The sequence below is a fragment of the Telopea speciosissima genome, chromosome 7 (genome assembly GCF_018873765.1).
Source record: "Telopea speciosissima isolate NSW1024214 ecotype Mountain lineage chromosome 7, Tspe_v1, whole genome shotgun sequence".
NCBI lineage: Eukaryota > Viridiplantae > Streptophyta > Magnoliopsida > Proteales > Proteaceae > Telopea > Telopea speciosissima.
In genome coordinates, this window is record NC_057922.1 from 56,594,244 (window position 1) to 56,708,803 (window position 114,560).

General features: G+C 40.0%; 3 protein-coding genes across 4 annotated transcripts; 2 read left to right on the plus strand and 1 right to left on the minus strand.

Moving 5' to 3' along the window:
- The first annotated feature begins 464 nt into the window (after window positions 1–464).
- On the plus strand, window positions 465–38,578 carry LOC122669973 (kelch domain-containing protein 3-like). Of its 2 annotated transcripts, XM_043866893.1 has the most exons (11): window positions 465–866; window positions 1,395–1,544; window positions 1,957–2,124; window positions 10,436–10,588; window positions 10,886–11,038; window positions 26,661–26,822; window positions 26,914–27,135; window positions 36,499–36,682; window positions 36,794–36,890; window positions 38,216–38,303; window positions 38,556–38,578. In XM_043866893.1, the coding sequence occupies exons 1-10, from the start codon at window positions 656–658 to the stop codon at window positions 38,300–38,302; spliced, it is 1,587 nt and encodes a 528-aa protein (XP_043722828.1). In that variant the 5' UTR covers window positions 465–655; the 3' UTR covers window position 38,303; window positions 38,556–38,578. The 2 variants fall into 2 exon arrangements, with proteins under 2 accessions (XP_043722828.1, XP_043722829.1); XM_043866894.1 differs by lacking the exon at window positions 38,556–38,578 and having other exon boundaries at window positions 38,219–38,322.
- Window positions 38,579–42,920: 4,342 nt separating this feature from the next.
- Window positions 42,921–45,309, plus strand: LOC122669250 (plant UBX domain-containing protein 10-like). The gene is made up of 4 exons (XM_043865972.1): window positions 42,921–43,526; window positions 44,124–44,300; window positions 44,723–44,932; window positions 45,026–45,309. Exons 1-4 carry the CDS (start codon window positions 42,921–42,923, stop codon window positions 45,251–45,253), a joined length of 1,221 nt encoding a protein of 406 aa, XP_043721907.1. The 3' UTR covers window positions 45,254–45,309.
- Window positions 45,310–53,080: 7,771 nt separating this feature from the next.
- Window positions 53,081–110,673, minus strand: LOC122669585 (putative methylesterase 11, chloroplastic). The gene is made up of 5 exons (XM_043866377.1): window positions 110,275–110,673; window positions 107,509–107,745; window positions 80,541–80,684; window positions 54,479–54,610; window positions 53,081–53,649 (listed from the first exon to the last, which is right to left on the minus strand). The coding sequence occupies exons 1-5, from the start codon at window positions 110,620–110,622 to the stop codon at window positions 53,362–53,364; spliced, it is 1,149 nt and encodes a 382-aa protein (XP_043722312.1). The 5' UTR covers window positions 110,623–110,673; the 3' UTR covers window positions 53,081–53,361.
- Window positions 110,674–114,560: the final 3,887 nt, after the last annotated feature.

Genomic DNA, 114,560 nt, shown 5'->3' on the forward strand with positions numbered 1-114,560 from the left:
AGCCTTAGGCCGAGACCACATCGGTTCTCTCTGTTGACCCCTTGGTCCACTTGCAGGTGATGGCACTCACAGGACCGCTCGATGATTTCTTGACGCAACAGTGGGAGCCTAAAAAGTGTCCCAAGAAATCTTCCTCCACCATGACTGAGGGAAAACTCGGTCTTTGATCTAATGACTTAAGTACAATTCATGGAATTATGACTGTTAATATCATCCGTTGATTAATCTAAGTAGAGATGGACGTACATGATTAAAGGTTCATCAGCTATTGTAACCATCAGGAAACTATTGTTAAAATGCTCCCTCCTGAAGTGATAATAACAACAAAAAATCTGTAACAGAATCTACCAATTGTCCAACCATTGATGAATCACAGCAAGAATCCATTGGCACGTCTTATTAACTTCCAGACCCTCTTATGGTATCTCAGCCTTTTTTTCCTTTTGGGTAGGGGATATCTCAACCTTAACCTTTTTAACTTCGTTAAGCACAGATATTACCCAGTCTCCCTTACCCACTAGTAATGGCGGGATTCTACACTTGTAATGGCAGGTTCTTGCATGGACTGCTATAGCTGAAAGCCGTTTCATCTTCGAGTAGATAAGAACTCGTACTGGTACGGCTAATTGAGTTTTTCTGTACTGTTAACATCAGAATGAGGTGGGAGAAGTTAGAGGTTAGCCAGAGATTGACAGGAACTCCTCCGGAACAGAGTAGATCTGTGGGTCTCCCGGTTGAGTTCGTCGGGCCCGGAAGAAGATGGGGACATTCATGCAATGCTATTCATGGAGGGAAACTGCTCTATATTTTCGGTGGTTACGGTCCGGATACCTGCCAGACCAACGAGGTTCACATTTTTGATACCGGTCAGTGTTTGAAATTTCACAGTTTATTGATGTTATCGTAGGTTTTTTCATGTGATCTCTACATTTTAATTTTGAAAGGGTATAGGTTTGAAAGTTGAGATTATTAACGCCAGCCTATCTCTTCTTTTTCTTTTGCATTTTCATTTTTAAGTTGACTGTCAGTGACGATGTTGGCACTGGAGAAGGCTAGGTAGTTGCGAATTTCAGAAAAAAAAAAAAGGTTTCTTTTGCCTTCTTTTTGGTAGAACTTGTTTCTGTGGAAGCTGAGTTTTGTTTTTGGCCTTCATTTTATTTCAGAGCGTTTAGAATCAGTACTCGGTTATGGACGATCTTCTTCAGGATCTGTGGCATATTCTGTTTATGTTTGTTTCAGTGGCATTTTGCATGTTCATTTGGAGCTTCTTTTCAGTGCTGGCTCTTTTATTTATCTTTTTTTTTTTTGGGGGGGGGGGGGGGGTGGGGTGGGGTGGGGTTTATATGTTCTTGTTCTTCTTCCCATTCTAAATTCTGCCTTTGCACAACATGCAGTTAAGCAGATATGGATTAAGCCTACGATGAGAGGCATCCCCCCATCTCCAAGGGACAGTCACAGTTGTACCACCGTTGGGAACAACCTGTTTATATTTGGAGGTACAGATGGGAAGAATCCGCTCAAGGATTTGTTCATCCTAGATACTTGTAAGCTCTTTCTCAAACGCAAGTTCTTATACCACATATGTATTTAGATTACAGTTGATGTTAAAATTTAGTTTGTATTCTATCTTCATCTTCGCAGAAACCGGTATTTACGATTAATTTAAAAAAAGAAAAACAAAAAAGGAGAAGATATTGATAGATTGACTCGATAACTGGTAAAAGCTTAAGCAGCTTATGTATATTTCATGTTCAGTTGTGAGTTAAATAGATGCAAGCCTTGTAATTCATTGTTCCTTTTCTTTGTTAATATTCCATTTGATGGCTGAATTTGTGTCTGTTTATTTTTATTTCATATATATATATATATATAATATAATATAATATAATATAATTTCTCCATCATCTATTGTATTATCATAATTGAGAATGTTAATGAGTTGAAGCATGCTTGTAGCTACCAATACATGGATGTGTCCGAGATTAAATGGAGAAGGACCACCACCACGGGAAGGACATAGTGCGGCCCTTGTTGGGAAACGACTCTTCATATTTGGAGGCTGTGGCAAATCGTGGCAGAGTTCATACGAAGTATATTATAATGATCTCTACATATTGGATACAGGTAAACTAATATATGGAAATCATTCTTTATACTTAATGTGCTCAGTTCATCATTTTTGTGCTTTATGTGAAGAAGCCAGCTAGTGCAGCTGGTAAGGATCTAGGCATGTTGTTAACAGTCTTGGGATCAAATCCTGCCTTCACATAGGGGTCAGGTTTGGGACTGAAGTATTGGGGGTTAATTGCATGTAGTAAGATTACAATAACCTTTAATAGATTTTCTATTGGATGGAGATCCAGTCCAATCAACATCGGAGCAATTTGGCTTTTGAATCAATTCTTTACAAGGAGCATGTTTGGAATATCTGAATTTGACCATGAGTCTGGCTGTGAGGTGTCTTGTGTGCGTTCAGGGAATTCAAATGGACTTCTCGAGGGAGTGATAGAAGTTTTGATTACTGTAGTTTTTGACTGAGATAAGATCTAGTGCTTGGTTAAACCAAATCCATTTGAGTCATGGGGTTTATTTGGGACATAGGCTGATTGACTGAGAAAAAAAAAAAGGTGGGGCAAAAGTAATTGTAATAAACGATAACCATTTATATTCATAGTTCAAGATCTCGTCTCGTCTCGCCATTTCGGGCAGGTCGAGATTTCCAAAATATCCGAAATTTACTGAAATTTCGCCGAAATATGGTATTTTTCTGCCATATTTCGGCAGTCCATCTCAGTGGGGTTTTGGCCATATTAAGGCCTGATACTTCATATACACCCTCTTTTTTTTTTTTGGGATGAATAACAATTTAAATTACGAAGAAAGGAGAAGGAATTTACAAGCTCGAGGGCAAACAACCGAAGCTAGAGGCTAGCTAGGGCACAAAATGGAAAGAGGGAGACCCCAGGAGGCAACAATGAGCCTGTTCCTTGGGGTATCCATAACACCAAAGAGGGGAAGGGAACTAGCTTTAGATGAGATATAAAAAAAGATGGCATTCCAAATCTTGTCGAAAGTGCGGGATTTGGACGTCCATCATCTAAGATTGCGTTCCGTCCAAATGTGGGAGATAGCGGCACAAAAGGCAAGCTTGCCGACCGAATCACAAATCGTCTTACCTCCGAACGTCATATCAATCCAAACCCATTCTCTATAGAGAGGAAGAGAGCTACGACGGTTAGGCCAGCAATGCCGAAGAACACGGGTCCAAATGGAGGAGGCAAAGGGGCAAGAGAAGAACAGATGATTTGCATCTTCAATGCCATTCCAACAGAGGCAGCAGCTGGGAGAGACCTGCAAATGGCTGTGAATGAGGAAGGCCTGAGTGGGGAGGCAGTTCGCTAGGGCGCGCCAAGCAGTGAGACTGTGGCGAGGGATGTGCCCTTTAAACCAAACAACTCTGTGCCAAGGACAGGGGGTCCCTCTATGTCTAACCATATCCTAAGCGGAGTGGGAATTGAAGCTGCCCGATGGGGAAGGGAGCCACAAGATGGTGTCACCTCTACCTCGGTGGCCAGGGGGGATAGGGGGGAGGGAGCTCCAAAGATCTGTCAGGGGAGGGGGGGAGGGAGGAGGTAACCAAGAGCCTCTGGTGATGATGGAGGCAACTGAGGCAGATCTGTCCAATCCAGAGGAGTAATGTCACGGGGCTGACAAGGGTAGAGAGAACACCAGAGGGGTGCCACTTGTCCAGCCAAAGAGAGGTGGACATACCATCGTCGATCTTGCAAGAAATGGCCTCTCTGGCGATATGCCTCACTTGGAGGATCCTGCGCCACACCCAAGAGGATTCAGTCACTGAGCTAATAGTCCAAATAGAGTCCCTACGGAGAGGCCCTGTATACACCCAAGAAGACCAAATGCAGGTTTCATTGGAGAGGAGCTTCCAGATACACCCTTATTTAAGCTAAATAAACACATTTAAACCTTTATATTGCAAAAAAATGAACTCAAAGTGGTGGTTTGGGTTTGCACCCTTGATTGACAGTATACGGTCGAACCCTGATGTATAAATAGTTAAATACACATTGTTTAAGTAATATACCGAAATTTGGACTTTTTCCATTTCGTATGGTCATCTCATCTCGGCAGTTTCGAGATATCCGAAATATACCAAAATATTGGCGATATATCGCGAGATTTTGATCCATGTTTATATTCAAGTTTAGGGACCATAATTAATGGAACTAGTAATCACTTGGATACATTGAATGTAGAACTCTAGAATTTGAGAGCTTAGAGAATTAGATCTAATTGAGGGAATTCTGGATAGTTATAATTGGAACTGTGCTACTACGGGATCTGGGGAGGGTCATAATGTATGCAGCCTTACCCCGAAGCGGAGAGGCTGTTTCCTGTGGGGAACTGTGCACTCCCAGCGCTTAATTAATGAATCATTGTTCCACTCATAAATGCTCAACCTGGGGAATCAATTGAGAAACCTCAAATGAAGAAAGTGTGTAAAGCAGCCACACACATAAGCAAGAGCTTAGAGGAAACTAGTTTGTTCTCTAACGGTCTTAGCAGCTATTTGTACGGCATGTTGGCCCTAGATTTGCCTACTTTGACTCAAACGTATAGTATAAGTTACATGGTTTAAGGAACTCTATTGGATGGTTTGGATTGTCCCATATGGATTGGTATCAGACAGGACTGCTTCAATCTATTGTATTCAGTGGACTGAGCTACCCACTGCATATATCTAGCTTTTCTCCTCAGTTGGCTGATCCTTCATTTGGATCGTTCAGTCCAGAACAATCTGGAGCGCTGTTACCCAGGAGCAATCTCATCTCCATATTGATTCTCCATTGTGAAGGAAAGACACTTGTTAATGCAAAAGTCGACCTCGAACCAGGGAAGAACCAGTGAGAGATCAATTGCAGCCTGGATCAACACAATAAGGAAGAACAAATTGAATATAACTGAAACTTTATTACTTTCTTTTTTGTTTACATATGAAAGAAGAAACATAAAAGGATAAGAAGAAGAAGGGGATATAGAAGGGGGGGGGGATAGGATCAGCTCTCTCAGCCCATCATCCTCTCACCCACGGTCTCTCACGGTTGCCGCGTCTCACAGCTTCGACCACAACTCTTTTCTCTTCAATCTCTGTCCTCTTCTGCTCAGCCACATGCACGTATTTATAATAAACCCAATTACAATGCAACCCAGTCCCAATCTAATTAAGAAACTAAAGAGTCCTAAAAAAGGAAACTACTGATTCATAAAACCCATAAAATAGAAACTTCTAAATAAAAGCTAAGCAACTAAAATAGTAACTCTAACTTTGACAAGGTTCCTAAAATAGAAACTCTAAATTCAAAACAAATAATCTCAAAATTAGAAACTAGATCCTTGTCAAAAAGGAAGCTGACTTGGTCTTCAATCTTCTAGAAGCTGTCCCATCGATCTTGGCACATGATCTAAGCTGGGATCCACAACACTGTTCACGTGAACACATGTGAACAATAACTTTGTTTTTTGAAATCTGTTTTTGTCCTGTTCTTCATGCTTTGATCTACATCACTTGTGTTGCAAGAAAACAAAATTGTGACAATACATTATAACAAGTCCTGACTAGAGAGCAGACAAAAATATCTTTAACCTGAAACATAAGCTTCTGAAGTATTTTTGAACTCTCCTAAAAGTCTAAAACATTTAATATAATGACAGGTATATCTGATAACCAACCTGTTAAACCAGTCCAAGTTTCTTCAAGGACCCGATTTAGGAACCTGAGAATTGATTTTCACTTTGCTACATATGGAGACTTGAATAGGTTAGCAATATTATTTGGATGTGCTGCAAACTGTGCAATAATTTAAGACTCTTATTGGTATACCTTGGGTAAAAGACTTTCTTGCTCCAGTGGCTATAGGTCTGAACCAAGTACTAAACTTTGACTTTGGTATGAATTTCTGTTTCCATGGAAATCATGTATGCATCATGGAAACCCATGAAACTGTGGAATTTTTAGACACCCTTGGGGAAATACTGGAAGAGGTGCCATTACTCACCTAGGAGTCACTGCAGAAGCAAGAAAATCATCCACTATTATTTAAGGAGATTTACATCTATTGGTATACCTTGTCTTGTGTGTTTTCATCCTTCAAGTAAATAATATGTTTATGGATCTAACACACCCCTCAAATTGTTAAACATTACATAGGAAGATAATATATGCATAAACTAAATTTGCTTTATTGATTTGTTAGGAAGTTCATGATACACTTATATGCAATTTGTTGGGGGTGTTTTGGCCAATTTTCTAGCCTAATGGATTGCGGTGATATGTTTGCTACCTTGATGAGCCCTATCAACAATGTGTCTGGTACGTCACACAATCCTCCTTGGACCAACATGATCATGGTCACATCTATTGTATGTATGCCAAGATGGTTTGGTAATTTTTAGGTTAATTGATCTTGATGTGTCTGGTACCCTTTCTAGGCTAAATAATCTTAATTCAGATCCCAATTTGAACTCATTGCACTGTCAATGTGTGAAGGGAATTTTATCGTTTTAGAGGTTCAGTGGACATCGTCAAAGTGTTTAGTACATAGGCAACCCTTCCTTAATTGACTTGATCATTAACTGTTTCCATCTTGATCTCTATTTCTGTTGATAGCAGAGATTATTTTGGTCATTTTTTAGGTAATCAGGCACCACTGATTTGTATCTATGATCCGGAGCGCATGGTATAGGAAAAAACATGATGAAAAGAAAAGGCTCCTTATTGCCCCCCCGGGGGGTGGGCTTTTGTAGCTTGAATTTGGCAGTAGTGTTCAATTACTTCCCAATTCCACCAAAATTTGGTAGCCTTGTGTTAAAGATGCAAGTTTTTGGTTGAAGTTGACCTAACTTTTGTAATTTAGGGAATTTAGTTAATATCAATTCCACGAAAATGGAGTTCAACAAAGCTGAGTCAACTTTGATAGATTTTTTGGAACGATGATATCTTAATGGGTGTAGCTTGGCGATTCCCATCATAAGTCTTCAATCAGTGTTTTGAGACTACATTGGTATTAGTAGAATTTAGAGGAGAGAAGACAGTTGAGAAAATATTGGCTTGTTAATGTAGAAAGGGTTCAATTAAGAACCACTCTGCAATAGGATCAATGATAGGTTGCAGCAGAACATCAAATTAGAAACAAAATCAGAATTTGTAACTTAGTAAATAAGAACCAAACCAGCCATTGGAAAGGGATCAAACTCAGGTCGATTGGTGCTTGTATGGAGTAGAAGCACTGCTGAAAGTCTTACTTGATTCTGCTGATTGAATTGGAAGATATGGCAGCAACACCAAAATAGAAGGTTGAGGGTTGTCTCACAAACCAGCACTTTGTTTGGGCTCCAATGAGGATCGAGTGGAGGCCTTGTGGAGTAGGTGATCTGCAGCAAGTTTGGTGTAATTTTGATGGACAGAAGTGAAGTTATGAAGGGGGAATGAAAATAGAAGGTTTGTGAATATGGAGGATTCTAGCCAATGGAATGGTGTAGAAGTGGGGATCGAATGGAGGGGGTGATGGAGTGAGGTGATGCTCCAAACCTCTGCAGGTTTTGATGAAGGAATATGGAGATATCCCACTCTGATGTTGCAACAGAGACAACTCGCAGGAGCAGCAGAGGTCTTCAATCGATGGGTACAGCAGCAGCAGCAACAGACTTGGAGTGTTTGGGGATTGATTGCAGCCTTCGAAGGATTCTTCACGTCACTTGTATTGATCAGCAGAAAAACAGCAGCACAAAGGATCAATTGCAATAGAAGAGAAGATAGAAGAGAAGGGGGTAGGGGAATGGCTCTCTCAGCCTGGGTCTCTCACCCACAGCTATCTCAGCTGTTGAATCAAGGAGGATCTCCCACAATTCGATGGCTAAATTGGCCAGAAAATTCTTTTCTCAAATTCTGTTCCTTCATTACAATGTGTGGCCTATTACTAGCTTAGGCAAGCTCACAATAAAAATAGAAACTTTCCAAAATAGAAACTAATCTAAAATAGAAACTTAGGAAAATAGAAACTACTAAATTCTAAGTAAAATAGAAGGTAACTAAAATTAGAAACTACTAGGCTTTATGGTTCAACCTTCTAAACAAGCAAGGAAACAAAAATAGAAACAAACTGACATGAGAAACTACCTAATATACTTCCTAAAACTGAAAATAGATCCTAAACTATAACAGCATTAGGGATAGAATCTTTCTCCACTTGATGGGCCCACAAAATCTTCTAAAATATATCTCCACACAAGGAAAATATGGGCTGTGACACTGTTCACGTGAACAGTGTTTTGGCCTCTTTTCCTTGGCCCTTCTAGAAGACCTGCTGGGCTGGCTCGATCAGATCCAGTTGTGGTCCATCTGGAGCTGGTTCGATGGGCCTTGGTTCTTCTTCTTCTTCTAGTCAGTCGTGGGATCTACATCACTTGTCAGAGTGAGAAAGGCCACCACTTTATTTATAATCAAGAAAAGAATTAAAAATAAGGCATGCTAGCTAGGGCTGACTCATAGGCCTTATTTAGCATGCAGGTACATTGAATCTAGACATTACGAATCAACTAACCATGGAGAACCGAACCAGACCAATATTTCAACACTCCCCCTCAAGTTGGTGCATAGATATCGCACACGCCCAACTTGGAAAGAATAGGATGTAAGGACTTAACAGATAGACCCTTGGTAAAAACATCTGCCAGCTGGTTCTCTATAGTAACTGTAATAATATAAAAGAAGAAGAAAAGAGAAGGAATGGAGGGAGGAAGAAGAAGTAGAGCTGCTGCAACTCTTGGGAGTCACAACCGGAAGGTTGGGACTCCCCATCGATTTCAATATATAATAGGTAAAACCCCCAAAACACAAAACAATAACAAAAGACAGAAATACCCCCCATAGAGAAATCGTGATTAGTAAATCACGACTTCCTACCCCTCTTTACATCGTGACTCCTAACACTCCCCCTCAAGCTGGAGCATAGATGTTAATCATGCCAGCTTGTTACAAATATACTCAACCCTTACACTTCTCAAAGACTTGGTAAACAAATCAGCGAGTTGCTCTCCTATTCGAACATGACGAGGCGAAATGATCCCTTGTTGTAGCTTCTCACGGACAAAATGACAGTCTATCTCAAGACTCCAGTTCCCATGCATTTATGGTGTGATAACCAGGCATCAATTCATATTGCTTCTAATCCTGCATTTCATGAGAGGACGAAGCACATTGAATTGACTGCCATGTTATTCGAGAAAAGATGCCAAGTGGATTGATTCTTCCAAGGCATGTTAGAATTGGAGAGCAGCTTGCTGATGTATTTTCTAAGTCATTGGGCAATGGGAGGATTGAGTATATTTGTAATAAGCTGGGTATGATTGATATATATGTTCCAGCTTGAGGGGGAGTGTTAGAATGTATATCGTGGGCCCAAAAACAGAGTCTTGAGATTAGCGCCTAGGTCTAATCCCGAGACTCCCTTTAGGCTCCACCATGAGGGCAATCTTGTCTTTTTCCTTTTCTCTAATCCCTATATGTTGTATTCCCCTTCTCCCCTAATGAATACGATACACACTTGGCTGCTGCAACTCTTTTCTCTCTTCTTCTTCTTCTCTCCTTCCCCTTCTCTGATTTCTGGAGGTTAACAAGGCACAAGTCATCAATTATCACTTGCCACTTGGCTTAGCACGGAGCATTCTTTTTTGTGCAGACATATTTCTCTTATGTGATCGCTTTTTGAATGAACCTGATTAGCATGAGGTCCAATTTTTCTTTTTCTCTTCCTCAAGTTTGAGGCTATGTCATTGGTTCATCCCACATGTAATAATGCGATGAAAGGTTGTGTGAGATGAGGAAACTGGACAAGATGGATGTGGGATTTACTACTTGTCAACTACCTAGGTGATCTTCCACTCCAAAAGTCAAACAACTCAACGAATGTAAAGATTGGCTTTAAATCACTTCCACTAATATGATAGACAGAAACGGGGTTGGTGGGATGCTCCTTTTAAAAGTTCTTTTCTAATCATTAGAGCCTTGAAACATGTGTCACTGTCATCCATTTGATCTGCGTAAAATCTAAAATGATGTGTCTTGTTCGGCACCTCATGTTCCATGTGCTGTTCTTGAATAGAGTTTATTTGCAAAACAAAATCCATGTTACTGACCCCAGTTTTTGGAATAAGGTTTAGTGGACTGTATATTCCATACGTTGTTGTTGCGTTTTTTACCATAATTTGTGAGTTGGTTTAGATTCTGTTGAAGAAACCAAATCATCTAATATTAGATAGCAATTGGTGCTGATATGGTTATCCTAGAAAGCAACTTTTGAGTATTAACTTCTTTCTCTTTCTTGATTTTTCTGATTTCAGTTTTCCTGTTAATCTGCAGAGAATTTAGTATGGCAAAAGGCTGCAACATCTGGAAATTCTCCTTCTGCACGTGATAGTCATACTTGTTCATCTTGGAAGAATAAAATAATAGTTATTGGTGGTGAAGATTCATCTGACTATTATTTGTCTGATGTCCATCTCCTTGATACAGGTGCCTACCTTAATGCCGCCCATTTTTAGCTTAATATTGGTGATAATATGTATATTTTCATCTCTTAAAATTTCTTATTGTCTGCCTTATGGAATAAAGAGCTGTATGAATCAGGCATTTTTATCTTTCTGTATAGTTTTAATTTTCATTATTGAGTTTCAACGGATATTGGTGATAAAATGTATATTTTCATTTCTTAAAATTTTTTATTGCTTGCCTTATGGAATAGAGAGCTGTATGAATCACGCATTTTTATCTTTCTATATAGTTTTAATTCTCATTACTGGGTTTCAACAGATACTCTTGTTTGGAGAGAACTAAGCACTTCAGGCCATATGTTACCTCCTCGTGCCGGCCATTCGACTGTTGCTCTTGGAAGAAACTTGTTTGTTTTTGGAGGATTTACTGACGCCCGAAATTTATATGATGACCTTCATATGGTTAATGTGGGTATGTACTCATGATTAAATTTAAAGGATTCTTGTTTCTCAACTGCAATTCTCTTAGAACAAAGGTTAGGCATCACTATGGAAGTTTATTTAGTTGTTGAGAAAACTTTGCTTAAATTGAAGGGTAAGGATCTATGTAGCCGACCTCAATTAGTTGGGATAAAGCTGGGTTTTTGTTGTTGTTTAGAAAACTTTACTTGTATTGTCTATGCCTTCGTTTGTATTAAAATTTAAAACACATGTGATAATACCTGTGGATTCTATTTATGAGATTCTGGGGTTTGGTCCCAACCATTGATATTTGAAATATTTTATACGTAATACCAGCTGAGGTTTGTAATTTTGATATCGATGGCAATATTACAAAATACTGGGGTTATGATCCTAACCTGATGCAGAAATTCAGCTGTACTAGAAGAGGAAAGAGAAGACGATTACTTTGGCCACATCACAGCTGTCACAGCCAGTTTGGTAGTGTCACAGACACCTTGACAGCCACCATCTGTTCATGGCAGTCTGTGGTTATTGTTCTCGTTTACGACGGCAGGGAGGGGATATTACACCGATCTACACATGGCTGTGTGTCGCATTCATATCCTTATTATTTAGATATAAATAACCACTATAACCCTGTGATGAGTTCAACCTAGTCAATACTACAACTCGATCAACTAGGATCATCCCTCGAAAACTAAGCTACACACAACAACATTGAAGACATTTCATGTCCAGTTCTTATTTCCTTTATTGTATTGTTTTCGTCAGGCTGGGTTAGGTTATTTAATTCCAGTCCTGTTAGGTTGTCTTCTTTAACTTCTCTTTATTGTTTAAAGTTGTTTGGTCATATTATACTCTTAGCTGGTTAATTGGAAGAGTTAGAGTTGGTCTTTACTTATTTCCTTCTTGGGTCAGGATTGACTTTAGTCTTTCCTCTTTTTGAGTCAGAGTCTGTCTTACTCAAACTCTTTAAGTGTATGTGAGCGGCTATTGATGCAGTCACACGATATTAAGGATTTGGGATTATCTTGTAAATTTTGCCATATTTTTATGTTCGAAAAGTTGGGTACATAAGGGATTGGGCAGCTGTTTAGTTTCCTAGTTATTACAGTTTGTATTTCAGTTTTAGAGTTTGATTAGGAAACTTTATTTTATCTGTTCTTGATATATGTAAGCATTGGACCGAGTAGCGGTAGATTGGAATGAAAGTTTGAGTTGATACCGTTGGCTGCCAAGAACTGTGGTTGGACTACTCTACCTCCTCTTCTCTGAACTCTCTCCCCATCTCATGTACAGTCCTTCCTTCTTCCCTATTATCTTCTATACACGATACCCTGTTTTGAATGGTAGAAAGTTTGAATTCAAATCTTCTCAGATGTCTTTGGAGCTGAAACTTTGTGGCTTTAATCACACTAGGTAACGATCCTAATTGGTTAGTTGGAAACCAAACAAACCTCCCTGTTGCACGCTTGCATCCACTGTGATCAGATCTGGTCTCGTCTTCCACCAGATACAATTTCAGGGACCTAGAGATAATCTCTTGGTTGGTCTTTTGGATGGTATTGACGGATTTATGAGGGTTGGGAGTGGGAATTCAAACTAGGAAGGATTGGGGATTGGGGAAACTCCCAAATCAGCTCTAATACGTTCATTCCTTACTTTATCCTTCCTAGTTTTTCCGTACATCCATCTTAACATCCTCATCTCTGCTATGCATAATTTATCAAGGAGGAGTGATATGATTCCGATTGAAGGAGCTAAAAGAGCTAGGTAGGCCTAAAATGACCACCGGAGAAGTAGTGAGGAAGGAAATGCATAGTCTAGGTCTTGTACCAAGTATGACCTCAGATAGAGCCTATTGGAGGGCAAGGATCCATGTAGCAGATCCCATTTAGTTGAAATTCTCATGACTTGCTGGCTGTGCCTCTTTCTTCTTACTTTCATCTTTCATTTTTTTTCTTTTTATTTTCCATCTTTCAGTTGTCATTTTCCATTTTTAAGTTTGACCGGAACACAACTCCTTCAATATAAATCAGATTGAAGCAATCTTGGATTTGTTGGAAAGCTTTCCAGCAAAGCGTTCAAACTGAGCTTTGTTTACTCCTTTTTTAGTTAATATCTTGCCTTCAATATAAATCAGATTTAACCTTGTTAGTTAATATCTTGCCTGATGTTTTTAGTGTGTCTAGACGAGCTTTGTTTACTCCTTTGTGGTTATGCATTATAGTTACCCTTAGTCTTATTTGCGCTTAGATTGTTTGATCTCTGATTCTCTGTGTTTTAGTCTCCATGGTAGTTGTGCTCATAGTTCGAGAACTCATGAGATCTTGATCGAGATCTCATTTTTTTGGGAGGTCGAGTCGAGTTGTCATACTAGTTAAAAAAGTGCAAAATCTCGGTCGAGATCTCGAGATCTCGAGATCTCGAAATCTTGACCCAAAGTCCTTTATGTGAGTGCCAGATTTGAGTGAGATCTCGATGGGAAATCTTGGTATACTGAGAAATCTTGGTATACAGACACCTATCTCTTAGTATACAGATACTTCTTTATGCCAGAAATCAGGACAGACACTTATTTATGCCTAATATCATTTAAAACTTACGATATTATTCATAAATAAGCAAATACCCCCTATTTGATCCAATAAAATAGTTAAAAAATCAAATTCTAAAAGGAAAAAAAGTCAACCCCCCAGTTCAAGAACAAAAATTGGATTTTCGGCGGTAGGAGCAATTTTCAACTTTATAATGCTAGGGTTTTTCTCATATCTAAAAATTCCATAAATCTTAATATGGTAAAACATTGCTAAAAACCAAAAGTGCGGTAAAATATTCATTTGTTTTGATGTCCAAAAAAATGCTTTCATTCAGAGCGATCTTGACAGCATTCGCGCACACCAAATTAAGTTTGACCAGTACATAACTCCAATTTAAATCAGATTTAAGCAATCTTGGACTTGTTGGAAACATAGTTGTCAGGCGTCGCCCTCCAGGCACTTTGGTCGACTTGGGCGCCTTGGTCGCCTTGTTTACCTACTTGGTATCGCCTTGATTTTTCACCTTCTCCAACGCCTTGGGTCGCCTAACCGCCGTGACAACTATGGTTGGAAAGCTTTCAAAACAAAGCTTTCCAACAAGTCCAAGATTGCTTAAATCTGATTTATATTGAAGGAGTTATATACCGGTCAAACTTAATTTGGTGTGCACGAAATGCTGTCAAAATCGCTTTGAATGAAAATATATTTTTGGACATCAAAACAAACGAATATTTTACCGAATTTTTGGTTTTTAGTAATGTTTTACCATATTTAGATTTGAGAAAAACCCCAGCATCAGAAAGTTGAAAATTGCATCTACTGTCAAAAATCCAATTTTTGTTCTTGACCTGGGGGGTTGATTTTTTTCCTTTTGGAATTTGAGTTTTTAACTATTTTTATTGGATTCAATTAGGGGGGTATTTGCTTATTTATGAATAATAACTTAAGTAAATGAAATATGATATTAGGCATAAATAAGTTTCTGTCCTGGTTTCTATGCTGATTTCTGGCATAAGTAAGTGTCTGTCCTGGTTTCACACTAACTGAAACTCCTATTTGGACTTTGTTTTTGCAAAATCTGATAGTGCCATTGTGTTTAAATGGCCTAAAATAGGCTGAGTACCAAGTTTCAGACCCAAACTAGGTCTAAAACCCACCAAAACCAGTTTTCGAGTTAAAAAAAATAAAAAAAAATGCATCAACTCTACCGAGATCACGGTTTTTCATAGGGTCTAGTCGGGGTTGAGTTCCGAGTTTCAGTACCTTGGTTGTGCTACGCCTTTGCTTGTAGGTGAATCTGGTTTATGTGTAATACATTACTGTTTCCGTTTTTTCTCCTTGTCTTCGCTGAGTTTTTGTTTCATGCTTTACTTAGTTGTTAAGTGTTGAGATTTTCTGTTTAATGCATTAGGTTCCCTTCCATTATATTTAATATATATATATATATATATATTTGGTGTGTCAGGTAGGCAACTAGTCACCTTTTGCATGGATCCTATTTCATGAGTAATTTTACTATTTAGAATCATGTCCTATCGTCCTTTTGCTAGGGCGTCCCCTATAAGTGATGCGCCGCATCGTCGCCCGGATGCAGTAACAAGTAGGCAAGGACTCTCGTACAATGGACAAGCGCGAGTAAAGAAACTAGTCCATAAGCGTAGGATTAGCATTTTGAAACCTTGGGTCTTTAACGAGTAAAGTCTAAGGTTGATAAATGTGGAGAAGAAGGATTAATATTGCCTGTATACAAGAAACTAGAAAAAAGGTTTAAGTGTTGAAATCCGTGAATACTGGCTTAGTCAGTGCGACAACAATCATCTTTATTCATAATATGAACATTTTGGAATCGGTACAAGGACAATATTACCCCTATTACAATTTTACCCTTGAACGCATATTACAATACTCCCCCTCAAGTTGGTGCATACATTTCAAACATGCCCAACTTGCTAATAACAGAACCAAACAACTTACTACTAATCCCCTTAGTAAGAACATCGGCTAGTTGTTCACTAGACTGAACAAATGGAATACAAATTACTCCTTGCTCCAACTTTTCCTTGATAAAGTGCCGGTCAATCTCAATATGTTTGGTGCGATCATGTTGGACTGGGTTATGGGCAATACTGATTGTTGACTTGCTATCATAGTAAGCCGCATAGGAAGATCAACAACCATTCCAAGATCTTGAAGAAGCCCCTTGAGCCAGAGAAGTTCATAGATACCTTGTGTTATAGCCCTTATATCAGCTTTAGCACTGAACCGAGCAACTACTGCTTGTTTCTTGCTCCTCCAGGTAGTTAAGTTTCCTCCAGCAAAGGTCCAATATCCAGATGTTGATCTTCTATCATTAGGACTGCCTGCCCAATCTGCATCAGTGTGGGCTTCTCCCTGAAGATGACTATGCGGAAAATGCAAGAGTCCTTTCCTAGGAGAAGACTTCAGGTACCTTAGAATTTTGTATGTTGCCTCTAAGTAAGAAGAGTGTCATGCATAAACTGACTCACTACACTCACTGCAAATGCAATGTCAGGTCGGGTATGGGAAAGATATATCAACCGACCAACTAATCTCTGATAATTACCCTTATCCACAGGGTCACCGTCCTTACTCTTCAAGTGTGTGTTGGGCTCCAGAGGGGTATCGGCAGGTTTACACCCAAGCATCAATGCATCATGCAAAAGGTTAAGGCTGCGTTTGGTAACGGTCTGAACAAAGAACGCCCGTTCTTGACTAAGAACGTTCTTTTGCGTTCTTCGTCTGGAACGGCGTTCGAGACCAAAAATAACCATTTGGTAACGTTCTCAAGAACGCTGCTTAACGGAAATGGTGTTTGGTAAAATTTGTTCGAACAGTTTTGATGTTAATTACAATAATGCCATCCTTACCTCAAAATACATGTTTCTCTACAAACATAAATTAAAATTGTCTCATAAGTTCCTTATTTAACATAGATTAAAATATCTAATAAATTCCTAAACTTAACATAATTTAAAATATGTCTATAATTAAAATATGTCAACTTATAGTTAATTAAAGTCATTAAATTACAACTTTGACAACCTCTCTCATGATTTAATTTTCTTCTTTCTTCAAGTCTAACTTGGTAAGACCTTTAAGGATGTCTTTGAACATCTTGGCATGATTTTCCGAGGATGTAATTGCACTCTTGCAATAACCTTTAGAAATTTCGAAGAAGAAGGAGCGGATACAGTTGTTGAGCCCGAGGGACAAACCAGCGATACATTAGTCGTTGGCTAGAAGATGAGGTCATGCCTTCTTCTATCGATTGAAAAAATTCACATCCGCAATTATCACTCTATAAAATCCAACAGAAGTTACATAAACAAGCCATAGTTTGGTCAAACATATACAAAAGAAACTCATTCAAATCACATTCTTGCATTGTCTCTCTGATTGCCAGCCCACTCTTGTATTGCATTCTTGCACTCTTCTTGCATTGCATTCTTCCACTCTTGTTGCCAGCCCTTACATTATCTACCATCAACCGAACTAGTAAGGCAACCTCAGTAGTGGACCAAGATACAGGACCAACTTTTGATTTTCCTTTTGACCTTGATGAAGTAGCCATAATATCTGAATAATAACACATACATTAGTTCTATCTATTTCATAATTCCCTTCCTTTCAATGTAAAACAGGGGCTCCATTTGAAAACAGAGACAAAACAGGCTTTTCTTCCAAGCACCTTGACAACAGAATAAGGAAGTACAATGCTGGGAAGGGCCCTTTAATGAAGGGTGTCAACTGGAAGAAAAAACTGAAGAGTACTTGTCTTAATCAAATTTTTATAAATGAAAAGATCTACCGATGCAGGGTAGAGTACAGAGCAAACTTGGGTGAGGGTGTTTAAGAGAGATCTACCAGATAACTACAGCTTATGATTAGAATGATCTTTCAAATAACTTCAGCTTATGACCCATAAAGGAATGAGGTCCTCATTCAGGCAAGTCAGCAACAAAATTTCCTCCTTTGTATCCCCCAAAATGAAATGCATTTTGTCTATGAAAGAATCATCCTTGGATTATATTGCTAACAGAAGAAGAATTAAAAATAAAAAAGATGAGACAAGCGTTGCGGGTAGAGACCCCAACCATCAAAACCTTTGCTGAAACAGTCGGTAGATGTGTGCCTGTGTGTGTGTGTGTGTGGAGAGAGAGAGAGAGAGAGAGAGAACAATATGAAATTCCCAGGACTAACAACCAAGGCATGGTACATGCATCCTCTTTTTACTTCTAATTTGGAGCTTATAGGAACCATACTCTAATCAAAAAATTACATGCATGATGCATTGCAACGTTAATGTACAAAACAGTCATGAACAGTATGGAATAATCATATTCTTATACCCATGGCATTTGCAATCCTAAAAATGCTTTTCCAATGATCACGTTTTGGGAGTGTTTCAATGCTTGGAGCCTTCAATATGTCTAATTAAACAAAAGATAATTTGCCTTCTATCTCCACATTCTTTTTTCAGGTATACAATTGTGTAAAAATTTTGTTCAAGGGTGACTATAACAATACCATCCAAACCACATGCCGCAAACCAACTTAATATTTTGTTCCATATATATATCCTCAAAGAATAGCTGAAATCCTGATCTCCGTGTGCAATGGTTTATCTAATATATCCTTCATTATCTTTTCCTATTCACAATTGATCAAGGACAAACAGATGAGTTTAAAACTACCAAAAAGTTCATTCTTACTTCTGTTCTATTTTTACTCTTTTTGTTGCCATGTGCCTAGCAATTTGTCATTACCTAGGATCAAACATCTAAATTACAACACTGAGCAGCATTGGATCAATGCCAACAAGCAGACACTGAATCAACTATGGGTATATGTATATTTTAACCCTAATCAAACAAAGAGCTATTTCTTAATAAGCCTACCTAACAAAGAGTAATCATCCCTTAATAACAGAGAAGCTAGCTTATAGACTCATTGGATTAAAATGACATTCTTTTGTTATTTTCTATATCTTTTCAAAAATTAAAATGTAACCTTCTGCTCTCAAATTTTCAGAGAAACATAAGACAGTGGCTGTGCTTCTTTTTTTTTTTCCTTCTACTATTATTGTGAAATGACTCTCCAGCTGCATGCTATATTGGAGATTCCCCAACTGACTAAGGGCTAAAAATCGATTACAGTTTACAGGTCCAAAATTTCACAACAAAATATGTAAACCAAAGGCTAAACAAACAAAACGCATACACACACACACACAGCTATATATATAGTTGTCACAGTGGTGGAGAATGGGGAGAATAGGAGTGTGGGACAGAGGCAGCTATTATGTCTTGGAAGAGCCTTACTAAAGAGAAGCAGCATTCTAGTTTTAGATGAAGCCACACCCTCTGTTCACTCTGCAACTGATGGTGTGATTCAGAAGGTCGTAAGCTGGGAGTTCAAAGATCCTAAAGTTGTACATACGATTATAGACAGTGATCTTGTTCTAGTTCTCAGTGAAGGTAAGCTTTAATTGACCAGGTAAAAAATTGAAATTGAACAAATGAAAAAGCAGACATTTAAATTAGTAATTGATTCTATTTTAGCAAACAAAAAAAATTAACTTATTCTTCTGTGAGCAGGTAGGGTAGTGGAATATGATACACCTGCTAAATTGCTAAAACAAGCGGAATCATTCTTCTACAAGCTAATAAAGGAGTACTCTCTAAGATCACGAAGCTTCCTCAGCAAATCCAAAAATCAAAATGCAGGTTTGATTTCTTAGAATCTACAAATCTCAGAATTTAAACCAACGAAAGGAGTACCTGGTAGCTTGTGAGAGTCTCCAAGAACAGTCCGACAAGAGCAATTTTTCCACAGATTGCAGATAAAACTCTTGTAAGGGATTTGCAAAAATAAAAATGTTAGTATTCGTTCAAAATCAGAGAGAGAGAGAGAGAAAAAATTTACACAGAGAAAGGAAGAGAGAGCGTGAAGGATAGCGAGATAGAGCGTGAGACAGGGAGAGAGCGAGCGAGACAGAGAGAGAAAGAGAGGATGAGAGAGGAAGATACACAGAGAAAGGAAGAGAGAGCGTGAAGGAGAGAGCGAGAGAGAGAAACCATTGTACTGCAGGTGGTTCGAGCGTTTCCCTTCTCTTCCTTCCCCTCCTCTTCTCGCAGATGCCTTCTTTCTTTCGATTGTGAAGTCACGGGTTTTGCTCGATAGCCTTCAATATTTTGTTCTTTGTTCTTTGCAGACCGTCTCCAAGACGGTCTGTAAAGAACGTTCTTTTACTTAAAAAATGCCCGGTTCGGTCTTTAAAGAATAAAAAAACGAACCGATAAGCCAAACACTTTTTCATATTTTTTTGTTCTTTTTGAACAAAAGAACTGTTCAGAACACTGTTCAGACCGTTACCAAACGCAGCCTAAGTATATATTTTCTCTGGGAAAGAGATATACCCTTGGCTGTATAGGCAACCTCTATTCCCAAGAAATATCGTAATCGACCCAAATCTTTAACTTCAAACTCTGTGCCCAAATAAGTCTTCAACTTTTAGATTTCTTGTGCATCGCTTCCTGTGATTACTATGTCATCCACATAGACAATCGGAATTGTGATATGCTGTCCCACCCTTTTTACAAACAACGTGTGGTTAGCATTGCTTTGCTTATAGCCATTAGCAATCATGACTTTATGGAAGTGACCAAACCAGGCCCTTGGTGATTATTTTAGGTCATATAAGGCTTTCTTCAAGTTGCATACTTTTCCCTGAGTAGCTAGAGTTGTAAAACCCGGAGGTATCTCCATATAAACATCTTCTTCCAATTCTTCATGCAAGAAGGCATTCTTGACATCGAGCTGTTGGAGATTCCAGTTTTGATTTACAGCACAAGAAATAATCACCCTTACAGTGTTCATCTTTGCCACAGGGGCAAAGGTTTCTTGGTCGTCGATTCTATGGGTTTGGGTGAACCCTTTCGCAACCAGCCTTGCCTTGTATCTCTCTACTGACCTATCTGACTTGTGCTTCACCATAAAAACCCATTTGCAGCCAACGGGTTTCTTTCTTGGTGGAAGGTCCTTCAAATCCCAGGTTTTTTTTTCTCTAAGGCATGCATTTCTTCACTTATTGACTCCTTCCATTTCTGTTCGGCCATTGCTTCCTGCCAATTGTTAGGAATTGAAACGGAGGATAACGAAGAGACAAAAGCATGGAATGAAGGAGTTAGAGAATTATAACAAACAAAATTGAAAATTGGGTGGTGAGTACAACTCCGCTTGGGTTTTCGAATAGCAATGGGTAAATCAAGGCTAGGATCAGGAATAGACTTACTAGAGTGATGATTACGAGCAGGACTTGGAGCAGGTACTGATTGTGTGGGAGCAGTGGCGGTGGTCTCGTTGTGCCAAGTTCCACGAGGAGGGAAGTATGTTCCCTAAGAGAATGTCTTCAACTCTTTTGATTCTCCAGACTCCCCTGGACTATAGGCTGCCTATTCTATCCTGGCTCCTGTTCCTGACCGGTAATCCCATCCTCTAATTCAACAGACACATCCTCTATGGTTGGAACATTTACTTCCAGGGGGACAATTAAAGGTACATCTTCATCACTTGGAATCTCCCCCTGAAGAGGTACCGACAATGCAAAATAAGCTTCAGACTCCCGAAAGACCACATCCATGGTCACAAACAATTTCCTAGTAGGAGGATGGTAGCACTTATACCCATAGTCCGAAATCTCGTGAGATCTCGCCGAGATTCTCGGTTTTTCATTTACGGAGTCGAGATGGCCTACGAAACCAAAAAGTGCACTTTCTCGCTGAGATCTCGGTTTGACATAGGAAAATGCCCATCTAGGTCCTTTATATGCGTGCCCATAGGAAAATGCCCATCTAGGTCCTTTATATGAGTGCCAGATCTCGAGATCTTGCTGGAAATTCTTGGTATACAGACACCTATGTATGCCAGGAACCAAGACAGACAAGACAGACACTTATTTATGCCTAATATCATTTAAGTAAATGCTTTTGTATTTGCATTTACTTAAGATATTATTCATAAATAAGCAAACCCCCATTTGAATCCAATAAAAATAGTTAAAAAATCAAATTCCAAAAGGAAAAAAGTTGACCCCGGTTCAAGAACAAAAGCTGGATTTTCGGCGGTAGGTACAATTTTTCAACTTTCTAATCTTTGGGGTTTTCTCAAATCTAAAAATTCCATAAATCTTATTATGGTAAAACATTGCTAAAAACCAAAAGTGCGGTAAAATATTCATTTGTTTTGATGTCAAAAATTATTTTCATTGAGCGATTTTGACACATGCGATGCACGAATTAAGTTTGACCGGTACATAACTCTTTCAATATAAATCAGATTTTGCAATCTTGGACTTGTTGGAAAGCTTTGTTTTGAAAGCTTTCCAACAAGTCCAAGATTGCTTAAATCTGATTTATATTGAAGGAGTTATGTATCGGTCAAACTTAATTTGGTCTGCGCAAATGCTGTCAAAATCGCTCTGAATGAAAAAATATTTTTGGACATCAAAACAAATGAATATTTTACCACACTTTTGGTTTTTAGCAATGTTTTACCATATTAAGATTTATGGAATTTTTAGATTTGAGAAAAACCCCAGCATTAGAAAGTTGAAAATTGCACCTACCGCCAAAAATCCAGTTTTTGTTCTTGAACTGAGGGGTTGACTTTTTTTCCTTTTGGAATTTTATTTTTTAACTATTTTTATTGGATTCAAATAGGGGCGTATTTGCTTATATATGAATAATATCTTAAGTAAATGCTTACTTAAATGATATTAGGCATAAATAAGAATGTTTGTCTTGTGTCTGTCCTGGTTTCTAGCATAAGTAAGTGTCTGTCCTGCTTTCCCACTAACTGAAACTCCTATTTGGACAAAGTTTTTACAAAATCTGATAATGCCATTGTGTTTAAATGGCCTAAAATAGGCTGTATACCGATTTTCAGACCCAAAAGAGGTCTAAAACCCACCAAGATGGGCTTCCGAGTCAGAAAAAAAAAGTGCATAAACTCGCCGAGATCTGGGCCGAGATGGCTCCGAGACCCGAGTTTTCCGAACCTTGCTTATACCCTTTCTGGGTAGCTGAATATCCAAGAAAAATACACCAAAGACCTTTGGGGTCAAATTTCCCATAAGGATGGTGGTTTCGGGCGAAAACCACACAACCAAATACTTTGGAGGGACAACAAACGTAGATGATCCCAATACAACATCCAAAGGACAGCGACCAGCTAAGACACGTGAAGGAAGCCTGTTGATCAACTATGTGGTGGCTAGAATGCCATCGCCCCAGAAACGGGGAGGAACAGTTATGGCAAATATTAGGGAGCGAGCAACCTCCAACAAGTGTCTGTTCTTTTGTTCAACAACGCCATTCTGAGCCAGAGTATCGACGCAGGACGTCTGATGTATAATACCATGAGAGTCCAAATAGGTGCGAAAAGCTCCATCCATGTATTCCTTGCCGTTGTCAGACCGTAAAATTTTCACCTTTGCATAAAATGGAGTTTGAACCGTCTTGTGAAATAGACGGAAACAAGTAAAAACATCACTCTTGTCGTGCATCAACTATACCCATGTAGTGCGACTATAACAGTCAATAAATGTAACAAACCATTGAAAACCAGATGTAGAAACACACCGGGCTGGTCCCCACACATCAGAATGTATTAAACCAAAAGGAGTCACACTTCTACTATCAAAAATAGGGTAAAACATTCCTAGTTTGCTTTGCCAGAGTGCAAGCATCACAAGAAAAATCATTTTGATTACATTGTTTAAATAAACTAGGAAATAAAGTAGATAAAACACTTAATGGTGGATGCCCCAAATGGCAATGCCACTTATTTAATTCAAGTAATGCAAAGGTAGAAGCAGAAGAAAAGGCCTGAGATGTCAATGCTTTCGGCGAACTGTCAAGCACGTACAAACCACCAGCCACCTTACCACATGCAATCGTACGACCCGCTACCAAGTCCTGGAACAAACAGTGATTGGGAAAAAAGGTTACTTTGCAGTTTAAGTCCTTAGTTAAACTACTAATGGATAACAAATTAGTAGAGAATTTAGGAACATGCAATAGAGAAGAAAGACAAAGAGAAGAGGTGCACTGAATAGATCCCTTGCCTGAGATTGGAGAAAGAGACCCATCAACAACACGAACTGTATTATGGCCAGAAAAAGGAGAATATTTGAAAAAAAGGGAGGAAGAACCTGTCATATGGTCGGTTGCACCAGAATCAATGACCCAAGAGTCGGGTATGACCGAGGTGCAATTCCCACCAAATGAAATACTTGTAGAATGAGTGGTAGCAGAGTCGGATGGCAGGGAAACAGTTGAAGCAGCCAAAGAAGGAGAACCAGATGAAGAGGTATCCACACATGTTATCATATTCCTGAGATGTTGAAGTTCCTCCACAATCTAAGAAAGAGAGTGATCAGGAGGCTGCTCTTTAGTAGATGCCTGGTTTGCCTGGACATTGTTGGAATGATTGGATCCACCCTTCCCCCGCCCACGGGTATCTGCAAGGCGACCATGAAGCTTCCAGCATTGGTCTTTGGTATGCCACTCCTTCCCACAGTGATCACATTTAATAGGGGGACGATCTCCAGGCACACGATCACTACTAGAGCTGTGGGAGGAATTCCCATGGGAAGTCCTCTGAGACCTAAAAAGGAGAGCCGATCTCTCTTGATTGACGGGATTAACCATGGCCATGGCGGTCCGGCGACTATCTTCCGCCGCAAGAATCACATAAGCCTGCTCAAGAGTAGGGAGAGGATCATGATTCAATATGGTTGCCCGGATCTGGTTAAACTCAATATTGAGACCAGCCAAAAAATAAAAAACCCGTAAGCCATCTTCCCACTTCCGGTAAGCCGTGGCATAACATCACAGGTAGCAATGAAAGTCCCCAAAAAATCCAATTGCTGCCACATAGTGCACATCTTGTTATAATACTGGGAAAGAGACAACTCCAACTGCTTTGTCGAGTGGATTTTTTGCCGGAGTTCATAACACTGGGCGGCATTCCCTACCTGAGAGTAGGTGTCTTGGGCTGTTTTCCAGATCTTGGCAGCCGTATCAAGAAGAAGGTAGCGTTCGACAATCTCTTGGTCCATGGAATTAAGCAGATAAGACATGACCAAGAAATTAAAATTCATCCACCTATCTTGGGCAAGACCAGCCTCGGTAGGCTTGATAGTTGTCCTGGAGATGTATCCAGAGAGACCTCGGGAACCAATAGCAAACAACCAGAAGCGAGACCACAATAGATAGTTGCTTCCATTTAATTTAATGGAGTTGGTTGGAAAGGGAAGAAAGTCACGTTGCGACGTGCCATCTGGGCCAGAGGAAGCTGATGTAATCTCAAAATTGTCAGGCATGGGGGTTGGTGAAAAAAAAACCTCAAGAACAAAGAAATAAAATTACCCCCAAAAAATTTGAATGCATAGGGAGGCAGAAACAGCCCTTGGTGGGAGTCAACTTAGGGCTTTAGGGACATATGAACGTTAGCCGGACAGGTCCAACGACGAAACAACCTAGTCTTCCTAGGTTCCTATTAGTTGGGGTTTTCCCATAGTGGGCCATCCCATAGGGGTAACTACTCCCATAGTGGTGGATTTTCCCCCGGGGTTTCCCCTATAGTTCAGCGGAAGCAAAGCAAGCAGGAGTAGGGACAATTTCAACTGCTTCATCTGTACCTATAACTCGATTTTCTTTATTACAAAAAAGAGGGGAAAGTGCTTGCTTCATTGTTTGTTTCATACTTTTGTTAGCGTGATTTAATAACAAACTACTTATGAATTGCTGACTTGCTTACCGCTCTTATCCGTTCGTAAGGAGCACCACCAAGGGTGGAAAAGAGAAGGTGACAAAGGATACGAGAGCTCCCGCGAGAAAGAGAGGAAGGGCGAGAGGGCTGGAAGGGAGGCGGAAGGCTGGCGGAGGTTGGTGGAGTTTGCGGAGGCTGACGGAGGGTTGGCGGAGACTGGCGGTGGTAGCGGAAAAGTGGAGGCTGGCGGAAGTCGAGTGGTGGGTGGGGCGGTGGTGCTGCTAGGGCGAGATCACGAAGAGGAGAGAGAGAGAGAGAGAGAGAGAGAGAGAGAGAAAAGAAAGAAAAATTATGCCCCACATATTCTCGAATGATTTGGCTCTGATACCATGTTGAAATCCATGAATATTGGCTTAGTCAGTGTGACTACAACCATCTTTATTTATAATATGAGAAGGAACATTCTGGAATAGGTATAAGGACAATATTACCTCTATGACAATTTTACCCTTGAACCCATATTACAATAGTGAAAAAGCTAAGGTGTTGGATGACTTTAAACTGTGGTACGGGAGATCAAAGTAATAGAAGTGGAGTGGGGATAGTGTGTATCTAAAGTTATAGCCTTGTTTCTAATTCTAGAATTTAGTTTCTATTTTGATTCTTCCATCTATATCTCCATATCCAAACATTGGATTGGAATCAAACTTTTAGGTTTGGAGTACTAGGGAAGACCTAGTTTTGATAGTTATTGGGACTGGTATGGTATTTATTTTGGGAGCTATGAAAGATCTCCTGCTGCTGGTTTGAGGCTTTGAGCTCCTAAGGTTATGCTTGTGGATGGGTTCTGAAGTCTACTATGTTGTTAGATTGAATCCATTTGCTTCCCTTCTCTTGGATCCAAATACCAAATTGATTTAATACTTTGTGTGATAGATATTCAAATTGGTCTCTTCATTTACAAGATCTGAGAGTGTTTTATGTTGTTCTTGAGAATGATCCGCTGGTGGGAAAGTTGCTTGGGAATAGGTGCAGTGCATTTATTTTTCTCATCACTGTTTTTAATTGTTTTGAAATTTCATCTTAAAATCTGAATCTCCTAAGTTGAGGAGTGGATGTCATCAAAATGATGTTGGCATCGGTATTGTCTTTTCAACATTTTTTCATGATAAATTATCCTATATTCCATTTCCATTTGTGTGAATTTAGTCTGGATCTCCGAAGTTGAGTATACCTTGCCAATGCTCCTAATGATAATTAATTTTTGCCTTGCTTTGTATAATGTTCAAATAGATACTGGGGTTTGGACCAATGTGATGGCTGCCGGCGTGGGGCCTACTGCCAGATTTTCTGTTGCTGGAGATTGTTTGGATCCACAAAAGGGTATTCTTGTGTTTATAGGTGGTTGCAATCAGGATCTCGAGGCCCTGGATGATATTTATTATTTACACACAGGTTCACCATTTCTCATATATCTGTTTCTAGTGTATTTTAATTCATATAACGAAAATCTTGAATTATGTGTTACTATTGTATCTATCAATAGAAATTTCAATGGAAAATGGGCGAAATGGACAGAAGCAAGAGAAGCTCTCTCTCAAGAAAGAATTGAAAAGGAAGTGTCAAGAACATCTTCCAATAAGCCAACCAACTAATGATAAAGACGTTTCTCAATATGGGACAATGCCTGATCTGCACCGACCCATGCCTGTACCAATGCCGATCCCAATGCAATTGCAAGCACCGGTGCCAATTTATGGTCAAGCAAGTAAGCTGGTTCACTCATATCATATCCTATCTTTGTTACAAGACAATTTACTTGACTTACTTCTTTTTCAATGTTTTGGGGTGTGAGGTGGGGGGCATCTTGATACCAATGACAGGTCATAGTGTATCTACTTAAACACTTAGCTTGGATTTTCTCCTCTATGTCTCTTTGTTGTAAGTTTTTGCAAATTCGGTTGACTTTACAAATTGGTCTTATGAGATGTAACACGTGGCTACAAAGTTCAAAACATTAAACTTGGTGGCTGATGATATGTGAGGACTGAAATTCTGTTTTTCTCTCCCCATCTGCTGTAAGCAAAATGCACATAATATTGATAATCTCACTAAGCATAATTAGATGCTTAGAATCTTCTTTGGGTGGGTAATTCATTGGCAAACATCACAGCAAGTAATGACCCTTTATATGACTGTTCTTATATTTTATCTTATGTTAATTTATTATTTAGTTAATCTTCAAGAAATGTTGCATTTCTTTGTGCCTTAGCATTTGAAATAAATGTGGGGCATATTTAATTCCTATGTATACTTTCCTGGTTCACACAATTTCTTAGATTACCATGTGTTATTTTAAATTATAGTGCCAGGACCAATATATTAGGGAAAAGTATGATTGTGTTCTGATTTTTCTAAAAAGAAAAACCACAGCCAATACGAGAAGACAATGTAAAATTTTGAAACTTTTGAAGAATAAAAAAAAAAATAATAATAAAAAATAAAAAAAAAAGAAAAAAAAAAAAAAGGAAAAGGGATTGGAGAAATAGAACAGGAAATCATGGGACACCCTACATAGAAAGTAGTGAGGATGTGTAATGTGTTCATCACCCGATTTCCACGCATCTTATATTTCTTTCCATGAAACACCACACATAGAATATAGTAAGGATGTACTCATCTCCAGATTTCCATGCATCTCATATGTTTTTCCATAAACTTCTATAATTTTGCATAGCATAGATGCTGGCTAATCATTTCAGGTTTTCTCTTTTGCTCGACCTGGTTTTTGATAAGACTCTTTATCGCAATGAAAATAGATAATTTCATCTGTGTGAAGTTAATAATTTTCAGGATAACTTTTGTATGTTTTAAAGGTTATTATTTATTTTCACAAATACTCATCTGATCTCTGACTACTAACATTCCATATTAGTGTCGGTTTCATTCTTTTCCCCAAATTATTTCACAATGACAAATGACCTATGTAGAAAACTTACTTGCCTTGAAGCTCCAAAACTCAAGTTTTGTTTTGAAAGCACCCAGTGAATGTCAAGCATAGTCCTAAAACTTGTTTCAGTTGGCCATTTTGGTTAGACAGAAATGCACCAAAAAAAATACATTTTTTTTTGCCTTGAGTTTTGGTAGGCCATTTGGAGGGAGGTGGAACGGCCAAAATGACTGAAATTTTGCCGAAGCATTGCATTTTGTCTACCATGTAGACATGAATGAAATGACTGAAATTTCGAAGATGCACAAAAATTCCGACTGAAACAGTATCGATTCTGGGTTTTGCCACTTGTTTTGTCTCGGCCATGTTGAAGTTAGCGAAATTATGAAATTTCGCCAAGATTTCGGCGACTTTTTGAACTATGGTGGCAAGAGGTCTTCACCATCTGAATAAATGATGCTACTCATGAACCTGTTTGCATTTACATTGGATGGGGCTTGTGAGAAATATTGGTGGTTCATTCTGATAGTGTAACCAGCATTCATGACCGAGTTCCTACTTGTTACTGTTCCTTGTACTCAATGTTTTGGATGAACTTTACAGTTTTAGGGGATGGAAAACAGCACTTGTTTGGTCCTATCTGAGCTGGTCTGTGCTAAACATCAATTCTATCATGTCTCTATCAAAATTTATTTGTAAGATTTATTTACTTTTCTTAAGGGTGATTAATTTATAACCAATTAAAGAATATGATGTGTATTAAGTGGTTGGTAATCATATTATATGGTTATACATTTGATGATGAAGATTAGCAGGACTGCAGGAGTCATCAAATGTTGGTCCCATCCAGTATGGATCTCCTTGTGCTGTTTCATTTATAGCTGATGGTCGTGGCGGAAGTGAATCGACATAGCATACATTACCCCCCCCCCCCCAAAAAAAAAAAAAAAAAAACCTCCAGCAAAACATCTCAATGAACACATCCATTAAAACTAATAATTGAGGATTTGTGGTTTTCTAGAACATACAAATGACATGTTCCTTCAAAGGAATGCAACATTTGATGATGATCTTCGTAGAATGCACCTTCTCTAATGGATGAATCCCAAGCTTGAAGATGAAGAGACTCTCTCTTGCTTTCTCAAGTTTTTTGAGACAATTGTATGATGTGATTATGCTAACTAGGGTTTCAGCCATAATAACGGACACGAACAACCCAAGTGGTGCGATCGTAAAGGGTAGCCTTTAAGTTGTTCTTATAAGTTATAAGCACTTAAGGAGAACACTACAACGGGCATAACCTAAAAACCCTCTGTGGTAGAAATTTTCATTACACTTTCTCTCCCTACACTACTAACATCCACAATTGACTTTGCAGACATGGAATAAAATCACCAACATAAAACCCTAATCCACTGTTCAGCAAAATGGGAGTGTCAAGACTGGTGATTGGACCCAAAAACATTTGAAAACACTCTCCAAATAATATTATTTAATATAATAATAAAATAAAATAAATTTTTGTAAACACTTAACAAAAAAACTACCAGGCCCTGGATTTTGATCAGTCACAATCTGATAACTCTCTCACTTGGATGTTGTCACCCCTATCCACACTTATATACTGTACGCCGAGCAGCTGGTGTGTAGTCAGTCCTATCGGTAGACATCAACCATTGGCACATCACAGACACAATTCATGAATGCAACAATAAGTGCCTCTTAGGTATAGGAAAAAGAAAATACTAGAAATTCCTATTGCCAAGCACAACTAACGGTGAACCATTTATGAATTTCCATGGATCAGTGCTCAACACATATAAGTGCCTACATCTATATTTCTATTCCAATCGTTGTTATACAACGTGGCAACCTTAGAATAGAGTGCCCAATTCTGTCCATAGTTGAGAATAAGTGAATGGTATGAATGTGCAATTACATATAAAAGATCAATTATAACAAGCACATAATATTAAACTATAATTAATTAATTTAATCTCATTAAACTGGGTTTGATAGACACACATCCAATGTAAAAATATCCAACATTCTCCCACTTATACATCGAAGCTAATGTCCAACTACTCTAACACCCATGTTCTCAACATGCTTATTGAACACCACTGGTGTGAGCCCCCTCGTCATAGCATCAGACAAGTTATCTGTGGAATCAACTTTGGCAATTGAGATATTGCCACACTATATGATCTCCCAAATGAGATGTTATTTGCACTCCGTGTGCTTACTCTTCTGATGAGGTCTAGGCCGAGATTTATGGGCTGAAGGCACGGCCTAGGCTGGCTAGGGCATTTCTGACCCTGCAGTTTTGCTGATGTGCATCTAGTGGCCTTGCTAGGAAGCCACTAGAGTATCTCCTAGTTTTTAGTATGTCTTTTTGTGTTCCAAGGTGTTAGAAGTCTCGATGTAGAGAGGGGAAGGGAAATCGTGATTAGTGCTAATACTAATCACGATTTCTCTATGGGGGTATTTCTGTCCTTTTATTGTTTTTTATGTTTTTGGGGTTTTCCCTATTATATATTGGAATCGATGGGGAGTCCCAACCTCACGGTTGTGACTCCCAAGAGTTGCAACGTATCTTCTTCTTCTTCCTCCCTCTATTCCTTCTTTTTCTTCTTTTATAGTTTTACATGGTATCAGAGCAAGATCCTTAGGGCTGCTATATATTCCCTAGCATCTTGTTCTCCTCTTTCTCAAGGTTTCAACCAATATTGGTGGACTCATCTCTGGTTGGTGGTTTGCGACTTCTTTCGTTATTCGTTTAAAGGGGTGCAGCACCCTATGCTGTATTTTGGAGGTTTTTAGAGATTAGTTCATGCTTCGGAATTGAGAACTAGGTCTCTCTTTTTCTGGTGATTAATTTATGGAGTAGAAGGTTGCGGCTTCTAGCTTAAGTCAGGAATGTGTTGTTGATTGTTCGGGGCAATTATATCGATCAGTTTTTGGATCGATTTTCTGGGCGGATTCTGCATCTATTTTCTGGGCAGCTTCTGCATCTATTTTCTGGACATTCTGCATCGAATTTTTGGATCAATTTTCTGGACATATCCTGCATCTGATTTGGACTGATTGTTTGGATCAATGGGTGATAATAAATCAGTTACTGAAATTTCTTCCAACAAGTTAGTAGAAAAGAAGTTGGAAGGTGCCAACAATTTTCAACAATGGAAGAAAATTGTTGGGCTGGTTTTAACTCGTCGTGGTCATGAGAAGCACTTGACACAGACCAAGGATGATACTGATGCTTCATGGACAGTGGTGGATGCTCGAATTTTAGGACAGATGTTAAATTGTATGGATCACCATATTGTTGACCTGATGACCCATATCGATACTGTAAAGGAACTGTGGGATTATCTGAATGTTCTGTATTCTAGACAGAACAATCTTTCTCGGATTTATGAGCTTTCTCAGGATTTATATCGGGTAGACCGGAAGGGTCGTTCTTTGGCTCAGTATTTGGAGACTTCAAGAGGATGTATGAGGAACTGAATTCCTTACTTCCTATTACTTCTGACGTGTAGCAGATGCAAAATCAGCGAGAGAAACTCGCAATCACGGGATTTTTAGGTGGTCTGGGTAAAGAATTTGATGCAGTCTGTTCGCAGATTCTTGGTGGCGATAAAGTGGCCACTCTTTCAGAGACTTTTTCTCGAGTTCTACGTGTCTCACGTGAGAATTCACATGCTACCACTCCTGTGTAAACTTCAGCCTTGATGTCTTTCACCCCTAACCGTGGGGGCAGTGTTGGGATTGGTGGTGCTGGTCGTGGTCATGGGGCTGGTAAGGGCCCAGTGTCTGGTACTCAGACTACTTCAGAGGCTTCAGGGGTAGTGAAAACTTGCCATCATTGCGGCAAGCCTGGTCACATCCAACATTTGTGTTGGAAACTTCATGGTAAACCAGCTCATTTTGCCAATTCAGCTAGTAGTGATTTTGTTGTTGCTTCATCTCCACAGTCTGAGGGTAGGACAATGAAGATGTCTGATGAAGAGTATGAGTGCTTTACTCAATTCAAAATTCCCAGTCATCTCAGAATTCTCAGTCATCTCAGTTCTCCGCTGCTACACTTGTTTAGACAGGTAATGCTACTGTGTGTCTTTCGTCCACTTATCATCCCTAGATCATTGATTCAGGTGCTTCAGATCATATGACTAGGGTTTCAGGTATTTTTTCTTCATTTCATGAGTCCTCTTCGAATGTTGTGTTAGCTGATGGGTCTTTAGCAAAAGTTCGGGGTATAGGCACTGTGCATGTTACCCTTGTTTGTCATTGTCTTCTGTCTCTTATTTGCCTAAATTTCCTTTTAATTTATTGTCTATTCAGAAGTTCACCAAAACTTATAATTGTTCTGTTACCTTTTTCCCTGGCTATTGTGTGTTTTAGGATCTAAAGTCGAAGAAGACAATTGGTAGAGGCCGTGAATCTAGGGGGTTATATCTAGTTGAAGACACATCAGCTGTGGCATGTTCGAGTGTGGCGCTTCCTCACCAAATTCATTGTCGTTTGGGTCATCCTTCATTAGAGAGTTTAAAAATTTTAGATAATTGTTTTCAGTCTGAGTTGGTGAAATATATATATAAGGGGGTTAGGTGAGATCTCGGTTGAAACATCGGCCGAGATTTTGTAAACCATGTGTTTCGCCCTATATCTCGTCTCGACATCTCAAAAAAGTGAGTTTTTAGCGAGATTTCGCCGAGTTCTTGTTCCATGGAAATGCCTTGGCCAGCCTAGGCCGAGATTTATGGGCTGAGTTTGGGAGTAAGTATGTTTTGGAGAATAGGCGTGCTGTCCTATTGGCTGGTGGATGCCCTGCATCACCATACTCTCTCATAGCAACATGGTTGTCAAAACAACTTTTGTTTTCTTTTTCTTTTCATTCAAATTGTGTGTACCAGCAGATCCATTACATTATATCGCTATAACTTACTACAAATAAAAAAATTACAGCGAAGGAAGAAACTAGTAGCTTGTTTCCCAAGAAATTGCATAAAACAGAAAGTCTACCTTCTAAAAGCTGAAAATAAAAATTTTTAAGGCTTTATAGAATCCAGCCTTCTAAACAAACATGGATAACAAAAAAAACAAAAAGAAACAAAATTCGAAACTACTAGATAGCTATAGACTTAATAACTAAGAAACTATTACAGAAATAGAAACTAAATTAATAGCAACTTCTAATAAAATATTCCACCAACATCCAGCAGCTAATCTTCACACCAGCTGTCCATATGGGACCCATACCACTATTCATGTGAACAGTAAATCGTGAACAATAACTTTTTTTCTGAATTCTGTTTTGGTACTGTTCTTCTTCATGCTTTGATCTACATCAACTCGCCCCGTCTTAAAAAAAAAATTCAACCTCGAGTTTTGTATAGTTTAGGGACAATCTTGGCATGGTGGTCACCTAGTTTTTGACCAAAAAAGTATTCTAGTAGCTCCTTGAAGTTAGGAATGAAGTGTTGTAGTCGTGGCTCTTGTTCTTCAAAAAATTCAGGCGGCATAATGTACTTGACATGATCAACTTTAATAGCAGATTTGTCATTGACCATCATATCCCCTAAAATTTCTTCTGTCATATTCTCGATCTCCACCTCTTCAAACTCTAGTACAATGTTGATCTCATCGGGTGATTCTTCCTGGTGGTTCTCAGTCACCTCAATTGCTTCTTCAACAGTACCTTCGATAGTAGGAACAGGTTTTTCCTTGATGTTGCATGGTGCTGGGATTACTGCAACAATGACCTTGACTTAAGGTTCTTTCACTGTAATAGGAGCTCATAAAATAAAATAGAAACTAAGAATAAAACAGAAAATAGAGAAGAAGAAATCGATAGATAGAAGAAGGGAAGAAAGGATAGGGATGGGTTTCTCACCCATGGCCTCTCACCAATGGCATTTCACCACTCTCTCACAACAACATGGTTGTAAAAACAACTCTTTTTTTCTTTTCATTCAAATCGTGTGTGAGGACCAGCAGATCCATTACATTATATAGCTATAACTTACCAAAAACAAAAAATTACATTAAAGGAAGAAACTAATAGCTTGTTTCCCAAGCAATTACATTAAACCGAAAGTCTACCTTCTAAAACTGAAAATAGAAACTATTAAGGCATTATAGAATCCAGCCTTCTAAAGAAACATGGATACTAAAACATAAAGAAACAAAATTGGAAACTACTAGATAGCTATAGACGTAATACCTAAAGCTCTCTTTGGTATGATTTGTATTTGCATTTCTTTCTTACTTATTGAAAATAATTTACAAAACAATGTGACAAAAAAATAGATCCTGTTTGGTTACTCTTATATAAAATTGTTTATAAAATAAAAAAATATGTTTGGCTTTCTTATTTCTCAAAACAATTTCTACAATAGGCACACATGATTGCAGTTCACAACACCAACCATTGTTGAGACATTTCATCGAACAATTGGTTGATTAGAACGGTTGGTTCTAATAACGTCAATCTTGTTGACTCCACAGTTGCAAAGTGATCTAGGGATGATGGTGACTTGTCCTCTTGACTGCCGTTGGAGTGAGTCGTTAATGGTGGGCCTTGATAGTTGATACTCGTTCAGTTCAGCCAATAATTAGAGCTCCGGAAACAGAAATGAAAGAGAGACTAGCGTAGCACTTACCCATTTCTCCCCAAGTGACCAAACATAGAAATTAATTGCAAACAGTAAAACTACCAATGTATTCAAAGAAAAAATGAAGGATTCTCTGACAAATAGAACGAGGGATTAGAGGGAATGCAATCCTGAACTCAGCCATCACCGAGATCACAGGGGGGGGGTAAGAAGTAAGAACGGGACCCAAGTAAGCTCTACCGGCGGCAACTGGAGCCTGAACACTGAACCCTTTTGTGGATCGACGAGTTTCTGCGTTATCTTCACTGAGTATGATGCACATCTGCATCTTCGTCTCATCGTTCACATTGTCTTTCAAAAACACAAGTATGCCTGCTATCCTCAGAAATTTGCAGTTCGAATGTATTTGAAAACACACCCGTCAGAGAGAGAACTTTTCTGGGGAAGAAATACAGTGAAGCATGGATCAACTTGCGGATTTATAAAATAGAATTGAAATGACCTTTTTACCCTCTATTTTGAGTCATTTCTACACGTGATCATTTAAGACTTGGCGCACAAATCAATATAAATGGTTTGTGGCCATAAATTACAAATAGCTCTTCACCTATTTGTAATTTTTAATTTATAATAAATAAAAATAAGGTTCATAAACTATACCAAACACCTGTAAAAATAGAAATAAGTCAGATAAATACAAATAGAAATCATACCAAAGAGAGCCTAAGAAGCTATTACAGAAATAGAAACTAAATTAATAGTAGCCTCTAATAGAATGTTCCACTAACATCCAGCATTTAATCTCCACACCAGCTGTCCACATGGGGCCCATACCATTGTTCACATGAACAGTAACTCGGATACTGTTCACATGAGCATTAACTCGTGAATAGTAACTTTTCTGAAATCTGTTTGGTCCTGTTCTTCGTGCTTTGATCTACGTCAGTCCCTCTTTTAATGATGAGTGGGATCACATCACGACAGGGAACAAGCTCCTTGCGCCCCACGTATGGCTTCCATTGTGACGTTCAGTTCAGGTTTTCAAAATCAAAATGATTTTCCCTTTCGCAGAATACGGCTCCCAAGGCCTTTATTCACTCGGGTACCAGTTCTCTCTTTCAATGGACCTGATCAGAGGAGCGCAAGGGCATGGCTATGCCCCTGGCATCCCCTATGTTTAAGGGGACAGACTGCCAATTCATTCTACTTTATGAGACAGGTTGGTTTATTCATACCAGTGCTTGTGTGTGTGGGTGGGTGTTTGAACCGTTAATTGTGGGACTTCGGTGGTTGTTTGGTTCCACTGCTCATTTGGGTCTTGTAGCAATGACTTGTGTGATAAATTTCTTGATTCAAAACAGGTAATGGAATGTGTAGGTCAATTAAGAAATTTTAAACCATTGTTGTCTGGTCCCAATCTATTTAGGAGCTAGTCCATTGAATTTTTAGGAGTGCTGTGCAAAGTTTAGATTGTTGACCTTAGTGTTCCTAAACTTTTTTCAGCCTATATCTTGAGAGAATTATATCCTAAGCTCTGTACCTGATGAGTTGTATTATGATTCAGGCAAACATAATCTTTCGTCCGATGAATTAGAGTCTTCTCAAGAGAAGATATTTGAAGCCAAGGTTACTGAAACTTTCTGCTATGGATATAAAATTGAAACTATTATTGATGGGAAGCTGCTTCGAGGGTTAATATTCTCTTACCCACCAAGCTTTTCCCAAGTAGCTGATGACTACCAGAGTAGGTGAGGATATGGTTGTTTTGATTGTTTTTTTATAGTTTCAATTGCGATCAGTTGTTTTTATTTTTAAATTTGCAAAAATTGCTTCAAATGGTTGTTCTACATGCACATCAGGAAAAGGATGGCCTTGGAGACTGGTGGTGCTAAGTTGAGTGATGGCTATGTAATCAAACAGGAAGCAGTATATTGCAGGCCCGGCAATGATGTCCATGTAAGGAATTTATGAATTCCAATTGGAAACGGCTCTTGTTTGTTTATTGAACAATATAAGGCTTGTTGAAGTTTCCCAAGCCCATATGATTTGTCTTACACTCCCTCTTTTCCTCCTGGGAGGTCCCTTCAGCTGCTTCTTTTAGTAGTTCTATAGATTGGTGACTAGAGTCTAAAGCTTACTTTAATCCCTACCTAGCAACATACTGTAACCATGGCTTGCTGGAAGTTGCTGGTTCCAACATTAATGGATCCATCTATTTGCTTCAGTAGATTGCAGTCTACCATAATCATGTCTTGAGTCTTTACAATTCCAAGACTCTTGAATCTATCCGACTTCTATGCTTGAACTCTCTGAAACATGTTGTGCTGCGTATAGTTAGAAATTTTGAGAATGTTGTTATAGTGACTTACAAATTGCCAAGTTGGACAGTATAGTAGTTATAATACATGTCATAATACAAGCAGCATTTTTTTTTTGGGAGGGTGAGAAATAGAAGTAGCATTATGACCATGTTTTTATACACTATTTTTGGCTAAAATAGAATAGAAACTATTTTCGGGTCAAGTGGGTACCGAGGCTGGTTCTATTTGGACAGGGCTTGGAGCATGATTGGTGCAGTCCACTTTGCCTAGATAAACTTGGACGGTTGCAAAAGTTGGAAGCACCTTGGACCTTGGGTAGGTTATAACCAACTATGTATAGAAGGAAGGAAAAAGAGACAAGAGGGCATCAAACACATCAATGAACTCTTGCAATTTTATCTTTTCTTAGGAGTAGGAGTAAAGTAAAAGTAGGGTAGTTTTGTTCTTTCGTAAATCCTCTTAGGAGGTTTTTATGATGTACTGTTCATCGTTCAGTGAAACGAAAATATTTTGTTGCGACTTGAAAGTTGTTTCAGTCTTCAATCTTTGTTTCATCAATTTTGAGAAAAGTCCTTGGATTACCAAGGCCGGAGTTGAATCCTATCGCCTGAAAGACATATTTTTCCTGGATTGAACAGTCTGTTGACCAAAGGAAATCAGGGAAACACCATGGTTTTGCACTGAAGCTTGCTGTAATCTCTACTTGAAGAGATCGTATTATTTATTTATAGTAACAGCAGTCAGAAGCTGACTGATCCAAAGACATGTAGGTCATCTATCATTTATTTCAACTTGTTATCAAGGTTCACTGTGTAATTCAGATCGCTCCACTTAAGAGTTAAAACCTTGTCTATGACCTCAACTTAATTGTTCTAACCAAGGTTAATGTTGAGGGCTGATCTCCCAAGTGATGCTATATTGTATAATTAAGATCTTTTTTGCTTAAGTGGGTGTTTTCAGCAGGTACATAAAAATTCAGAAACATCAAAGGCAACTCTTTCAAACGTGAAAGAAGGTGACAAAAATCATCCATTGAATCGAGACTAAGGTACGGACTATAACATTTCATCTCTTATGTATCTACACATGCTTGCCTATTTTTTATCCATCCATGTATGTGAAACTAAGGTTAGATCTGACTAGTGGAGCAACCTCTCATGTCTTTAACCCCAGTCTGAAGATTGAACATTACCCTGACTAACCTTGTTATTTTATGATTGCTTTTTCTAGTGTTTATCTTGCCTTTATTCATTAATGTAATTTAAGATTTTTGAAATATTAACCTACTTGGCTCTACCAGTTGGCAAGGCAGCCGGGCAGCATCACCCCTTGAACAGTGTCTATCTTCCTACATCAATTTAAAGCAGAATGCGAGTGAATCCTTTTGAATACTCATAAACATGGCAATTGCGAGTGAATCCTTTTGAAGACTCGTGAACATGGCAATTGATAAACGGAGTGAATCATAATCGTAGGATGGTTGATCAAGGCCTGATCTGGATTGGACTGATGACTGCATCAACTATTTATTCTACTGAAGACTTCATGTTTTTTTAGTCCTTTAATTGACATAGACCCAAGAACTCTAGTAGAATGAGGATGATGCATCAGGAGGATGTGAACTGTAACCTTCAAATGCTCCAGCCTATATCCAAGATCAGTTTGTATGTAGTAGGTAACTTCATGACGACATTTTTGAGGTGCATTGAACTCGTGGAATCAGTTACATATTGAAAAGTTATTTCTTGTATCTTTCATTGCATGTGCTGAACTCATGGATTGAGGTATTGGTATCGGTATCGGATCGGCATGGTATCCATTGAGGTCGATATCAATCCTTGGCTGATCCTGGGACTGGAATTGGTATCGGATCTGGATCCGGATCGGCCAATCGATCCAGATCACAAGTACTTTGGTTTTTGGTGGATTTTTTCAAAAAAATTGTTTTGTAAACAATTCTAGAAATTGAGAACAGACGTGAGTACCACACCGGAATTTAATCCTAGAAAATCCCAAATCGATAAGAATGAATTAGATGCGCAATAATAGTCCCTTTTGTAAAAACTTTTTCTGCTACATGCCTAGGTGTAGGAACATTATTGTTACCCAGGCTTGCAGCAAAAAAAAAAATAGAATAATTTGTTTTTGATAAAAAAAAATGGAATAATTCACTTCCTCTTTGGTCCTTTGTTCACAAATATTTTTCTAGATTTATATGTTTTCGAAAATACCTTTTTAGATTCTGTTTATTTGGCTGTGAGTCATGTGGCAGGAATGTTCCTGTAACTTGTAACTTTGATAGTTAGCAAAATTTCATTCGTACATTTTCTTCATTTTCGAATCCTGAGTAGCTTTTCAATTAATAAAAGAGGAAACGTTCAGAAATGAGAAAAGCAAAGTTTCATCACGTCAGTGAAGGCGAGATCGGTGGTGAATTGGAAGTCGTGGCTTGGAGCGTGATTCTTTCCCTTCAGAACTTCTTGGATCTGCTCTTGCAGCTCCATCACTTTGTCATTCAAGGCTTGTTCCGCCTTGGTCATCTTAGATTCTTGTCTCCTGTTATCTCTCAGAGTTTCTTTATCCTTTCCCTGAACATTGTTTGCATTGCTACGATTTTCACTGTGTTCTGGGGAATGGGTTCTCCCTTTCGCCTGAGACGGGTCCGGAGATGGCGGTGGGATTACTAGTAGGATGTTACACAGTATCTCCATAATCTGGTTCATCTGTTCCTGCCATTGGGTTTGCATTGCTTCGAATTGCTCCACCGTCACATACCGTGGCGGATCTCCAAGGAGTCTTGGTTGAGAATCTTCCTTTTGGGAATCGTCCTCTTCTATGATTACATCGTCCTGTCAGGTGTGAGAGCCAGAAGGTCCATCCGGTGCACCTTCTTGAGTAGTGGCACGTGCGGTGGCCGCGGTAGTAGTGGTAGCGGCCTTTGAAATCTTCGACTGGTTGCGAGTGTTGGTAATCGTGGGATCTTTGCAGGTCTCTCGTTCTTCTTTCCCACAGACGGCACCAAAATGTAGCGCAAAGAAAGATGCTTGCCTAGCTATGAGGTTTCCCTCTCTACCACACTGAAACTAAAAATGGGAAACGAAGAACTCTCTTGAAACTGTCTTGATTTCTCAATCGATTGATCCCCCTAAGCTGGGCTCAATGGCCTCTATTTATACAAGTTTCATCCCAAGCCCCTTTACAAAGATCTTCCCCATAGGTTTCATTCATTGTCAAGAGATTGAGTTGTTCTCAGTTAGGAATCTTTTTATACATGGATTATAGTTACCATTCGTAATGCCTTTAGGATTTTCCTTAACCGTCTATGCTGACGTGGTTATACTAATTTAACCGCCGTGCACGTGATATGCGAATCTTGAATGGAATGTGTTTCCTGGGCTTCACGCTTCCAGATGTCATCCTAGGATTGGGTGGATAAAATATGGTGTATCACCATGTACACAGAAAACTCCTACCCTATAAGAGAAGGAAAGTGAAGAACAAGAGGATTCGGGGTGGTTTGCATTTACTGAAAAAAAATGGGGAGTTTTTTTTATTATTCTTTTTTACCTTGATCAAGATCAAGTTTCCTTACACAGTTACACCCTGTAGAACGAAGAATTACTGGTGATATGAGGTTGTTTTGACATCGTTGACTTACTTCCTATTTTATAACGTGGAAAATACCCTTCATCACGCTAATCACGGTCAGATATACATAATGAGAGGTGATTCAAAAAATCTAGGCCCCATTACTTTATTGGACAAACCGAAAAAAGAGAGAATCTGAAATCAGGAGCAAAGTTTAGGAGGAGAGAGTGAAGTTTTCTGAAAATGCAAAAACTAAGAAAGAGAAATAGAACCCAACCCGGTAGTGTGCCTTGTGTGGCTCCACATCTACACACACAAACCGCTCTGGTTGTCTGAGATATCCGCCTTTAAATGGGGGCAATGCAATCATTTTGAGACGGATAAGACAGGTTGTGTGTCTAGGCATGGAAGCTAAGCAAGGCACACGATCAGGTAGCATTTTTTTTCTCAATAAAAATTTAAGAAAGGCAGGAGCCAATGAGAGCACAATTTTAAGTATCGGTGTCCAATTTTAAATCGTATCGATTGATTTGTATCAATATCCATTGTTATCAAACCAATATCGACACTTGATCGATATAGATAAACGAATATGATACAAATATAATTATTCAGATCAAGTTTTCCTCCACCCACGGTGAATGGAATTCTATTCACCAAACGGTGAATGGAATTCTATTCACCAAGAGGTGAGAAAGAACACAAATGAGTATCAAGAGGGTATTTTGGAACATACAAAAACCCTATGAGGGGTTATGAACCTTAAGATGTTGGGTGAACCGTCCTCTACGGAGTATGGGTGAAGGAAAACTTTGTACTCATTATTTTATAAAAAATGAAATTTTGATCCAACATTAGATCAAAATGACCGATATCGGTAACAGTACTGATTTCCAAACTCCAAAGCCAACAACCCCGTGAACTACATCCATGGATGACAGTCAACACTCTTTATCTTTTTCTTGGGAGTATCCTAAAAATTTTCGGGATTTTCTGATTCCCAAATCAATAAGAATGAATTAGATGCGCAATCATAGTTCATTTTGGAAAAACTGTCTGCCACATGCCAAGGGGCAATAACATTATTGCTACGTAGGCTTGTAATAAAAAAAATATAGAATAAAGTATTGTTGTTATGCTCATAGCAGGAATGTTCCTGCTACAAAGTTAGCAGAAAAAAAATGGAATAATTATTTTTTCCTTTGGGTTCATAGATATCTTTCTAGATTTTAGTTTTTTTTTTTTGAAAAAATTATATGATTAGCTACTTTTGGGTTTTTATTTTCAAAACTATCCACTTTATGTTTGAATTAACAAAAATAGACAAAAACAAGTTAAGGTTTACAAAACTGGACAAAATAGTCTCTCCCTCCCTTACTTTTTTAGATATTTTTACTCCTACCATTGCCTTCTCGCCTAGGCATTTTGGGTAATCATAGGGAAGGGAAGGGAGGAGCGGGTTTGGATAGCAGAGAATGACGGAGGCGGGGGGACAGGGGTGGGTTGCAGGGAATGGAGGATGCTTGGGCGAGAAGGCAATGGCAGAAATAAAAATATCTAAAAAAATAATTTTGGGAGGGAAAGACATTATTTTGTCCGATTTTATAAACCTTTACTTGTTTTTATATATTTTTGTTAACTCAATTGTAGGGGGGACAGTTTTGTAAATGAAAACCCAAAAGTAACTAATCAAGTAATTTTTCCTTTAAAATACCCCTTAAGATCTCATTACTTTGACTGCCAGCCTTATAGTAGAGGGACACTTTCATCCGTCCATTTTATTCATTTTCGAATCCCGAGTAGCTTTTCAATTAATAAAGAGGGGAAAAGTTCAGAAACGAGAAAAGCAAAGCTGAGCGTTAATGGAGGACATATACTGATGTCTAAAGAGGACCCACATCCAAAAAAGAAAGCTCGTTTCTCAAGGATGTTTTGATTCTTTTCTTTCGGTTGATTTTTGTGAAGTCTCACTAATCACTTAATATTATCAAGGACCTAACTTACATATTTTTGGGGAGTTAAATATAGTAGTTCGTTTCCCATCTGTCTTAATTCAGTTTAGAGGTTAGGTTCAGCAATGTCTTTCTTGATGCCGAGAGAACACGCGAGAGCTGCAAGAGGAGCTGCTAATACTTGCAATGATCTTGCGCGAAGGATGGTAAACCTTCCACGGAGCATTATGGGAGGGTTCTCTAGAGCCATTGAACATGGTATAAGTATAATGGGAGGTGCTGTGGCACCATTATCACCCCAACCAAGTAGTAGGAGAGATCATCAGGATCAGGAAGAGAACTTTCAGTGGCAACATGAGGCAGTAAGAGAGCCATCAGTTATTCCTGAGGAATGGGGTTTCTTAGCCAGCTTTGAGGAGCAGTATGGTTTGTCACATCCCTTCTTCTATGCTTGCCGTTTTGCTGAGGCTCTAAAAATAGCACAAGATGAGCGCAAGTTGATGTTCATGTATCTCCACTCTCCAACTCACCCTTTTACGCCTTCCTTTTGTGGAGGTACTCTTGGGTCAGAGCTGGTGGTACAATTTCTTGATGCAAATTTTGTTTCGTGGGGTGCACTTGCAAGCAGGGGAGAGGGTTTACAGATGGCTACAGTGTTGCGAGTGGCCGGCTTCCCATTCTGTGCCATTGTAGCCCCTGCCTCTGCTGATAATATACTTGTCCTGCAACAGGTACTTGATCAACATATGGCATATAATTTAGATCTAGTCATCTGGATTTAATCAGGTGAACCAGATCCTCCACGGTGCGCTGCTCGTAGCGGCCTGAGCGGCTCAGACTGAGCCGTGTACACAAAGACCGTCTTACCCCTGCCCAAATGCCTTGCCTGAGAGGGGGAAAGGTGATCATTGCGCACGCGGCACAGTCTGCACCGCACAGGCCGCCACGGGCAGCTGTACTATAGAGGATCTGTGTTGAGCACTAAAACAGGGACGACCATCTGTAATTTTTATATATGCTTTCAAATTTTTTGTTAGGTATTTGATCAATACGTTAAAAGATTTAGAGTTGATGAAACCCGTTAATTAAGTCATTTAACCTATCTCATACTAGGCTGACCCAATTTAAGGCTCATAAACTAGATCAAATCTCATTATGCACATAACACCCTCTTGAGGGGAAAGATGCCTGCACGCACACTCGGAATCTCAACTTAACATCCTGAATGTAGAAATAATGGCTTATCTAATTGCTGCTGAAGCCTTACCGGTCTTGGTCGGATGATCGCTTTCTCACTGTACATGTATGCGTACTGTTTGTCTGTTTAGATTGAAGGACCCGTCTCCCCTGATGAGTTAGTGGAGATTCTACAGAGGGTGATGGAGGAACAAGGGTCAGCCTTCGGTGGCCCAGGCGCAAAGCAGCTAGCAGAGAAGAGACAGGCTGATCATAGGCTGCGGGAAGAACAAGATGCAGCATATCTTGCATCACTTCGGAGAGATCAGGTGCGTATTACAGTAGGGTGTTAGGGCTGTGTGGAAAAGTTTTTATACTTTTGACAGACCTAACATGAATCATGCAGTTGGGGGTACCCGCGCACAGGGCCATAGGAAGGCCCGAAGGATGCAAATTAAGGCTATGTTTGGTATGCATTCTTAGAATGTATTCTGGGTTGATTTTGCATTCTTAGGCGAACAACCGTTTTTATCATCCAAAAATGTGAAATCAACCTAAAATACATTACAAGAATGTATACCAAAAAGTGCATTCTTGGAATGTATTCTAGGTCTCGGTTTCGCATTCTTAAGGGAACAACTGTTTTTATCATCAAAGAATGTGAAATCTGACTTAAAATGCATTACAAGAATGTATACCAAAAAGTGCGTCTCAGATGCTCAAATCCAACTTGCTTGCTCTGTATATTTAGGAAAAGGATAGAAGCAGCAGAGAGGTGCTTGCACAAGAAAAAGAGTCAAACCAAAAGCCTACAGAAGCAAAGGGTAAGGCCAAAAATGACGGGTTCCAAGGCAGTTCCACTACCAAGCAACAAATAGGTAAAGTGGAGAAGGGCAAAGAAACGCAACCAAAGGAAATCCTCATTAGTGGAAAGGATCCACCGCAATCACTAGTTACCAAGGTACTAATTTTGATGTTATGGCCATGCAAATTGTTCTGATTTGATAGTTTTTCCAAATTAAAGACTCACAAACCAAACAATTCTTCCGGGTAGATACTAATAAGATTTCCAAACGGGGAAAGAAGAGAGCAGAGCTTCTTGTGCACAGACAAGATCCAGTCTATATACACGTACATAGATTCACAAGCTTTGCCTGGCATAGGAAGTTATAGATTGATATCAAGCTTCCCAAGAAAAGTTTATGGTTTCCAACAGATGGGGATGACTTTAAAAGAAGCTGGTTTTCATCCTAGGGCTACCCTGTTTTTGGAGCTTCTTTGAACTCACTTCTCACACCCAACAGAAAGGAGAAATCTCTGGTAGGAATTTGGAACGGTTGTAAAAGTTCTCCGTAGATTGTGATTTTTCTTCCCAGTGATGGAGTCCAAAGAAAGCAGGAATTCAAAGTGTGGGTTAGAGTGCTAGACCTGTCTAGACGTGTAAACAAAATAAACATTTTACCTGAAAAAAATTGATAATTTGTATTTTTGGAAATTTTCTGTGTGTGGTGTAATCTGCTCTTTTTCCTTAATATATTTTTCTTTCACTAAAAAAATTGATTATTTGTATTTTTGGAACTTGTGTGTTTTCTTCGGTAATCTGTTTTTTCCTTTAATATATTTTTATTCATTAAATTTTTTTTTTTGATAATTTGTATTTTTGGAACTTGTGAATGTGTCATGGTGAGGCCAAATAGACCTAGGGTTAAGTATTTCTCTCTAACCCTTGAGTTAAGCGGTCATCTCTGACCTTTGTTGTCAAGAGTCATCTCGCACTTTTCTTCATTTTCTATCTTATCAGTAATTCCCCTTCTTCTCCATTTCTTTTTGAGCTGCATCAATTTGGTATAAGAGCAAGTTTCCACTCTTAGCAAACAACCGCTAGCTCGGTTGGTTGGAGGCATTGCAAGTTGAGTGCATGCCCCCCAGGAGGTCAAGGGATCGACTCTCCTGGATTGCATATTGTGCCAATAAAAGGCACCCCTCTCTCCCCTCCCCCCTCCCCCCTCCCCCCCACCCCCTTAGTTGTAGATTGTGGGCTTGTCTTAGCCTTCCCCTTAGCTTGTAGTTGGCCTATGGGCCCTTGAGTAGGATAGACAAAAAAAAAAAAAAAAAAAAAAGTTTAGACTCTTATGGTGAGTGGTAACAAAAGAGTTTGTTATTGAATGTAATTGCCTTGAATAGGTTACATGAGTGATGATAGATTATATAGATTACAACTCAACTCATTGGACTCCTCCTCTACCACTACTTTGTACATGAAATAATCATGGGAAAAAGATTTCTCTTTGGGAGTGTGGCCAAGGCCAGCATTCCCATGAGTCTATCTCTCTCCTCCCCATATGATAAGATACCTCTACCCCCTTATTTTGAGGAGAGGGATAGACACATGGGAGTGCTTGCGTAGGCCACACTCCTGGACAAAAACACTGTTTCCCAATAACAATATAATGGAAAGTCTAAGTTGTCTAAGTCGAGTCCTATATGAAAAGAAGTCTAAATACAGTAAGAGTCCTAGATGCAACTAGGTCTTCAATAATAACTAACCAAATATACATTGCCACGAGATAGCAGCAATGTATATTCGGATGATACACGTACACCCTCAGGTGGATGATTCGATTAGTCGAATCTTTAGCTTCTCTTAAAAATTGAAAGCATTGTGAAGAGAGTCCTTTAGTAAGGATGTTAGCGAGCTGATCAACAGTATAGATAAACTAGATAGAGAGTTCATGCTTGGCAACATTATCACGAACAAAATGAAAGTCGATCTCCACATGTTTTGTGTGGGCATGGAACACAGGGTTGGCTAATGAATATGTGTCACCAATGTTATCACACCATAAAATAGGTGGGTGTGACGTAGGAATGCCAATCTCATGTAGTAATGTGTAGCCCAGTTAGTTCAACAGCAACATTAGTTAGGGCCTTATATTCGGACTTAGTGAAAGAGCGAGCGACAATCCGTTGCTTGCTGGATTACCAACTTATAAGATCAATGCCTAAAAAAATAGCATATCTGCTAGTAGACTTGCGATCAATATAGTCTCCAGCCCAGTCAATATCAGGGTATGCATGAAGTTGGGGATTAGAGGAATGATCAATAAGTAATCCATGAGAACGAGTGTGCTTGATATAGTGCAAGATGCGCTTCACTCGTGCCCAGTTGTCTTCAGTAGGGGCATGCATAAATTGGAAGACATGATTATTGGAAAAGGCAACATTAAGACGAGTGAGTGTTATGTACTGGAGTTCATCAACAATCGACCGATACTGTGTACCATTAGAGAAAAGTGCACCCCCTGAAACAGATGCCTTGAATGTAGCAGCAATGGGGTTTCCAGTCAGGCATGTCTGCATGGTGAAGTAAATCTATAATGTACTATTGTTGTGATAAAAGTAGTCCTTTGGAATGTGTAATAGCCTCCACACCCAAAAAGAAATGGAGAAGGCCCAAATTTTTCATAGAGAACTGATCAGGGCTTAAATATTTATAACAAGTGTTACATAATCTAAGTTTTAATTGATTATCTATGAATAAATTAATACACTTTTATTATTTATTTTGAGCACAGCATTTCAGGGTTAAGCTAGCGATTTAAGAAGAATTAGAGTTAATTATGCATCAAAGTAGATCACTGGGACCTACAAGAGTTCGGTTTTCCCTGTGACACAGATAGAAGAGTGCAATGAGGGAAAATTTGGTATGTCACAGAGAAAATTGCATGAAGGATAGAAGCATAATTTCCAGAAAGCAGATTGGTCCCCAAGCTATTCGATTCTAGCTCAAGAATCCAAAAGAATCTTTTTAGTTGCTAATGTGAGGAGGAGTTCTAATGGAATGCGATTTCTTGGAGAAGGAAGGAAGCCTTCACGGTTTGGGAGTGGGCCCTCACCAATCACTATTTCTCCCGTCTCTCCTATTATCTCTCCCTAAATCTCCTCTCCCCCACATTTCTCTCTCTTCATTCAATGCTGCCCACGGCTTCCCATCTCCTAAATCTCTCCTTCCTAAAAGCTATCTTCCCTATTTTCTCTCTCCCATCTCTCTCTAACCCTTGCACCAATTCCGATTTCTTTCTAATCTCTCTCTTTTGTCTCTCATCTCCCTCACAGTCTCTCTCTCTCTCAATTTTCTCTCCATATCTCACGCTCTCTTTTCTTTTTCGATTATTTTTCTTTTTAAGAACGGCTTCTCCCTCCTGAATCGCTCTCCAAAATCCACGATCTAGCATATAGCAGCCCCTTCCATCGTACCATAATTCTTCCTCTTTTTCAAATTCCTTTCTCCTCCATAGGTTTTTTTGGACAGAACTGCGCAGAGACCAGCACCATCGCTAGTTGTTGTATCATCATCTCTCCAGTTGCTGCCTCCATCAACATTGCACCACCATTCACCTGTGTATTGTGTTCCATGGAAGATCGTCGTCACCGATGCTAAACCCTGTCAATTAGCTCCATGAGTTGCTAAGTATTTTCTGTTTTTAAGTGTAGAAGAAACATTGATTTCTTTTAGTTAATTTATGGATGATACATCTGATTGCTTGATGTTAAGACTTATAACTAGTTTAGAAAATTTGTTTATGTGATTCATCTTCTTTATTCAAGCAATGGTATTCTCGTGATTGTAATTGAAACCGATGATAGTCTATAACTGACCGAACTAAGCGTGCTAAGCCAAAAGCGAAAGACGATAGTGATCGGCAAGATAAGTTATAACTAGGTCGAATTACAATTTATCATTATGTGGTGTCATTAGGCTTGCAGCTGTAATGAATCGTAGGTGTATGCCATAAATTAACTAATGAATCAATATGGATTTGAAACCTGAAGACAGTCTTCTCTCATCGTTTTCTTCTTCTTCATCGATTTTTATTTGTTCATTAGTTCATAGTTTATTTTTAATTGCATTAAAGATAATTATTTTCGAAATCACTTTACATCATCTTAAGTAACTTAGCCTTTTAGTTCCCTGTGGATTCGATCTATTCTTACCACTGTTCTAGCAGTAATTTAGGGTCTATTTTTTATCTCATAATGATACGATCAAATTTTGGCACCGTTGCTGAAGAACCGAAGCACGGTTTGCTAAGATTGATTTAGTTATTTCGTTCTATTTTGTTTCAGTTTTAATATCAGAATTTTCTCCTTTTTTAATTTTCTTCTGTAGCGTAATTTTAGTTTAGTCTAAGTTGCTTTTATTTTGTTTTGCAGGCAGCCCAGTTTGCAGAGCAAGGAAGAGTGCGCCATTTTTAGCCCAACTTGTTGAACTTGCATTCAGCCTTCTTGCACATCTTGGTTGTGAGTCTTCTTTGTTGGAAAACACATTTCTCCAAATTTCTCCATAGAATTAATTTTAATGATAACAAACATGATTGAATACTAACACTCAAATGTTTAAGTATATGATCGACTCCATGGCCGGGCCACGAATCATCTCAAGACCTCAAGAAGGAATTAAAAGATCTTGATCTTCAGGATGCATGATTGAAGATTAAAAAAAAGAAAGAGATTGGGGATTGAAGAACATCATTGAATGAAGCCAAGAACCATCGTCTCCAAAAGGAAGAAGATCCAAGAAGAACCAAGTGCACTTAGAACACATTTCACACATGTAACTCACTTGCACATCATATTGCATCAAATGTCTTAGAGACTCTAGGAGGTACCCTAAATCTAAGGATATGTCCATAAACATGATGAACCAAACCCCAATAAAGTCCCAAGCAAACTAGACAAAAACCCCGAGGTCAGACAGTAAAAGACAAGCCAGACTGTCTATAGGTCTGACCTACCGGTCGACCTACAACAAGGTCCATTTCGACAATCAGTAGGCAGTATAGCCTATCGGTTGAAACCGATAGATCTGTCGGTCGACCGACACTTGATGGGCGATCCATAGGTCAATCGACGATCAACCACGAGCCCAGAAAGCCTGTAACGGCTAGTTTTTTCAGCGGCTAGTTTTTTATGGTCGACCTAGAAGCCTTATAGGTCGATCGACAGGACTAAAAATATGATCATTTTATATCCGTTGGGACTCAAACTTAATCCCACTTTTGGCTATAAATAGAACTTCAAATGAGCTCTAAAAATACAACTTGAACACATCCAACTACCAGTCAACTAAGACCATTTGGTGTAAGCCTTAAATCATTATCGAGAGCAAGTGTACTATTGAGTAAAAAGTTCCAATTTCTTGTTCTTCTTCAAGAACTCAAGCTCTTTACTATCTATACTTGCTCCAAGCTATATTATCAAGAAAAGTGTATTGGAGATCAACGGTGCTTCTTCATTATCATTGTGCACCATCACTTAAAGGGTAAAGTGTTACTACTCTTTGATAGGTACTTATACCCCAACTCTTTATTGTATTTGTTTTGTTTATGCTTTTGATTTGAGAAAGTATTGTTGTATTAATCTAGACTGTATTTAGATTAGTACAAGGACCCTCTCATCCATAAGAGATTGAAAGAATACTTTTGTCCTGTAACTAAGATTGAAAGGATACTCTTGTCCTGGAACTAAGATTGTAAGGATCCTCTTATCCTCGAAAAAAATTTGTAAAAGTGTCATTTCCCCACCTATTGTATTAAAAGTGAAATACTAGTGAAATTCTCTCAAAGATTGAGAGGAGTGGACGTAGACTCTTGGAGTCGAATCACCATAAATCTTGTGCCTCATTTACTTTTGCCTTTTACATTGTTATATTCTTTTTAAGTGTGCAACTAATCGAAAAAAACACAAAATCCGCTAGTGGTAACCTATCCACCCCCTCTTGAGAACTTAGGCTTTGGTGAAACCTTGGTTTTTGAATTGTTGAAGAGATCGATGTTCTTGAAGAAAGGTTCAAGAACATCTTTCCATGTGCTCGTTAGAGGAAGAACCACTATCTGGAGGAGGAGCAATACTTGAGGCTCTTCAGGTTAGCAAATCTAACTAACTATATATTTTGTGGTTAATCTTGTATGGTTTGATATTCATGGGATGCGAAATAATACGAATTGATTTCTTTCGTTGCACATTCGGGTATGAGATGGTTTCTGTTATTCCATTTGATTATGGAAAGCGATGGTTTCCTACTATTGTTTATTCCACCCACCAACAAAGACAAACTATGGAATGATAATGTTAGGTTGATATAGGGAGAGAGGCATCACTATCGCGTCTACTCCTTTCTACTGGATGTCACTTCCACCACAGTCTTGACTTCAATAGAAATTGAGCTGAGGCCTCTTTTGTTTATGTTTCATTCCCATACTTCGATGAGATGAGGGTGAAGTTGAAGTACCGAAAAGAGGCATTCGCCAGCCCAACCAAAATGATTTTAGGTAAAAGGCTAGATATGCTAGCGATATACCGTATGTTAGCACCCTATGTGTCTTATCTCTCTGTTTCTCCTTTTGAGGGGTAAGGGAGTCATTTCAAAGGTGGAAGAGAGAGATAGACACACTGGATGCTAGCTTACGGTATACCGCTAGCATACCTATCCCCCTCCCCTGATTTTAATATTCAATGGTCTACTTTAATGCGGCAAATTTGGAAACTAAAAATAGAGTTCTTTTTCCCTATATTTAGTTATGTCTAGCCCGACTTATGTGCTTTTTGTCTTCTTTCCACATAATCCTTTATGAGTATTGCACACTCTTAGCTAAGGATGTAAACGGATCGAATTCGGTCAGATAGTGGTATTATCATATTCGTATCCGATTATATTCGGATAGATTTGGTTAATATCCTATTAGTTTTTGTACGGAATCGGATAATATCCTATCAATTTCGTTGATGAGGGTTAGGGTTGAGAATTCAGAGTTCAACAACTACCCTTTCTTCTACTCTTCTTAGTCTTTGATTTTATTACGTTTTTTTTAATTTTTATTTTATCTTGTATTTATTTTAATAGATATGTGATTCCATATATCACAGTTCATAAAACGATATATGTATGAAAATCTAGAAAAAGAATCACATTATCTTAACTTATAAAATTATAAAAATAAGAAAACAAAATCCAATAAGGTAACTTAATTGGATAGATAAACACAGATATATTTCAGACATTTTATTACCGTCAGATTGCGAAACAAATTAGATAATAATCAGTCAGATAGGAGGTTATCATATTCGTATCCAATTAGTTTTCGGATTAATCCGGATTCTCCTAAACGAACGCAGATCGAATACGAATTTTTTAATATCCACTGACATCTTTACTCTCAGCCTTTGCGAGTGGTCTATCCTAACTGGCCCAATCAGCATATTTCTGGCTTGGACTCCATTTTTGCAGTCATTGCTGGGGCATAGCTTGCCGCTTCTCAAATAGGAGGGAGAGCGGCTGTCCTTAGAGGTTGTTCGGCTTGTTTAATATCGGGCTGCGATGCTCTTAGCGATGAACCTTGGATTCCCCTCTTTAGTGATTGCATCGAAGTGCCTACTTGTGATTCGAGCCCTTAACAAATTTAAGTCATCACTTGATTGGACAACTCGTACTGTGTTATTGAGGACTCTCATATTTCTTTCTAGGAGTTTTTTCATTTATTTTGTTCATGTTTCGTGGGCCTATGAGGACTCCATGTTTTGGACTGAGAATCCCTCAGCCGGAGGTTCTCCTGTGCTGAGTTTTTTTTTTGAACAATGCAGAAACATATTTTATTAAGAAGAGAGATAGGAGAAAAACCTCCTACCAGGTACAGCTTGATCAAACAGAATAAGGGGAGATCACCACCAAGATCGCGAGATCCCGCCAACAAAATCCTACAACTACCAAGGGGGAGGGGGACGAGGTGGTGCCTTTATGGCACAGATGCAATCCAGGAGAGTCGATCCCTTGACCTCCTGGGCATGCACTCAACCGGCAATGCCTCCAACCAACCGAGCTAGCGGTTGTTTGCAATTTCGCAAAGCTCCACTTGCAAGCGAATGAGCAGGGAATATGTGAAAACACAACAAAATCAAAACTTGATTCTATCTAACCTGTGCATGAGATCATACCATTTTTAAAACATCCAAGGAATCCCCACAGGTCCACGAATTAAACGAAACCACACAACATATTTCATCATAAAACAGACACGAAGGAAAGAAAGGATTATCATATACACGACATGTAAGGATACCAGTGGTAAATTACCTCATTGCCTTCCAATGTAAAATTCGAAAAATGCCCAAATAAAAGCATCTCATAAATGACTGGCGACTCCTTCATGCACAAAACTAATGGGAATCTATGTTGCAAAATATGCAGCGGCAAGTACATATGTGCGATGACACATGAATCTTATCTAGTATATACAACATTGCATGCATATACACATCGCCATCTCTTAAAAGGGCTGGCATGCATGCGCCAGTTGTGTTAGCAATCAGGATGAGGCTCCAGAGTGTCTGGAACTACCTGACTTTGGTTGAGGGAATCTTTGAGATCTCCACCAATAACTTATGTAAGGCTTGAGGCTTTGCAAAGAAAGGCGAGTGATCAGAACCTTTCAGCCGGAAGACCTTTTCTGGGGGGTTTGAACTTATCATGCTCTGTTGTAGAGACAGGGGTATTGCATTATCTTCAGGAGTCTCTATATAGAACCGCCTGACAGAGCCATATTTACTATCAGAAAGGGAGAGCTTCTCTAGAACTGGAGCAAAAGGAATTGGCCTCAAGGAAACTGATGCCAAAGCGACATCCTGGTATCAAGATAACCAAAAAGAGTTAATGCAGAAGTTCAAGTAGAAAAGAATTCATAAAAACCAATTATTTGACAAAACTGCGGCATCAGGTAGCTTATTTCTGTTTTTTTTCCTTCTCTTCTCCCCTCATCCCCAACTAATGGTTCCTCTTTCAATCAAATGATTATGAGGTGGTCATGGTAGGAAATAAGTAACCAAATTTCCAATTGTAACACCACCTTGTACAAGATAACTTCTTAGGAGTTTCTTTCCAGATTATGGCAAATATGGCGTCTTTACTGGTTGGCAGAATGTTTTGAGTACCAGTACTCAACATGAAATCAACATATAAAGATTTTGAAGAGGCCATACTGGAGGCCACATGCCCATGACTATAAACAATTTCATCCTTGTCCGTATCACTAAGATGCTAAAATACATCATGAAAGCATGAAGATCTCAATGAAACAATATTTCTACTCAATTGAAAATCAACATTCTTTATTTTGTCCATGTGACCATACAAAAATACATCTTATAAACTATTTTATTTATGGGAAAAAGAATGCCAACTGGTTGCGTGACTCCGGCACCCAGACACAGAAGCGCACGAAAGTACCACCCTGCCCCCCCCCCCCCCCAATGAAATAAAAAAATCGCACCTATGTTGATGCCCCTGCATCAATTCTCATTGCCCCCCGTGCTGGTGCAGGCGCTACACAACCAGACAGATCTCTTGCTCTTTATTTATTTTATTTTATTTTATTTTTTGGTCGATACCATCTTATAAACTATTCATGGTACAAAGAGACGTATCTTGTATCAGCAGATTAACACAAAAACATACCTTAGCAGGACTTTGATTAAATAGCAAGTCCCTCAATAATGTTTTGTCAAGGTCAATAGCAGTTGGGGGGTGGTCATTCCCATTTGCATATATAAATATTTGAGCAGATCGCATAAGATCATTTGAATCTGCCTGTAAAAGTTGAGAGTATCAGTGGCAACAGAGCAAACATATACTTTTTAAGCCAAAAGCATTAGATTAAATATTTAGGTCTCTCACTCCCTCATAGATCATAGATAGAATTACAATTTACAAACCAAGTGCCAGAGTTCAACTTCTTGTCTATAAGGATTAAAGGGGAAGGATGTCTGGATTAACCATCTAGTGTATTACATAAGGACAAAGCCTCAATTAGATTTTTTTGGGCATAACAGTTGAGCATTAGCATGCTGAGTGCCAAGTTATATGTAGGACCTAAAAATTCAAACAGAAAAGGTAGACCATATCGCAAGGTCATTCATTTCTTTAAGGACCTCTCTTCCGCAAATGAAAATAAAGTTACAGTTGTAGGTGTCACAAATATACACCAACACTGTTCGAGAATTTCAAAAGGCTAGAATAGATACGTGATCAATAAACTTCACTTACGCTTATAGTTCTTTTTGATTCTCGTAAGACTTAAATAATTTTTTAGGATATATGTAATACCCCACATTTGACTTTTCATTATTTTTATTTTGGATGTTTCTGGCTATTTGACTGTTATATAGATTATTAAATATGATATTGTGAATATTTTTTTATGTTATTTACATTTACATACTGATATGTGTGGAGATATTGTCTGAAAATTATATTGTTTTTGTTGTGCAATGGCATACTTGTAATTAATACATTGATTGTCAAATGGCTTGATTGTAATTATGATTGTTTGACATTTTATAAATTTTATTATATACTTTTATATTATGTAATCCGATATGTAATATTTTGTTGTATTTGTGGAGACTTTGAATAATGGCTTGTGACTTTATGATCACAGCCCCACTTTATTTATAATGGAAGTAGGAACATTCCAAAATAAGAACAAGGACTAAAATATTCGTACGACAAAAATACCCTTGAACCCATATTACAACACTCCCCCTCAAGTTGGTGCATAGATATCAAATATACCCAACTTGTTAATTATAAAAGAAAACTCTTACTACTAATTCCCTTAGTGAGAACATCAACCAATTCCTCACTAGACTGGATAAAAGGAACACAAATGACTCCTTGCTCTAGCTTCTCCTTGATGAAGGGACGATCAATTTCAACATGTTTGGTGCGATCATTTTGAACTGGGTTATGTGCAACACTTATTGCTGATTTACTGTCGCAATAGAGACGCATAGGTAGATCAACAACAACATGTAAGTCTCGAAGGAGTCCTTGGAGCTAGAGGAGTTTGCATATTCCATTGGTCATAGCCTGAAATTCTGCTTCAGCATTGGATCGAGCAACAACAGCTTGCTTCTTGCTTCGCCAAGTAACCAAGTTACCACCAACAAAAATGCAATAGCTTGATGTAGATCTTCTGTCATCTGGAGACCCTACCCAGCTAGCATCAGTGAAGGCTTCAACTCGAAGATGATTGTGAAGAGAGAAGAGACTACCTTTCCAAGAGAAGACTTCAAATACCTCAAGATCCTATAAGCTGCCTCCAGATGAGTAGAATAAGGATTATGCATATATTGACTAATTACACTCACTGCAAAAGCTATATCAGGTCGAGTATGGGACAGGTATATCAAACACCCAACCAATCTCTGATAGCTGCCTTTGTCAACTGGCTCTCCGTCCTTACTATTTAAGTGAGTATTCGGTTCCAATGGTGTATCCGCTGGCTTACATCCCACAATAGATCAAGTGTATACTTTCTTTGAGAAAGAGAGATGCCTTGAGCTGAATGAGCAACACCGATCCCAAGAAAGTATCTAAGCTTTCCCAAATCTTTAACTTCAAATTTTATACCAAAATAAGCTTTTAATTTGCTTATCTCTTCAACATCATTTCCAGTGATTACTATGTCCTCCACATAGACATCAATACTGTAATATGCTGGCCTGCCTTCTTGATAAACAAGGTATGATCAGCATTGCTCTGTGTGTACCCAAATCCTAACATTCCCCCTTTTTGTTGTCTCTTTTCCCAATTACCTAAATTCTGCCCAGACCAAACCAGCTAGCAAAATCCCTCCTTTTTTGGATCAAACTCTCCTCTCACCATAAGGAAAACTCGATCCAAATTGCCCCCTCATTTGACCATCATAAACCCTAAAAATCCATCTTTTTCTCTTTTCTCAAACCCGAAACCCCAACCCTAACCTTGCTGCGAATACTAATTAAAAGGCCTAGATTTGTTAAAACTTAACGGAACCTTCACTGATAGACTCCTCTACATCAACTTGACCTAACCCTACCATCAAACCCTAGGTCCTATCAAACCCTAACCCTAATTTCACAATTTTCACCTATTTTGACCTAACCGAACTACATGTTCAGTTCAGATCCTGGTTATGGGCTTCTAGTTTGACTTTTCAAATCTAGGACTACACTACCATGGCTCTATGAAAATGACAAACCATGCTCTAAGGGACTGCTTTAGACCATATAAGTTTTCTTCAGATGACATAACTTTCCTTGTGTCTCTAGGGCAGAAAAAACAAGAGGAATCTCCATATATATACTTCTTCTAACTCCCCATGGAGAAAAACATTTTTTACATCAAATTGTTGAAGGTCTCATCCTACGTTGACAGCACAGGAAATAATTACCCTAACAATATTCATCTTTGCAACAGGGGCAAATGTTTCCTGATGATTAATCTCATAGGTTTGGGTAAAACCTCTGGCAACCAGCCTAGCCTTATATCTCTCAACCAATCCATCAGCCTTCTGTTTAACAACAAAAACCCATTTGCAACCTATGGGTTTCTTTCCAGGAGGAAGTGTTACCAATTCCCAAGTGTTATTCTTTCCTAAGGCACTCATTTCTTAATTCATTGCTTCTTTCCACTTTGAATTAACGAAATCTTCCTGCCAGGTGTTAGGGATAGAAACAGAGGACAAAGAGGAAACAAAGACATAGAAAGAGGGAGAAAGAGAATTATATGAAACAACATTGGAGATAGGATACTGAGTACAGGTTATTTTAGGCTTACAAATAGCAATTGGTAAATAAAGACTATGATCAGAAGTAGACTTACCAGAAGGAGAACTTGGAACAGGTAATGCCGATTGAGGTGGAGCAGTGGTGATGGTTCTTTTATGCTAAGTTTCTCGAGAGAAAGCCTTCAAGATGTCAGGCTCCCTAGGCTCCCCCTGAATTAAAGGCTGCTCCTGTTCCCCCTTGGATCACAGGCTGCACTTGTTCTTGTCCAGTTATGTCATCCTCAAGTTCTATGGATGGATCTTCCACTGTAGGTACATATACATCCAATGGTGGAATCAAGTTCGCTTCACTAATATGCTCCCCCTAAAGAGGACCATGAGTAGGAAAATAGGCCACAGACTCGCGAAAAATGATATTCTTGGTGACAAATAATTTCCGTGTAGGCGGATGATAACACTTATACCCCTTCTGGGTTGCAGTAGCCCAAGAAATGCAGCGGAGTCCCTTGGGATCAAACTTCCCATGGACATGATGATTACGAGCAAACGCTACACAACCAAAGACCTTAGAAGGAACCACCAAAGAAGAGGATCCCAGTAGAACATCAAGAGGGCAGCAAGCTGCTAGTGCACAGGAAGGCAGCCAACTGATGAGATAGGCAGCAGAGAGCATAGCATCACCCCAAAACCGAAGAGGAACAGTCATTATGAACATAAGAGATCTGGCTACTTCCAAGAAGTGACGATTCTTCCTTTCAGCTACCCCATTCTGGGCAAGAGTTCCATACAAGAGGTCTAATGTATAATCCCATGAGAAGAAAGGTAGGTCTGAAAGGAGTCGTACATGTATTCCTTCCAATTATCAGTCCGAAGAATTTTTACTCGAGCATCAAACTGAGTCAGAATCATTTTGTGAAACAATTGGAAGTAAGAGAAGACATCACTCTTTTGGTGCATAAGTTAAACCCGTGTACTACGACTAAAGCAATCAATAAAGGTGACAAACCACTGGTAGCTAGAGGTGGAAACACAATAGGCAGGGCCCCACATCAGAATGAATTAAATTAAATGGAATTAGACTTCTATTATCTGAAATGGGATAAACAACCTTAGTTTGCTTAAGCATCACAAGAAAAATTGTTTGGATTACATCACTTAAATAAATTGGGAATTAAAGTAGATAAAACTCCAAGAAGAGGGTGGCCAAGACAACGATGCTACTAATGCAATTTGGCCAAAGCTGATGCAGAAGATTCATGGAGAGAAGCCTGAGAAACCAAAGCGGATGAGGGTGATGGAGAACTATCAACCATGTAGAGACCACTACCACCTTACCACTGCCAATCGTATAACCCATTTCCAAGTCCTGAAAAATACAATGGGTAGGAAAGAAAGTCACTTTGCAATTCAAATCGCGAGTGAGACTACTAATAGATAATAAATTTGTAGAAAATTTTGGAACATGCAAAACAGAAGAGAGACACAAGGAAGGAGTGCACTTAATGGTGCCCTTCTCAAAAATAGAGGAAAGAGAACCATCAGCGACCCAAACTTTACTGTTACTAGACAATGGAAAATATTTAAAGAATTGGGTAAAAGAACTTGTCATGTGATCAGGTGCCCCGGAGTCAATGATCCAAGAATTGGACATGATTGAGGCATAATTGCTACTAAACAAAATACCTGGTGTGGGTGAAGGTGAAGAAGTAGGAGTGGAATGTCCTGGCAATGAGGTAGCAAAAGCAGCAGAAGGCACTGGTGAAGTAGTGTCAAGCCGAGTCATCAAATGACAAAGATGCTGAAATTCCTCTAGGGAAAGAGGTTGGTCGGATGTGATGTCTTCAGATGAAGTTTGATTAGCCATGGCTATAGAAGAACGACCTTGGCCACGTCCCCTGGTATCATTGGGGCGCCAATGTAGCTTCCAACATTTCTCTCTAGTGTGACATTCCTTGCCACAAAAATCACACTTCACCGGTGGGCAATCAACAGTGGAACGATTACTTGTAGTACGAGAAGGAACCCCACGAGATGTTTGTTGTGGTTTGGTGAGGAGGATAGAACACTCCTAGGTAACTGGATGAACCATAGCAATGCGACGACTTTCCTCTGATTGCACCATAGCATATGCTTGTTCAAGAGTTGGGAAGGGATCACGATTCAAGACATGATTTTGAATCTGATCGCACTCCATATTGAGACCACCAAGAAAATCAAATACCCAAAGACCTTCCCACTTCTTGAAGGTAGTGGCATCAACATCACAAATACTAGTAAAGGGCGCATAAAAATCCAGTTGTTGCCACATACCACACAGTTTAGAATATTATTGGGAGAGGGATAATTCTGGTTGCTTCGTGGCATGTATCTTTTGATGGAGTACATAGCACTAGGCAGTATTACCGACCTGGGAATAAGTATCCTTGGTTGTCTTCCAAATCTTGGCAGCAGTGTCGAGGAGATAGCCACTAGCAATATCAGGATCCATGGAGTTGATGAGATATGACATTACAAGAAAATTTAATGTCATCCATTTATCTTGGGTAGAACCAGCATCAGTAGGCATAGTAGTGGTTCCTATGATGTAACCAGAAAGACCACAAGAACCAATAGCCAAAATACAAGATGTCAACCACATGACATCATTGCTCCATTTAATTTAATGGGGCTAGCAGGAAACGGAAGGAAGTCATGCTGAGTTTCTCCTTCATGTCCAGTAGAAGCGGTTGAGATATTAGAATCTGCCATAGTTGCTGGTAGAACAAAACCCCAATCAACAGAACAACAACCAGAAAGGATCCCAAAAGAAATCAACAAATCCCAAAGGTTAGGGATTTAAAACATGCCGATCGAGATAGAGACCCTTGGTGGGAGATAACTCACCACCAAGGGTGAAGAAAAGAAGCCAGCAGCAGCCGGAGTCGCGACCGAGAGGAAGCGAAGGAGGCGGTGGTAGCAGGGAGTACTGCCGGGAAGGACGAGGGCGGTGGTACCGGCGCTAAGAGGAAGACCGAGAGAGAGAGAGAGAGAGAGAGAGAGAGAGAGGCAGAACTGTGGTCGGTGGCTGGCGGCGCAAGTCGAGAGGAGAGAGAGAGTGAGAAGCTCTAGAGTTTTGTGATGAAAGGCATTAGGGTGATGATCCCAATGTGGATCCCCAACTCTAATACCATGTGGTGAATATGAATAATGGCTTATGACTTTATGATCACAGCCCCACTTTATTTATAATGAAAGTAGGAACATTCCAGAATAGGAACAAGGACTAAAATACCCCTATGACATAAATACCCTTGAACCCATATTACAACAGTATTATAATGTGAACTAGATTATTTATTATTATTCATGTTGTTATGAGTATTTATAAATCAATTATATATGATATGTATAGAAATGATATATTTGATATTATATGGTATTATATGATTTCATATGATTTTAATAAACAAAGTGAATAGTACTAGGGGTTATATGAATGATTAGAGATAAATATGGTTAAACGGTGTTAAACATGATTTAATGGAAGTTAGTGGAGATTAAAGGTTGGCTGCATATTAAGAGACCACATGCTTAGTTCTAGGAATGCCACCATTTGCATGGGTTATTGGTAGTGGAATTACAAGGGTAAGCCACCTAGCATAATGTTATGAGGTGTCTAATGTTTGGTAATAAGGCCTTAATACAGGTTTGACCATGGTAAGTAAGTGTATTAATAGATTAAATTTGATTAGTTTAGCTACCACTTAGTGTATTATATATATATATAATAGAGAAACTCCAATCCGTTTCCCAATGAATTGTTTATTTTGGAATGCTCGGGGAGTAGGTAATAAGCCAACCTCAAGGCGATTGAAAGCTTTAGTGGGTCAGCATAAATTTGACGTTGTTGCGATTGCAGAACCTAAGGCGCAGATATCTAAAGGGAGAAGAATTATGAGAAGGATTGGGTTGGATTCTCTGCATACCCAGGACAGGCTGTGGATTTTTTGGAGGGAATTTGTGCAGGTAACTGTGGTGCAGGAACAGAACCAGTTTGTCACCCTTCGGTGTGTTGATGTAGGGGTGGGAACCTTTTTTATTACCTTTGTGCATGGTCTTTGCACGGATGGTGAGAGGAGGGAGCTATGGTCTAGTTTGGAGGCCTTTTCCAGATCTATAGATGGGCCGTGGGCAGTGGGAGGTGATTTCAATGTGGTGGCCGATCCGACGGAGAAGGAGGGGGGCCGTCCTGCTTGCTCTCACTCCCTGGAGGAGTTTGGTAGTTTTGTTAGTAGGGCTGGTCTCATGGATGCGGGATTCTTTGGCAGTATGTTCACTTGGTCAAATAACCAAGAAGGCACCAAAAGAGTTTTGGCTAGGTTGGACCGCTTTATGGTTAATGCGAAGTGGGCTGGAGCTTTTCTTAGGACTGAGGTCACTCATTTTAACCAGACTTGTTTGGACCATGCCCCTCTTGGGATGTCCTTTGCAGTTAATGGTGACCGAGGTTTTTCATCCTTTAAGTTTCAGCAGATGTGGTTGTTACATCCGGAATTTATGGGGTTTGTCAAAAGCCAGTGGGACAAACCGGTTGTGGGATCTCCTCTTTATGTTCTGTATCTTAAGCTTAAAGGTCTTCGTGGGGCTTTGCGGCGTTGGAACAAGGAGGTGTTTGGCAACATTCATCAGAGGGTCAGGGATGCAGAGGACAGTGTTAGTAGGGCAGAGGCCGAATCAGACCAGTGCAACAGTGAGGAGGTTAGGGGGGCTCTGCAAACGGCCAAGGAGGCTCTTCAGGGGGTTCTTTTATAGGAGGAAATTTTCTGGAGGCAAAAGTCCAGGGCGACTTGGTTGAAGGAAGGGGACCGTAACACGAAGTTCTTTCATTCCTTGGTGAAGGTCAGAAGGAGGAAAGCTGGCATTCACAAAATTAAGGGAGGAGAGGGAGAGTGGATTTCCGATCCTGATGCGATTCAGGCGGAGGCGGTGCAATACTTCTCGGGGATCTTCACCTCTCAGGGGTGTGTGGTGGACGAGGGGCTTTTGTCTTTGATTCTCAGGATGCTCTCTTCTTCGGACAATGCTTTCCTCCTAGGGGTACCATCTATAGAGGAAGTGAGGATAGCAATGTTTTCCCTTTTTGGGGACAGTGCCCCAGGCCCTGATGGTTTCTCGAGGATCTTCTTCTCGGCCTGTTGGGAGTTAGTGGGCCATGATGTGTGGGAGGCTGTTCAGGATTTTTTCATGGGCGGGGCTCTACCAAGAAGTTTTACGTTAGCCAACCTGGTGCTCATTCCAAAGAAGGGCAGTCCGAAGGTCATGGCAGACTTTCGGCCTATCAGTTTGTGTAACTTCTCCTATAAGATCCTGGCAAAGATCATCACTTCTAGGCTGACTGGGCTACTACCATCCTTGGTGGGGGAGGAGCAAGGTGCTTTTGTACAAGGACATTGCATTCATGACAACATCGCCACTATCCAGGAAATGGTTCAAGATCTGAACAGCAAAACAAGGGGTGGCAATGTGATCCTCAAGCTGGACATGGCTAAGGCTTATGATCGACTGGAGTGGGAGTTCCTCTAGCTTGTCTTGGAAAGGTTTGGCTTTAGTGAGGCTTGGATTTCTATGGTTAAGAAGACGGTCGAGAACTGCTGGTTTTTTGTTGTTTTGGGAGGCAAGCAGTCGGGCTTCTTTAAATCCTCAAGGGGGGTTCGACAGGGAGACCCCCTTTCCCCTTCCCTGTTTATCCTGGCAGAGGAGGTGCTAAGCAGGGGATTGAAAGGGTTATTTGTTGATGGACTAGTAGGCTAATACAGAATTCCGAGGAGATGCCCAGGCATCTCGCATAGCCTCTTTGCTGATGACACGATCATCTTTTCTAGAGGCTTAAAGAGATCACTGAAGCAGATTATGGGCTTCATCACCAGGTATAAGGGGTTCTCTAGACAGCTGGTTAATAGGCAGAAGAGCTGTTTTGTTCTAGGGGAAAATGCTTCGATGGCTGTTGCACACATGGTGGGGATAGTTACTGGTTTCCCTAGGAAGGCCCTTCCTATCACCTACCTGGGTGCACCACTGCACTCAGAACGAATGAAGATCAATTTGTTTGATGGACTGGTAGGGAAGATCAGAAACAAAGTAGCGGGATGGAAAGGTAGGTTGTTGTCTTCTAGAGGTCGTGTTACGCTCTTGAGGCATGTGCTCTCCTCTATGCCAATTCATGTCTTAGCCACTCTGGACCCACCGAAAGCGGTCCTGCGCAGCCTTCATAAGATCTTTGCTGATTTTCTTTGGGGCAGCTCGGATTGGGGTAACCGCAGGCATTGGGTAAACTGGCAGAAGGTTTGTAAACCTCTGGAGGAAGGGGGCCTGGGGGTTCGATTGCTGCAGGATGTGGGGACTGCACTCAGGTTGAAAGGGTTTTGGAAGGTCTTATCGGAGTAATCTCTGTGGAGTGATTTTTTCAGGGCCAAGTATTTCAAGAATTTGCATGTCACTTTGGCTGGGCAGGTTGGGACTGGCTCTAAAACTTGGCGCAGCACCATGGAGCTCAAGGGGTTTGTGTTGGAGAGGTCTAGATGGCTGCTTGGGGTTGGTAATGTCTCTTTCTGGCTAGGAAACTGGGTGGGTGTTGGCCCCCTTATTGACTTTGTCGACAATGGCTTGCTGGTGGATGTGAACTTGTGTGTCAAAGACGCGGTTGATGAGGAGGGGGCGTGGAAGGAGGATATCCTTTGCCTCATTGATTCAGAGGCGATCAGGGACAGCATCAAGTTAGGGGGCTTTGTGCTCTCTAATAGGGAAGATGTGTTAATCTGGACTCCGGCGGGTGATGGCCGTTTCTCCTCTAAATCAGCATGGAATGAGGTCCGGCACAGGGGCACCCATAGATCCTTTGCTAAATGGATCTGGAATCAGTTTGTGCCCGTCAAAGTGGGCTACTTTTCTTGGCAGCTTCAGATGGGTAAAATTCCCACTGACGATTCTCTGATGGCCCTTGGCATTCCCTTAGCTTCTAGATGCAATTGTTGTGGGCAGCCAAGGAGGGAAACCGCGGACCACTGTTTGGTCTCAGGTGGTATGGCTAAGAAGGTTTGGGAGTACTTTTCTCATCTTTTAGACATCTCGATGTTGCCCACACAAGATGTGAGAAGCAGGATGGTGTTTTGGCAAGGCGCAGGGAGTTGCAAGAACCTCAGTGGCTACATCATTGGTATTTTGCCTGCTTTGATTGTGTGGGAACTCTGGAGGGAGAGGAATATCAGAAGGCATGATGAGAAGCGTCGCTGTGTAGCTTCCATCATTGAGCGTATCAAGGGGTGGGTAAGAGAAGTTCAATTGCCCTCTAAGCTGGGTGGGCTGGAGTCCTCTAGAAATACTTTAATCCTACAGTGTTTTGGCCTTCAGTCTCATTCTGCAAGGCTGAAACAGCCTTTCCCGATCTATTGGAGCCCCCCGGTTCATTCCGTGAAGCTAAATGTTGATGGAGCTTGTCAAGGCAACCCGGGGCTTGGAGCTGGAGGAGGGGTGATTAGTGATCGTAGGGGTTTGGTGCTGGCAGGCTTTGCAAATGCATATGGGGAGTGCACTAATGCCATAGCTGAGCTCAGGGCGTTCAGGGATGGGTTGGAGTTATGTCAGGAGCTGGGCCTCGCAGACGTGGTGGTTAACTCAGACTCGGCCACCACGGTGAATATGGTCAACCTCAAGAGGTGTAACTTATGGAAGGGATGGTACTGGTTCCAGGAGATTTTGGCTCTTGTCTTGCGGACTCGGGCCACCGTGTCTTTTGCATATCGGGAAAGCAACGGAGCGGCTGATTGGCTGGCTAGAAACGCTTGTGATATAGGGGCTTCCTTCACCTACTTCGAGGACAGTCTGCTTATTGGGGGCTTTGCTAATATCATTAGAGAGGACAAGGCTGGTTTGCCAGTCTTTAGGCTCTAGCATGGTTTGCTTGTATGGGGAGTATCAGTGTGAGAGCCTTTGTGTGGTTGTGATGTGGTTTGGGGTAAGGCGGGATGTCCCCCCCTTGTATTCTTTGATTATTTTTGGATTCAGTAATAAAATTTTAGGGGCTGCCCTGGGTCCTAGATAAGTTCAGGTTAAAAAAAAAGAAAAGAAAAAGTGTATTATATATATATATATATATATACATGGTTTAAAGTATTGTTCTGTATCGTATCGTATCAGTCAGTACCATATCAAATCGTATCGAATTGTATCGGCCGATACGATACGATCGATACAATCTGTTAGAACATCAGAATCCTATAATCAGACCAGAGAAGGAAGAAGGGAAAGAAGAGAAGAAGAGAGGAGAGGAAGCACGCAAGTTTTAAAGGTGGGAGAGAACCTGCGGCTAAAATAGAATTTTCTACTGCAGGTCTGTCCCTCTTCTATTAATAATAAAATCATAATAAGAAAAGCACAATATGCCCCTACAACCAATCGACATAATAAAAGGACTTAAGAACTGATAGAAAAGAAAGAGAAAGACCAACCTGCCCCTAATTCTAATATTTCAACACTCCCCCTCAAGCTGGAGCATATATATCACCCATGCTCAGCTTGTTACAACAAGAACGAAAACTAGGAGCAAATAGAGACTTGGTAAACACATCAGCTACCAGATCAGACGAAGAAACAAATGGTATCTCGATCAACTTCTTCAAAACGGCACTGCGAACAAAGTGACAATCCACTTCAATATGTTTGGTCCTCTCATGAAAGACCGGATTACTAGCAATATAGATGGATGCCTGATTGTCACAATACATCTTCATAGGAGTTAGGACCGGAAAACTCATCTCAAGAAGTAACGACCAAATCCACATCAACTCAGAAGTAGTATGCACCATAGCTCTATACTCTACTTCAGCACTAGACCTGGCAACCGTGGTGTGTTTCTTGCTTCGCCACGTAACCAAGTTTCCACCAACAAAAGTACAATACCCTGTGGTAGACTGACGATCACTAGCCGAACTTGCCCAATCTGCATCAGAGTACGCAACTAACTCCATATGTTTATTGGGACGATAAATGAGCCCCTTTCCAGGAGCACCCTTTAAATATCCAAGAACTCGAACAGCTGCATCCTTATGAGACTTACAAGGGGATTGCATGAACTGACTGAGAACCCCAACAACAATTGATATATCTGGCCTAGTGACAGTCAAGTGATGCAGATTCATCAGCGAAATGGGCTTATTTCTTTAGCAATAAGCCTAGGGTTGGGATATATATGTTGGGCCTTTGATTCCAAGGGTTTTCTATGTAATAGGCCACTTTAATGGGCCTAAACTAGGGGTACATAGGTTGCATATAGGATTAGCCCAACACTTAGTTTATTTTTATGTTTTTTAATTGAACCGGCTCAAATTGGTTGCATCCAATTGGTTCAATTTAAGTGATTTAGCTAAGTCTTTTATTTTAAGTTATTAGGGGTAGAAAGGTCCTCTGACCTTTTAAGTTTTTAAGTGTTTTAATTAGGTCCCTCCCCTCCATGATTTAAGTGAGGGAAGAGTTTAGTTTGTAATAGGTTTTGGCCTATGGCCATTTATTATAAAGTTCAAATCGTGGGAGGCTCCCCCACAAGTTTTTTACCTTAGTTGCTGCTGCTGCTCCCCCACATCAACTCTCTCTCTCTCTCTCTCTCTCATTATGCCCTACTCTTCTCTTTCTTTTTCTCTCATTATTAACATGGTATCAGAGCTATAGGCACTGTTACAGCTCTCTTTGGTTGTCTTCTTCTCTTTTTCTTACACCTACTACTGGAGTTGAAGTGTTCGTGAGAGATTGAAGGTTTGCAGTTTCTTCTATCTTTTGTTTGAAGGGGTGCAACACCCTATGCTGTGTTTTGGGACTGTTTAGAGACTAGTTCATGTTCTAAATTAAGAACTAGGTCTCTCTTTGTGTTTGTGGAAGTGTTTGATGGAGTGAAGATTGCATTGGAAGCTGAAGAATAAAATCGGCAGCGCACTTGTCAGGGTTTTGAGATAAATTTTTTGGACACTCTCTTTGCTTGACTGGATTTTTTGGAGTGTGCTGGCCTTTTTCGGACATTACTTGGCAGCAGAATTTTGGGTGGATCACCTTCTCTTGGAATCGATTTTTTGTCAAGGTTTCTGGCAAAATCGATGTTTGTCAGCGTTTTGAGGTTTAAATTTTTACCTCCTATTTTTTGCAACTTTACTCCATTGAGTTGGCTGTGCATAATATCTGATAATTTAAAGTCTGTGATGATCGAAGTTTTCTCTTCCTCCTCTAATCGTATTACTGAAAAGAAATTAGAGGGGATCACCAGCTTTCAACAATGGAAGAAAATTATTAAGTTGGTTTTGACTGGACGTGATCAGCAGAATCACTTGGTTAAGATTAAACCTAACGATGACCCATTATGGGATACTATTGATGCTAGAATCTTGGGACAGATACTGAATTCTATGGATAACCAAATTGTCGATTTGGTGACACACATTGATATTGTTAAGGAGTTCTGGGAGTATCTTATTTCTTAATGTTTTGTACTCTGGACAAACAACCTTTCTAGTATTTATGACTTGTCTCAAGAGTTCTATAGGGCTGATCGAAAGGGTCATCCTTTGACCCAATATTTTGCTGATTTTAAAAGGATGTATGAGGAGCTGAATCCTTACTTCCTATTACTTCTAATGTGGAACAAATGCAAAGTCAGCGGTAGCAGCTTGCTATCATGGAATTTTGGTAAGGAGTTTGATTCAATCCGTTCCCAAATTCTTGGTGGCGACAAGGTAGCCACATTGTCTGAAACCTTTTCCAGGGTTCTACGTGTTTCTCGCGAGAGTACTACTGCAGTTGATACTTCAGCTTTGGCCTCTTTTCTACCCAACCGAGAGCCAAATAGTGCGGTTGGTAATGGTAAGAGTGGTGGTGGTCGTAGACGTGGGGTTGGTTAATGGGGGGAGGGAAAGAAAGAAAGAGAAGATAGGAAGGAAATCAGAATTGCAGGGGGAAAAGAGAAGCAGTAGGAGAAGAAGAAGAGGGGGGGGGGGGGGAGAGAGAGGAGAGACTTAAAGAAAGAAGAAGACTCCAACAATTCTGCACTTTTTATTTTCTGTTCTGTTCTACCTATTCTGTAGGCTATTACATATTTAAACAGCAAAATAAAGGGGTGGTTACAAGTATGGGGAGGGAAATAAGGTTGCAGTCCAAATTTGGACAGTAATCCAAAACCGTGGAGGGAAAGGGTGGATGGGAAGAATAGGGGAGGAAATTACAACTTACAACCAAAACAGTTTTGTAACTTCTAAAAAGAAAACAGAAAAAAAAAACTGCCTGTAGAAAAAAACTACCTATTTAAAATTCAAAATATCTAGCAACACAAGACTTAAAAGAAAGAAATAAAATAAAATCAAAGATCTCCATATGCTGATGTGGATGGCTGTTGACATGGCTGCTGATGTGGATGGTGACGTGGTTGCTGATATGGCATGAGATGATGACATAGAAAGGTGCTGATATGTCATTCCTGATGGTGTGATCTTCTCGTTCTTTGGTATTCCTTGAAGGGTTGACCAGATTGTGTTGGAAAAATGCCCTCATCAAGCAGCCCCCAAATGTCCTGCATCATTGATTCTAGTAAACCACCTACTTTCGGTACTCAGGGTGCTTCTGATAGTTCGAGTTCAGTGAAGACTTGTCACCATTGTGGTCGCCCAGGACATATCCAACGCTTTTGTTGGAAACTTCGTGGCAAACCATCTCAGCAACAGTTTGCCAATTCTACTACTACTACTGAGTCTGCTATTTCTACATCTCCACAGCCTGAGGGTACAACCGTGAAGATGTTTGATGAGGAGTATGCTCGTTTTACCCAATTCTAGATTTCTCAGTGTGCCCAACCTCCAACCGCCACCTTTGTTCAGACAGGTAATGCCACTACATGTCTTTCAACTGCTACCTCTCATCCTTGGATCATTGATTCAGGGGCTTCAGATCATATGACCGGTGTCTCAGGTATACTTTCCTCATTCCAAACATCATCTAGTGTTACTTTAGCTGATGGTTCCTTAGCTAAAGTGACTGGTACTGGCACTGTTCATGTTACACTTTCTTTGTCTTTATTTTCAATTATGTATTTACCTAACTTTCCTTTTAATCTCTTATCTATTAATCGGTTTACGAAAACCTATAACTGCTCTATAACCTTTTTCTCGGACTCTTGTGTATTTCAAGATCTTACGACGAAGAAGATGATTGGTAGAGGTCGTGAGTCGAAGTGCTTTATATACTCGAGGACACTTCATCTATGGCATGTTCTAGTGTAACGTCACCTCACTAGATTCATTGTCGTTTGGGTCATCCTTCGTTGAAGAGTTTGAAGCTTCTAGATACTCATTTTCGTTTACTTTCTAGTTTGAATTGTGAGTCCTGTTAGTTAGGGAAACTTCACCGTGTGAGTTACCCTCCTAGAGTCAATAAACGGTTTGATTAACCTTTTTCTTTAGTTCATTTAGATGTATGGGGTCCTTGTCTTGTCGTTTCCAAGTTGGGTTTTCGTTATTTTGTTACCTTTGTTGATGACTATTCCAGGGTTGCATGGTTTTATTTAATGAAAAATCGTTCGGAATTATTTTCCATCTTTTGTGCATTTGTGAATGAAGTAAATAATCAATTTCATACTCCTTTGCGTATTCTTCATAGTGATAATGCTAAGGAGTATTTTTCTGCCCCCTTTGCTAAATTTATGGTTCAATGTGGTATTATTCATCAATCCTCTTCTGCAGACACCCCACAATAAAATGGTGTGACTGAGAGGAAGAATAGACATTTAATGGAAGTCACTCGGTCACTTTTATTTGAGATGGAAGTGGCTAAACCTTTTTGGGTAGATGTTGTTTTAACTACGTGTTACCTCATTAACCACATGCCTTCCTCTGTTTTACGGGTGGTATTCCCTTTTCTTTGTTATTTCCTTCTAAGCCATTGTTTGTTGTACCACCACGGGGGTGTTTGGCAGTGTTTGCTTTATTCATGATCATCGTCCTGGTGTTTCAAAGTTAGATCCTAAAGCTCTTAAGTGTATGTTTGTTGGTTATTCCCGCACTCAAAAGGGTTATCACTGCTATTCCTTTAAATTACCGAAATACTTTGTTACTGCTGATGCTTCCTTCTTTAAATCCACCCCTTATGATGGTTCTTCTTTTACTATGTCCGAGTTGGATGATGATCTTCCCGTTCTGTTGTTCAGTCCATTGTTAACCCTGTTCCGCAGGTAATGTAGTCCAAGATGGAGGATAGATCCACTAGGAACCAAACATCTAGGACCTGCTGAATGGCTAACTCGATGGGGCAGATTTGATGTGAAGTAGGAGAATTCTAGGGTTATGGTTAGGGGAACGGGGTAACTCTTATTTGATAATAATAGGCAGGTTTTGAGGAGTTAATAAGTTAGGTTTGGTTAGGTTTAGGTTTAGTTAAGGATTTGAAATTTCAGAATTTTAGAGTTAGGGTTTCGGGTTTTAGGTTTTAAAATTTAGGCTGATATTAGGGTTTCTAATAGGAGTTTAGGTCTGGGCTTTAGGTCGAGTATAGGGGACAGTGGGAGGGAAGTTCGACCCAAGTTTGGGCTGGTTCTGATGGTTAGATCAGGCTATGGGAATTTTAGGGCTTGTGGAGCTTTAATGGAGGTGAGGGGATTTAGGGTTTTGAAGACTGAATGGACCTACAGTGAAGGTTGAGTGGAGGGAAGGCTGTGAAGGAGTTATGTTTGCAATTTAAAAGGATTTAGCTGGTGGAATTGGTCTGGACAGAAATCAGATCACTTCGGGTTTTGTAGATCGATTGACAATAATGGAGGGAATAGTATGGCAAATCGGCTGGATTGGGTTAGAGGATGAGAAGAAGAAGGGGATGAAGGAAACTAATTAAATAACTTACTGGTTGAAGAAGGTCTCCAATGGAGGTAGCAACTCTGTGATCGAAGGATAGAACCACCTTCCAGCTGTAGAGGATCCTCCCAGCCGTCACAGCGTAAGGAGTCGATCGGATTCCACCAATCCCTTTTCACTTTGATAGAACCACAAGGATGCACACTCACAAGGAGCAAAGAAGCAGCAACAATGGCAGACAACTATTCTTTTTTTTTTTTTTTTTTTTTTCAAATATTCAACTGTGGGGGAGCCTCCCACGATTTAACTTTATTTATAATAAGGCCAATGGCCAAATCCTAGTACAAATTAAATCCTTCCTTCATAAATCGTGGAAGGGAAAGGCTATAATTAAAAGCTAGTAACTTAAAATACTGAAAAGACCCTCTAACTTAAATTAAAAGACACTTAGCTAAATCATTTAAATTAAACCAATTGAACCAATTGGATGCAACCAATTTGAACCGGATCAATTAAATAACAGAAAAATAAACTAAGTATGGAATGGAAAATACTAGAATGCAAACCTAAACTATGGCTCCCAAACTAAGCCCTAGTGTCAGGACTTCTTCTTCTTCTTCTTCCTACGGGTGTGGGCACTTGGTGCTGCATCAACTCTCCCCGTCTTAAAAGCATTCATCTCCGATGAATGGTTGGAGATCATGGAATGGTCATCCAAATCAGGGAAAAGCTTCTTAAGATCATCCTCCGCAGATGGCTTGAACTTGTAGGCGGACAGCAGCTCTTTGATGGGTGGGGAAGGCTGGACTTTTGGCTGGGTAGCAGCCTCTTGAATCATCGCATGGATGCCTCTTGTATCATTACCCTCATCTTCAAAGTAAGCAGCCACATCATCATCATCATCGACAGGATAAGCTTCGAAGCCCTTTTCTTCATCATCATCGTGGGTTTCTTCCTTGGCAGCCAAGTTGATGGACTTCTTCTTGTGCGGGCAGTCCTTAGCAATATGCCCCTTCTCTTGACAGTAGAAACAAGTGAAGGGTTCATTACGTCCCGTAGGAGCTTTGCCCTTATCATCAACACGTGGGGGAGCAGCACAGCGAGAGGTGCTGCCTATAGAGGAACCCTGTCGTGAGGTGCTAGTGTTAATGTAGGCCGGCTTGGAAGTAGAACCCGGCTGTTTGCTTGAAGCTAGTAACTCCTCTGCTTTCAAGGCTTTCTCAAAGCAATCTCGAATGTCTGTAACTTCAACCACCCCAATTGCCCTGTTGATCTCACTTGTCAAACCCAACTTGAACCGGGAAAACATTTGGATGCCCTCCTCCCTAATGCCAGTGCGAGAAGAAAGTGCATCGAATTTCTTCATGTACTCAGATACAGTCATAGTCCCTTGGCGTAGGGAGTTGAATTGATCCTGTACCTGAGACCTGAAGTGCCTTGATACTTCTTACTCAGGTTGTACTACATGTCTTCCCAAGTGCGGGGTGTTGTTCCATTAAAATCCATCTCCCTTTCAGTGGTTCTCCACCACTCACATGCTGGTCCAACAAGTTTAGTACAGACTAGCTTCATTTTCCTCTCTTCAGACAGATAATACCAGTCCAAATAATCATCTAGGGCAGCAAGCCAGTCATAAAATACCTGAGGGTCATGATCACCATCAAATTCTTTCAGCTCAAGCTTCACCTTCTGATTGTTAGTGTGGCACCGATTATGACCTTGGTCTCCAATGAAGTAGGATCTCATGTACTCCTCAAAAGTAGGCTGGCGACCTCTATTTCTATCCCGATCTTCTCTATCTGTGTCTCTGTGGCCTCTGTTTCGATCTCTGTATTCCCGGAAAGGCTCACGGGTACCTCTGGTTCTGTCCCGACGATCTCTGCAATGATCTCTGTCATCTCTGAATCCATCTCTATGATCTTTGTAATGGTCTCTGTGATCTCTGTAACCATCTCTGTTATCTCTGTGACCATCTTTGTGATCTCTATAATGGTCTCTTTGATCTCTGTAATCATCTCTGTGATCTTCATCTCTGTCAGGTAGTCTCTGTACCTCTGAATTGACTTGATATCTAGCTTCTTCTTGAAGAACGTTGCTGTCCCTGTGAGGGGTATTCCTCTATTCTTCTAACCACAACACCTTATCGGTAATAAGGTCCTGTTTAGCTTGCATAGCTTGCTGATCTACCGACAGCTTTCGAAGCATCTCCATGATTGCAGCCATGGGATCGGGTGGCAGATTTGCATTCAACACTGGATTGCCATGCTCATCCATGGCTTTGATACCACTTAATGTAGCCCTAGATGGAGGATAGATCCACTAGGAGCCAAATATCCAGGACCTGCTGAATGGCTAACTCGATGGGGCAGATTTGATGTGAAGTAGGGAAATTCTAGGGTTATGGTTAGGGGAATGGGGTAACTCTTATTTGGTAATAATAGGCAGGTTTTAAGGAGTTTTATAAGCTAGGTTTGGTTAGGTTTAGGTAAGGATTTGAAATTTCAGAATTTTAGGGTTAGGGTTTCAGGTTTTGGATTTCAGAATTTGGGCAGAAATTAGGGTTTCTAATGGGAGTTTAGGGCAGGGCTTTAGGTCGAGTATAGGGGACAGTGGGAGGGAAGTTCGACCCAAGTTTGGCTGATTCTGATGGTTAGATCCGGCAATGGGAATTTTAGGGCTTGTGGAGCTTTAATGGAGGTGAGGGGCTTTAGGGTTTTGAAGATTGAATGCACCTGCAGTGAAGGTCGAGTGGAGGGAAGGCTGTGAAGGAGTTATGTTTGAAATTTAAAAGGATTTGGCTGGTCGAATTGGTCTGGACAGAAATAAGATCACTTGGGGTTTTGTAGATCGATTGACAATAATGGAGGGAATGGTATGGCAGATCGGCTAGATTGGGTTAGAGGATGAGAAGAAGGGAATGAAGGAAACTAATTAAATAACTTACTGGTTGAAGAAGGTCTTCAATGGAGGCAGCAGCTCTGTGATAGAGGGATAGAACCACCTTCCAGCTGTAGAGGATCCTCCCAGCCGTCACGGCGTAAGGTGTCGATTGAATTCCACCAATCCCTTTCCACCTTGATAGAACCACAAGGATGCACACTCACAAGGAGAAAAGGAGCAGCAACAATGGCAGCCAACAATTCTGTTTTTTTTTTCAAATATTCAACTGTGAGGGAACCTCCCACGATTTAACTTTATTTATAATAAGGCCAATGGTCAAATCCTAGTACAAATTAAATCCTTCCTCCATAAATCGTGGAAGGGAAAGGCTATAATTAAAAGCTAATAGCATAAAATACTGAAAAGACCTAATTGACCCTACTAACTTAAATTGAAAGATACTTAGCTAAATCACTTAAATTGAACCAATTGAACCAATTGGATGCAACCAATTTGAACCGGTTAAATTAAATAACAGAAAAATAAACTAAGTATAGAATGGAGAATACTAGAATGCAAACCTAAACTATAGCTCCCAATCTAAGCCCTAGTGTCAGGACTTCTTCTTCCTACAGGTGTGGTCACTTGGTGCTGCATCAGTAGGCCACCTCATCACCAACACCTCCTCTTATTGTGTTTAAACGTCACCAATGGAAAGTATGGGCTCCCCCCCCCCCCCCGTTTCGGCTGCCTCTACTCCATCTACTTCTTCGCCAGCTGATCCTGCAATAGGTATTTCTTCTCCCTTGGAACCTTCTTCTGATCTTGATATTTCTATTGCTCTTCATAAAGGTGTTTGGAGTTGTACCCAACACCCCATTTCTAACTTTGTGTCCTATGTTGGTTTGTCTTCCACCTTCCATTCATGTTTGCATACTGCTGAAAATCATCATATTCCTAAGTCTGTTGCAAAGGCATTATCTCATCCTAGTTGGAGGGCTGCTATGAATGAGAAATTGTTGGCGTTGGAAGAATATCAGATTGGAATCTTGTTCCCTTACCCTCAAAAATCTGCAATTGGTTGCCGTTGGGTGTATGCGGTGAAAGTGAACCCTGATGGGTCCTTAACTCGTTTGAAGGCCCGTCTTGTGGCAAAGGGCTATGCGCAGGTATATAGTGTAGATTACTTGGATACTTTTTCTCTTGTGGCGAAGCTTAGTTCTGTTTGTATTTTGATTTTCCTTGCTGCCACTTATCATTGCCCGTTGTACCGGTTAGATGTTAAGAATGCCTTCTTACATGGAGATCTTCAAGAGGAGGTTTATATGGAGCAACCTCCTGGGTTTGTTGCTCAAGGGGAGTCTGGCCTAGTATGTAAGCTGAAGAAGTCATTGCATGGGCTGAAACAGTCCCCTCGGGCTTGGTTCAGCAGATTCATTAAAGTTTTGTTAGAGTTTAGCCTGCGGTGTGGTAGTGTTGGCAGAATCGTGGGTTAGAAAGAAAGAATGAGAGAAAGGAATGACTTGTTTTCATTGATAGATAAACCCCTCTATTTATAATAGAGGGAAAAATTACAAAGAGACTAAACTAGGCGATGTGGTACTAAAACCCACATAGCCCACTTATACTTAATAACATAAAAAGAATAAAACTACCCCAAAAAGACCAGAAATCCCCCACAGTATTCTGGATTACATATTCCAACACTCCCCCCTCAAGTTGGATTATACAAATAAAGCAAAGAAAGAAGATCTAGCTTGAACTAAAGAAAAAATAACTTCTAATAATGCTAACACTCCCCCTCAAGTTAGAGCATACAAGGTACTAATGCTCAACTTGAATAAAAAAAGGGAAAAAACTACGTTGTAGCAGAATCCAGCTCGACAGATGAATGCAGCTCCTAAATAAACCTTCAAGAACTTGAAAAATATATCTTCAAAACCAGGGCAGACTTGATCAGCAAACTTTCACCAATCTTCAACAGTTGTCCAGTGATGAATCTCTGCCTGATAATCTTGAAGATAAGCAACTAGGGCAGCAAGCAGCGGAAACTAATAAATCAGGCAACAAAATTGATCAACCCAACTGTAGAACTTCATATAGGCAGGCAATAACCAAACATCTTCAATACTTCAATCTCCCCCTTACGGCAAACTCAACCCCCATAACAAAGGAGATACCCAATGGCAATGGTGGAAACTCTAACCTTCTATGTTTTGCACCAAGTGTTCCTGCAAGCTCTGCTTCTACAATGTCTGCAGGTGTACTGTACATAATCACCCCCTCACATGTAGTAGTACACGTGGACATAACAGAGATGATGTAAGTGATAGGGCAAAAGCATAATATTCTAGAATTTTCCAAAAAAGGTGCTAAGGGTAATGGAAAAAGAAATGGCAAATTAGAGAATACCATTATCATCCAAAGTGGTTATGGGTATATGCCAAAGGTATGTTTTGGGAGCTGGTGAAGTGATAAGAGCAATGGGATAATGAACCATGGACAAAGCAACACAGTAATCTACAATCTTTTTCAATCGATCAAACTAATTCCAAAACACCAATCTCCAATTATCAGATCTGAATTATAAAAAAACAGGTCTAATTTGTAGAAGGAGAAGGCACCATTCTTCAAAAACTTGATCAATCTTCACACAAGGAAGAACCAGTGTGCAAAAGTCCAAACTATAAACTCTCACATGCTAAATAGAACTGACGAAGATATCTGGACAGCAATTGATGTAAGAAGCTTCAACAAAAAACTTGGATCAAATCTGAATTAGTGAATAAGGCTAGGATCAAGCTCGCAAAGTAAGCCGAATATGAACCAAAAAAGCTTCACATAACTAAATAGGTTCGTAGTTGCAACCAATAATCTTGGAACACACTGTTGTAATCCCAAATAAGCTGATCTCCAGGGTAGTAGATTCAAGTCTTCAATAATGAAAGAAATTCGATCTCCAATAGTAGGATACTCAGTCTCAATAATAGGGCAGCAGTAGTCCACATAAAGGCAATAGTAGCATGTCAACCAGTCATGCTTACAGAAGCCAATCAATAGAACCAGCAAGGTAGGTAGTAAAGCTCAATAGAACCAACAAATATAAGATAATCACTCAGTAGATCCAATAGGTAGTTGAAGCAGTCAGCCACATAAGAATAAGGAAAATAGGTTGATAATTGGAAAAATCGAGCCATAAGAATGAACCTGAATTTTTTCCAAAAAATAACTGATGAATGTTGCTGAAATATGGGTTGAATACTCCTCTGATATGTATAAGACTCTCCTCGAAATATGAGCTTGATAGGAAAACCCTAACCCTAAAATCGATTGTTGTCAGGGTTTTAGAAAACCCAGAAATTGAGATTGATTTAGGGAAAGGGGGCTGTAATTGCTGATGTAGACATGTAATAGATGCTGACCAAGGCTGCTAGAATGGAACCTTCAAGGTGAACAATCAATCTCCAATAAGAGAGACCTGATCTTCAAAGGGGAGAGACTCCAAAAAATTGCAGAAGTAGAGTAGGGCAGCATTACAGCACTACACCAGCATAAAGGACCTTCTTCAAGCCTTGAACTGATGAAGGAGAGTTCTCTTTTAATGTTAGAACCACCTCCAAAGCACTCGAACAACAGCAAACATCCCTAGCCCAAATCGATTTTTATCAGGGTTTTGGAAAACCCTGAAAAGAAAAGATCAATTGGGGTAGGGGTCTTCAAAAAACTTGGATAGGTGCAATATTGAGGTCGATTGGTCCTTGCAGTGGGAGTAATCAACCCTCAAAAAATTAGCAAAAACTGAAACCTGAAAGTCAGGGTTTTTGGTAGGTAACCAAATTAGCATGTTAAGGAATTTTTGCTGTAGAAACAAGCCCAGCCATCAGAAAGGGTCCAAACTTAGGTCGAGTAGGGCTTGTAGTAATAGGGAATCACTCCCAAAAGATCAGCTGCATTCGAAAAAGGAAACACCAAAATCGATTGGAGTTAGGGTTTTGAAAAACCCTGACAAGTTGAGATCGATTAGGGTATGATGGCTGGAATTAATTAAAGCTTGGAGAAAAAGTAAATAGGGAATGAGGATAATGGAATAGGGTCGAAAGGGGTTGGAGAAGGGTGCATAGGGAGCTCCAATGGTGGAAGGTCAACCTTCAATAGTAATAGAAAGTCGATCTCCAAAAAATTCTGGAAAACCCCAAATCGCAAAGATGATTCCAGCAGTATTTTAATAGAAAAAAATAGATATAATGGAGGAGGACAGCAACTAAATCATTGGATATTGTATTTACCTCATTAGTGCTGCCCCCTTACAAGGATGAGAAGAAAAAAAACAGAAGAAGGAGAAGCCGAGAAAGAGAGAAGAAGGGAGAAATCGATTGAAGAGATGGAGTAAGGTTTTTTCTCTTTTTCTAACCTTGATCAGACCTGCTCTGATACCATGTTGGCAGAATCGTGGGTTAGAAAGAAAGAATGAGAGAATGGAATGACTTGTTTTCATTGATAGATAAGCCCCTCTATTATGGGGAAATTACAAAGAGACTAAACTAGGAGATGTGGGACTAAAACCCACATAGCCCACTTACACTTAATAACATAAGAAGAATAAAACTACCCCAAAAAGACCAGAATACCCCCACGATATTCTGGATTACATATTTCAACAGGTAGTGATCATTCTGTGTTTTTCCACCAGTCTGGTGCAGGAAAAATATTCCATGTGGTTTATGTAGATGATATAGTTATTACAGGGGATGATGTTTCTAGCATTAAAAGTTTGAAGCTACATTTGCGGCAAAAGTTTCAGACCAAGGATCTAGGAAAGTTAAAGTATTTCTTGGGTGTGGAAGTGGCTCAATAAAATAAAGAAATTTCGCTTTCACAACGAAAATATGTTCTTGATCTTCTTTCAGAGACAGGAATGTTGGGTTCTAACCCTTTAGATACTCCCATGGATCCCAATTTGAAACTTACTGCTAATGATGGTGATGTCTTGCCTAATCCTGAGAAGTATTGGAGGCTAGTTGGGAAGTTAAATTATCTAACAGTGACTCAACCTGATATTGTCTTTCCTGTTAATGTGGTGAGTCAGTTTTTATCTGCTCCTCAGACATCTCATTGGGAGGCTGTTGTGCGTATCTTGCGTTACCTCAAAAAGGCTCCTAGATGTGGCCTTCTCTATAGTGATCATGGCCATGGGTGAATAGACGGTTTTTCGGATGCTGATTTAGCAGGATCTCCAGTTGACAGGAGGTCTACTACGGGTTATTGTATGTTTGTTGGAGGGAAACTGGTGTCCTGGAAGAGCAAGAAATAGACAGTAGTTGCTCTTTCTAGTGCAAAGTCAGAGTATAGGGCTATGGCATATGCTACCTATGAACTTGGCTGTGTTGATGATTCTCTGATGAAACTGTGATGTGACAATCAAGTTGTTGTCTATATTGCTTCAACTCCGGAGTTTCACGAAAGAACGAAACACATTAAGGTTGACTGTCATTTTGTTTGAGAAAAGCTGCAACAAGGGCTGATTTCTCCTTGTTATGTTCGTACAGGAGAGCAACTTGCAGATGTGTTTACAAAATCTTTGGGGAGTGCAAGAGTGGATTATATTTGTAACAAGCTGGGCATGATTAACATCTATGCTCCAGCTTGAGGGGGAGTGTTATCCAGATTCATGTGACTCTTGGTATTAGCTCCATTAGTGCTAATACCGAGACATGTGAGGTGGGTAGTTTAGTCAAGCTTTGTAATTTGTTTTTTATTTTATTTTCTTGGTATGCCCTTAGTGGTTATATATATTGAGGTTTAGTGGGAGATTACAAATAACGAGTAACTCCCAAGTTGCACATCAACTCTCTTTCTTTTTCTCTCATTATTAACAGACAAGAATCATCCAACCATGAGTGGTCTTCAACCTCAGTTTTCCTATGATTTGACACATGGAAGCCTTCATCTGGGCCAAAACTGACACATGAGCAAGGGACGGTTAGATCCTACCTCCTTCAAAATGAACCCAATCAACTGGCCACGTCGCAGAAAATGAAGGCAACTCAGTGAGCTATGTCCACCATTCCAATGAAATTTTAAATATTAAAAAAAACAATTCAACAGCATCGACCCAGATGATTAACTAACATGATGAACACCTCTTACAGTTATCACTATAGATACAAGTGAAAGCCAGAGTCTCAAACAAACGTCTGATTAGAAAATCCAATAAAAATAAAAAAAATGGAGGACAAACCTGTTGGGAGAACATATCAAGAGCACTCTGTCCACTAGTTAACATTGCCGCTGCAACAAAAACAGCTTTTGCAACCTTAAATGGAAACAACTCCATTGCATATGATACACATGCTCCACCAAAATCATGTCCTACCAAAATCACCTGCATAAATATTTATGTGCAACAGATTGTAAAATGTGAATTGTTCCTAAAGATAGAATAGGGATTCAATTTGCTTGGTTAGTGTTTAAAAAATTCAACTTCAACATTCGAAGAGCGCACTAAAGAAATACCCCTCTACATGATGAGACATCTACAGCTTTTGCCTTATGTTAACCATTATATTTCTATTTTAGTCAATTTTTAGATGAATTATGTTATAATTCACCGAGATATTTAAAACAGATGAGGCAGGGTCAAGTAATACTATTTTTTAACCACTATACAAGTTCTATTGTATTTTACCATAACCAAATCTTGATTCCAGACTCAACCAATAGAACAGCCTGGGTTACTCACTATCAAAAATGCATCTTCACAAAGAAAACTGGGACCCTGGGGCCCACCATTCTAAAAGTCCCAGAAAAAACATTGTCTACGCTAAAAATGTGACTGACCATGTGAACCAGACAATTTTAATTTTACTGCTTTTATTGAACAACAAAAGGGGAAAAAAAATTCTAAAGATCAAAAAACAAACTAGAGATCAGTAGTTTCAGAAGAAAAACCCAACCAATCTGTCTGATATTCGACCAATACATTCTTCTTGATCCTCTAAAAGTAAAGCATGTCACAACTATGAGTGACTAACATTCTGGTCAGTTAAATTGTGTGCTATTGAGGATTTCACATATTATTTTGCAAAAGATACCATTCAGATTAAAATACATCAGTTTTTTTTTTTTTTCTGGGGAAGGGGTATAAGATTAATATATTATATCAAGATCTAATCATACAAAAGAATTTGCCACATGTTGAATTGCTAATATTGCTAAAGATTACTTTATATTATTACTAATAGCATCTGGAATTGCAGCAAATTTTATGACATCAATGGAAGTTTGGAGTCAAAAGAGCATGACTTTGCATTCCAAGGAGGTCAAGTTCACGGACCAGTATTGAAAGAAAGGAAAATAAAGTGTCAACTAAAAGGATTACATTTGGGCATAGAATAAATAGCCTGGATAGAAAATTCCGAAGAAAACCATGAGAGAACTAGAAGCAAAGAGATCAGATTTGAGAATTACAACTCTAAAACAGCAAGTAAACCGCTGAGAAGTAATCTAACTAGGAAAGAGTGAGTTATGAGTCATTGTATTACCTAACTAGGGAAGACTGAGTTCTGAATCACTTACCTATACAGAGACCAAACTGCTCCAATAAAGCACAGATTTTAATAGAACCTACCACCCAAAGTCAACAGTCTCTTTAAAAAATTTATTCAATTATACTACCACTCGATTAAAGACCACTGACTAAGAGGCTACTTCGACGTTTGGAAGTCAATAACTAATAAAACAAGACTTTGCAAGACCTAATACAAAATTCTTTACAAAACAAATTTTTCTTTTTTTTTTTGGACAAATCATGTGAGACCCATGATAGACTAGTCGAAGTCCATGGGCCTGCCTGAATGGATCATGTGCTCAATGACAGCTCATAAGATTTTGCTGAGGGTCTACCACTATGGGTTGGGTCCAGTTGGATTTACGAAGGTCGATGGTCCATAGGAAGCCAGCTTTCAGATTCTGAAACCTAGATAGTGGCTGAAAAACCCATTTCTGTGCAAGTGCCTGGTGGGATAGATAGGATGAACCCTAGGTTCAGATTACACACCCTTTTAACAGGATCTCAAGAAAAACCCCAAAACAGAAGTTACGTCAATGATAAAGTCAAAGTAAACCTTATCCAATGAGTGTCAGATTCTGGTCAATGATCAGAAACTGAAGAATACTCAAACCCCAGAATACAAAAACGTTTTAACAGTCGGATTGAGCACAATATTTTCAAAACAGTACAAGTATGAAACCTGTAATCCAAAATCAAGTGATTTCTTATAACAGAGCAGCAAGTCTGATCTGGCTTAAACTTTGGTCGAAGGAGCCTCTTAGGAGGACCTAAACACCTCAAAAGATGGGGGTAATATGCTGGCTAGATCTCCTATAACACCCATGATCGATTCAGCACTTTGGAGCCCAAAATAGGGAGAAGCTGGCAGCCCTTTGCAGTATTTTTAAATCCCACTATGAACGGAATTAAACAGTTATGACAGTGAAGATTAACCCCTCCAAACTTGGGTTAAATAAAATTCCAGCAATCACCAATAACAATAGGAGGAAGAATACTTACTTTTAAAGGAAAAAACAGTAAATAGAGAAGAGAATATGACCTTTGATTTCCCACCATACAACAGCAACAATGCAACAGTCATTCTTCATTGATAAATTCATTGGATGCCAAATAGGCTACAAGCTGATTTCTTTTTTCTTTTTATTTTAAAAACAGACTCCTTACCTAAGTAAGAGACTTGTCTAACCCAACTTACATAGCCAATTGGAAACTTATAACAAAAGGAAACCCAAAAGTAAACCCTCTACGCAAGGTAAAGGAATTAGACTGAAATAAACGAACTTAAACTAAATAAAGTAAATCTCATATACCTACCTTCTACCCATAATTTAGGTCCATTAAAGAGGCCCATCACAAAGAAAACTCATTGGACCAAAGGCCCAGCATATATTAAACCCAACTCAAGGCTTATTTTTGCTAAATAAGCCCAGTTCTATGTTTTATTTGCATCAATTCTCCTCGGCTTGGAAAAACTCGACCTTGAGGTTTGCAGTAACAAGGGTGAAACATGTGAGTAGCAGCTTTGACCATTCCCAAACAAAACTCAGGTGATGTGGGGACGTTAGGAATAAAGTCTTCAACCGTAGGAATTTTCTCTTCAAAGTAGCGAGGTGGAATCACAAACTCAATAAATTCTCCGACGGTAAGAATAGCATAAGGGGTGGTGACAGCTTCATCAAAGTGTGCTCCAAGTCTTCCTTGATCACAACCTCATCTGGTACTATTGCTTTAACAGTGTCTTCATCAACATCTATAATGCAATCCTCCATATTAGCAGCCTCAATTGGTTAGAAGTCCTTAAAGTCTTCAAATATTGCCTCTTCGTTGTCATAGAAAGCTTCTTTGATTTCATCTTTATCTTCAAATGGATGCCCTATCTCTTGAAGTGAAGGAAAATATTCAACCTTGCAAGGAACTTGATTTTCACCTTAAATCATTGATGCCTCTGCAATTGCTATTTCCTCTTCGCCTTCAAAATCCAAATCAAACTTGTTTAAGAAAATTGAATTCTCCTTTGCAGGCTCATCCAAAGTGCTAGGCCCCTCCTCTTTAACTATTTTCTTTGTTTTTTCCTTTGATGGTGCAAAGTTGAGTTCAGACTGTGCTTTAGCATTTCTGATGTTAGATTTCCTACACTCTCCAACTTGTGAACTGAATTTCATAGATGGATGCTTCAAGTTGTCTTCAACTTTGAAGGCCTTTTGCTGGTATTGTTGTTGAAAGAAGAGCTTTCTTTAGATATGCTCTAGTAGGTACTTGTTCTTCAACTCATGCTTCATCTCTTCCCAAGTCTAGGCTCACGTCTTCTAACTCTGAGTCTCTCATTTATTGAACTAACCTCTCATTGATGTATTGTTTCATCGAGATCCAATCCAAATCACGATGTAATTTTCTTGTTCTTGAATTGGCCTCTTCAAGTCTTCTAGGTTAATGCTCTACTCTGGGTCCCTTGCTGGGCCAACTAATTTGGTCTTGACTAATTTGATCTTTCTAGGCTCAGTCATGTCATACCATTCAAAGTAATCATCAGCATCATTTACCCAATCAAGGAACACCTGTGAATCAAGTTTTCCATTAAGTTCTTTCAACTCTAGCTTAACCTTTTTTGTGAGTCATCAAATTGCCTAGGAGGTAAACCAACGTTGCTGTCGAAGTATGTTCTCACATGATCCTCAAAGTAACAAGTGGTGCATGTGGTGCAGTTCTTTGTGACAACCTTCCCTGATGTCTGTTAGTATTCTGTGATGTAGTTGGTGCCGGGTAATGCTCATCTCTATGGTCCTCTGGAGTAAGCTGATGTTGTGATATTGTATCAACACATTGCTATAAGGATACCAATTGATCAGAATAAATTTTCATCATATTAGCAAGTTGTTGCATCAAAACCTGATCATCTCTTGATTCTGCAGGGTTAGAACCTGATGTAGCCATAGTTACCAAATTTGTGGGAGTAGATAGGATGAACCCTAGGTTCAGATTACACACCCCTTTAACAGGATCTCGAGAAAACCCCTAAAATAGAATTGAGGTCAATGATAAGGTAAAAGTCAACCTTAGATAACAAACTGTTAGAATACTCAAACCCTAGAATACAGAAATGTTTTACCAGTGAGATTGAGCACACCAATCAAAACAGTAAAAGTTTGAAACCTGTAATCCAAAATCAGGTGATTTCTTATAACAACAGATGAGCAGGTCTGATCTGGCTTAAACTCTGGTCGAAAGAGCCTCTTAGGAGGACCTTTGACACCTCAAAAGATGGGAGGTAATCTGCTTGCCAGATCCCCTATAACACCCACTATCGCTTTAGCAGTTTGGAGCCCAAAACAAGGCTGCCACAAGCTTCTGGTTGGTGACCCTTAGCTGTATTTCAAATTTCACTATGAACAGAATTAAACAGCTATAACAGTGAAGATTAACCCCTCCAAACTTAGGTTAAATAAAATTCCAGCAATCACCAATAATGATAGGAGGAAGAACACTTACTTGAAAGAAGAAAACAGTAAATAGAGAAGAGAATATGACCACCGATATCCCTCTAATCCCAAGAGTTTCTCACTCTTAACTGAGTCTCACAGCAGCAACAAGGCAATAGCCATTCTTCATTGATACTACAAGCTGTTTATTAAAAAAGAACACTCCCTAGGTAAGTAAGAGACTTGTCTAACCCAAACTTACATAACCAATAGAAAACTTAAAAGTAAACCCTCTATGCAAGGTAAAGGAATTAGATTAAAATAAAACTTAAACAAACCTAATAAAGTAAATCCTGTATAACTACTTCCTAACAATAATTTAAGCCAATTAAATGGCCCATTACAAAGAAAACCCATTGGATAAAACACCCAACACCTATATAACCCAACCCCAAGGCTTGTTTTCACTAAACTAAGCCAATTCTATGTTTTATATGCATCAATGCCTTTTTCCTTTCTCATCAGAGTGCAGTTCAGTTGCCCCATATTTTTCACACCAGTGCAATTTTTTTTTTTCTGTTGACAAATAATATGTCAACCCATCAGCTAGTAATGCAGGCCCAGTTTAAGAATCAGTTTAAATTGGAGCCAGATTTTAGCATAGGTTTGGTTTGGGCTTTGGTTTTTGGGATTTATTGTTGTAGCAAACTGAAATTTAAAACTCAAAAATGGGGTTTTAAGGGGGTGTTCACAAAATTATTACTTTATTAATTGGGTAGGGATTTATCTAATCCTAAGCTGTCAGTCTTTGAGTTAGTTGAGGAAATTTAGAGTGCTTAGCTGTCTAGTTAGGAAAGTCTTAGTAGTTGAATCAATTTAGAAATTTTTTATTTTATTTCTATAAATAAGTAATGTAATTAACCCCCCCTTCCATGATTTGGAAATAATGGAGTAATCCTACTGGGAATTGGAAAGTTGGAAAGTTGCAGAGTTCGATGGACAAATTAGGGATCTAAAACAAAATTCAGTTAAAGAAGTTAAGTAGCTATTCAGTCAAGATATCAGAAATAGAAAGAACTTGAAAAATGATTTAAATTGAAATCAGACTTGTAGTAGGAAAACAGGAAATCAGTTTGAATTTTGAATCCATAAGAACGTTCAGAACAGAAATCAATTGCTATGAATGGGAGTAGAATTGAAATCCAAAGGTTTGAAGAGAAGTGCAGAAACTAACTTTGCATCAATGAAGAAGAAGAAGAAGAGAAGAGATTACAATACCAATCCCGTATGCCAAGCTCAACAGCTCCAAAACTCCTTAAAAAAACAAAAACTCATATTCCATAAACCATCTCCAATTGATGGGGAGTGTATTACACATATAAAGACCTTATAAAATTCTTACTGACTTATAAAAGGACTCTTAATCTCTCTCTTATACTAACTTAAAGTAAATAGACTCAAAACAGAACTCTCAGAAGCTATCAAGTATCCTAACTTAACTAAAATACTTAATTTAACTACTAATCCCGTATAGGCGTATGCTAACTTCACCTACACTTTTGGGATTGGTGTGTGGTTTGTGTGATTACACTTTCATCAAAAAAAAAAAATCTTTACCTACACTTTATGGCCATATAAATTAAGCCCATTACAATGAAACCTAAGAGAATAAAAGGCCCAAGCATAATATAACTACACAAACCTTAATTTCAGCCCACTGGACTGCCAAATACTACTTGGCCCTTTCTAAACTTTCACAGAGGCATCCATACAGGATTAATGGCATCAATTCCCCTGATGTCAAAAAAACTCGTCCTTGAGTTATATAGTAGGGGAGAATCAACATCACTCGATCGGCATCCAGATCAGTCGCCTTGATTTGACGATTTGTTGCTTCTCATGAACAACACAAACAAAATCAGTGACGAGGTTGAAGACTTGTTGTGGAAGAACAATTTCCACATGTATGATCTCGAAAGGGTTGATCATAAATTACTCATCTTCAACATAATCTTCCATAGGAGGCTTTTATTTTTTTTATCAAATCTGTTAGAGAATGTATTTTGGTGGAGGTCTATGGACCTCCATAGAACTTCATACCTTGGGGTTATTATATTGGAGGTCCATAGACCTCCATAGAAATACATTCTCTAACAAGAAATCAATGGCTATGTATGGAAGTAGAATTGAAATCCAATGTTAGATTTGAAGTTTCAGAAAATTCCTAGTTGGAGTAGGAATTCAACAAACCAGAAAAAGATAGGATTTTTATACTAAGAACAAAATCAGAACTAAAAATTGATATGAAACGAGAAGAGAAGTGCAGAAACTAACCTTGTATCAATGGATAAGAAGAAGAAAAGAGTATAGAAGACACCAGAACTGGGATACCAATCCCGTATGCCAAGGAGCCATAATCAGCTCACTGTATGTGGAGAGGAAACATTCCCCACACACACTGCATTAATGTCATATGTCTTCTGTGATACCGGCAACCATTTCTCTATGTTAGTTAATCATTGTTATCTTTTTTATTTTTTAATATTAAAAAATATTAAAAAAAGTGAGACCAACTATACTCCAAAACCCGAACAAAGTGAAGCCCTTTCATTTCTCCTCCTCCATTCATAAATCAGACCGCTGCGTACACATGTTACTCATGGGCAGCAACTGATACAGATAGATCTTCTGCTTCTTATTGTCCCCCTTTCACTTATCCTCCATTCCCTTTGCTTCCTCTCCCGGTTGAGGCCATCCCTCGTTTCAGATCCACTGCTCCTCCCCCAAATCCTTTATTTCCATCAACCTACGGTGAACCATGTTCCTAGGCCTGTACCACGTCCACCTCATCGAGTTTTGCAAGGTACATATCCAGATGAGCATGAATATGGTGATGAATTTGATCCTAATTATCGACCACATGATGACAAGCACAAAGTGAAGCTGGACCTCAAGGAGTACAATGGGAAGCATGATCCTATTGCTTTCCTTGATTGGGTGAATGCTTTGGACGATTACTTCAATTGGTTTCAACTGACGGAAGGACGTAAGATGCAGCTGGCCCGCACTAAGCTCACTGGAGGAGCTAGAGAATGGTGGCGTACTCATGAGGCAAGACTTATACGCCAACGACTGGAACCCACTACATGGGAGGGCATGAAGGGAATCCTTACAGAGAAATATCTTCCCTCATCTTACCGTCAACGCTTGCACGATCAGCTCAACACTCTACGCCAAGGTACTATGACTGTAGAAGAGTACATAAATAAATTCAATGATTTACTTTCCCGTACCGTTGTTAATGAAGATGATGATCAGCTCTTATCCCGTTTCAAATTGGGATTGAGGGGTGATATACGAGACAAGATGGGAGTAGTTACAGTGCATGGCTTAAATGATTGCATTGAAAAGGCTATGGAGACTGAAGACTTGATAAGGGCAGCACCACAGTGATTCAATAATCCGTCCGGTGGTGCAAGAAGGACTTTTAACTCTAACGGACCTAGTGGTACCCCTACCCGAGCTCCACAAGTTACACCAGATAAGGGTAAGACTCCTATGGACGCGGTGAGCACACGATGTTATCATTGTAATAGACTTGGTCATTATGCTAAATTCTGCGCACAGCGTGGCAAAGCCAACTCTATCATTACCGCTATTGAATCCAACCCAGAGATGCATGTTTGTGAACCTCCGTTTGATGATGTGTGGGTCACCAATGCAGCCCTTGAAGGAGAAGACTTGGAAAACACCTACAAAGATGAGTATGACGATGTATCTACGAGGTGAATGTTGTGAACTGAATTTTGGTTTCGAAGTCCAAGGGGAGGATTAGTGTAGAAAACCTAGGACCTGTAACCAGTAACTCTAGAGAGAAGAAAAGAGAAAGAGAAGAAGATGAGGAAGAGGAGAGAACTGTTTTTTATCAGTCTCCCTCATAATGCTTGCATTTATAATTTCAAATTACAATAGAAAGGGGAACTCCTAATCAGATTACGAATTCCTAATCATAATAGGATTCCAAGTTACAATAGGAAAAGAACTAGAACTAACAACTCAAACTGAAACTAAGACTAACAACTCATAGTAGAATTAGGACTTAACATAATTAGAAACTAGGACTCCAACTAGGACTAGGAAAATAGAAGATACACATATCAACCAAATCACTGTTCACGTGAACACGTCACATGAACAGTACTTCAACAATTGGAGACGCCATTGCATCTTCTATACTTTAATGCACAGTGGACCAGCAAAGGCACAAGTAATCGTTGATAGTGGTAATTGTGTAAATGTTGTCTCTCAAGCATTCGTCATAGAAGGACAGCTCAAGCTTGAACCACATCCCCAACCTTACAAAGTATCATTGCTCAACAACAACACATTGGAGGTAAATCAGCATTGCTCAGTGCCTCTTAAAATTTCAGATTAGAGGAAGATGTTTGGTGTGATGTCATCCCAATGGTTTTGACCGACGTACTTCTTGGAAAACCTTGGATTTATGACGTCTTGGTGGGAGGAGCCAAGAATCAAAGCTTCTTTGACTTCAAAGGAAAGCCCCTTGTATTGAATCCACTCAATGTTCCAATGATGAAGCCACGGCTGCGAGCCGCACAAGCACATAGACAACACATATTGAAGTCGATAGCAAAACCACCACAGTCCAAGGAAGCCTGCCCAAACGAAGAATTTGAAGAAAGGAGTGAATGCTGCCAAGTTACAGCAATGTGATCGAAAGTTACTTGCTCTACCCCATTGGGAATTCATGGCTACAGGTGAAGAAATAGGTCTGAATTTGGCCCTAGTGACAAAGGAAGTTGTACCAGTAAACAAGGTACCATTCCCTCCACCTATTAAGAAGTGTTGAGATGGGCTACTTTACCCGATAGGGGTAACTTAGTCCTTATTGTTTTTAGTTATTTTATTAGTTGTTTTATGCTTTATTTCTATTTCTGTTCTTTCCCCTCTATCCGATCTCTATTTTGGGATTCCTAGTTGTAGTAGGAATTCCTAATAGGAATAGGACTGGGGGGGCAATCCTACTTTGATTATGATTTGAGATTAATATAAATAAGGGGCTGGGTGATCGATTAGATCATTCAAGCACTCAATTCCTAAGGCTGTTAACATGGTATCAAAGCCAACTCTGATCTAAGAGCAGCTTTTCAGGTTTTCTGGTTCTTCCCCCTCTCGGTTTCTGTTTTTTTCTTTTTTTCTTTTCTCTCCACCACTCTCGGCCTCTTTCTCTCCATCAGGGCAGCAACTATGAGGTGATCTAATGCAAATTTAGCTGCAGCCCTCAATGTCACCTCATTGAAGATCGAAGAACTGTGGTGTGACCTAAATCTCCCGGCAGGATTTTTTCCATCCTTGGAGATCGAGCTATCCTTTCAACTGAAGTTTGATTTCTGCTTTTTTTGGAGAGTGGTTCCTGCTCTTATTGGTCTACACCAGTCCCTGTTTGAAGACTGCAGAATTGATTCAACTCTGCAATTTTTCTGCAATCAGGTTTTTTCTTCCTAAATTTGTCAAAATTTAGAGCTTTTTATTGGCTCATCAGAAGGAGCTAATTTTTGGAGGATATCTTCCCTACTATTAGAGGGAAACTCGACCTAAGTTTCAGCCCATTCTGATGGTTGGAAATTCTGCAATTTCAAAACCCATCATTCACACTCGATTCAAGGTTTTTGAAGATCTGATTTTTCTGCCTGGCTGAATTATGGGTGACTCAGAGATGACTACTGCTACTTCTGGAGATGGTCATACTAGGAATGACTTTCTTCCCTATGCTGCTGCAATTAAACTTGATGGTACGAACTATTAAATTTGGGCCAGATCATTATCCTTAACCGTAGCTGGTAGGGGACTTCCTGGCCATCTTACTGGCACCACCAAACAGCCTACTGAAGATGGTGCTGCCAGTACTAAATGGGCTGCCAATGATGCTATGATGAGGTCATTTGTTTTGAACTCTATGACCACTGATCTTTCCAGTCAATATCTCCTCCTTGACACTGCTACTCAAATATGGACTGTTGTCAAGGGAATTTATGGTCGATCAGGAAGTGGTGCTCAAGTTTATGAAATCCGGAAGACACTCCAAAATACTACTCAGAAGGAGATGACTGTCACTAAATACTATGCTGCCCTCAAGTGTTTATGGCAGCAATTGGATCACTATGCTCAGTTTCACCCTACTACTACTGCTGACATTATTGCTTATCATTCTTATGTTGATCAGTTTCGAGTCTATGATTTCCTGGCTGGACTCAATGATGACTATGACCCTATTTGGGTGCAAGTCCTTGGTCGGGTTCCTTTCCCCACTTTAGAGGAAACTTTTTTTTATGTTCACAGTGAAGAGACACGAAGGGCTGCCATGATGATTACTCCCAAAGTTGAGAGATCAGCCTTACAGACTGCTAGCTCCACTCCTGTTACTTCTTCTGACAGTGTTGCTGCTACTACTACTACTACCAAAGAGCCTGTTAAGTGTGAGCACTGTCACAAACCTTATCACACTAAGGCTCAGTGGTGGAAATTACATGGGAAGACAGCTGATTTTGAGGCCAAACGTGGTCGTGCCAAATCTAAAAACAAAGCCAATCACACTGAAAGTGTAGCTCCAACTCCCACTGCTGACATCGGTTTCTCCCAGGAAGAACTCCAGGCTCTACGTCGTATGTTGAACTCATCCGCTGCCTCTACTACGTCTGCTACCAATTCAGGTTCTTTCTTTGCCCGTACAGGTATTTCCTTTGCTGGTCATTGTGCATCAGTAGTTTCCACTCCATGGATCATAGACTCCGGTGCTACTGATCACATGACAGGTTCTTCCAGCCTTTTTAATACCTACTCTCCTGCTTCTGGTAAGGATAAAGTCAAAATTGCTGATGGGTCCCTCTCCTCCATCTCAGGGAAAGGATCCATTGGTTGTTCTCCTTCCCTTACCCTGTCCTCTGTGTTGCATATTCCCAAATTTACAACTAACCTTCTTTCCATTAGCAGTATCACTAAATCCCTAAATTGTAAAGTGACTTTTTTTCCCACTCACTGTGTTTTTCAGGAACTGGACTTGAGGAAGACGATTGGATCGGGTAAAGTGCATGGCGGATTGTACCTGCTTGATGGCGAACCTACACCTACCCAGGCTTTACTATCGGCATCTTTCTCTTCTGAATTACATAAATGGCACTCTAGGCTAGGCCATCCCCCTTTAGGTACTTTATCACATTTATTTCCAGCATTAGTTAAAGACTGTAATAAGGAAGACTTATTTTGTGAGCCTTGTGTCTTGGCTAAACAGACACGTTCAACTTATCCTATTTCTAATAAGAGATCCTCTTCCTTATTTCATGTTGTTCATACTGATGTGTGGGGTCCTAGTAGGAAAACTTCCCTGTTTAGACATCCGTGGTATGTCACTTTTATTGACTGCTATTCTCGGTTTACTTGGGTCTACTTTATGCACACAAAAAATGCAGTTTTTTCATGTTTTCAGCACTTTCATCAATTGGTTAAGACCCAATTTAATGTCATTCTTCAAATCTTGAGTGACAATGGGAAAGAGTATATGGAAGGTCAGTTCCAAAAATACCTTGCTGCCCATGGAATCCTTCATCAAACCAGCTGTGTCGACATTCCAGCCCAAAATGGTGTGGCTGAGAGAAAAAACCGCCACCTCTTAGACGTAGCTAGGGCTCTTATGTTTGCTTGCAATGTCCCTTCCCTTTATTGGGGGGATGCTGTCCTTACTACAGCCTATTTAATTAATAGGCTGCCCAGCCGGGTTCTTCTTTCCAAGGCCCCTATTAAGCTATTACTTGGCTCTTCTTCCTTTATAGACCCACCTAAGGTGTTTGGCTGCGTTTGTTATGCCAGGGATACAAGGTCCCCTGGTAAACTTGAACCCCGTAGTCTCCACTACATTTTCTTAGGTTACTCTGCTACATAGAAGGGGTACAAATGTTATTACCCTCCATCACGGAGGACTTTTGTCAGCATGGATGTTGTCTTTCATGAAAGTGTTCCATTTTATATGTCCCCACCTTTTGAGGGGGAGAGTGTTAGTGAAGATGTGCTGACTATTGACTCTCCACCTCCACTTCAGTCTGTTTACCACGAGTCTGAACCAGTTCGGCCCACCCCTAATACTCCCCCTGAGTCAGGGGGAGACTATTTCTATTCAGGGGGAGCAATCTACCCCTGTCCAGACTCCTATCCAAAGGACTATTAGTGAATTTCAGAGGAGGATTGATGACAGTACTGTGAAGACCTATGCAAGGAAACATAAGCAGGTTCAATCAACTGTTGCTCCAATACCCATCCAATTACTGAACCTGGATCCAGAACCTGCCTCTCCACCTGGTAATGTTCCTTCTCCTGAATTACCTATTGCTCTTAGCAAAGGTGTCAGAACTTGCACTCAGCATCCCATATCTCATGTTGTTTCTTATGATTCCCTTTCCCCATCCTTTCGTGTATTTATTTCCTCTCTTTCTTCTGTTCGTATTCCTAACAATTGGCAGGAAGCTCTATCAGATGGAAAGTGGAAGGCAGCCATGATAGAAAAAATGGAAGCCTTGAAGAAAAATAACACATGGGAGCTTGTGGTTCCTCCACCTGGGAAGAAAACCATTGGATGTACATGGGTGTTTGTGGCGAAACAGAAGGTGGATGGCACTACGGACAGGTATAAGGCACGACTCGTGGCCAAGGGGTTCACTCAGACATACGGCATTGATTACCAGGAAACTTTTGCACCTGTTGCAAAGTTAAATACTGTTCGTGTGTTATTATCTTGTGCAGTCAACCTTGGATGGGATTTGCAACAGCTAGATGTAAAAAATGCCTTCCTAAATGGAGCACTAGATGAGGAGGTGTATATGGACATTCCACCAGGGTTCTCTTGTGACAGAAACCAAGGAAAAGTGTGTAGGCTGAAGCGTGCACTTTATGGGCTGAAGCAGTCACCTCGAGCATGGTTTGGCCGATTCCATAAGGCCATGATTTACGTGGGCTATAAGCAGAGTAATGCTGATCACACACTCTTTATAAAGAGGGCTGGTGAAAAATTCACTATTCTTATAGTCTACGTTGATGATATAGTGGTTACTGGCAATGATGGTGATGAGATCAGACGGTTGAAGACCTTCCTTGGACAAGAATTTGAGATTAAAGATCTAAGGAAACTACGATACTTTCTTGGGATTGAAGTGGCCAGATCTTCTAAAGGCATTTTTCTCTCCCAGAGGAAGTATGTCCTAGACTTATTGGCTGAAACCGGGTGGCTAGGCTGTCATCCTTCAGATACTCCTATGGACCCTACTGTTCGCTTCAAGGAGAAAGAGGGTGCGCCTGTTGATAAAGGCCGGTACCAAAGACTTGTAGGGAAGCTGATTTATCTCTCACACACTCGTCCTGACATTGTTGTCGCCGTGAGTACTGTGAGCCAGTTTATGCATGATCCCTACTCTTCTCATATAGAGGTTGTTCTTTGTATCTTGCACTATTTGAAGTCAGCTCCTGGAAAATGAATTCTTCTATCTATGCATGGTCATCTACGGATAGAAGCATACACTGATGCTGATTGGGCTGGTTCTGCAGATCACAAGTCTATTTCTGGGTATTGCTCCTTTGTAGGTGGAAATCTTGTCACATGGTGTAGCAAGAAGCAAAATGTAGTTGCTCGTTCTAGTGCCGAAGCTGAGTTTCGAGCTATGGCACAAGGTATTTGTGAGTTACTCTTGCTTAAAGGTATGCTACAAGATCTTGGTGTTCCTATTCGTCTTCCAATGATGTTGTACTGCGACAACAAGGTTGCCATCAGCATAGCACACAACCCAGTACAGCATGATCGTACCAAGCATGTTGAGGTGGATAGGCATTTCATCAAAGAGAAGTTAGAAGATGGGCTGATTTGTATTCCCTTTGTGACATCTGCTGATCAACTTGCTGATATCTTCACCAAGGGATTGTCCAGGAAATTGTTTCATCCCAATCTAGTCAAGTTGGGCATTATCGACATCTTTGCTCCAACTTGAGGGGGAGTGTTGAGATGGGCTACTTTACCCGATAGGGGTAACTTAGTCCTTATTATTTTTAGTTATTTTATTAGTTGTTTTATGCTTTATTTCTATTTCTGTTCTTTCCCCTCTATCCGATCTCTATTTTGGGATTCCTAGTTGTAGTAGGAATTCCTAATAGGAATAGGACTGGGGGGGCACTCCTACTTTGATTATGATTTGAGATTTTAATATAAATAAAAGGCTGGGTGATCGATTAGATCATTCAAGCACTCAATTCCTAAGGCTGTTAACAAGAAGCTTCTCGAAGACTTTTCAGACCTTGTACCTGAAGAATTACCAGACGAGTTGCCACCGATGCGAGACATCCAGCATGCCATAGATTTTGTGCCGTGATCGGTGTTACCTAATCTGCCCACTTATCGTCTCAGTCCTACCGAGCATGCCGAGCTCAAGAGACAAGAGGAAGACCTTTTACGAAAGGGATATTTCGCCGAGAGTATGGGTCCTTGGGATGTACCAGCCTTGTTGACTCCAAAGAAGGACAGAACATGGAGAATATGCATTGACAGCCGTGCTATCAACAAGATCACGGTCAAATACAGGTTTCCTATTCCTCGCTTAGATGACATGCTAGACATGCAGACAAGAGCTGCTATCTTCTCAAAAATAGATCTCCGAAGTGGATATCATCAAGTACGTATACGGCCCGGTAATGAATGGAAGACAGCATTTAAGACAAAGGATGGCCTTTATGAATGGAAAGTCATGCCATTTAGTCTTGCGAATGCCCCAAGCACTTGCATGAGAATAATGACTCAAGTACTACGACCTTTTATTGGCAAGTTCCTAGTTATCTAATTCGACAACATTTTAATTTACAGCCATGCCCCAGAAGAACACATTGATCATTTAAGGCGTGTAATGAGGTTGCTACGCGATGCAAAGCTGTACATCAATTTGAAGAAGTGTGCATTCATGTTATCCAAGGTAAACTTCCTTGGGTTCTTTATTTCATCAGGTTGAATGTTCACGGATTACCCGTGACCCAAACCCGGATCCATACCCGGATACATTAAAGTGTCCAGGTTCATTATGCACATGTTAGTGTGTTACACATGTGTTTTGGCTGTGATTTTATTTCCTTTATTGTATTAATCTCTGATTATAAATAAAGAGGCTGTGGGGACATTGTTCATAAGCCACATTCAAGCAATTCCACATGGTATAAAAGCGGGAATCCATCCGAGGATCCTGGAGATAAATTTTTTTCGGTTTTTTCTCTCCTCTCTCTTTCTCGCGATTGAGCCCTAGCCCAACCATCACTACCACCACTAGCCACCACCGCCAGCCCCTCTCCCACCTCCCCTCCACCTTTTGCCACCTCCCACCTCTTTCGCCTTCCTTTTTTCCGCCCCCCCACCCTTCGGCCACCACCAGTTTTTTCCACCTCCCCTTCCCTCCCATTTTTCCGCCTCCCTAGACCCTTCCACCCCTTCTTTTTTTTCTCACGGAAGGGTTTCTCCCTTCTGCTTGTTTCCGCCATCCTTTCTTCACCCTTGGTGGTGAGTTAACTCCCACCAAGGAGTGTTTGGGCACTTTATGACTTAAATTCATTTTGCAGATTTCTTTTCTCCCTTCCCAGTGATATTTTTTTTCAAACCAGCAACCATGCTAGGAGATTCCGACATTACCATTGCCTCCTCTGGACACGAAGGCACGACTCAGCGTGATTTCCTTCCGTTCCAGACTAGCTCCATTAAATTGAATGGTAGCAATTATTTGTTCTAGTCTCACTCCTGTCTCTTTGCTATCGGTTCCCGTGGTCTCTCTGGGTATATAACTGGAACGGTAGCCAAACCATCTGAGGCTGGTTCTGCACTTGACAAGTGGGTGACTTCCAATTTTCTTGTCATGTCATACCTTGTCAACTCTAAGGAACAAGAAATCGCCGAGCGTAATCTTCTTGACACGGCTGTGAAGATTTGGAAGACAGCCAAGGATACATACTCTAAGGTTGGCAATGTTGCTGCTCAGTATGAGCTTCGCCAAAAACTTCTTCAGACCAAGCAACTCAAGTTGTCTCTTTCCCAGTATTACTCCAAGTTGTGTACCATGTGGCAACAATTGGATTTTTATGGGACTTTTATTGCTACCTGTGATGCGGATATTACTGTGTTTCAGAAATGGGAAGAGGACTTGCATGTTTTTGATTTTCTTACTGGACTCAATATTGAGTTTGATCAAATCCGGGCTTCCATCCTCAATCGAGACCCTCTCCCCTCTCCGGAACAAGCAGATTCTCTTGTTGCTACTGAAGATGATCATCGGACAGCAATGATTCAGCCTGCTACCCAGGAACGATCTGCTCTTCTCTCTGGACCTCAGTTTAGTACCCATGGGAATTCTGCCCGTAGTACTGGAACTGATCGCCCGAGCAATGATCGGCCTCCGATCAAGTGTGATTACTGTGGCAGTGAGCGTCATACAAAGGACCGTTGTTGGAAGCTTCATGGCCGTCCAGCAAAGACCCGGGGACGTGGTTCCAATCGTTCTTCCCGGGCAAATCAGGCTGTTTCTGATGACCATTTTTCTGATCCAACTAGCCCATTTTCACATGATGAGATGCAGTACCTCTGCACTTTGATGACCAGGCTGGACACTAACGATTAATCCGCTTCTACTACGGCTGCCTCTGCCATTTCCTCGCCCGAGAATTCTGGTTCAGGTATTACTTTTAGTGGTAGTTGCTCCTCAATTGATTCCACCTCCTGGGTGATTAACTCTAGCGCAACTAATCACATGACAGGTTCCCCTTCTAAGTTTTTAACTTATTCTCCTTTACCTGGTAATTCCAAAGTTCGTGTTGCTAACGGTTCCCTTTCCCTTATCTCTGGAAAGGGGACTATGCAATGTTTGCCTTCAATGCATCTTTCCTCTGTCTTGCATGTTCCTCAATTCTCTACTAATCTCTTATCTACTAGTAGTCTTACTAAGGATTTGAAATGCAAAGTCACCTTTTTTCCTTCTCACTGCTTGTTTCAGGACTTGGACACGGGTTGTACGATTGGTAGTAGTAAGGTGGTCGGTGGTCTCTATGTACTTGACGGGTCTTCTTGTACAAATTCTGCTGCTTTGGTTTCACATGGCTCTACTGCTACTTCTGCTCTTGATAAACTTCATAATTGGCATCATCGTCATGGCCATCCCTCTCTTGGGGTTTTAACTACTTTATTTCCATCTTTGATTAAGAGATGTAATCCGAACAATATTAGTTGTGATGCTTGCATATTTGCTAAACAAACTAGAGCAATTTTTCCAATTTCTGATAAAAGAAGCCTAGTTCCTTTTGGCTTGATTCATTCGGATATGTGGGGCCCTGCTCGGTGTGTGTCTACTTCTGGATTTCGTTGGTTCGTTACTTTCATTGACTACTTTAGTCGGACCACATGGGTTTATTTGATGAATCAGAAAAGTGATGTATTTACTTGTTTTCAATTGTTTCATAAAATGGTCGAAACACAATTTGCTGCCCGAGTGATGATTGTGCACACTGACAATGGAAAGGAGTATATGGACGGCCACCTTCGGACCTACTTTGACACTCATGGGATTATACACCAGACCTCATGTGTTGACACACCAGCTCAAAATGGTGTTGCTAAGCGAAAAAACCGCCATCTTTTGGAGGTTGCTCGCTCTCTCATGTTTACCATGAATGTCCCTGCACAGTTTTGGGGAGATGTTGCGCTTGCTGCCTCCTATCTCATTAATTGTCTACCTACTCGGGTCTTGGATGCTCGCCGTCCACTTGAAGTCCTTCTGGGTAATTCCTCCTTTGTTGTACCTCCAAAGGTGTTTGGGTGTGTGGTTTTTGCCCACAACCATCACCACATTGGCAACCTAAATCCTCGCTGTTTTCGATGTGTTTTCTTGGGATATTCTACCACTCAGAAGGGCTATAAGTGCTACCATCCTCCTACACGGCGGATGATTGTTACGATGGACGTTGTTTTTCATGAATCTGAGGTATATTTTTCACCCACTACACCTCTTCAGGGGGAGTCTAGGAGTGAAGATGTGTCTCCTCTCATAGAACCATTGGAGGTTGAGAATCCAACTATTGAAGAACCATCTACAGAATTAGAGCTTCAAGAAGGGATCACTGGGCAGGAACAGGATCAGGGGGAGCTTCAGGAGCAGCCTATTATTCAGGGGGAGACTGAAAAATAACCTTACTACAAAGAAACACTTGCCAGAGGAACATGGCACAAAAAGACTACCACCATTGACCCACCTCCAGCTGTACTACTGGCTCCAAGTTCTACTCAACCTACTCCAAACTCTACTTCTGCTAAGCCTATTTATGATCCTAGTCTTGATTTATCTATTGCTATTAGGAAATCCAAAAAGAGTTGTACTCAACATCCTTTCTCTAGTTTTGTATCTTATGATTCTCTATCTCCTTCCTTTCAAGCATTTGTTTCCTCCCTATCCTCTGTCTCTATTCCTAACTCTTGGCAGGAGGTTATTGCTGAACAGAAGTGGAAAGAAGCAATGAATGAGGAGACGAATGCCCTGGGAAAGAACAAAACCTAGGACTTGACATCTCTTCCACCGGGGAAGAAACCAGTTGGCTGCAAATGGGTCTTTGCCATCAAGCAGAAGGCAGATGGGCCTGTGGAGAGGTACAAGGCCAGATTAGTTGCAAAAGGGTTTACACACCAAATTAGTCGCAAGAGGGTTTACACAAACCCACGGCATTGATTACCAAGAAACATTAGCCCCAGTTGCGAAGATGAATACAGTTAGAGTGATAATCTCATGTGCCGTTAACCAAGGCTAAGAACTTCAGCAACTAGACGTAAAGAATGCCTTCCTCCATGGTGATCTGGAAGAAGAAGTCTACATGGAGATTCCACCTAGGTTTGCTACTTCAAAGACTGAGGGAAAAGTTTGTCATCTAAAGAAAGCATTGTATGGCTTAAAGCAATCACCAAGAGCTTGGTTTGGGAGATTTCACAAAGCTATGGTGTCAAACGGCTACAAGCAAAGTAATGTTGATCACACATTATTTATAAAGAAATTGGGGCAGCATATCATAGGGTTGATTGTCTATGTTGATGACATTGTGATCACTAGAAGTGATACTGAAGAAGTACCTGGGGACTGAATTTGAAGTAAAGGATCTAGGGAAACTTAGATACTTCTTGGGAATTGAGGTTGCCCACTCAGCACGTGACATCTCTCTGTCTCAACGAAAGTATACCGTTGATCTGCTCAGTGAAATGGGAATGCTAGGATGTAAACCTGCAGACACACCACTAGAGCCTAATACTCATCTGAAGAACAAGGAAGGAAATCCAGTTGATAAAGGCAGCTATCAGAGATTAGTTGGTCGGTTGATATACTTCTCTCATACTCGACCTGACATAGCATTTGTCACGAGCTTGGTCAGTCAATATATGCATGACCCTCACTCTTCTCATTTGGAGGCTGCCTACACAATCTTGAGGTACTTGAAGTCTTCACCAGGAAAAGAAATTTTATATTCTCCTCACAGCCATACTCGAGTAGAGTCATATACAGATGTTGACTGGGCTGGTTGCCCTAATGACAGGAGGTCTACATCAGGGTATTGTACCTTTGTTGGAGAAAACTTAGTCACTTGGAGGAGCAAGAAGCAATCTGTTGTTGCTCGATCAAGTGTTGAAGCTGAATTCAGGGCCATGGCACATGCAGTTTGTGAGTTACTATGGTTACAAGGTCTCCTACACGACCTATACCTTCCCACAACTCTTCCCATGCGTCTCTACTGTGACAGCAAATCTGCCATTAGTATAGCACACAACCCAGTCCAGCATGACAGTACCAAACATGTGGAGGTTGATAGGCACTTCATCAAGGAAAAGCTGAAGCAAGGAGTTACATGTGTTCCGTTTGTGCAGTTCAATGATCAACTAGCAAATGTCCTCACTAAAAGTCTTTGTCATAAGTCTTTTTCTTCTGTAATTAGCAAGTTGGGCATGCATGATACATATGCACCAACTTGAGGGGGAGTGTTGAATAATCACGGATTACCCGTGACCCAGACCCGGATCCATACCCGGATACATTAAAGTTTCCAAGTTCATTATGCACATGTTACACATGTGATTTGGCTGTGATTTTATTTCCTTTATTGTATTAATCTCTGATTATAAATAAAGAGTATAAATAAAGAGGATGTGGGTACATTGTTCATAAGCCACATTCAAGCAATTCCACACATCACAAGGAGTTGAGGCTGATCCGGAAAAGGTCAAGTGCATAGTTAATTGGCCTATACCCAAGAGCTTGACGGAAGTACGAAGTTTTCATGGACTTGCTTCATCTATTGGCGTTTCATTAGGAATTTTAGTGCTATTGCAGCCCCTATTACAGAGTGCACAAAAGGGGGGAAAACACCATTCCAATGGGCACCGTCTGCCACCAAAGCCTTCAATTTGCTCAAGGAAAAGATGGCCGAAGTTCCTATTCTTCGTCTTCCCAATTTTGACCTAATATTTGAAGTTGCTACAGATGCATCCCATGTTGGGATTGGAGGGGATTTGATGCAAACGGGACACCCTATTGCTTTCTACAGCGAAAAGATGAATGATGCTAAAAAAAGGTATTCTACTTATGAAATTGAACTCTATGCCGCCATTCAAGTACTCAAGCATGGGCGACCTGACAAAGAGAGCACTTGGATCCATGCAGCTGATTTTCAGCGGCTTCATCCGGATCTCTACGAGCGCTATATGTCATTCCTCCGACGAATGATTTTAAGAGAGGGGGAGCTGATGTAGAAGACAACCCTATGTATGGGCAGAAGTACCACAAGAAGAAGAGTCCAGCCCATTGAATTGGGCCAGTTGCAACCTCTAAATTGAACAGTCAATCTTTGACTAGTCAACCTTTGACCAGTCAACCTTCTTTTTGTTTCTTATTTAAGAAGTTCGGAAGTTTCCTTTTTGTTTCTAAAATTGTAGCTAAGACCTCTACTATATAAAGAGGATCAGTTGTAGTTTCTTGACAGATTTGAATCAGTGAAAATTTTCAAGCTTTGCTTTCTCCTATTCTCTTTGAGAATCAGTTTCAACAACTGAGATAGTTGTGGGTGAGAGACCCAAGAGCTGAGACAGCTCATATCCCCCACCCATTCAATCCCCCAATACTCTGTTTTCTGATTCTTTATTCTACTGCCAAGATCTGAATTGATTAATTGAATTTGTATTGAAGTTTGATTGATCTTTATTGGGGTTAGTTCTATCTTGAACTAGCTTTACTTTACCCCCAAGGTGTTTGGTTGTGTTTGCTTTGCCCGGAATCATCACACTAATGGGAAGTTTGATCCTCGTGGTCTTCGTTGCATATTTCTTGGTTATTCTGCCATGCAAAAGGGGTACAAGTACTACCATCCTCCTTCCCGTCGTATGCTAGTGACAATGGACGTTGTGTTGAAGGAGACAGAGGCCTTTTATTCTGGGGTGGCCCATCTTCAGGGGGGGAGTCTGCTGCTTTACATGAAGATGTGCCACTTGTTGCCCCTATTGAAGCAGGCCATCCCTTGGTTGAGATGGGGAAGACAAATAGTGAGACTCCCATTCAAGGGGAGCCCATATTGTTATGTGTTTTCTCCAGGAAGAATCTTCAAAAAGACAACACCAACGGAGCAAGTTGACACCACTCTAGCACCTCAAGTAGATACCATTCCCACTGCACCATTTCAAGTGTTTCCCTCTGATCCAGTGTCTACATCTTTCCTGGTAATATCTCTTCTTTTCCATCCCATGATGAGATTCTCCCATCTCCTACTCATGATGCATCCCTAGATTTACCTATTGCTGTCCGTAAAGGGACTACGTCTTGCACACAACATCCCATTTCTCACCATGTGTCATACTGTCATATGAATCCTTATCTCCTTCATATCAGTCTTTTATCTCTTCCTTGTTCTTTGTTTCTATTCCTTCGAATTGGCAAGAAGCTTTTGCAGATTCTAGATGGATGGAAGCTATGCTTGAAGAAATGCGCGCTCTTGGGGAAAATGACACATGGAATCTGGTTCCTCTTCCTCCTACTAAAAAACTTGTTGGTTGGCAAGTAGGTGTTTACTGTTTAACAGCATCCTAATGGGACTGTAGATCGGTACAAAGAGCGCTTACTTGCCAAAGGTTTTACCCAAACACATGGCATCGACTACCAAGAGACCTTTGCCCTTGTCGCGAAGATGAACACCATCTGGGTAATAATCTCATGTGCGGGTGAATTTTGGATGGGAAATGCAAAAACTCGACGTCAAGAATGCCTTCCCCCATGGGGAATTACAAGAAGTGTATATGGATATTCCACTAGGGTTCTCTTCTCCACAAACTCATGGGAAAGTATGTAAGTTGAAAATGGCCTTATATGGGCTGAAGAAATCCCCAAGGGCCTTGTTTGGACGATTCCATCGAGCTATGGTGTTAGTAGGCTACAAGCAGAGCAATGCTGATCACACTCTATTTATTAAATGGGTGGGTGATCAACTTACCATCCTAATTGTATATGTTGATGACATCATGGTCACTGGGAATGACCCAGTGATGCAGATTCATCACCAAATAGGGCTTGTTTCATTGGGAATAAGTCTAGGGTCGGATTATATGCATGTTGGGCCTTTGATCCCATGGGTTTCTAATGTAATAGGCCACTTTTATGGGCCTAAAATATGGGTATATAGGTTGCATACGGGATGAGCCCAATACTTAGTTTATTGTTATGTTTTTTAATTGAACTGGTTCATATTGGTTGCATCCAATTGGTTCAATTTAAGTGATCATGTGACTTGGTTAAGTGGTCATGTGACAACTTAAGTGGTCATATGATGTAAGTTGGGCTGAATTAGGACTCTATAAGTCCAGCCATGTTTTGAATCTATTTCCTTTAGTATTCTAGTTTCTTAGTCAGTTTAAGTTACCTAATAGGTTAGGGATAGGTTAGGCCATTCCTTTTTAGTGTCTAAGTCTATTTTTGAGTCTTTTATATAAGTTTGTAAGGGAGGCCAGCATTGAATACGAATTTTGATTAATAAAAATTAGCTTTATGCTTGCTGCCATTGCTGCTGCTCTTTGTGAGTGTATATCCTTGTGGATCTCAAGGTGGATAAGGTGGGTGGACTCCTACGACTCCTTGCATCGTGAAGATCGAGAGGTTCCTTCAAGATATCAGACTGCTGCCATTGTTTCTGCAATACAGTAAGTTTGAACCTGTACTTCGCTTTAAAACCTTCTTCTTCCCAGCCATTATCCTTCCACCAGACCTAATCCACATTCCCCTCCTTCCATCAAAACCTAATCTCCATTAAACCTGCAACTCCTACCTCAACTAGGACTCCCTCATAACTATAGATCTGGCCATCAATTTCGAACCATACTTCCAGCCTATATTCCCCACACCTCTCCCTACACTCGACCTTAAACCCAGCCCTTAGTCTCCACTACAACCCCTCTATTCCCCCACTCCATTAAACCTAAAACCTGCAACTCAATTCTGTCCAGAATTAAAGAATTTTAAAACCTTCCCAAATCCAATTATTTTTATCCCATAATAACCCCCTAGACCTGCATATTAAAGCCATATAAGACCATTTCCCAAATTCCCATCCTAAACCCTAGAATTAACCTAAATCCTAGTGTTATCCATTCGAACCAGTAACCCTTTTTGCGATTGATCCTGTTGTCTGGCTCCTAGTACGTCTCCTACCTATCTAGGACTACATTACCCAGCTGAGATAACAACTTTGAATGCTTACCTGGGCAAGGAATTTGAGATCAAAGACCTCGGGCAGTTACGCTACTTTCTTGGTATTGAGGTAGCTCGATCTATTAAAGGTATATTTCTTTCTCAACGGAAATATATTCTCGATCTTCTTTCAGAGACAGGCATGCTCAATTGTAAGCCTACAGATACCCCTCTTGAAGCTAACTCCCATTTGAAGGCTAAGGAGGGTGACCCAATTGCTAAGAGAAGATATCAACGCGTAGTTGGACGACTCATTTATTTGTCCCATACCCGGCCGGATATTGCTTTTGTCGTAAGTTTGATGAGGCAATACATGCACAACCCTTGTGCCTCTCATATGGAAGCTGTTTTTCGGATTCTTAGGTACCTAAAATCAGCTCTAGGGAAGGGTATTCTTTTTTCACCTCATGATCACATGCGTGTTGAGGCCTTTATTGATGCAAACTAGGCTAGTTCACAAGATGATAGGAGATCAACATCTAGATATTTTACTCTTGTTGGCGACAACCTTGTTACCTTGCACAGTAAAAAGCAAATTGTGGCGGCTCGGTCAAGTGCTGAGGCAGAATTTTTTGTGCCATGGCACATGGTGTTTGTGAGCTCTTATGGCTACAGGGCCTTCTTTGCAATTTGGGTTTCCCTGTTCGTGTTCCCATGATGTTATACTATGACAACAAGTCCGCAATTAGTATTGCTCATAACCCAATTCAGCATGATAACACCAAAAATGTTGAGATTGATGGGTCATTTCATCAAAGAAAAGTTGTTGGGCCTTATCTACACTCCTTTTGTGAAGACCAGTGAGTAGTTAGCAGATGCCCTCACCAAAGGACTTACCAATAAAGTTTTTCATCCCATTTTGTGCAAGTTGAGCATGTGTGATATTTATGCACCAACTTGAGGGGGAGTATTATAATATTAGTATGGTGTGGTTATAGTTTACTATGGTATGAGTGTAACATGGGTACATGGGTAGTATAGTCCTTAATTGTTATTTACTTGTGACCCTACTCTAACCCTACTTCAAACTATTATTAATAAAGGAGGCTAGTGTCATAATAGACACGTCACAATTTCCCAAATCCCAACACTTACTTTATCCTTCCTAGATTTTCCACTCATCCATCTCAACATTCTCATCTCCACTACACTGAGTTTATCTATATGATGCATCTTAACTGCCCAACATTCTGCACCATACATCATAGTCGGTCGTATGACTATCCTACAAAATTTTCCTTTTAAGTTTTAAAGGAATACGCCGATCACACAACACTCCAGACGCACCTCTGCACTTCATCCATCCTATTTAAATTTGAGCCAAGTTTTAGTATAGGTTTGGGTTGGGCCTTATTTTTTGGGATTTATTGTTGTAATAAGCCGACATATAAGGTCCAAAAGTGGAGTTTTAAGGGGATGCATGAAAATTATTATTTTATTAATTGGGTAAGGATTATCTTATCGTAAGTCGTTAGTCTTTGAGTTAATCTAAGGAATTTATTAATTTCATTTCAAGATTTCTAGGAAATCATATTTAAACCGGTGAGTGGAAAGGCTAAAAGGAAAGGAAAAAAATCTCAGCAACTAAACCTGCGTTTACGATCCGAAGATTGAATTTCACCACTAACCGTAATAAAAAATTATAAATAATGTAAGTATGGGTGAAAACGTATAAATATTACATGTCTATAGGTCCCATATGACCCTCACGCCCCCCCTCCCCCAAAAAAAAAAAAAGAAGAAAGAAAAGGAAAGGAAAGGAAAGGGAATGCATATAGCCTAGGTAACTCACTGAACTTATATTAGGTAGAGAAACAGCTGAATTTATGACATCAAATCAAGTACAGAAACAGCTACCATGATGACCAATGAATCCTGAACATAAGAAGCCTAGGATATCACTGATACAATTGACTAATGAGTTGATGGGTTTAAGCATTCTCAGTATGGAGAAAGAGGGGGGAGGGTAGCAATGGTAATACAAGTTGCAAAAACTATGATGTCAAATTTGCTTTCAGGTAAATCAATGAAAAGAAATAACTGTAAATTAAAAGTTCCAATATGTAACTCAAGAGAAAGAAAAAAAAAAAAAAAAGGGAAACTGATATAAAAGACAGCAAGCTCCACTCAGCAGAAAGATCCTATATTATATTATGCAGAAGAATTGATAATTGCTTGGTTAAGAATGAGCCCAATTTTGAGAACTTCAATTAATTATGTAACACAATAATTTGATTCATACACTTTTACATTAAAAAAAAATTAAATAATTAGTCATGACAATTTTCACCATAGGTCCATTAATGACTAAGCTTGAACCAACATTGACCAAAAAAAAATATGCATGTTGGAAGATAGTGTAAGGGGGTGTGAAAGCCAACAAACCTTCTCTCCATTTCCCAGTTTTTCAAGGAAACTAGTAAGTGGCTTTACATATTGGGAAAGACTCGTAATGCTGCTTGCATCAGACGAATGAATTCCAGAACCAGTTAAATCTACTGCATCAACTTTGAATCCACTTTCTTCTAAGAGTGCAATGGTTTTATACCAACACCAAGCACCGAATCCACCACCATGAACAAGGACAAAATGTCTTGTTTCCAGATCATCAAGGTTCAGATTCTGTGAGGATAAAATGATCACTTCAACAATGGCAAATAGTGAAGAATTGGAGGAAAGTTGAATGTTCAGAAAAAAAATGATATTCAGTTTTCTTAAACTGAGGCAGTGGAAGTAAAACAAAGAAAAAAGACACTCCAAGAGTGAGCAATCAGGTGGATCATAGTTAAACAAATATATAAACAAGTAAATGTGGATGAGAGAGAAAATATCTGGAATGCAAAGCAGTCAAATAAGACCATAATCTCCAAGTATCACCCCCTTTACCATCCATAAAGAATTAATAAAATTCCAGTATGATATTGCCAGTTTTCTATAAATGAAGGAACATAACAGAAGAAAGATATGATTAGCATAGAAGGCCTAGAAAGTCGTGAACGTTTTGTTCAGACCCAAGACAATGCCTCAGAGCTAACGACATAGATCTCACACGATGTAACCCCTCCATTATCCCTCCCATGTTTGAATCCCAAAAATCACCGCTCATTTGCTTCAATCTGTTCCCACTTCCATTGAGCATCAGAATCCTGGTGAACAATAAAGACAGTGAGTATGAAAAGATCAGTGGAGTTCTTCTAACACAAAAGATATGGTAGGAACACTGATCCCCCTGATGCAAGTCGTGCGATAAGGAGCAAAGCTTCTGAAATAGAAAGTGAAGCCCTAAGCATTCTTGGATCAAATCCATGGTAACTCTTAGGTTAGCAAGCGCATCAGATATATGTCGGATGAAATGGTACCAAAACGAAACTTTTTCGATCCGACACGAAGAATCGATCCTCACACAATATAGGATATTCAAAACAATATCTCAATATAGGTTTAGGATTTACCTCTTGAGTACCACAAGTGCAGCACCTCAAACGATTCACAGCACTTGAACACTGAACCCGCAAAGGTAGGAATCAATCTCCACTCAACGCTTTGATGAAGAAGAATGCAGCGAAACTCTTCTCTAACTATGGCAATCACCAACTCTTGGAGAATTAAAGAGAAGAAGAAGAAGAGAGAGAGAGAGAACTGCAATTTTGGGAGAAATTCTCTCTCAAAATCTATGAGCTAATAATTGAATTATCTTTTCTCTCCTCCTAAAGACTATATTTAGAGCCAAAACCTAATTCCTTTCCTTATTGGGATTACAAGGGTCAAAGTGATGTGATCCTATTGGGTCGTACACCAAGGTAGCCTACACTGAGTCATACCCAATCGACTAATTACATTAATTGCACATAAGTGCACCTTAGTTTTGGTAATAACCGCTAGACCTGTAGTCGATAGAAAATATTACGTGTAGGTCCCTCCACTTTACAACATCTCACAATGAACTTCGGGGCATGGAATTAAATTACTGTCACTACACTTGTCCATAGAATAACTAGTATAAAGCCTCTTGATCACTGATTGGACCACAAAACAATGCAATAAAACGTTTATAAAATATATTTATTAAATAATAATAATTTTATAACAACTTTTGTAAACACTTTACAAACCACCGAGCTTGGAATTTCTGTCCAATCAAGTTCAAGATTCTCTTTTGAGATATTCTCCCTACACAGGAAATGGATTCCTTATTAAGCGTCACTTTCGTCCACAGGCAGACACAATGAACCTAGCATAGTGATGTATAGCCAATCGTCATCTGTAGGCATCAACCTTTTGTACACTAAAGTACATTGTGCCAGTCTGCAACGATAAAGACCTCTCAGGTAGGGGTACCACACAACTATCTTGAGAACCCATTTGCACTAAACATCTGACAGTAGACCATGCCGGGTTCTCGAATGATCGAGTCCGATACACAACAAAAGTGTACCCGCATCTGTACTTGAAATCTCCATTCCCAAAAACACACAATGCGGCAACCATATAAACGGAGAGCCCAATTCCGTCCCTAGTTGCGAACACTTTGAAGTCATACCTCTGGACACACAATCGCCCATAAAAGTAAATGCAAATTAATTAAAATAAACCATTTATTTGGATTTGATGGACACCATATCCAACAATATACCCATAATCACTGAGCATGACAAGGGTGCTAGTGAGGTCATCCAATGAGTTCAATTAGCCGAAAGCCCAAATGAAGTGGAGACAGGGACAGAGATGTCCACTGCAGATACCCCAAAGACCACTTCAGTAAACTATTGACTCTGAAACTGTACTAACACATAGGGAGTTGAAAATCCTGGAAAATCCCATTCGGTTGCATACTTCATTCAATAAAGGAGAACACAGTTGCATGCAACTAAGAGAACAACAGAACAGAGACAGAAATTCTTTTTTTTTTCCGGGGGGGGAGGAGAGAAGATTGAAGATCAATCAGATTAGTTTCGAAACATAAGTCATAAATTTTCAAAATTTACTAAATGCCTAACCTGCTTGATAAAGGAAGAGAATATCACTTAAATCAAAAGAGAAGTAAAAGCCTTTCTCAATTAGCTTTAATAATATAAATAAAAAAATCACACAGTTCAAAGTTAAGAGTCTTAAACAGTAAAGTAACGAACTGAACCGCAACACAGTCCAAACCTGGTGAACGAGCTGATGTGGCTGAAGAAGAGGGTCTGTGAACGAACGAGCCCTAGAGCTGGAACTCCTCGGCAAAGACTGCTTCTTTGAGCCTGGAACAGGATATCTGAGAGAAGCGGAACGGTCGAATGGAAGCGTACCGTTCTGCTGATGCTGATGAAAGAGTAAAGCCGCAGCGAGAGCTTGTTCTTGAGTGAGAGAGTCTTCACGCTTTTCTTTCTTCGATGATCGGATTCTGTTCCATCTATTGCTGGAGCCTGCTGCAACGGCCGGAGGAGGATTCGAGAAACGTTTCGAAGGTTTCTTCTTCACTTCCTTACGGGAGAAACAGGCAAAGAGATTGCCCATTTCTTCGGCATGAGAGAGATAGAGCAGATAAGAAAACCAGTTAAATACAGAAGTAGAGACGTAGAGTAACGACTAACGAGGAATGTGTATGTCAAGAACTGACTTTAAGGTTCAGACGGAAGTGGAACTTTCTATTTTTTTTTTGGTAAGATGGAACTTTCTATTCGTTAAAAGAACGAAGTGAGTTCTGTAAATGAAGTCGACGATGCAATTTTGTGATGGGTTGAGGGCGATAGGATGAAACTAACATTTTTGTCATATGAGTACGAAACAAGACACGTTTTTTTTTTTTTTTTGGGGTGAAAAATAGATCTATTGATAATCACGGATTACACTCCTGGCTCTACAACATGATTGATAGAAAAATAGGGATCGGAATTGGGCCAAACTGTCCTATCCGTCAGGGATAGGGCCCTCTTAACAAGGGAGTCAGCGACCAAGTTAACATCCCTTGAAACGTACTCATATGCCACGTTATCCAGATAGGTGGCCAAGTGTTTAATGTCCTCCAGTAGAGTCCGTATAGAAAGGGGAGCATTAGCCTGAGGAGTCTGTAGGCACTTAATGATCATCTGGTTGTCACTTTCGACGACTAGGGAGTATGTTGCTTCAGATATAACCTATATGAAACAAGACAAGTTTACCGAAAACTAAAAATGGGATAAAGTTCTCTGCAAAGGGGCATAGGGTATGCCCAAACAACCCCCCCCCCCCCCCCAATGACCCAAACCCTGCCCTATCCTGCCCCATGTATCTAGGTGCAGCAGCTTGCACCTATATGCGGTTTCAGATCGAGAATGTACGCCAAAAAAATAGAGCAAATTACTTAGATCTCCCCAACAACCCAAAAAAAAGAGCAAATTATTCAGACCTCCCCTGACTTTTCTGACAATTTAGGAAACCTTCACTGCCTTTCTAACAACTACTCAGACCTCCCTTACTTTTTAATCTGGACTTCACTAAGGAATTTTTATCACCTCCAATTCGCTGTCGGCTCCAATTCCCTCCAATTCCTCACATAAGAGCAGAAATGACCACCCTACCCCACCTTGGGCAGTGTGTTCGGGCAGGGGATAGGGTGGTCATTTTTGCTCCTATGTGAAGAATTGGAGGGAATTGGAGGTGATAACGATTCGACCCCAGGCCGTTGACGATATTAATAATTAACCTGATGTGACCAAAATGCCCTTATTTACAAAAGACAACAACAATGCACCTTTTCCCTTTTATCTTTCTTCTTCCTCCTCTCCTTCTTCTTTTACCTCCTGCAAACCTTGAACCCAGATGAGATGCAACAGCACTCTCTCCAAAACCCACCTTCTCATCCTTCTCGTTTCGCTTCCACGGCACTCTTTTTCCTCAAAAACCCACCTCCTCTCCATGATTTGTGAAGATTTGGGAGTGCAATTTGATGAGATCATGGGTTTGTTGCCTTAGATTTGTTTTGTAAGTGAATTTAATTCACTCTTTCAACTCAACCCTAACCTGCAAATAGAAAAGATTTATCTTAAAAAAAAAATGGTGCATCCCCAGGAAAGGATTTTTCCTGCAAACCCATCTGGGTTATCAACAATGGAACTAAAACAAGTTCTAAGCTTTTCCGGCCAGAGATGGAACGTTGACCCAAGCTATCGTTGAGAAACGAATCCTCTAATGAGTGCCATAGTCGCGAGTAAGAAGGCACTGAAAATTGTTGGAACCAATACATAATCGAACCCAAGCCTGAGTATAAGTAACCAAAGGAAGAAGAAATCACCACAGAATGACACTGATCTAATTAAGAGTCCAACAACCAGTGACCAAAAAACTGAATTCTGAAGATAAAACACCCACATTTTGGGTTAAATTAATTACTTTCAATCTGAGGGGCAGGTTACCACCAAAATCAGACCAAAGAACCCTCCAAAGGGTTGTAATAAAACACTGGAAGGACAGCTGAATCTGATGGACAGATTCAGATTAATTGCAGAAAGAAAATATGAAGAAAAACACCCAAAAACAAGGTACCGACAGCAGTATGTGTGGCGAAGTCTAAGACAATAAGGGAACCTCTTGCTCGAACAAAGGCTTGCACTGCATAAGCTGAGAAATCTGTTCATCAATTTAAGTGTCTCCATCTGGAAACATGATTTTGTTTGTTCATTTTGCTTTCATTTGTTAGTGATCTAGGATTTGGGTTTAGTTAGGGTTTTCTCTGGTGTTCTGGGAGTGCAATTTGATGAGATTGTGGGTTTGTTGCCCTAGATTTGTTCAGTAAGTGAATCTAATTCGCCCTAGATCGTGTGTTCATTTGAAGTTCTATGCAGTAAAAACTGCTTCAATCATCATACTTTAAGAAGCATTTACTTCTCCCTCTCTTCAAGAAAAAAAAGTGTCAGAGAGAGAGAGATACAGTGAGAGAGAGATTTAATATGTTTCTCAGGTGGAGGAGAGTGGGGATTGCGACCTGCGTGGATGGGGTCGCTGAGGGATGGGAGCAGGTGGAAGAAGAAGAAGAAGAAGAGAAGAAAAAGAAGACGATGAAGAAGCAAGGGAAAGAGTGTAAGGGCAATAGGGTAACTTCCTATGGGTACAAAAGTTATAATTGATAGATTTTTTAGGTTTTTCAAATTTATCGGTTACCAGCGTTAAAAAACTAACGAACTGGGGCTAAGTGAAGCCCAGTTTGAAAAGTAGGGAAAGTTTGAATAGTTATCAAAAGGGCAGGGGAAGTTCCCTGAATTGTCAGAAAGGTCAAGGGAGGTCTAAGTAATTTGCTCAAAAATATATGAAATAAGACAATGACTACATCACTGGCGGATTACCTGATCAAAATCAAAGGACTAAAAACATTATGTTTACATCCTCGGTTAATAGACCGAATCTATTTCAATCAGGTTCAACCTGTTTTCAGTGACTGAAAAATTGTTAGTGATCGATAAACGATCAATGACAGTAATCAACGAACAGTCAGTGACTGACGAACTATGAGTGACCGATAAAAGGTCAGTAACAGTAACCGAACGATCAGTGACTGACGAACTGTGAGTGACCACAGTCAATGATTGACGAACTGTGAGTGACCGATACATGGTCAGCAGGAGAGTTATTGTAATATCCCGCACCTATAATTGTCGATTGTTTAACTTTGAATTTACAGAATGACTGGATTAGGCGGAAGGGGACCGATCCATATATATGATGTTACCAGATCATGGTAAATTTTTAATATATACTATTTTTACATGATTTATTGTGATTATTGGGCATATGTATGATTGTTGGGCCTATATGGACATTTATGTTAATGTATATATGGTCCATGATTCTATTGTATAGACTATGGTCCATGATAGATATATGTATGAATGTAACCTAGGTATAACATTTATGGGTAAGAGATCTCTACTTGGTCGCATGGTCTCTACTCAAGCGTCTAGGCAACACGCCTGAGTATCTACACCCCAGAGGCAGAGGCACCATCTCACGGTGCCCTATGAGAGGGCATAGGAAACACCACCAAGTAGAGATCTTTTTCCCAACATTTATTTATGGTAAAAAGATTTATATGCTTCTCATGTGATTTTTTTTAGGGAAAAAGAACTTTGTCTGGGAGTGTGGCCTACGCTAACACTCCCATGAGTCTATCTCTCTCCTCCCTATTTGAAAAGACAGTTCTATCCCCTTGTTTCAAGGAGTAGAGAGATAGACACATGGGAGTGCTAGCGTAGGCCACACTCCCAGACAGAAAAGTGTTTCCCTTTTTATTTTTATTTTTTGTACTTGCTTTTAAAATATGAGTCCTATACGGGTGATATCTTTTTCAAAATACCTATTAGTGTGGGCTGGAGATTCTTCCCTACATTGGCACCGATGGATACCTCTTCCTTTATTTATGGGAAAAAGATCTCTACTTGGTGGGGTTTCCTACGCCCTCTCACAGGATACCATTAAATGAC

Coding starts and splice junctions, on each gene's coding strand:
- LOC122669973 (XM_043866893.1), top strand. CDS start 656: ATGAGGTGGGAGAAGTTAGAGGTTAGCCAGAGATTGACAGGAACTCCT. Junction 26,823..26,913: donor TATTTATTATTTACACACAG/GTTCACCATTTC, acceptor ATCTATCAATAG/AAATTTCAATGGAAAATGGG. Junction 36,891..38,215: donor GGCCCGGCAATGATGTCCAT/GTAAGGAATTTA, acceptor GGGTGTTTTCAG/CAGGTACATAAAAATTCAGA.
- LOC122669585 (XM_043866377.1), bottom strand. CDS start 110,622: ATGGGCAATCTCTTTGCCTGTTTCTCCCGTAAGGAAGTGAAGAAGAAA. Junction 107,746..110,274: donor CACATCAGCTCGTTCACCAG/GTTTGGACTGTG, acceptor TTATCCTCACAG/AATCTGAACCTTGATGATCT. Junction 80,685..107,508: donor AACTGGGAAATGGAGAGAAG/GTTTGTTGGCTT, acceptor ATATTTATGCAG/GTGATTTTGGTAGGACATGA.
- LOC122669250 (XM_043865972.1), top strand. CDS start 42,921: ATGTCTTTCTTGATGCCGAGAGAACACGCGAGAGCTGCAAGAGGAGCT. Junction 43,527..44,123: donor ATATACTTGTCCTGCAACAG/GTACTTGATCAA, acceptor TTGTCTGTTTAG/ATTGAAGGACCCGTCTCCCC. Junction 44,933..45,025: donor CGCAATCACTAGTTACCAAG/GTACTAATTTTG, acceptor TCTTCCGGGTAG/ATACTAATAAGATTTCCAAA.